General features: G+C 35.8%; 3 protein-coding genes across 6 annotated transcripts; 2 read left to right on the top strand and 1 right to left on the bottom strand.

Moving 5' to 3' along the window:
* The first annotated feature begins 41204 nt into the window (after positions 1-41204).
* On the top strand, positions 41205-98497 carry OtopLb (Otopetrin-like b). Of its 3 annotated transcripts, none has more exons than XM_073974748.1 (8): positions 41205-41725; positions 86067-86528; positions 86607-86717; positions 95932-96149; positions 96208-96824; positions 96886-97231; positions 97301-97399; positions 97919-98497. In XM_073974748.1, exons 1-8 carry the CDS (start codon positions 41667-41669, stop codon positions 98335-98337), a joined length of 2331 nt encoding a protein of 776 aa, XP_073830849.1. In that variant the 5' UTR covers positions 41205-41666; the 3' UTR covers positions 98338-98497. The 3 variants fall into 3 exon arrangements, with proteins under 3 accessions (XP_073830849.1, XP_073830848.1, XP_073830850.1); XM_073974747.1 differs by lacking the exon at positions 41205-41725 and adding an exon at positions 57386-57576; XM_073974749.1 differs by lacking the exon at positions 41205-41725 and adding an exon at positions 85599-85850.
* A 15536-nt stretch (positions 98498-114033) lies between these two features.
* On the top strand, positions 114034-114938 carry Roc1a (Regulator of cullins 1a). The gene is made up of 4 exons (XM_073971786.1): positions 114034-114165; positions 114233-114318; positions 114384-114411; positions 114534-114938. Exons 2-4 carry the CDS (start codon positions 114241-114243, stop codon positions 114752-114754), a joined length of 327 nt encoding a protein of 108 aa, XP_073827887.1. The 5' UTR covers positions 114034-114165; positions 114233-114240; the 3' UTR covers positions 114755-114938.
* A 16489-nt stretch (positions 114939-131427) lies between these two features.
* Positions 131428-139287, bottom strand: Hmt4-20 (Histone methyltransferase 4-20). Of its 2 annotated transcripts, none has more exons than XM_073974750.1 (3): positions 138399-139287; positions 136368-136941; positions 131428-136177 (listed from the first exon to the last, which is right to left on the bottom strand). In XM_073974750.1, exons 2-3 carry the CDS (start codon positions 136926-136928, stop codon positions 132233-132235), a joined length of 4506 nt encoding a protein of 1501 aa, XP_073830851.1. In that variant the 5' UTR covers positions 136929-136941; positions 138399-139287; the 3' UTR covers positions 131428-132232. The 2 variants fall into 2 exon arrangements, with proteins under 2 accessions (XP_073830851.1, XP_073830852.1); XM_073974751.1 differs by having other exon boundaries at positions 138012-139277.
* Positions 139288-144179: the final 4892 nt, after the last annotated feature.

Genomic DNA, 144179 nt, shown 5'->3' with positions numbered 1-144179 from the left:
AAATGTTTAACCAACGAGAACCTCTTATGCCAAAATTCAGTTTATTTGGTGTGAAAATGTAGACAAAATCCTAACAATACCGAATATTGAGAGGTACCGTTATATGGGTACAATATCGATTGGGGGAGAATTTTTGGGGGAGAATGTTTGTGTCCACTGGGAACCCCAAATACCAAATTACACCTAATTTGGCCGGAAAATGTAGCTTAAAAGGGGCCTATACCCAAACGAGGACCTACGTCCACAATTTTTGGTGGAAAGGTTTAGTGATCACTAGAAACCCTAAGTACCAAATTACAACTAATTTGAAAGGAAAAGGTGGCATAAATACTCAAAATACCGAATATCAGGAGGTACCGTTATATGGCGGCCATACCAAAATATTAGCCGATGTTGTTCATATTTAGTCCATTATTACCCACGGACACAGACTGAGTTTGTGCAAAATTTCAGAAAGATATCTCCATTCGTTTCCATGTTATTAATTTTGCGCCGCTAGATCAGTGATTTCGACCACTGTTCGGCGTTCTCACAGGTTTGAATATTTTCCATCACGTTGCATAATAATATTTTTTTAATATGTTCCACTTTAACAGCATCGGAAGCACTCGATTCTAACCGCCGAGGTTGGCTTTGTCATATTTTATCTTATTGTGAAGAAATATGACATAACTACGCGACTCCTACTGATATTCCGAGATGTTTCAACCATCTGTCATGTCCTTTAAAGCTGTTTGTTCGGTGTCCACGGAATTATTTGGAGGTTTTTTAGAACTAAAGCATTCAGGGCCTTCGCTACCCGCGACAAAAACAAAATCGGTATGTACGATTCACTATTGCTGGCGTCCCACACCGTCGCGAGTTCATATTAACTGTGGCCAAAAATAGAAGGAGTTATTGTAGGTGCATCAATTTTGGTACACGTACCTATTATTGACTTACAATTTACAGGACAAAAAATGGGGATTATCGGTCCACGTTTTGATATGGCCCCCATAGAACCGTACCTCCCGATTTTCGGTATTTTGAAAGTTTTAGGCACAATGACCAACCGAAATTACTCAAATTTGGTGGTTAGTCTTCGGCTGAGGTATAAAACATTCCAACAGAGAATTGTGGGTGTAGGTCCACGTTTTGATATAGGCCCCATAGAATAGTACCTCCCGATAATCGATATTTTGAAGATTTTAGCGTCATTTTTACACAGAAATTGCTGAAATTTGGTATTTAGTCTTCATTGGGGGTATAATACTTTCACCTTGAAATTTGTCTGCATAGGTCCACGCCTTCATATAGCCCCCATAGGACGGTGCCTCCCGATTATCGGTATTTTGGAGGTTTTAGTCTGATTATCACACTGAAATGGATGAAAATTGGTATTAAGTCTTCGTTTGGGGCTTATAACGTTCCACCAGAAATCTGTCGGGATAGGTCCTCGTCTTCCTAAAGCCCCCATAGAAACATGCCTCCTAATTTTCGGTATTTTGAATGTTGTGGCTTCAATATCCACCCGAAATGACTCCACGGTCCATTTTTTGTAAAAAATCGAATTTTGAATTTCGCTGTTCACCATTTTTTTAATTGATATTTGTAAAATTCTCTCTTTTTAAAGCAAGATTATTAGGTACTTAATAGGCCCACAAACATATATGATTATCGCTTTATTCGTTTTCGCGCTATAGCCAACACCGCAAAACGTTTTGTTAAAATAGGGGGTATCCTCTGAGTGAGGTGGTCCCTGAAAAAGAGAAATAACATGTTCGTCTGCAAACCCCTGCAGCTGGAACCTTTATGCGTTTGAAGTACTCACTTTTCACAACTTTTCGATATACACTTTTATACAATTTTTCCCCACTCCACTAATTTTAAAATTTGGTTAACAAAATCGATTTGCTAAGTACCACAGACTTGGGTAGCTGCAAACACCATCACTATTTCATCACTATTTACTACCAAACAAAATTAAATCTATGTTTATTACATCCAAAGCAATCTTAAGAGTTTGTTTTAGAACGATAAATTACTTTAAATATTAAAATTTTAGAGTAGAATACAAGTTATTAATTTAAGTAAAATAAGGACAAAAATACACTTTTCCAACAATTATCGGATTTGAACCTTCACATCGACAAAACTACTTGACAAATCAATACCATAATTAAAATTCCTTCAAATTGAAATGTTTACTTTATATTCTCATTAATAAATTTGTATTCCGAAGTACTTGATTTTGATCATTTTTGGCCACGGTCGTGACACTGTGCGTCCTTGTTTGGCTTCAGTAGCGGGACCACCCTGTCCATTTTCTAGACTTCGGGAACGATGTGGGTGGCTAGCGACAGGTTGAGAACTTTAGTGAGATACTCAACTCCCGGCACATCCAGCTGTTTCAGCATTACCATGAAGATTCCATCAGGGCCCAACGCTTTGGATGATTTAGCGTTCCTGATGACATTCGCAACATCATCCATTGTAAATTGTGGTGATTTATGGTCGGCGGGAAGTGATCTAATGTGGAACGTCGTTTCAGCTACACGAACGGAAGGGTTTGGCATTGGGCATTAAAGTCTCCCATGAGCAGACGATTATGATCTTCCAAAAGCGGGCTAATGTTGAGACTATAACCTGAAGAGGCATACGTCTAGTACCTCTACCTCAGTAGTTGCACACCTGACTGCTACCCCCATACATAGTCCAGTCAAAATAGACTTTGAAATAGCAAAATCCCACAAGCTGGGAAAGCTGGGCTTAGCCATTAGAAACAACATCTTAAAAGTTCTCATCGATCCCAGGAGTACGAAAAAATTGTTCGGGTTTAAAGCTCAAATTTTGTGGCTTTTTTGGTTTTTTTTATCATATCACGAAAACAATAAGATTTCTCAGACATGTGCTAAAGAGAATGTTGTAGATTATAAAATTTTGTACGAAATTGGTCTTTATCGGACCCAATATTCAATATCAATAATAGGGTATTTGTGCGGTTTCTTGGATATTGTTCCTTTAAATTATTCGAATCTAAAAAAAAACAAGTAAAAAAGTATCAGTCGGCTTTGCCGACAGAGATATACCCTCAGCCTGTGTATATTGAAATACGTATGTATTCAGGGGGTTTTAACAATTTTGGGCGTTTGAACCGACAAAAATGTTGATTAGGATTAAAGATCAAAAGTTTTGCGGAGGAGATACTAAAAGGAATGGATCGACATTGCCCGTTATGGAAGTGGATCTCCAGCCACAACATATGGTGCCATAGGGGTTTTTACACTCTTCGGGCTGTTTGCTCAAAAAGTATGCACTTTCCCATTAAAAGGAAGGTACCCGAAGGAGTGGACCAATATAATCCATATTCGAACCTGATGTATGCCTAGAGGTAGTATTACCATACGCAAAGTTTGGTTCAATTCGGTAACTCCCTTCGAGAATTATCGTGGGCACAAGTTTTGCGACAATTTTTGAACATTTGTGGGGGAGGTACCTGAAGGAGTGGACCTATATGGCCCATCTTCGAACTTAAATCAAATCTGGACAAAATATTTCGATACCCAAAATTTGAACCGAATCGATTGATCCGTTCGAGAGTTACGTGCGCACCAGCCAGCCAGCTAGACTGACGGACGGACATTGCTAGATCTACTCAAAATTGTCTGAAACAGATATCGTACAAACATACTTAGGGTCTAAAACCATTATTTCGATGAGACACATTTTTGGTCGTATCAAAGTGTAAATACCCTCTTTAGCCTAAAGCCTGAGGGTATAATTAGTGGAGAAGGGATACTGGAAGGCCACTGTATGTGCATATTATCTATTGTTGTACTCGTATCTCAAGAATAGTAGGTCTTAGTCAGAAATCGTAAGGAACACTTTTATATAAAATTTAACAATCTAAAAGGTTTACTTTAATCGCTTTTTGATAAAAACTACTGTTTTCGAAATAAGTGTAAAATAATCGAGCAATGTAAACTTCCTCATAGGTGGCGTGGAAATATTTTGTGGTGTTTGACTCAGATCTCAAGACCGGTAAGTCTTAGTGAGAGACCGTAAAGACCATGCTTGTAGAAATTGTTTTTAGTCTATAACCTTTTTTAATCACTTTTTACCAGAACCTACATTTTTCGAAACAAGTGTAAAATAATCGCGTCATAATTTCCTCTTATGAGGGCATGGTAATAAGTGCATACCGTGTATTGTTTGCCTCAATTCGTAAGAACGGTACCTCATTGGCGTTTATTGTAAAGGATAGCCTTATTGAAAATGTTGTAAACTACATTTTTCTCTATGGGTATTTCTTGATAGAAACTATGGTTTTTTCAAATAAGTGTAAAAGAATCGCGACAAGCAAACTACCGCACAGGTACAATCTACAACATTATCTTTAGCGTAGCTCCGATTTGAACTAAAAAGACATTTCCTTTAAAGAAATATTCACCACGAGTTGTAAAAATGTACAGAGGTGTCGCGATCAACATTTTTGTTAATTATATCTGTAATACGTTCTAACTAGGGATCATAATTGCGCGGTTTATTTGGTAATTTTAAAAAAATAATATTTATAAAGATTAAAGTTTATAAAAATCTTTTCAAATTTTAGTTCATTATAACCTTTTCTGTTTTACTCGCTTTCATTTGATGCCTGTGCTTAAAAGTGCGTCTGTAAATCCTAACAATTGTAAGAAATTCTACTCGCGGGTGACAATTTTTGTTAGTTATAATCGTGGCCATTTTAAGATATTGAATGTGTGTACAAATATTTGGTGTGTCTTTTTACTTACTAAATGTTGCTGAAACAATTTTTTCAGCAACTTTTAGTTTATACAACTGTCAAAATTTGAAACATTTGTAATAATTATTACAAATTAGGTTTGTCCTTTTACGTACTGAACTTTACTGAACATTGTTTCTTCAGTAATGTTTAGCAACATTTCAATTGTCAAACAATTGTCAAAACTTTACTGAAGAAAAAATGTTCAGTAAAGTTCAGTACGTAAAAAGACAAACCAATTATCGAGTACGCAGACAGGCATATTGTGAAAAATTCTTTAGGAACACAAAACTTTGTTCGTTATAAACTTAGTTTCTTATAACCGATTTTCGCTATATCCGAATTCTAATGTGTAATTCATTGTTTTAGCATACTTTTGCATAATTTTGAATTCTATCAAATGTTGACGAATGTATCCCATAACGTCTATTACGTTGGATATTCAGGACAATTGGTAAGCCCTTAGCAATTTATTCATATCGTATATTTTTCCGCAGTAGTTTAAAGCAATTCTTATGGCATTGCATTCAATGCCTCAAAAGCATATCAATCCAAAATTTGAATTTCAAAACTCATGTTCTTCTTCCTAACGACTGCATATTGAAACTTGTCAAAATCGAATTTAAAATTTTGCTACTAAAATCATAAATGAATTTGTCTAAACTGCAACATTTATGTATGTAAAACAACACTCAATAGATTCCAAAAACAATGTGGCCAATCCAGCTCCATGGCTAGGATATTTATGCAACACATTGCAATGCATTGATAGCCATTGATTTGCAACCTAAAGCAGGTTTATTTTTTGTTTTTCGAAATGGAGAAAGGTATTAAAAATTCAATTTTGAAGAAACAATGACACTCAGTAATCGAATCGAATCGATTCGTTGCCAAACAACAAAAGGTCGTGTGCAAAAGTGCAACAACATTGATGATGACAATGCAATTGAAACGAATGAACAACAGGTTGTTTTCCAAAAAAAAAAAAAAAAAAAACAAGAGACAAGCAAAGGTCGATACATTGCTGCTGCTGCTCACTCAGAGTGTGGCTAGGCCACAAGAGGTGGGCAATTGCAACAATTGTCGGCAAATGCCGCCGTATGGTCGGTTATGATAACAAGCTTTTTTTGTAACATGTTTTTGTTGATGATGCTGGGCAATGTTGTTTTTCGCTTGATTGGTTTTAAGTAAACACACCTCCTTTGTCCTGTGAAAGTGAACCAGAGACCACCACCGCAAACAACAACACCAACTACAACAACAAGTGTGTTGTTATACATGTATGAGTATTTAATTAAAAAATTGCACTGATTATTTTTTATATGCAGCTCTGGTTCCATGATTGGTGTAATGAAGTGATACTTTGCTACGACCCTACACACCCAACCACACACCGATCCATGTTTCTATCGGTTATGATGACAATTTCTCCATAATTATTACAAAAAAAAAAAAAAGTAGTTGTATTATTTGGATGAATAACTCACAAACGAATCACCTTCCGTAAACCACATTAATATGAACAGAGTGTATGCCCGTCCTTCCTACTCCCGCTTCTCTATCCATCTGTCATCACCGCCGCCATCATCATTAACCACTAGAGCATCACAAACGTGTTTAAGCGTTATTAATATTTTGTAACAAGTGAACCATTCAAGCATAGCCCCTAATACACACAACGATTCTCAAGCAAATATTTGACGCTTAAATTGTTCTGACGCGAAAGAGGACGAACCATCTGAAATACCATGATGCGCTTTACTGACCACTTGTTGTGCTATTGATGATATGGTCACCATCGAACGAGCGAACGGCCATGACCAATCAGGGTAAATATGTTAAAAGCGCTTGTGTTTGTGTATGTGTGTGTTGCTGTGTTTGCTTTAACATGACACACAACGCTTCATTACTTTGAACACTTTATTAATTTACTCGTCCGTCAGCTTCATTTCGTTCTTCATCCACTAGAGGAAGCATACATAGTTGGTCAATTTTATTTTCACTTGAAGGATCTAAAGCCCACTATGCCGCCAACTCGTTTGTGGTACACACACCGACATGAACACATCATGGCAAGATATAACACCCATCTCCCCCATACGATAATGTTCATAATATGCAAATGAGTTCATGTTTAAAAAGGATTCAATGGACCAATCATTTGGCTATGGCGTTTCTTTGCCATTTTTAAACAGGTATGGATTGTACATAGCTTACTTATATATACATATACATATGTATATATGAATATGTAGATAGTTGTATAAGGTATAAACGAACGCGCATATCTTCACACAGGTATAATAAATTACATGGCAGAGCCTTTATCGTCTATCTATTATTCGAAAATTCACGATTTCTTAATTGTCCTATAAGGTGAAAAGGGAGAAATATGATAAAAATGAATTGTCGCCAGAAACTTGTATGTGATATCCTAAAACATATTGTGGTATTAAAAAAACGATATGTTTCGCACAACCATATATTTTTGTTGTACCCTCCAACTAAATTTGTCATTCCGCTTGTAACACATCGAAATATTCATCGGAGACCTTATAAAGTATATATTTATTTATTATTTATTATTGATCAGGGTAAAATTCGATGTCGATATAACCATGTCTATCTGTCCGTCCGCTCGTCTGTCCGTCTGTTGAATCAAGATACAGCTCGCATTTTTTTAATTCGGTATAGAAATTTCTATTGGGTGACGTAGGGGATGGAAGATACCAAGGAACGGTCCTGACCGGCTTTAACATGGCAAAGCCCAGGATTTATCTTGGTCCCTCTTTCATCTCAAGTGGACACTGACCTCCCCGAGGTGTCACCTGGGGAACTGCCTTTAACACCCGTTAAAAGTGACATATGCCGTTAAAAACTTGGGTTTGGGCGTCGGGTTAGTAACCCTCCCCTAGAAAAAACTGGCTACTATGAAAAAAGAAAAGAAAAACAAAACGTTTTAAGGACCATGATCTGCGAATCTGCACCTGGAATGTTCGCACTCTTTATAGAGAAGGTGCAGTTTACGCATTGGCAGATCTACTTGAAAAGTACAAGGCCGACATTACTACCATACAGGAAATACGATGGAATGGGAAAGGCGTCACAACAACACCTAAAGGTGACGCACTGTATTATAGCTGCCATGACATAAAGCATGAGTTTGGTTGCGGATTTGTAGTTGGTCGGAGGTTAAAACACCTGGTCTCCAGCTTCACACCCGTGAATGAAAGACTTGCTACAATTCGAATAAAAGCAGAATTCTTCAACATCAGCTTTATTTGCGCTCATACTCCCACTGAAGACAAGGACGAACGGACCAAAGATATACTTTAAGAGCGCTTAGAAGAAACATATGACCGTTGTCCTGCCCATGACATTAAAATTATTCCTGGCGATTTTAATACCAAAATTGGAAAGGAAAATATCTTTGGCCCAACAGTCGCAAAATTCAGTCTCCACAATGAAACATCTGACAATGGCATGAGGCTGATAGACTTCGCAGCGGCAAAAAACATGGTAGTTAGCAGCACCAGATTTAAACAGCTCGACATCAATAAGGGCACCTGGCTGTCTCCAGATCAGAAAACAAGAAATTGATCACGTTGTGATAGATGGAAAACACTCATCGAGCGTGTTGGATGTGCGCTCTTTCCGAGGAGCAAACATAGACTCGGGCCACTACCTAGTTGCAGCAAAGGTACGCACTCGGTTAAACGTAGCAAACAAAGTACGAACAGACACAACACGAAAGTTGCCCACTCCATTCAAACAGCCGCAAAATCCATACTTGGATACCAAAGACCTCAACCAAGGAATCCATGGTATGATCAGGAGTGTCGTGCTGCTACCGAAGAGAAAAATAGGTCTACTTCACAATCCGTAGCAACGCGTAGCGCACGAGAAAGGTATCGGGAGAAAAGGAGAGAGGAGAATCGTCTATTCCGCAGTAAAAAGAGAGAGAGAGAGATGGAAAAGCGGGAGTGTGAAAAAATCGAGATGTACAGGAGACAAAATGAAGTGCAAAAATTCTACCAAAGAGTGAAACATCAAACTGATGGCTTTGGAACTGGCACATCCTCCTGTAGAGACCAGCAAGGTAATCTGGTAACTGATACAGATAGTGTGCTAAGGGTATGGAAAGAGCATTTTTCCAAACTGTTGGTATCCAATAGTAGCGAAGTCGACGAAGATACCACATATCCAATCCCAGTAGATGGTATTGAATGTATACCGCCCGGCCAAGATGAGGTAAAGGCAGCAATAAACCGGCTGAAGAATAATAAGGCAGCAGGAGCTAATGGCCTATCAGCCGAGCTGTTTAAAAGCGGAGGACACACGCTGATAAGGTGTATGCATCAGCTAGTTAGCTCCATCTGGCAGGAAGAAAGCGTACCCGACGATTGGAACTTGAGCATCCTGTGTCCCGTCCATAAGGCGATAAGACTTTATGCTCCAACTATAGGGACATAAGTCTTCTCCCTATCGCCTATAAGATAGTGTCAGGGATATTGTGCGAACAACTAAAGCCCATGGTCAACGAAATAATTGGACCATACCAATGCGGCTTTAGACCTGGCAAGTCCATCATTGACCAGATATTTACCCTGCGGCAAATACTGGAGAAGACCCAAGAGATGCAGATCGACATATACCACCTTTTTGTCGATTATAAATCAGCCTTCGACAGTCCGCTACGTTCAAAGGTATTCGAAGCAATGTCTGAATTTGGTATCCCCGCAAAGCTCATTCGGCTTTGTAATATGACTCTAACTGACACAAGATCTTCAGTTAAAATAGGAAAGAAACTCTCCGAAGAGTTTTGTACCAAAAGAGGTTTCAGGCAAGGAGACAGCCTTTCGTGTGATATTTTCAACATCCTGCTAGAAAAGGTTATACGAGAGGCAAACGTCAAAAGAAGTGGCACAATCTACACATCATGGAACGATCAGTAAAAGAAGTAACCGATACCTTTATGAAGATTGAAGGATTGAGAAGAATCTGCTAAAGTGGGTATGGCGGTAAACGGCGAGAAGACCAAGCTAATGGTGTCGACGCGCAATGCGTCCATTGAGATCGGACCAACTGTTAAAGTTGGTTCCTATAATTTTGAGGTAGTAAAAGATTTCGTATACCTCGGCACCGCCGTAAACACAACAAACGACATCAGTTGTGAAATAAATAGAAGAATTGTATTGGCCAACAGATGCTACTTTGGCTTTAGTAAGCACTTTAAAAACAAAGCCACAACCCGTCAAACAAAAATAACGCTTTACAAAACACTGATACTACCCGTGCTGATGTATGGTTCCGAAGCATAGGTACTTGCGCAAGCAGATAAGGCGTGTTTGAGAGAAAAATTCTTCGAAAGATCTACGGACCTGCGTTGACGGTGAATATCGACGTCGTATGAACCACGAGCTGTATCTGCTATACAACGACATCAATATAGTTAAACGCATCGAGATGCAGCGATTGCGTTGGCTAGGCCATATAATAAAAATGAGCGATGATTAACCCGCTAAAAAGGCGTATAAATTCGAGCCACATGGCGGTGCACGCAGAATTGGCAGGCCAAAGAATAGGCGCAAACCAGTGGATGAAGAGATGACAAGGCGCGGTATTCCAAAAAGCGAGGCACGAAACTGAGAGAATTGGAGATCTTTTCTTAGTTCGGTCTATGGAACAAATGTTCTGTAATGGACCAGCTAACTAAGTAATTATAGAAATTTCTATTACACCTAGGATGATTGGTATTGCGAATGGATTGTATCGGTCCACGTTTTGATATAGCCCCCATAGAATGGTACCACTCGATTTTCGGTATTTTGAAGGTTTTAGCCTCATTATCACACCGAAAAACAAATGGGATGGCTGAAATTTGATATTTAGTCTTCTTTGGAGGTATAACACTTTCCAACGGGGTATTAAACGTTGCATATGAAATTTGTAGGTATAGGTCCACGCCTTAGTATAGCCCCCATAGAACGATACCTCTCTATTTCCGGTATTTTGAAGGTTTTAGCCTCACTATAATAACAAGTTTCTCCCAGAAATTTGTCGGTATAGGCCCACGCCTTCATATTGCCCCCATAGAACGGTACCTCCCGATTTTCGGTATTTTAAAGGTTGTGCGGTACTACCCGATTTTCGGTATTTGGAAGATTTTAGCCCCATTATCACACCGAAATGGCGGAAATTTGGTACTTAGTCTTCGTTGGGGGTACAAAAACTTCCACCAGAAATTTGTCGATATAGGTCCACGCCTTCATATTGACCCCATAGAACAGTACCTCCCGATTTTCGGTATTTTGAAGGTTATGGCCACAATATTCCACCGAAATAGCTGAAATTTGGTCTACATTTGGGGTATTAAACGTTCCATATTGAATTTGTGCGTATTGGTCCACGCCTTCATATAGCCCCATAGAAAGTACCTCCCGATTTTCGGTGTTTTGAAGGTTGTGGCCTCAATATTCCACCGAAATGGCAAAATTTGGTATTTAGTCTTCGTTGGGGGTATAAAACATTCCCCAGAAATTTGTCGGTACAGGTCGACTGAAATTTGTTATTTAGTCTTCTATGTCATTATAAAATATTCCAGAAGAGTATAGGTATAGGTCCGTGGTTTCCTATATCCCCCCATAGAAGCGTAACTCTTGATTTTCGGTATTTTGATGGGTTTTACCAAAATATCGGAAATTTGGTATTTAGTCTTCTTTGTGTCTACAAACTTTCCGCCAGAAATTTGTAGATATAGATCGACGTTTTGACATAGCCCCCATGTACCGTTCCATGGCGGCTATGTCTAAACCGAACTTCGAAATTTTGAAGGTAAGCCACATTGTTTTACCAAACTTGCGGAAATTCGGTATTGGTATTGTTGGTAACTAATTGTTCTATTTTACTTCAATACAACTCGTGGTGGAGGGTATAACAAGTTCGGCCTGTCCGAACTTAACGCCGTTCTTACTTGATATGCATTCCTCCATCCAAATTTTGTTAACTAATTGGAATCTCAGTCTGCTAAATGCATTTCATCTCCTAGCCAAATCTGGGATATTCGTAATTATTCCCTCAGACTTTTGTCTAACCAAATGGTTAGACCTCAAGTATGTTTAGACGAAATTAGTTCCAGAAAATTTGGAGTCGATGTAGTCATGTCCGTCCGTCTGTCTTACTGTCTGGCTGGAGCGCACGGCAACCCTCGAACGTATTAACTGATTGGGTCTAAAATTTGATTTTTCTGGGGCAACCCATACATCCTAAGAAAATGAAAAGTTGTAAAAAACCCTAAAGGCACCAAGTGTAATGGCTAGAACCCACAATAACACTCGAAGGGATCAAATGATTGGGGCAATTTTGGATCTCGTAATTTGTTGACCAAACTTAGTTTAAGTTCGAAGATGGCCCATTTCTTCGGATACCTCAACACATTACAGTTCAAAAATTTTGGAGTAATCAATATTTCTTATATACAGATCATGTCCGAATATGAACTATATCGGCCAACTGCTTCGCGTACCTCCTTCACAAAATTTAAACATGTTTTGCAGAAGTCCCATTTTAAGATATGACTCCTGAGATGATGGACCAAATGCTCTAAAAAACTGTGGACAAAAACTAAAACGGCAGATGAGCCCTATAAATTACGAATTGAGTATTCGATTTGGTCGAACCTTCTACACATCGTACAATTTCTTCCAAACGTACATTAAGTTCCAAAGAGGGTCTATATCGGACAAAATTGTCAGCTACCTCTGTCAAAAAATTTCAAGAATTTTACTTAAATAAACGGTGTGCCTGAACTAACTGTAAATTAAAGGTGCTTACACCAGGGAAGTTTTTACGGATTCTAAGGGCCTGTTTCACTATGTCGAAAGAAAATGATTGCGAACGAAAAAACCTAAACTTTGGTTTTCATGACAATATTGATTTTGTGTTTGGTTTAAAATAACTACAAAATTTAAAAATCATACACGAGTTTAATTGATTTTCTTTCGTTTTCATTTTCATTAGACATAGTGAAACAGGCCATAAAACTACAATGTTTATAGATGAGAAAAAAAAACAACAAAAATCGCCGGGGGGGCTTTTTAAATAAATCGCGGATTTATGAGGTTTTCACAATCTTGCTTGGAAACGGCAAGTCTTATCGAAATGAGATTAGAGAAAATGTTGTAGCTGTGAAAATTCTTTACTTTATGAGCTCCTAGGTTTTAACATTTTTGAGATATAGATGTTCGAATTGGGATATTACAAGAACTCCATCACCTGCTTATAAAACAATGTCATGACTCCAATATCCCAATTTAAAAGTATATATCTCAACGAGTGAGCCAAGGCTATAGTCGGGCCGGGGCCGACTATGCGATACCCTACACCACTACCCCTGTGCATAAGCTTTTGACTGGTAAATTTCAAAATATTAAAATTGGGATAGCTTAGCTTCATTGCTCTGAATGTCTTTATTAAAACAGCTCAATTTTGTTGAAACGCATTTAGGTGCATCGTCAGTACTACTTAAATAAAGAAATGGAAACATGGGGTGTACGCCAACCATCAATAGGCTTCTTTCTCTGTGAGATCCCCATCAACCCCCAAAATTTCGTGAGGATCCGATCAAAATTCCGACCTGTAGTGTGATTGCACAAAAAATGGAAAAAGGGATGCATTACCGACTATTGCGATATCTCTGTTGTTTGATCACCTATGACAACCTACTTTAAATCGTTGTAAAGGTGATATTTTCTTCTTTCCTTGCCGGGTTATGCTTTCAATATACCTCTTACAGAAGAGAGATTTTCGCTTTGAAATAAAACGTTTGCCTTTTCTCCAAATAAGTTTTTTTACATTCCGACTCCTGAATAATATCTGACCTTTACCAAAATCAATAGGTTTTTTCCGCTCTGTGAATCCCATTAAAAAATGGGATGTATTAACTACTATTTCGATATCTCCGTTATTTGGCCACATATGCCAACCTACCTTGCATCATTGTACAGATGGGATTTTCTACTTTCAAAGTCAGACTTTTTTTAAGGTTCTCAACCAAAGCTGTGATATTCGTCATTATTATTAAAATCGCAAAAATAAAAAGTTGGGTTCTATTAGCGGCTATTGCGATATCTTCGTTGTTTGACCACCTACGTTACATCGTTGCAAATGTGATATCTTCTACTTTCATTAGCAGGTTTTGCTTTTGATATACCCCATATAGAAGCGAAGATATTCGATTTGAAATAAAATGTAGACTTTTTCTCCAAATAAATTTGTTGCCCACTCCAACCCTAAATATTATCCGACCGTAACCAAAATCAATAGGCTTCTTCCTCTCCGGGACCTTCATCAACACCCAAAATTTGGTGACAATCGGATTAAAATTGCGAACTGTAGCGTGATTACAAGGTTTAGATGGATAGACGGACGGACACACATAGCCAGTTCGATTCAGCTCGTCGAGACATTCATTTTGGTATGTATATGTATGGGTCTACGACCATTATTTCGATGTGTTACAAACTTTTTGGCCAAAACCAACTTATAATACCCTCCCCACATGGTGGTGTAGGGTATAATTATAAAATGTATCGGGCATTTAATTTACTTAAAAAACACTAGTTCTTTTAGAAAACACAATTCACACACTTTACCGTCTTTACTCAACGATTGTATTTAGGAAACTGAAGAAAAAAAGAATAAACATAATTCATACCATTTTTCTTTTCTTTTCATCTTCACTTGCTACGTTCGTTAACTGTGAGTTGCAGAAAAAAAGGACTGCTTGTGGAAATGTATCGCAACAACAAAGCACGAAACACACGCGTTTGACCGCTTACCGCATACACACCCTGCCGTCTTCGCTTCTGCGTCTTCCATTACACCATAGTCACACCTCTTTATTTTAAAGAGCATTCCGCAGCCGCTCCCTGTTGTTGCTCTCTTTGACACAAATCCCCTTTCCATCCATGACAAATAGGTTCTAACATAAAAAATAACAAGTAGGAAAAGTGTTAAGTTCGGTCGGGCCGAACTTTTTATACCCTCCACCACAAATTTCAGCCAAAATCGGAAGGTACCGTTCTATGGGGGCTATATGATGGCGTGGAGCTATACCTACGAAGACTAAATACCAAATTTCAGCCATCTCAGTGTGATAAGGAGGCCAAAACCTTCACAATACCGAAAATCGGGAGATATCCTATGGGGGCTATATCAAAACGTGGACCAATATAAACATTTTATGGAAGAAATATTTCTTAGCCTCTAGAAACACAAAATACAAAGTTACAACCGATTCTTTGGTCAAATGGGTCTAATACATTCAAAATATATTAAAATGACGCGTACTTTATATGGGGCGTTATATGGGGTGTTATATGGGGGCTATACAAAAACGTGGACCTATATAAACCAACTTTTGTAGAAATGTTTTTTGGCCTCTGGAGACACAAAATACCAAATTACAACCAATTTGGTGGTAAAATGGGACAAATATCTTAAAAATTCCTTAAAACGACGACGCGTCACGCGTCATTTTGTATGGGAGGCTATACGAAAGCGTGGACCTACATCGCCCGCTTTCAATACGAAAAGTCCTACGTACAAATAATAGATTTACCCAAAATTTCATCCACATACGTCAATCCGTTCGGACGCTAGAGTGATTTCCACAGACGGACAGACGGACGGACATGGCTATATCGATGTAGAATTGCACACTGATCAAGATTATATATAGTTTGTGGGGTCTACAATGATTATTGCGCGTAGTTAAAACGGAATGACAAACTTAATATACCCCCATACTATGGTGGAGGGTATAAAAGTTGAGATATGTTACAAAATTTTGCAAACATATATTTGTTTGGCCCAAACATATTATGTTTAGATCCAATTAATATTTGTTTGCAACCAGCCCCAAACATAAATTTGTTTGGATCCAAACATATTTCTAACATATACTTTTCTGCGTTTATGGACTCTGGGGCAGGATAATTAGGATTTATGTACTTCAAGATTTTTTTATTATTTGTAGATTTTCCGCGAAATTAAAAATAAATTTAGTAAATATTTAAACATCTACGAATAGATATGGAATGCTGTTAACAACTTATGCATAAATTTTCTCATAAAAACAAAAAAGACATACATATTTAAATATTTTTGTGAACGCGAACGAATTTGAAACCAACATGTTTTCCTTAACCTCTACACCAAACATCCTTGATATGCTTGCAACATTTTTTATACCCTCCACCATAGGAGGGGGTATATTAAGTTTGTCACTACGTTTGTAACTACTCGAAATAATCATTGTAGACCCCACAAAGTATATATATTCTTGATCAGCGTGCAATTCTACATCGATATAACCATGTCCGTCCGTCTGTGGAAATCACTCTAGCGTCCGCACGGATTGACGTAGGTTGATGAAATTTTGGGAAAATATGTTATATTTACGTAGGACTTTTGGTATTGACTTTTGGTAGGTCCACGCTTTCGTATAGCCCCCATACAAAATGACGCGTGACGCGTCGTCGTTTTAAGGAATTTTTAAGATATTTGGCCCATTTTACCACCGAATTGGTTGTAATTTGGTACTTTGTGTCTACAGAGTCCAAGAAATATTCCTACCAAAGTTGGGTTATAGCGTTTTGGTATAGCCCCCATATAAGGCCCCATATATAGTACGCGTCATTTTAATATATTTTGAATGTATTAGACCCATTTGACCAAAGAATCGGTCGTAACTTTGTATTTTGTGTTTCCAGTAGCTAAGAAACATTTCTACCATAAAATGTTTATATAGGTCCACGTGTTGATATAGCCCCCATAATACAATATCTCCCGATTTTCGACATTTTGAACGTTTTAGCCTCATTATCACACCGAGATAGCTGAAAATTGTTATTTAGTCTTCTTTAGGCGTATAAAACTTTCCCCCAGAAATTTGTAGGTATAGGTCCACGCCATCATATAGCCCCCATAGAACGGTACCTTCCGAATTTCGATATTTTGAAGGTTGTGGCCACATTAATCCACCGAAATGGCTGAAATTTGTGGTGGAGGGTATAAAAAGTTCGGCCCGACCGAACTTAACGCTTTTCTTACTTGTTTTTTTTTTAATTTTTTCTAATGGAATTGCAAAAGAAATTTAGTTGTTTACCATATACACTCGTTAGTCTAAAGACTGAGGGTATAAAAACGTGTTTTTTCTCGAAATGACATTTTGAAATCGGTGCCAACTTAGCTCGAAAACTAATGAACCAACTGTCATCTATATAATAACTGGGGGTCACCCTTAATAAACATAGATCCATTATTACCCAGCAAAATTTTATGGAAGTGGTTCCATGAGATGCCATGATTTCACTGGATCTTTTGCATTGGTTGAAATGAAGTCGTGAAAGATCCGATCGTTTCATCAGCATTTGAACCAATTCAAAGGAAGTAGTGATAGATCCGATATTTTCCTTAGCATTTGAACTCATTCCATCGATCCAATGGAGATGAATTTTGTGTTTTTATTTTTACACATGTGTATATATTCTTTTATTTATCTAAATATGTACGTTTAAAGCAGTAGAGTCGGACTGCACTCTTTGGTATTAGTCGTGTTCCTTTACGTGCCTGAGGTTACCAGTTTTTAGCCGCAAAGTGTTTCCTTACTTTTAAAAGCATACAATTTATATGAGAGCAGTTCACCACTTTTACCATTTTTGCAACAATTACCATTTTTAAAAGTAAAGGAACGGACCAATTCATGGTACAATTACAAAGGTAGATGCATCGGCGAATTGCTACAACAAAGCAACTTTTTTTGTAATGTAAACTGTCAAATTTTTCGCCAAATGGTCTCTTGTTGTCTCTTTTTATCGCTTGTGTTTGTCTATAAAGTGTAGACATGCTATCTCTTATTTACCGAATCATATGGTTTTTTTTATTTTTCATGGCGAATTCCTAGTTTTTTGACGTTTTAGTTTCGATCATCTGGGATGAGGCATCTACCTTTGTAATTGTACCATGGACTAATTATAAAAGTTTGCTTGCCCTGCTCAACAAGTCGATTTGTACATCCCTACAAAACAACAAACATTTCCAAAACGTTGTAAAATAAAATTCACGAAATAGTAATCTGCAGTTGGAGTCAATGTCGAAATCTGCACTGCACTGATGGGAAGTAAAATCCTTTTGTAAGATGAATCAAAACCTGAACTCTGTTGCGTGCAGCGGCGGTGGGTAGACTGCAACAGCTGGGACGGCCGGAAATCAAGTTTCTCACTTAAATTTACAACCTGTCGCTTGCCAAACACATCGTTCCCGCAGTCTGGAAAATACGCCAGCTACTGTAGCCCGAAAAGGATGCCAGCAACGGTGAATCTTACAAACCGATTTCGCTTTTGTCGCCCGTAGAGGGTCCTTGCTACGGGCTACAGTTCTTGCAGCATCAGAAATAACTTTCCAGTTGCCGATCAACAACCGTAAGCAGCACAACAACTGCGCTGAAGGCCATCTCCATATTAGCAGAGGACTCACTCAGAGCAAGCCGTGCTCATAATCTAGAAAGAGAAGTCTAACGTTACAAGAGAGAACCTCTAGATCAACAAGCCTTTCAACCAAGTTTAAGTAGCATTCACACGAATGCAGTCGCAGATGCAGTAAACAGTTATCGTGTGAATGCGGTCCTTGGAGAACATACACCATCTATCGAAGCTGAGAAGCGCGAGCTGTTAGGACAAGCCAGAGTAGTTTTGGGTCAATACGCTCGGGATGGTGCAGCCGTCACAATTCCTATAGGGCAAGTACTGATGACACCGTGCAAAATATCTGTCCAGCATACAGCACAGGCAGCCACGACACACTGCTCCTTTTCAATTGCCCTACCAATCCTGCTAAGAAACCTATGTTTGCAGTTTTGTGGTTACAAACCATATAAATAGCGAAATATCCACATTCTTACGACTGATAGACCCAGAGTCATATTAAGCAGAAAAATGAGAATACAAACATATTAACTACTGTTACAACAACGAGAACAAACTGCAATTATAGATGTAAACTTTATGATGATAAATAAATTATAGTTATTTCATTAATTCCTTTGAATTAATAAAATAAAAAAAATGAAAATCATTTTCCGAACAAGACGTGAAAATTACATGCCAAAGGGTTGGTGAAAATGACATGCCAAAGATTAGTGAAAATGCTATTCTTGGGAATTGGTTAAGATGACATGCCAAGGAATTGGTATAGATGCCATGCCAAAGAATTGTTGAAGATGCCATTCCATCGAGTTAGTAAAGATGACATGCTTCTGAAAATGAATTGCATCTTTTGGGGGTCACGCTCTTGTAAAAAGAATGAGTGAAGATGCTGAAAAAATGACATTCCATTTCACTTGCACCCATTACCATCTTACCCATCTTATTAATATTATGAATTGCCTTTCCGCAAATTCCGATTGGTACACTGAAATTAAAGAAAAAATAAAAGTTTTATTAACTTACTTTCATTCAAAACATTGTTTAGTTGAAATCATACATACATACATACAAAAAAGCCTCAATTATTTAATGTCATTATTTTCATTATTACAAATAATAATAAGTATCACACTTTTAGGCTATTAATCTGTGATTTCCGACATGTGTGAATCAATAACATGATTCACACGAACATATTTTATTATGCGGCAATTTATTTATTTAATATTTTATAGATTTCAATACGACGACGATTCATTCGAAGTTATTGACATTGATATCATACGGCCATAAGTCATGGTCAACCCACTACTGATTTATTTGTTGTAATTATTTAACGTTCTAAATTTTTATAATCTCTGATATTGTCTGTCATGTTATGACTACAAAGAATTTGTTTTGTATTTTATTATGGTGACAAATTGTTAAAATACATTTTATAATTTGTATTTACTGAAATGACTTTTGAATAAATTTATAAAATAGTTGTGCGGAAGGAAGCGTGGATTAGTTTATATTAAATATAAGTTTGCATGTGACACCCAACATGTCCAACAATAACAAATGTATCTTTATAAAATGAAATCAGTGGGGATTTGATAGGATTATAAACTATAAACAATATTTTAATTATTGAAATATTTGAATAGCTATGAAAGTAAATAATTCCATGAGATAACCCATACCACAACCCCTGCAGCTAGCAATCTACACTTTGCACTCCCGAAGTAATATTTTTTAGATTTTGTTTTGATATTTTAGTTGAAAGACTAAACATGATGTCAAAAATTAATCTTCGACTGATGTAGGTGTTGATGCTTTGGCACCCTCAGTCACAAGTTCATCAACCTCATTCTCCCTGACTATTACACATATGAACATTGACAGAGAATCTCCCACTACTCTAGCCCGCAGCTTAAGTTCTTGTGTAAGAATGAATCGGACTGTAGCTATGAGCGGAGATGACATCCCGGAAGAAAACCGATCCATGGGGGTTAGACTAAAACCTACATACACTCCACGTCAGTAGAATAGAACACCTAATTTTTTGTTAATGTTAGCTTATTTATCCCAAAACGAATAAATCTGCGTTTTTAATCTTGTGGGGATTTAAAGTCTATAATGTTCTGTATCAAACACAGAAAAAATTATGTTTCTAGCTCTTCGCGAAATGATTTTCTGATCAATTTTCCGATAGTACTATGAAAAATAGGAATTTATTTTTGGTCATCAGGATAGAACAGTCACTATATTTTCGCGAATTTTTGAGATATTAACGCCGAATTCTTTCAGTCGATAAAGCAAGGCTTTCTAATCATTTTTACCAAAGAAAACCTATAATTTATTCCGCTGGCACCGAAATAGCAGCGTTAAAGGATTTAAATTGACAGATATTTGAAACATCTCGGAATATCAATAGGAGTCGCGCAGTTATGTCATATTTCTTCACAATAAGATAGAATATGACACTGACAACCTCGACGGATACAATCGAGTGTTTCGGATGCTGATAAGATGGAACATTTTCAAAATAATTATGAAAAACGTCAAAATTTCTTATAAATACCTTGATGTTTTGTTCAATAAAATGGGTTTTCCGCGAAAAAGTCTGCCGTTTAAAGGTTTGGAAATATGCTCCAGATTTAGAGGAAAATAATCTGATATGAAAACAACCGCTATTTTAATACACTGAGGGAAATTTAGCACATTTTCAAATTGAACACACCCTTTGGACTTCGAGTTTTATATGTGTTCTTTTTTCGGTGTCCGCGACTGTTCTCAACAGTGTTATGCTCCAATATAAATGGACCAGGTTATGCTCTCTATACCGGATTTTACGAATTAGAAGTTTTTTTAGCTGAACTCGCAAATGTAAGAACCCCGTTTTCGCGGAAAAACACAGTCATGGAAATTGAGGTTTTAGGTATCGTATGTTGTTTTAAAAAGTACTAAAATTTCCCTCAATGTATTAAAATAACGGTTGTTTTCTTATCAGATTATCATCCTCCAAATCTGGAGCATATTTACAAATCTTTAAACGGCAGACTTGTTCGCGGAAAAACCATTTTATTGAAGAAAACATCAAGGTATTTATAAGAAATTTTGACGTTTTTCATAATTATTTTGAAAATGTTCCATCTTATCAGCATCCGAAACACTTGATTGTATCCGTCGAGGTTGTCAGTGTCATATTCTATCTTATTGTGAAGAAATATGACATAACTGCGCGACTCCTATTGATATTCCGAAATGTTTCAAATATCTGTCAATTTAAACCCTTTAACGTTTTTTCGGTGCCCGCGGAATAAATTATAGGTTTCCTTTGGTAAAAATTATTAGAAAGCCTTGCTTTATCGACTGAAAGAAAATTCGACGTTAATATCTCAAAAATTCGCGAAAATATAGTGACTGTTCTATCCTGATGACCAAAAATAAATGCCTATTTTTCATAGTACTATTGGAAAATTGATCAGAAAATCATTTCGCGAAGAGCTAGAACATTAATTTTTTCTGTGTTTGATACGGAACACCATAGACTTTAAATCCCCACAAGATTAAAAACGCAGATTCACTCGTTTTGGGATAAATAAGCTAACAATATCAAAAATTTAGGTGTTCTATTCTACTGACGTGGAGTGTATGTGTATATGTATAGTTTTTTAGCTAGTAAATGTTCTACCTTTTGGGAACAAATTCCAATTAGCAACCTTCAAAAAATTCTTACATTAAGTGCTACCTTTGGACGTATGCTGCCTGTTTTTTGCAAGGAATGTTTGTACCTGGTATAATGTTTTGAACTCCTGACTAAAACTTTCAAAATATCGAAAATGAGTGCCATTCTATGGGGGCTTTATAAAGACCTATCACGGTGCTTTTGAACCAATTTTAAATGGAAGGTGCTTACACCTGGGAAGTTTTTGCGGATTCTGAAACTACAATATTCATAGATGAGAAATATCGAAAAACCAAAAAAATCGCCGGTGCGCTTTTTAAATAAATCGCGATTAAAGTTGACATTTTTAGTAGTTTTTTTAGGTTTTCACGATTTTGCTCGGTCCACTTTTTCGGGTACCTCCCACACAATATTTCGGAAAAGTTCAGTTTAGGACCAGCTCTCGAACCGCTTTGGTTTTTCTTGTAAAAACATGTATTCACTGTCCCCCATACCGCGGTACAAGTTTCATCAGGGGAAAAAACCTACTTCCTGAGAAAATGGCCTGAAAGTTTCAAAAAACCCCCTATGACACCGTGTGTAGTGGTTGGAGCGCAAGATAACTCTCCAACGGATCTACCGATTCGATCCAAAATTTGCCCTTCATTTAGTCCAAACTTAGTTTAAGTTCGAATATAGGCCATATCGGTCCACTCCTTCAGGTACCTCCCCCACAAAAGTTCGAAAATGTTCGGAAAATTTGTGCGCACGATAACTCTTGAAGGGAGTAACCGATTTGGTCCATACCTTGCACATCCTGCAATGTGTACCAGACTTAGATAAGGTTTCAATATGGACTCAATCGGTCCACTCTTTCGGGTACCTCCCACACAAAATTTCGGAAAAAGTTCAGTTTAGGGCCATCTCTCGAATCGCTTTGATTTTAGTTTTAGCAACATGTATTCACTGTCCCCATACGACGGTACAAGTTTTATTAGGGGCAAGTCCATACTTCCTGAGAAAATAGCATGAAAGTTAAAAAAAACCCTATGACACCGTGTGAGGTGGTTGGAGCGCATGATAACTCTCGGACGGTTCTTCTGTTTCGGTCCAAAATGTGGCCTTCGTAATATTTTGTTCAAACTTAGTTTAAGTTCGAAGATAAGCCATATCGGTCCACTCCTTCAGGTACCTCCCCCACAAAATTCAAAAATGTTCGGAAAAATTGTGCGTGCGATAACTCTTGATGGGAGTGACCGATTTGGTCCATACTTAACACATCCTAATATATATACCACATATAGATCAAGTTTGAATGTGGTCTATATTTGTCCACTCCTTCGGGTACCTCCCACACAAAATTTTGGATAAATTCACTTTAAGACCTGCTATCGAATCACTGTGTTGAAGCTACTTGCATTCGCTGCATCAATTACGGCAGTAAAACTTTTTCAGGTGCAAATCTATACTTCTTGAGAAAACAGCCCGAAAGTTGTAAAAAAAACCCCTACGGTACCATATGTAGTGGCTGGAGAGCTCGAACCGAATACTGCGTTCATCCACACTTTAGATATTATAATATTTCTTCGAATATTAGATGAAATTCGAAGGTGTTGATTACAGGTCCACTCCTTCTCGTACCTTCCCCACAAAAGTTCGAAAATATTCGCTAAAATCGTAGGCGCGATTTCTCATAGACGTAGTAACCGATTTGCTCCAAACTTTGGATTTCTAAATATTGTCGATCCAATCCTTGTGGTAATACCCATACAAATGTTCAACATTTTGTGTGGTTATGGGTCTGTTCGAGGATCCTTTGGACATTTTTACCGAAGGTTTTCCTAGTGGCCCTGTTTACAGCGATATTATCTTTTTCGTAGGCTAGTGTGATAAAAAGCCCTATCTATCGTTATCCCCGCAAATTTTTGAGCTTTAAACCTATCCATAATTTTGTCGGTTCATACGCCAACAATTTTGAAAACCCCCCTAAATACAAAAGTTTTTTTTTGGAAAAAAGTATTTCAATCCACACAGGCTGAGGGTATATCTCTGTCGGCAAAGCCGACTGATACTTTTTTACTTGTTTTTATTTCTTTTTAAATAGATTTTACTATTCCAAACAGCCTCCTCCGAACCTCTGAACAACCTCCACCGAACTTTTGAACAGCCTCCTCCGAACCTCTCAACAAACTCCACCGAACTTCCGAACAGAACAATCTCCACCGAAATTCCGAACAGTCCACAATTTTTGTTGGAGAAGTTTCTGTACCATTTATAACTCCAAATGCCAAGTTACAGCCATTTCGGGCTATGAAGGAAGATAAAATCCTCAAAATTCCTCAAATCGGGTGGTACCGCTATATGGGAGCTATACCAAAACCTTGACCTATGTCCACAATTTTTGATGGTGAAATTTCTGTACCATTGGGAACACCAAATGCCAAGTTACAGCCAATTTGGGCTAAACATGAAGAGAAAATACTCAAAATACCTGAAATCGGGTGGTACCTCTATATGGGGGCTATAGGAAGAAATGGACCCATATTGGTTTTGGTTTCATATTCATGTATTGCCATCCAAATCTGAAAAGTATGCAAAGTTTAGTTCGATTGATCAACTGCAACTATGTGGAAAATGAGTTACTAGATTTAAACTAAACAGACACCAAAGTATGTACGTTAAATAAAACACTGTTTAAAGGGGAAGACTGTAACCAAATTTTCAGAGTCTGTTTCGCTGGCCTCAACTCCAAAACCCCTCACAAGGGTGATGGACGTGAGACAGATGCTGTAAATGCGCTAACGCGAGGAAGAATGGATAAGCCCATGGCTGCATTAGTTGAAACATTGTAAAACGACTGCCAAACACATCTAAACAACAGCATTTAATCAAGAATTTTTGAACTTTTGTGAGAGGAGTGCCAGATGTTATGGACAGATATTGACCATCTCGCAATTTTATCTATATTTGAAAGAAATATTACAATATATTTGGACCAAATCAATTTAGGTAACCAGAGAAAGAGAAGGGAGGGCATGTCCATATCGACTCAAAATTGTCTGAAACGGAAATGGTCTTAATATTGTATGTGGGATCTACAATTATTACGTACTTCAATGAGACACATTTCTGATAATGAAGATTTCTACCATAATATGGAGGGTATAATTAAGTTTGCCATTCAGTTTGTAACATATCGAAATATTCGTCGGATACACTGTAAAATTTATATTGGGATTTCTGAGTAAAATTTGGTTTTTGATTTCCTTTATTTTTTGCTGTGGTGATGCTGCTCATCAGCAAAACGTATTAGCATATTTTCAGTTATTTTTTACTAATGGTTCCAGAGATATCGCGCCTAGAAAATTCGAATTCTGTATAAACTATATGCAAAGAAATACTTATAAATTCTTAAATATGCGACCAATTTAAAAAAATCTTTTTTTTGTATTTCTTTATCAGCTATCTAATAAAAAAATAGCAGCAACAATTTTGCGCAGTGGGTTTGGATGCCTTTTTCGCGATTTAATATTTAAAATGAATTTTTACCAAAGATTGTACTCTTTGATTTTCTTGATTTTTTTGTATTAAACTAGGATTAATTACAAAAATTTTAAGTCCTATTTGGTAGTGGAATTCGAATAATTACAATTTTTTCTACATTTTTTAACATTTGTCAATAACGTTTTACCTGTGCAAAACATGTTATCTTAACAAAAAAAAAAAAAAATATATATATATATATATACAGTGTTGCGCATATCAAAAGCAAAAAATCCAGGATTTTGCATTAATTCAATTTTGGGATTTTTTAAAATGTTAAAATTTGTGCCCAGTTGTTCTCTGTTATGTACAGAGAGCTTTCAACAAGTTGTTCCTGTACTTTGTAGTTGGATGGGATAACAACAACAACAATATTGACTGATCCTCGAGAATGGGGAATGCAAAACAAAAGCAACAGTAGAATATTATTAAAAATTGTAGTGTCATCGGTGTTAATTAACTGTACTTTTGATTTAAATTTGTCTTTTGGGGCATGGTAGTGTCATTTTAGAAAGAATTTGCATTTGTTATCCTAACAGGGTTGCCACTTTCTAGCACTTCAAATCAAAAAATTTTCCCTCATATAAAAATTTAAATTTTTAAATATTCATTCGGGAAGTGGATTAATATCAACCGTTCTTATGTTTGCCGTGTAATAAAAAAGTTCAGCAACCGAATATTGGTAAACACAATACATCCTGGTGTAAACCCTTTGAAGCCATCGGCACTTGTGGCTAAGAACGTTGGGGAAACTTTAAGAATAATGCGAATAGGAACTTTCAAGAATTAGTTGGAGCTCTTATTTCCAATGTATGGCCTAGGGTACTTCGCAGAAGAAGTTTTGAAAACAATTTGCAAAGTTATACAGCTCCCAACTCAAACAACGCAACGGTCAAGAACTCATTGTTTCAACCAACTCTGGGTAAAATATCGTCATATGGCTAAATAATTCAGGTTTTTTATATTTTTTGTTATTAAATCTTATATTAAAATATAATACATTAAAAATTAAATAAAAAATCATATAGGGTCGTTTTAACCATATAAAACATTGAATTTTCTACCAGTGTTTCATAAATTGTCTTCCTTTGGGTATGACAATGGTTTCTTGGCCAGTGTATAACTTTTCAAAATGTATCCAAAACTTCTTCTGCGAAGTACTCTGGGCCATATATCGGAAATAAGACCCCTAACTAATTCTTGGAAGACCCTATTTGCATTATTTTTAAAGTTTCCCCAACATTTATAGCCACAATGTGCCGATGGTCTCAAGGGGTTTACATCAGGATGTATTGTGTTTACCAATATTCGGTTGTTAAACTTTTTATTACACGGCAAACATAAGAACGGTAGATATTAATCCACTTTCCGAATTAATATTTAAACATTTAAATTTTTATATGAGGGAAAAAAATGTTGACTTGAGGGTATTATGATATTTTCCCCAGACCATGGGAAAAGCGGTAGAAAGTGGCAACCCTGTTAGGATAACAAATGCAAATTCTTTCTAAAATGACACTACCATGCCCCAAAAGACAAATTTAGGTCAAAAGTACAGTTAATTAACACCGATGACAGTACAATTTTTAATAATATTCTACTGTTGCTTTTGTTTTGCATTCCCCATTCTCGATGATCAGTCAATATTGTTGTTGTTGTTATTCCGTCCATCTACAAAGTACAGAAACAACTTGTTGAAAGCTCTCTGTACATAACAAAGAACAACTGGGCACAAAATATTACATTTTAAGAAATTTTATCGGATCCAAAAATTGAATTAATGCAAAATCCTGCTTTTGATATGCGCAACACTCTATATATATACACTCCACGTCAGGAGAATAGAACACCTAAATTTCTGTTAATGTTGGCTTATTTATCCCGAAGCGAATGAATCTACGTTTTTAATTTTGTAGGGATTTAAAGCATAGCCGACCAAGAAGAGCGAGCGCTTAAATTGTTTATGTGTGGGTAAAATTACACTGACAGAACAGGGTGATGATTTTCATATTGAGTGTGAAATGAAAAATATATTGTTGGCGCGTTCGCTTTGTATGACTTAAATTAAAAATAATATAAATAACTTCATAATTTGAAAAGTATTTTTCTTCATATGTTAATTTTTTTGAGAGATAAAACAAATTGTATATAAAAATGATTTTTTAAGACTTTCTAAGCATACATACATTTTTTATTGTAGCATTGCAGACGAGGCATTCTGCGTCATTAAAAATATTAATACAAAACAAAAATCATTTTCAAATTCTTCCCTCCACATATTTGCTGTACAACTGCAAAATCTTTTCTGTGTACCCAAAAATAAACAAATAAAGCGGCATCAACCTGCTTGCATGAAATTCAGTACAAAACTGAAGTAAAAAAATCAAAACATTTGCTCTCTTACTTTGCGTTCGGGTCGCGTGTGTGTGATTTGCCGAAAAACTTCGTAACCAAATCAAGTCCCACGAACGGCCATGATTTAAAGTCGATAATGTTCCATATCAAGCACCAAAAAAATTATGTTTCTAGTTCTTCGCGAAATAATTTTCTGATCATTTTTCCGATAGTACTATGAAAAATAGGCATTTATTTTTGGTCATCAGGATAGAACAGTCACTTTATTTTCGCGAATTTTTGAGATATTAACGCCGATAAAGTCGATAAAGCAAGGCTTTCTAATCATTTTTCACCAAAGAAAACCTATAAATTATTTCGCGGACACCGAAATAACAGCGTTAAAGGGTTTAAATTGACAGATATTGGAAACATCCCGGAATATCAAAAGGAGTCGCGCAATTGTATCATATTTCTTCACAATAAGATAGAATATGACACAGACAACCTCGACTGATACAATCGAGTGCTTCGGATGCTGATAAGATGGAATATTTTCAAAATAATTATGAAAAACGTCAAAATTTCTTCTAAAAACCTTGATGTTTTGTTCAATAAAATGGTTTTTCCGCGAACATGTCTTCCATTTAATGGTTTGGAAATATGCTCCAGATTTAGAGGAAAATAATCTAATATGAAAATAACCGCTATTTTAATACAATGAGGGAAATTTTAGCACATTTTTCAAATTGAACGCACCCTTTGGATTTTGAATTGTATATGTGTTCTTATTTCGGTGTCCGCGACTGTTCTCAACAGTGTTATGCTCCAATATAAATGGACCAGGTTATGCTCTCCACACCGGATTTTACGAATTTGTAGTTTTTTAACTGAAATCGCAAATGTAAAAGCCCCGTTTTCGCGGGAAAACACAGTCATGGAAATTGAGGTTTTAGGTTTCGTATGTTGTTTTAAAAAGTACTAAAATTTCCCTCAGTGTATTAAAATAACGGTTGTTTTCGTGTCAGATTATCTTCCTCCAAATCTGGTACATCTTTCCAAACCTTTGAACGGCAGACTTGTTCGCGGAAAAACCATTTTATTGAACAAAATATCCAGGTTTTTAGAAGAAATTTTGACGTTTTTCATAATTATTTTGAAAATATTCCATCTTATCAGCATCCGAAGCACTCGATTGTATCCGTCGAGATTGTCTGTGTTATATTCTATCTTATTGTGAAGAAATATGACAATACTGCGCGACTCCTATTGACATTCCGAGATGTTTCCAATATCTGTCAATTTAAACCCTTTAACGCTGTTATTTCGGTGTCCGCGGAATAATTTATAGGTTTTCTTTGGTGAAAAATGATGTGAAAGCCTTGCTTTATCGACTGAAAGAAAATTCGGCGTTAATATCTCAAAAATGCGCGAAAATAAAGTGACTGTTCTATCCTGATGACCAAAAATAAATGCCTATTTTTCATAGTACTATCGGAAAATAGATCAGAAAATCATTTCGCGAAGAGCTAAAAACATAATTTTTTATGTGGTTGATACGGAACATCATAGACTTTACATCCCCACAAGATTGAAAACCCAGATTCATTCGTTTTGGGATAAATAAGCTAACATTAACAAAAATTTAGGTGTTCTATTCTACAAATGTTAAAAAATGTAGAAAAAATAGTAATTATTCGAATTCCACTACCAAATATATATGGGGAATTCCAAGTGAAATCGGACAGTTCGGAGAAAAGTAATTTTTGATTTCAATTGTTTTTGGTTCAATTAATGCTCCTAGCCAACAGAACATTTTAGTATATTTTAAAATTTTTTTTTTTGACCAACGGTACAGAGATATCGCCTATTGAAATTATCACATTTTTAAAGAACTATGTCCAAATAAATACTCATAACTTCTTTAATATTGGTCCAAATGGGACCATCTTTTTTTTGAATTGTTTGTTTTTTCATCAGCTATCGAAAGAAATACTTAAAAGAGAAATGCACAGTGGGCTTCAATGCAATTTTCGGGATTTAATATTTAAAATCAGTTTTTAAATATGATTGTACCCTTCGATTTTTTCAAAAAAATTATATGTTAAACTACGTTCAATTACAAAAATTTTAAGCTCTAAATCGTAATGGGATGCGAATAAATACTATTTTTTCTGAATTTTTTAAAATTTGTCAATTTAATTTTTCCTTTATACCTTTGTCTAAATACCGTTGGTCAAAAAAAAATTTTAAAATATACTAAAATGTTCTGTTGGCTAGGAGCATTAATTGAACCAAAAACAATTGAAATCAAAAATGACTTTTCTCCGAACTGTCCGATTTCACTTGGAATTCCCCATATATATATGTATATATATTTGTAGTTTTATTTAGAAATTTATCTTAAACATCTCAAAAACTTCTTCATTTTGTTAGTGTCAAATTCCATACGACATTTTGTATATTTATTTCTATTTTCGATGTATATTAGGGATTTACATATTTTAAGGAAAAAATATATCATTCAGAAAAAAACTATTTCCCATAAAGAATTCTTCATATCGATGACGTGTAACATCCTCCAAGTCCGAACGACGTGCCGCACACAACAACATTTATTGATATGTGTGGTATTTTCTTAAATTTAAAAGAAATAAAGCACTAATAAACATGTACTTTTTTGATAACAAAACAAAAATATTGAAACATCTTCTCCTTTTTCATTGAATTTTTAGCGACCCCGCACATTTTTGCAAGCATTCTACTTTCTACAAGAAATTATGCATTTAGTGGAATGATACGGAAACATTCAAATTGAAAATGTTACGAATTTCCATTCATGTTTTTTCAAAAAATTCAATCAACTGTGAAAAATATTAGTTCTTTGTTTTGTTTACAAATACCGGTGACACTAACCTTACAAACAACAACAAATTTCTATGTGGTTGTTGTTGAGTAGTATTTGTGGTAGTATTTACTTTACCTTACTTGTTCTACCATGGGGAAATTTTTTGGTATAGGTCCAGATTTTCACCTGAAATTTGCAGGTATAGGTCCATCTCTTTAAAAATCCCCCATAGAACGGTACCTCCCGATTTTCCGTATTTTGAATGTTGTGGCCTCAATATCCTACCGAAATAGCTGAAATTTAGTATTCGTTTTGGGGTTTATAACTTTCCACCTGAAATTTTTCGGTATAGGTCCACATCTTCATATAGCCTTCATAAAACGATACATCCCGATTTTTGATATTTCCATGGTTTTAGCCCCAATATCCCGAGGAAATCGATGAAATTTGGTATTTAGTCTTCGTTGGGTGAATAAACCTTTCCACCTGAAATTTGTCTGTATAGGTCCACGTCTTTATATAGCCCCCATAGAGCGGTACGTCCATATTATCCATGTTTTGAAGGTTGTCGCCTCAATATCCCAAACGAAATGGCTGAAATTGTATGTTTAGTCTTTGTTGGTGTTATAAAACTTTCCACCAGAAGTTTGACCTATACCCAGGTCTTCATATAGCCTCCATAGAACCGCACTCACGGTGGGTTAAAAACCTCCACACAGAAAATTTTCAGTATAAAGTAATTATCATCATGTAAAATATTATTCTCCTCTAAGGAATTACAGTTAACGTAGGTAGAGAGCTCAGTAGTTATTAATTGTTCATATCTACTTCAATATAGTTCGTGGAGGAAGGTAAAAAAGTCCGACCCGGCCAAACTTAACGTCGTTCTTACTTGTTTTAACTAAAGGTAAGTTTCTAGTGTTGGGTAATCTAGTTCCTAGTTCACTGTACTAGTTCCAAAACGTATGAGTAATGTCATAAAATCTAATATGCGATATTATGTATGCGTTGTGTGTTCATACAAATGATGTGAGCCATTGGAACTTCGTAGTGAACTAAATAGTTCCATATAATTCATTTGGCACAACTCTAAAGTTTCTCCATAATTATATTTTATTTTCAAATACATCTTTGTGTTTATTTCAGCTCGAGTCCATTTATTTTCAAATAAATTCAGTAGAACCTAATAAACCCATATGCATTTTTACCAAAACAAACAAAAAAATCTGAAAATGCACAACCGATGTTTAAGAGTACGCCAGGTAAAGAAAAAAATGGCACAGCGCTTAAAGTAAGTAGCAAAATGTTAACGACTAAAACAAACATAATTCAATACAGGTGAGTAATAACAATTTATAACTGATAAGAATACGTCAAATCAACAATTATTAATAAATGGCAATCATAAATTTGTAATGCCAACAACACGCATATTCGCTACAATTTTACAATTCTGCATCGCAAATCTGAGAATCTTAACGTGTAAATGACAATTGTTGAACTTGAATACGCAATGACATATTGAAAATTTTAAGAACTTTTTACAGCCTTAGTCGACAAATAACAAGTTTGTAGGAATTCCAATTGATTGAATGGCCAAATCGTTTTTAACATGAATGCAATTATTTAGCGGCACATAATACATACCTACAATTGCGAACATTAGTGACACCGTTCAGTTTTTTAGTAAAAACCGAACTATAAAAGACATTAATTAACTCGAATACTTTTGTCGTTGTTGTTGTTTTTCAATATTTGTTTGTAATATTTTTGCTATTGTTAATAGGTTTTGTGTGCCGTTAAGCCCACCAACATCATATCAACTGTGTATAATTGTTGAATTTTATTCAGCACTGATTTTGTGGTCTAGCGATTTGAGACTTAAATCGTAAAAACTAAAACCTGAATTTGTAAAGAATTCATTGATAATAACAATCAATTTTTATTACTTCACTAACTAAAAGGGCAAACGACAACCAAATACAACAGGTGTAACAGCAGAGTAGGTGAGTATAAAAAAGTAATGAGAAAAAGTAATAAGTATTTGATAGCTATTACATACACTACACCAACAATTATGAAATACGATATAATCTCGATAATTCGGACACCATGCATAATAATAAATTATTAATTATAATTGCTTAAACCGAACACTTAAATGAAATATAGAAGTAAACTAGTAAAAACAGCGTTAAGTTCGACCGGGTCGAACGTTTTATACCCTCCACCACGAACAGTATTGAAGTAAATATGAACAATTAGAGACTACTAAGCTCTTCATCTGCGTTAAGTCTAATTCCTTGGAGGAAAATAATAGTTTAACTGAGGGTAATAACTTTATATTGAAAATTATATGTGTGAATGTTTTCTACCCACTGTGAGTGCGGTTCTATGGGGGCTATATGACGAACTATACTCACAAATTTCTGGTGGAAAGTTTTATAACACCAACAAAGACAAACACAAAATTGCGGCCATTTCGTTGTGATATTGAAGACACAACCCTCACAATACCGGAAATCGGGAGGTACCGGTCTATGGGGACTATATGAAGACGTGGATGTAAACCAATAAATTTCAGGTGGAAAGTTGTATACCCCTAACGAACATAAATTCCAAATTATAGCCATTTCGGTGGGATATTGAAACTAAAACCTTGGAAATACCGAAAATCGGGGGGTACGGTTTTATGGGAGCTATATGAAAACGAAAACCGGGAGGTACTGTTCTATGGGGACTACATTTAAAAACGTGGACCGTGCTTTATAATTTTGTATAGAAGTTTCTATTACTCCTAGGATGTTTGATATTGAAAATGGGCTATTCCATTACCAAACATCCCAGGAGTAATAGAAACTTCTATACAAAATTCTAAAGCACTGTCTCAAAAATTGCGACCTGTTTCTTGATTTCAACAGACAGACGGACATGGCTATTTCGATTTAGAATTTTACCCGGATGAAGAATATACATATATACTTTATAGGGTCTCCAACGAATATTTCGATGTGTTACAAACGGAATGACAAATTTATTATGGCAGAGGGTATAAAAAACATGTAAAAAAGTATCAGTCGACTTGGCCGACAGAGATATACCCTCAGCCTGTGTATACTGAAACAATTTTTTCCCACAATCGTATGTATTTAGAGGGTTTTATGAATCGACAATAATATGGATAGGATTAAAGCTCAAAAATTTGCGGGGATATCGATAGATAGGGGTTTTTACCATACTAGCCTACGAAAAACATAATATCGCTGTAACAGGGCCACTAGGAAAACCGTCGGTAAAAATGTCCAAAGGGTCCTCGAACAGACCCTTAACCACACAAAAATGTTGAACATTTGTGTGGGTGGTACCCTTAGGATTGGACAGATAGGGCCATAATTTGAGTAGAAACTAAGTTTCGACAATATTTAGAGATCCAAAGTTTGGACGAAATCGGATGCACGTCTATGAGATATTGCGCGTACCATTTTAGCGAATATTTTCGAACTTTTGTGGGGGAAGTACCGGGAGGAGTGGACCTATAAGCACCAACTTCGAATTACATCTAATATTCGAAGAAATATTACTATATCCAAAGTGTGGACGAACGCAGCATTCGGTTCGAGCTCTCCAGCCACTACATATGGCGCCATAGGGGTTTTCCACCCTACGGGCTGTTTGCTCAAGAAGTATGGACTTGCCCCTGAAAAAACTTTTACCATCGTAATTGAGGCAGCGAATGCAAGTTGCTTCAACAAAAATCAAAGTGATTCGATAGCAGGTCTTGAAGTGAAGTTATCCGAAATTATGTGTGGGAGGTACCGGATGAAGTGGACAAATATAGTCCATATTTGAACCTGATCTATATCTAGTAAATATATTAGGATGTGTAAAGTATGGACCAATTCGGCCACTCCCTTCAAGAGTTACCGTACAAACAAAATTTCCGAACATTTTTGAACTTTTGTGGGGGAGGTACCTGAAGGAGTAGACCGATATGGCTTATCTTCGAACTTAAAAAATGTTTGGACAAAATATTACTAAGGCCAAATTTTGGACCGAATCGGCAGATCCGTTCGAGAGTTATTTTGCGCTTCAACCACCTCACACGGTGTCATAGGGGTTTTTTTGCAACTATGGACTTGCCCCTGATGAAACTTGTACCGTCGTATGGGGGGCAGTAAATAAAAGTTGCTAAAACAAAAATCAAAGCGATTCGAGAGATGGTCCTAAACTGAACTTTTCCGAAATTTTGTGTGGGGGGTACCCGATGGAGTGGACCGATTAAGTCCATATTGAAACTTTATTTAAGTGTGGTACACATTTTATGACGGGCAAAGTATGGACCAAATCGGTTACTCCCTTTAAGAGTTATCGTGCGCACAAATTTTCCGAACATTTTCGAACTTTTGTGGGGGACGTACCGGAAGGAGTGGACCGATATAGCCCATCTTCGAACTTAAACTAAGCTTGGGCAAAATATTACGAAAGCCAAAATTTGAACCGAATCGGTTTATTCGAGAGAGTTATCGTGCGCTCCAGCCAGCCAGCCAGACAGACGGGCGGACATTGCTCAATCGACTCCAAATTGTCTGAAACACATTTCGTCCAAACATATTGGGGTCTAATACCATTATTTCGATGAGGCACATTTTGCCCGTATGAAAGTGTATATACCCTCGTTAGCATAAATGCGGAGGATATGAAAACACCTGGGAAAATTTTGTGGATTCTGAAACTACAATGCTCAGTGATTAAACAAATCAGAAAACAAAAAAATCCTCGGAGGGATTTTTGATTAAGTTTAAGGTCACTTTTTTAGGGGTTTTTACGTTTTCAGGATTTTGCTTGAAAACGGCAAGTCCTATCCAAATTGGACTAGAGGAAATGTTATTGCTGTGAAAAGTCTGTGAAATCCTAAAAACCCTTAAAAATCTTGAGGTCTTCTATAAACAGAAGACCTCTTGTCTTGAGGTCTTATATAGACAAAATACTTCTTGAGGTCTTCTGTAGACAACAGACTTCTTGAGTAATTCTGTAGACAAAAGACCTCTTGAGTTCTTCCAAAGGCAGAAGAGCTCTTGATATCTTCTATAGACAGAAGACTTCTTTGGGTCTTCTATAGACAGGGAGCTCTTTCTATGTAGAGAAGACCACTTGATGTCTTCTATAGACAGAATCACCTCTTGTGGTCTTCTATAGGCACAAGACATCTTGAAGGATTCTATAAACGAAAGACCTTTCCTTGAAGTCTTATGTAGGCAAAATAGAATTATTTCTAAAGTGTGGAAAAGCAATTCTCATTCACTTCGTTTTGCTCCCCGCATAAGTATTTCAATTTTTGGCACCAGAAGCCATTAAGTGTTGGAGTTAGGCCGAGGCTACACGAAGTCAACGAGGTTACCCGAAGTGTGACAGTGTACGCAGTCCTACCCAACATATCCGAAGATTCCGATTCGTTCGCTTCCGCAACGCATTCTCTTGTTATGTATACAGTGCGATTCGTTTGCTTCCGCGACTTATTCGCTTCCCTTCATACGATCGTCTTCTCGTTTCAGACTTAATAAACCAAAGGGCCCCAACGAGAATCACTAACCCTACAGCCGAATACAACAGCCGAAGGTCTTCAACATCTAGCCGACGATACCTAGCCAAGGGTCACAAGCCGACGACGCCTAGCAGAGCATCATCAACCCAAGCTGAGGGTCAACCACGCGATCATTTCAACCCGACTACAGCAGACGAGTCGCTTCAACACGACTACACCAAGTCGAGTATCATCTACCCACTACAACAAACCGAGGATCATCAACCTTTATACAACAAACCGAGTCGCTTCAACGCGACTACACTAAGCCAACTATCATCAATCTGAGTACTACAAGTGGCTACACTAAGCTGAGTATCATCGGCACTTCTATAGTAGCCAACTACTACAACCAATTATTAACATACCTACACATACCAACCACTACCACTGCGTACTATCGAGGCGACACCTGCCAGCCGAGCACCGCCGAACCGACTACCACAACTTTGCCCGTAGACGATTGACTGCGAGCCCACAGTAAGATTCCACCCAGCTGAGACAAATAATCAATATATCTAAATATGTCACCATATCACCTAAATATCCACATGTTAATCATAATTTAAGTACCAAGAGGTGATAGTAAATAAGAATTGTCATCACTCGTGTTTTCACTTAAGGTTTCGTGGGTCCTTAAGCTGACCCTGGCTGCGTCTTAACTTATCTCAGCCTAAGATAAAACCCTCGTCATACCTTTTGTAAAGTTTAAGGAGATCGCAAACATCTGCGATGTACGCTGGAAGTCAAGTACCATTATATTTCTTCTCTGCTGGTCATCAATGTTCTAAAGGTTGTGTGAAAACCCACAGCACTGTGTGCTGCTATGAAGGATAACCTCTCATCCTTTAATGTAGCTTTATCTCTGCTGGCCATCAATGTTCTAAAGCTTGTGTTTAGTTATATATCTCTTAAAATAAATTCAAGAAATTGCCCACAATACTGATAAATAAAAATTTTGAAATCATCATCTTATATATAAGATTTTATCTAATCTAAAAAAGTCATCTCCCTAGTATATACATACATTCTGATTCGATAAAAATGTGCCTTTTTTCAACCCAAGTTAGTATGAACGAAATCCGTTTCAAACAATTTTGTCTCGATTTATCCCTGTCTGTCTGGCTGGAGCGCTGTCTGGCTCGAACGGATTAACCGGTTTAGCTCAAAATTTGATATTACTAATGTTTTGTCCAAACTTAGTTCGCAAATATGCTATATCGGCCCATATCAAAATCTTTCATTATAATGGTGTGCACGACAACTCTCGCATGAATCAACCGATATGGTCGAACATTTGTTCCTTGTAATATTTCGTATAGACATCACGTTCGAATATGAACTGTAATTTTAGAAATATTTCAAACTTTTGGGGAGTTTTTTTTTTTTTTGAAATATTGAGTTTGGCCGCACCGTACAGTGTTATCAAAAGTTCACTCAATTATAATACACATAAACCTCAGCAGTCTAGATTGTTTCAGCGTGTCACAATCAAAGGCAGACATTGTAAAGGTTATATCGTACGATGACATTCATATTTTTCGATAAATAAATATTGTTATTAGACGTCACTTAAATCTTTGCAAATTTTTGTACAAAAAGTGGGTTCAGTAATAATAATACAATAAAGTTTAAGGTTAAAGAACTGTAACACAAATTTTATCTATAATAATGTTTTGCTATATTGAGAACAACGGAAAAATACAATACGTCTACAAGAGAATAACTAGCGTATCACTGACCTATAAGAACAAATGTTCGTTCAACTGCGGAAGTAAACATTTTATTATAACCCAGGCATAGATATCTTAAGTATATGTATATTGGTACTCGCAGGAAACAATTATATGCAGGAGTAAGACATGGGCAAATACTCTCCCCATTAGAGTGGATGACTTTTAAAAACCTTACATCGCTGTATCATATTTTGATGACTTTTTATTTAAGATTAGTTTTTAAAATTTGTATTTATCTTTTTGTACAACTTTTTCAAGTCAGTTTATGCCTCTGAACCACATATATTTAACATTACATAAGATCATCAAACACACAAGAAAGCGAGAGGCTGCTTGTCTTCTTTGCCGCAGGAGTTGTATAAATCTAGCATGACTTTAATTATCTGCTCACAGCACTGATGATTCCGGTGGGTCTTCAAGCAATTGAACGCTTTTTGGTAGCCATTCAGAGTTACAGATTGTTAAAATTGTTGACAATTGACTACTGAACCAATGACCACCCCATGAGTAAGAAATGAATGAACAAATTTCACCCAACCGACTACTGAACCAATGACCACCCCATGAGTAAGAAATGAATGAACAAATTTCACCCAACCGTGTTTCAGGTATCAGAATAAACGAAAAATACTGCACAAAGATATACTCGATATTTAGTGATTAAGTCGACCACTGAGCTCATCTTGCATGAGAACGCGATCCAGCTCTGGAATGACTGGGAATGATCTACTGAAGAAAACAAATTCGGATCAAATAGATACCCTGCAATCAGTAGAACGTAGCAGACAGGAAAAGAGTTATCCACCATGGTTCAACCAGGAATCTCGTGTTTCTACAGAAGCGAATAAAGCGATTACTAGGCATCATGTAGCACAAGCCACTACTTTTTCCCAAGAAAAAGAGATAGTGACAAAACGGAATTCAACAAGTAAAAAAGTATCAGTCAGGCTTTGCCGACCGAGATATACCCTCAACCTATGTAAATTGAAACTTTCATATACGGTCAGATCGAATGTATTTAGGGTATTTTCAGTATTTTGTGGCCTTTTTTGGACATTTTAACTTGCCGACGAAAATATGGATTAGGATTAAAGTTCATAGATTAGATTAGCGTCATTTCAGTGGGTCATCGTATAACTTTTGGACCAGTATGCCAGTAAGCATGGACTTCCACGGAAAACATAATATCGCTGTAAACAGGACCACAACGAACAGCATCGGTATACATTTCCAAACGATTTTAGAACAGACCTTAAACTGTATTAAGACACATATGTTGTACTTTTGAGAGGTACCCTTAAGTACCTCCATTTTAGAAGTTAAACTAAATTTGGACAAAATATTAGGAGATCCAAAGTTTGACCATATTCGAACCTGATCTATATCTGCTAGATATATAAGGATGTCCCTCCCTTCGAACAATTTGTACGCACATTTTTGAACTTTTGTGGGGAAGGTACCTGAAGGAGTGGACCGATATGGCTTATCTTCTAACTTAAACTATGTTTGGACAAAATATTACAAAGGCCAAATTTTGGACCAAATCGGTTGATCCGTTCGAGAGTTATCTTGCTCTCCAACCACTACACACGGTGCCATAGGGTTTTTTTACACCTTACAGGCTATTTTCTTAATAAGTATGAACTTGCCCCTGATGAAACTTGTACCATCTTATGGGGGGGCAGTGAATACAAGTTGTTACAACAATAATTAAAGAGATTCGAGAGCAGCTCCCCTAAACTGAACTTTTCCGAAATTTTGTGTGAGAGGTACCCGAAGGAGTGGACTGATTGAGTCCATACTAGAACCTCATTTAAGCCTGGTAGAAATAACGGTTTTAGACCCCAAGTATGTTTGGACGAAATCTGTTTTAGAAAATTTGGAGTCGATTTAGCCATGTCCGTCCGTCTGTCTAGCTGGCTGGTGCGCACGATAACTCTCGAACGGATTAACCGATTAGAACCAACTTTTGCACTTCGTAATATTTTGCCCAAACATAGTTTAAGTTCGAAGATGGGCCATATTTGTCCATTCCTTCGGCTACCTCCCCCACAAAAGTTCGAAAATGTTTGGAAAAATTGTGCGCACGATAACTCTTGAAGGGAGTAACCGATTTGGTCCATACTTTGCACATCGTGAAATTTCTTCTAGACATAGAAGAGGTTTCAATATGGACTCTATCGGTCCACTCCTTCGGGTACCTCCCACACAAAATTTCGGAAAAATTCAGTTTAAGATCTGCTCTCAAATCTCTTTAATTTTTGTTGTAGCAACTTGTATTCACTGTCCGCATTACGACGGTGCAGGTTTTATCAGGGGAAAGACCATACTTCCTGAGAAAATAGCCCGAAAGGTGTAAAATACCCCACCATGTGTAGTGGTTGGAGAGCCCGATAACTCTCCAATGGATCTGCTGTTCGGTCGAAAAATTGGCCATCGTAATATTTTGTCCAAACTTGGTATAAGTTCGAAGATAAGCCATATAGGTACTCACCCTCAGGTGCCTACCCCACAAATGTTCAAAAATGTTCGGAAAAATTGTGCGCACGATAACTCTTGAAGGGAGTGACCGATTTGGTCCATAGTTTACACATCCTAGTACATCTGCCATATGTATATCAGGTTTGAATATGGACTATATTTTTCACTCATTCGGGTACCTCCTACACAAAATTTTTGGATAAACTCACTTTAAGACCTGCTCTCGAATCACTTTGATTTCTGTTAAAGCAACTTGCATTCGCTGCCTCAATTACCACGGTAAATGCTTTTTCAGGGGCAAGTCCATACTTCTTGAGAAAACAGCCCAAAAGGTGTCCAAACTTAGTTTCAGTTCGAAGATTGGCAACAACTTCCTGTACTTCCCTCCAATATTTACAACGGATTCGACCCGGAGTCGGAGTCGTGAACAAAACTGTTCTGGAGTCGGAGTCGAACTAAAAATATCTCGACCGGTTTAAAACCCATGAAACATTTTAAGAGGTGAGACCGTGAGCACTTCTATTTCAATTCGACAAACCCCAATCCAAATTCCCAAAAAAACCTCGCACAATCACAGTAGGGTATATCAACGTATCGTCTACTATGCCTATCATGTTAGTACTTACATACGTATATACCAGTATTTATATTTGTTTAATATCTGTATTTAAACATTTAAAACAAACAGCGATAAGATCATTGCTATCGATAGTAGTACATTTTAACGAATGTATGTACCTGCGATCCCCAACCCAAAACAACAATGGGCCGAACAACAACACACAGTACACCGTGAAACGTAAAGAACGCAAAGTGGAAAAATGTTCACAAAAACAAGACAAAACGCGAGACATGTGTATTAAACGGTTTTACGTTATAGGCTTTAAATCAACATCTTTGAAAATATTGAGTCAGTTCTAAAAAAGCACCGACGGCAGCCCCATTGGCGGGCGGATTTCGGAAAACGTTCATTAGATTTAGATTGTGCGTACGGGTGTGTGTGTGTGTGTGTGTACGACATTATTTACAAACATATAAATGTGCATAGTTCTCAAATAAAATATGGCAAATTAATACATAACTTCGTAACGAAAATAGTCAGAACAACCGGGGGCCACTTGTTGCAAAAAAAAAAACGTCTAACAGTTACAACGCCAATCTTAAAAAAAGTACATCAATAACAATCAAAACAAACAAACGAACGAACAAAATTCATTTCAATTTAGTTCACTTCAAAAATAAATGTTCAATTCTCAATGCGTTAAAGTGAAATATGAAAAAATGCCTAACGTAACCTTCAGGTAATGTGAAACACAAACCAATCAAAAAACCGCCCAACTTGACGATAACTTAACATACATATGACAAGTGAATTATTAGCACCAATTTGTTTTGTTTAAGTGGAAATTAAATGAAAAGATATCTACGAGTATCTCTGCAGTGCAAAGCAAATGGAAATGCAAATGAATTGATTGCAACGCTTGTTGTCGTTTTCAGGCGTATCCATGATGTAGTAAATTGAATATCAAAGTGTTTCTAATAATAGCAATTAGTACTTGACAAAATTTTTAATATATTGTTATAATTTTTATTTTACATTTTGTAAAGTAACCAAAACTGTACTACGTCATGTGTGGTTAAAATTAGAGTGAAGAAATATCACCTCAACAAGAACAAGTAAGAAAGGCATTAAGTTCGGACGAGCCGAACTTTCTATACCCACCACCACGAACTGTATTGAAGAAAAAAACGAACAATTAGTTTCCTTACGTTTATGAAATTATGTACTAAACTCTTCCTCCGTTTCCTTACAGGAGCAGAATATCTTAACTAACTGGTCCAAAACATGGACCAATATTTACAGTTTTCCGAATTTAGCTTTTGTATCCTCGGTAACACAAAATATTTAATTACAGCAATTTCGGTTCAAAAATTTGTCAAAAAGGCCTCGAAATAAATGAAATTGGGCAATACGGGTTAGACCAAATCATGGATATATGTATATGGATAGCTTTTTTGCGATTAAGTTTTCTATCTTCCGGGAACACAAAATTCCAATTAACAACCAATTCGTCAGAACATTTTGACTAAAATCTTCAAAAAAATTTAAATGGGAGCTGAACCAAAAAAATCGGCAGTACCGTTCTATGAAGGCTGTATAAAACATTGACCTGTACCGAAAAATTTCGGGAGAAACGTTTTGTAACTCCGACGAACCCAATTTCATTTCGCACCCAAACCATTTCGGTGGTTATGGAGCCAAAACTCTCAAAATGCCGAAAATCGGAAGGTACCGTTCAACGGGGTCTATATGAAGACGTAGACCTATACCGACAAATTGCAGGTGGGAAGTAGAATACCCCCAATAAAAACAAAATATCAAATTTTTAGCCATTTCGGTGGGATATTGAGGCCATAACCTTCAAAATACCGAAAATCAGGAGATATTGTTCAAAGGTAATAATATTTCGAAAACCTATTCTGTAACTTTTAACAACTATCTATATTGTTAAAATGTCTTTTGTTTTTGTAACAACTACAAAACAAACAAATGAAATTGTTGTAAAATAAACAATGAGTAAAGTTGTTAAAAAGTTACTGAATAGGGGGGCTGAAGTTTGGGTGTGTTTCATTCGCACACAGTTTCGTTTCGACATACATAAACAGGCTGTAAATAGCAAATTTCAGCTGTTTCGGTGGGATTTGAGACCACAACCTTCAAAATACCGAAAATCGGGTGGTACCATTCTATGGGGGCTATATGCGGGCATGGACCTATACCGACAAATTTCAAGTAGACAGTTTCGTACCCTCAAGTATGGCTAAATACCAAATTTCAGCTCTTCAATGGGGGCTATATCACAGGTGGACATGTTTATAGCCCCAACGAAGAATAAATACCAAATTTCAGCCAGTTCGTTGTAATAGTGAGGCCAAATCATTCAAAATACAGAAAATCTGGAGGTACCGTTCTATGGGGGCTATGTGAAGTCGTGGACCTATTCCCAAACATCCTAGGAGTAATAGAAACTTCTATAACTAATTATAAAGCCCTAACTTGATTTCAACAACCGGACGGAGCTGTATCTTGATTTTAACAGAAGGAAGGACAGACAGCACGCAATTATTAATTATTTATAGTTTGGTACAGAAGTTTGTTTTACTCCAAGAATATTTGGCATTGAAAATTTGCTATACCGGTCACGTTTTGATGCTGGAAAATTAAATGTAAAAAAAGTTTTTGTTAACATTTGGAAATACTTTCTGAAAAAAGCGCCGAAGGCGAAAATATTTTTGAAACAAATGTCCCGATTTTTACCAAAATATTTTCACTATTTCAGGAAATAAAACGTTTTAGTTAAAATTTGCCAACATATTCTGCCAAAAAAGTGCCACAGGCAAAAATATTTTTGAAAAATATGTAGCGATATTTTACAAAAATATTTTCACAATTTAAGAAGAAAGAACGGTGTTAAGTTTGGCCGCGCCAAACTTTTCATACCCTCCACCATGAACTGTATTGAAGTGCGTAGAAACACTTACTCCATGTTTATGTATGTCGATAAGAAAATGAATGCGTAAGAAAAACGACCAAATTTGAGTGTGTTTTTCAAATTTCTTTTTTTATTTTGAAGCAAAAGCAAAGGAAATAATATTTCCAAAACTAAAGTTTGGGTGTGTGTCATGCGCACACATTTTCGTTTCGAAATACATAAACAGGAGTATGGTCACATTAAGCAAATATTTGCTTCAGCGACAGGCAGTGTGCGCTTACTCACATGCTATTAGTAAGCGCACACTGCCTGTCGCTGGAGCAAATATTTGCCTAATGTAACCTCACCTTTAGTCTTCTTTCGTTTATAAATGTACTAAAGGCCTGCGTACATAAGCTGCCTTGCCTGATTGCCTTGCTTTTCTGCTTCATTTCTGACATAATAAAAATAAAAGAATAAAGAAGGCCGAGCAAATTTCGAACTGGGTTGCCCTTTTCTTTTTTATTCTTTTATCAGAAGCAAGCAAGGTAAGCAGGCAAGGCAGCTTATGTACTCACCCCTTAAGTTCTTCCTCTTTCTACTCTCCTTCCAAAACAGCTCATATGGGACGTCATCGTAGTTATTTCCAAAAAATGGACCAATATTTACAAAATTGGGAGGGACCATTCGAAAAGGGTTATATGAAGACATGGAGCAATAACAAAAAATGTTAGGTGGAAAATTGTATACCAACAACGGAGACTAAGCCGTTTCGATGGGATATTGAGGGCACAGCCTTCAAAATACCAAAAATCGCTAGGTACCGACTATGGAAGGCGTGGACCTATACCAACGAATTTCAGATGGAATGCTGTATACCTCCAACGAATAATAAATACCAAATTCCAGCCATTTCAGTGCGATATTGAGGTCAAAACCTTCAAAATATCGAAAATCGGGAGGTACCATAATATGAGGGCTACATAAAGGATTCGACCTATACCGACAAATTTCAGGTGGAAAGTTTCATACCCAGAATAAATACCAAATTTCAGCCATGTCTGGGGGAAATTGAAGCTACAACCTTCAAAACACCGAAAATCGGGAGGTTGAAAGTTGTATACCCCCAACGATGACAAAACACCAATTTTCACCCATTTCGGTGGGATATTTAGCTCACAGTCTTCAAAATACCAAAAATTGGGAGGTACTGATGAAGACACATATTTCAGGTGAAAAATTTTTTACCCCTAACGAAGACTAACTACCAAATTTCAGACATTTTGGTTTGGTAATGAAGCTAAAATCATCAAAATACCGAAAGTCAGGAGGTACCGTTCTATGGGGGCTATATCAAAACGTGGACCGACATAGCCTATTTACCAAACATCGTAGGAGTAATAGAAACTTCTATACTAAATTACAAAGCTCTATCTTAAAAATTTCGAGCTGCATCTTGATTTCAACAGATGGACAGACAGACGGACATGGTTATATCGACTTAGAAAGTTATACTGATCAAGAATATATACCTTATAGGGTCTCAAACGATGTGTTACAAACGGACTGACAAATTTAATTATAACCTCCGCAGGCGAAAATATCATTTAAAAATCGCGCGATTTAAAAAAAAAATATTTTTGAAAAAAAATTGCACGATATTTTACAAAATTATTTTTACAATTTTTTTTTTTTAATGAGCAAATACATTCTGAAAAGCGAATGACGCCGCAGGCGAATTATTTTTGAAAAAATCGCGCGATTTTCTTAACAAATATTTTTTAATAGCTCGATTAACAAATATTTTTTCCTACTACTCCAAATTATGAAAAGCTTATATTTATATGTCTATATTGAAAAATTTAAATAATTATCACGTATATGGGTACATTAATGAACAAACTAAAAATCCAAATGGCTCACAGTTTGAATTCAGATGTGTGTCTGTCGACGAAGTACTGACAAGTTTCTCACGTGTGAAATCAAACGCCATAGGTCTTGATAGCATAGATCCGAAGTTTGTGCGTATTTTACTTCCCCACCTTCTACCTTTTTTTACCCACCTTTTTAATAGTATTCTTACTTCCAGCGTGTACCCAACCATTTGGAAGCATGCAAAAGTTATTCCAATTCCAAAATCAAATGTTGAGTTCCGTCCTATCTCAATTCTTTGCTATTTATCAAAAGTTTTTGAAAAATTTTGCATTCTCAAATGTCCGAATACCTCCATAATAAATCAATGTTGTTTGATATGCAAAGTGGGTTTCGTCCCAATCACAGTTGCATTAGCGCCTTACTTGAAGTGTCAGAATCCATTCGAAGTGATATCGATGATAATAAAGTCAGCTTTCTCGTGCTTTTCGATCACTCTATGGCCTTCGATTCTGTCGACCACTTATTTTTATGCATGAAGCTTAAAAGTTTTTTTAAGTTCTCATCTACTGCGTCAAACCTTATAATGTCTTACCTCAGTGACCGACTACAGTCAGTCTATGTTGAAGATTCAAAATCTAACCCACTGTTAGTTTCAAAGGGAGTTCCACAAGGCTCAATAATAGGACCATTATTGTTTTCCATGTATGCTAATGATTTACCCCTTCAACTGATTCATAGTAAAATTGTTATGTACGCAGATGATGTTCAAATTTTTTTAAGTGATTATGTTAAAAATGCCAGCGATTGTATAACAAAACTAAATGAAGACCTTTCAAACGTTTTCAAATGGGCCTCTGCAAACGGTTTACTGTTAAACCCACAAAAATCGAAATGTCTTGCCATCCACAAGAATAAACATTTTTCTCTTCAAAATACTGACATTTTCATAAACCAACAAAGAATTTCTGTTGTTTCGAACGCAAAAAACTTGGGTGTAATTTTTAACAGCACGCTAAGTTGGTCAAACCATGTTAACGTTGTTGCAGGACTAACATATGCAAAGCTGCGTACTTTATGGACGACACAATCATTCACGCCTTTTAAAATTCGATTACTATTGGCCAAAACTTGTCTAGTACCTAACCTAATTTATGGTTGCGAACTTTTCGCCAACTCCGATTCAGTAAGTCAACGAAAACTAAATGTTGCTTTCAACAACATTACTCGATATGTACAGTTGCGTTCAAAATAATAGGAGCGCCTATACAAAAAAATAAATATGTCAAAAAATAAGGTTAAACTTACCCATTTTGGTTTATTTTAAATTTGTTTAACATTGTTGACATCGCAACAGTTTATTCATCAGCAGAAATCTGACAATCTGCTTTAAATCATTTACTGTTGACACCAACATTATAAATCGTGTTTAAAGTTTTTGTTCAAAAAAATAGGAGTGTGGAAGAAAAAGGACGATAAAAATAGTTTTAGTTGAGTTTAGGATCAAAATTGTCAATATTTTAGTCAACAGTAGTAAATCCAATAGATTTTATGAGATTTGATTGTTGTTTGAAAACAAAAGTCCTTTGGAGGTAGCCAAAAAACGGGCGATTGTCCTTGCAGAATTTTTTTTCATAAATTGAGCACTTATTGGGCAACTCAATGGATTTTGTAGACTAAAGCTTTAACGATTTATTTGATGCTATGGATGTTATCTCTATCAATATATAATGATTGGTATCCCATAAATTTGGGTATTTTGATCCTTGATCCAATTTTAAGACAGTATACATTAGCCCTTAAGGTAAGGATCGGCCAAAAAAAGCGTATCTATAAAAAAATTATTCCCCAACCAAATAATATTTGGAAGTCCTTAGGCTGCTAACCTTCTGTATGCAATCAATTTCGCTTCCATTCAAAAAATGTTTAAAACGTGAACGGTTGAAATTTACTTTGAAACATTTAGTGATAGGCAGGCTGGGATTGCACTATGGTTGGTATACGCCGTAATATATTTTTCAACATAAACTTACGCTTTTCACTCAAAAATACTTCATTTAGGTTAGTTTCATTAGAAAACTGTTTATTATACGATGCAAAACCTAATAAAAATAATCTTAGGCCAACTTCAAAAGTTTGTCTTTAAAGTTTCCTTCTCAACAAAGCGTTTTGAAAACTGTCTCATATGTGCCAATCATCCAATTATTCAAAAATGAACCATATAATCAATTCTGCGTGCAGTTAAGATGCTAAAGACCTCAAAACATCACTTAATCGAGAAATTAATGCCTTATAGATACGCTTTTTTAATCGATCCTTACGTAAAGAGTTAATGGAAACCGGCTTCAACTTGGCTCAAGGATCAAAATACACGAATTTCCGGGATACCGATCATTATATATTGTTCGAGATAACAGCCAGAGCATCAAAAAACTCTATTCACTAAAGTTCTGTCTACAAAATCGATTGAGTTACCTAATAAGTGCTCAATTTATGGAAAAAATCGCTGCAAGGACAATCACCTGTTTTTAGGCCACCTCCAAAAGAACTTTTGTTTTTAAACAGCCATCAACTCTCATAAAATCTATTGGATTTACTACTGTCAACTATAATATAGGCAATTTTGATCTTTAACTCAACTAAAAATATTTTTATTGTCCTTTTTCTTCCGTACTCCTATTTTTTTGAACAACAAATTTGAAGGCGATTTATAATGTTGGTGTAAACAGTAAATAATTTAAATCAGATTATCACATTTCTGCTTATGAACTAACTGTTGGGATGTCAGCAATGTTAAATAAATTCAAAATAAACCAAAATGGGTAGGTTTAACCATGTTTATTCGACCATTCCCTTGGTGTGAATGAGCACTCCTATTATTTTGAACACAGCTGTATATGGCTTGAAAAGATCGCAATCTGTTTCGCTTCTTGCCAATACACTTTATGGCTGTAAATTTAAAACATATCTTGCAATTAGATCGCTGATATTTCTGCACAAAATCATAACCAGTCAAAAACCGAAAAATCTCTACGAAAAATTAATTTTCGATCGGCCCAGCAGAGGTAGACGGCTAGTACCCCTTAGATGACGGAGTTTTTTTCCGAACAGCAATTCTATATTTTTTCTATACGTCTTTGGAATACTGTCCCCCATGATATCCAAAGCATCAACAATGCGTTTCTGTTTAAAAAAATGATCTTTATTTTGTTACCCTTGATAAATGTTTAGAAACTTGTTAATACCTTTTCTTTTTTCTTTTAATTTCCATTAAAAATATGTTTGTATTAAAAATGTGTTTCTTTTAATTTCTATCAAAAATATGTTTGTACCAATTTTTAATTTTGATATTTGTTATTTCATTAATTAATTTCTCAATTTAAATTATATATAAATTATTATTAAAATTAAATTAAATTGGATATTGTATATTTTTATATAATCCTGCACTATAATTATAAAAATTAATTTCTTGTTGTGTAGGTTTTCAATAAATAAATAAAAATACAAAATATTTTCGTCGAATACCGTAGTATCGTAAAATTTCTCCGAATTTTGGGCATAATTTCGTTTCTAAATAATTTTATGAAATAAGGAGGATTTGTGGATAATTCGGTTTACATTCTAACTTCTACTCTAACATGTATAACAATTTTTATAATTAAGATTAATTACAATTAGATTAAAAAAAGAAATGATTTTCAAATTAACAAGAAATCGTTGGGAGTTATGCCCGCAAAGCAAAGCGGACATAAAGCCATGAATCATTTTGGGAGTTATGTCCGGTCTGTTCGTCCTTTTCTGCGTTGGGAGGCTTGGGCGCAGAAGAGACTGATGTAAACAGTCGTTCATCCGTCCGGGTGAAACTGGAGACTATATCTTTTAATTTCTGACTAAATGCAAATCCGCAATCAAACTTTATATTATGACAGCTATAATACAGCGTGTCACCTTAGGTGTTGTTCTGACGCCTTCCCCAATCCAAAGTATTTCATGTATGGCAGTAATATCAGCTTTGTACTTTGCAATCACTTGAGACAGGGAGTAAACTGCAACTTCTCTAGTTGTGTTCCTTTACTTAACTGAGGTTACCATTTTTACCTTTCGTTACCATTTTTAACCTGCAAAGCGTTCCTTAACCCCAAAAAGTGGTAAAAATGGAAGCAATTTTTAAGAGAGAGGGAGAGAAGAGAAAAATCTTGAATGCCTTTCTCTTCTACCACGGGCTACGAACAGACAAATTTTTTCTGGTAGAAAATGGTAGAACTGATTTTTCGACATTTGTTTGACGATTGTTTGACAATGAAGAAAAAAATTAACAAAAACTGAAGAAAAAAGCGAACGCTGACAATACAAAATTAAATACTGTACAAAGAAGAAAAGTGAATTTTTATGTTTCTTTTTGACTGGTCATGAGAGAGCAATTTTGACAGATTTCTGTTTTACAACTTTTACCATTAAAAAGTAAAGGAACAAAGCTTCTATAAATAGTGCAAACATTCCTGATGCGAATTCGCAGATCATGATCTTTAAAACATTTGCGTGGCTTGCCATCTATACAGGAGTTTGTTTTCGTTTTTCTTTGTTTTTTTAGTGGTTTCTTTTTATGGGGGTGAATTACCCAACCCAAGTTTATAATGGTTTATAATAGCGCGGCATATGTTAGCTCACTGCATTTAATTAGTGTAAAATACAGTTCTCCAAGTGACAATTCGGGGAGGTCTGTGTCAATTTGAGATGAAAGAGGGCCCAAGATAAGTCCTGCCCTTTGACATGTTAAAGTCAGTTAGGACCGTTCTATGGTATTTGGTATTGGTAAGCGTACTGTTCAGCTTTAAATTCTGAAGTTAACCATTGCCATAACTGTTGTTTATTCTTATGATTAGGTTAATAGTACTCCTATTCGTCGACTCAAACCATAGAAGTGATTATTTCTGCGAGCATATATGCAAATATGCGCACTACGAAAATTTTTCCTATAAATAGTGCGATAACCACAAAATCGGAAACCCAATTCCTCTTGCTATTTTTAAATGTCCGTGATATTGAGTGCTATGCCCGCCTTTAAAGAAACTCTCAAAGATAAATTTATCTCTTTTTTCAAAAACACAAATATTGACTTAATAAAAAAAGGTGTTAATTATTGACCAGCTAAAAATAGGCATCGAGACACAGTATAAATAGCATCGACCGACACGTGATTAGTTGAGCAAATATAAATGTTTTCCGATAAATGGCGTTAATAACAGACGCAGCAATTTGTAAATATTTATTGGATCAACATACATACAGCTGCTTTTATTGTTGCATTTATTATATCTACAACTTTTTTTCATTTATGTATGCAATAAGACTTAAATGTTTCATAATTGTCTGTCGGACATATTATTTTGCCTACAAATTTACTACAGCTGCTTATTTGCGTATATTCAAATGGCAGTTTAATGTTAGGTAAGAATAAGAAATCACTGATTTAGCGGTGGAAATGTCAGAAAATCAAACTATAAAATTGTGATTTTTTCATTATATCGATTACAGACAATATGATAGGGGATAGAAGATATCAAGCAACGGCCATGCTCGGCTTTAACACGACAAAGCCAAAGACTTATTTGGTCTCTCTTTCATCTAAAGTGGACACTGGCCTCCTCGTGGTGTCAAACAGCTCAATGCCTTTAACAACCGTTAAAACTAGTGGGCTAACATGTGCCGCACCAGAATGACAATAACAAGTAAGAAAGTATCAGTCAGCTGTGCTGACGGAGATATACCCTCAGCAACTGCACTATGGGCCCGATGGCAGGTTTCTGATGCTAAAAAGTATATTTTTCAAGTCATATATTTGTATTAAATAGTAGCCGGATAAGATTCTTAAGACTTTGAACCACTTACAAGAAACACATTTCAATGTCAAATATAAGATGTACTATTATTGTAAAATTTTATAAAATCCAAGCACAATAAGAACAAAATTGTTTCGCTCGACAATTAAACGCCGTTAACATAATTAAGATTTTTTAAAATGGAAAATACATTGAAGGGTATACTAATTAAGATTGTGATAAAAAAAAATTGATGTGACAAGAAATTGTAGGTGCAGACATGTTATGTATTTTTTGTGTAGTTTGTATTGTAGTTTATATGTATGTTTTTTTTTTTTTGGAATAGAACTCTCGGTATGGAGACGTATCCGCGAAAATATATATATGTGGTAGAAGATAATAGTGAGTAATACATGTGTAGACAAATTTATCCCCGGATGACCACGGAAACATATAGAAACCTATTAATAGATTACACTTAAATATTTGTATATTTTTAAGTATTGGACTGAACTGGGAGTCGGACTTGTTAATATGACACAGGTCGCCAAATTTGCTAGTAATCTTTATCGAGTTATACCAAGCGCTGAAAACTTTATGTTCAAGATCTCTAAATTTAGTAACTGGGACTACAAACTAGAGCTGGCAAACCGTCGATATTCCCAAGTAGTTCGCAGAAATGCAAAGGAGAATAAACAACTGCTTTTATTTTATAAAAAATGTAAAAAATTCATATTATTTTACCGAAAAATGTGTACGTGTGACCACGGACTTACTTTCTTACATACACATAACCGAAAAGCAGCGAAATTTCTACTTATTTCAATGGATTTCAGGTTAGGGGTTTTTATTCCGATAATATCGATAGGCAAAACTATCTATCGATATTGAATTTTTAAATAATAATCGATATTATCGATAGCGCTATCGATTTTTTGCCAGCTCTACTACAAACACCTACTAAATTTAGAGATCTTAACATGTAATTATAAAGATTCAAAAAATCGGACGTGATCGCTGTATTCTACTTCCAAAACATCAATTAATGATAGAAATCACAATGACTATTGTATTGTATACAAATGTAAAATAGAAAATAACATTAATTGAATCCACGTCCTTGAAAAACACAGGAAAAAAGTGTTGTCACGGCGTGTTAGCGTTCAGAGCCAAACTCATAACTTTCCAAGGCAGCGCTAGGCGTTTGACATGAAAGCACAACTAAATGGGAAAATCCTCATTGTTGTTGTAAAAAACAAAACAAAAATTCATTTGAAAGAAGAAAAGTTCGAGGACAGCGAAGCCGCTCCACATCCGATATGTCTGACGAGCCTTTACCGAAGGGGAAACATGCATGTCACATAGTGGTGGGTGTGTGGGTTCGAATCGTCGGCTTTCCTTTCCATCCACCATAAAATGTGTAAGGGTATAATTAACTTTATGATTCTGTTTGCAACACATCGGAATATTCGTGGGAGAACCAATAAAGTATGTATATATTCGTAATCACCATATAAAATAAGTTGATATAACGATGTACGTCTATCTGTTGAAATCAAGATACAGATTGCGTTTTTTAACATAGAGCTTTTCAATTTGGTACAGAAGTTTCTATATATTACTCGTAGCCTGTTTGGTATTGAAAATTGCTTATATCAATCCACATTTTCAAGGTTTTAGCCGCATATGCTACCGAAATGACAATCATTTGGTATATAGTCTCCCTTGGTGGCATAAAACATTTCTGCAAAAATTACACTGTGCAACATTTTTAAGGTGATCTTGTGCAAAGAATTCGAACTGAGGATTTTTTGAAAGTACAGACCCAAACGACAAGAAACCCTAGTTGGGTTTTGTTGTGTCAGATCCAACTCGGATTTTATGGCCCCATCTAAACATGGTTAAATATTGAGTTTTTAAAGAAATTCGGGGCTATATCTCTGAAACCAATGCGAATCTTCTTCTGATCCTTGAAGCAAATTTGTAGATAAGGACAAGAATAAAATATTTGGAGACATAATGATCTCGAAAAACTACATTTATTGCCTCAAATTTCAAAATATATCTCCAAAACCTTTAATTTTTTCTGAATATTTTCTTTTGGAAAAATATTCCCTGGAATGTAATACACAACTCTTCAGAACATGTCATTGTTGTAAAATGCCTCTATCACGTTGTTTTCAGTATATTTTTCAACGACCATTTAATAAACAAGTCAATAATGTGGTGAAATCCGAAATGCGAGAATAAACTGTTGGTGTGAACTGTGTTTGAAATACGTGCTGTAAAAGATATGATGCAAAATACCGCTGAAACAACATGAAGTAAGCATTTTAGACTTTCAGAATGTTCTAAAGAATTGTTGAGAACTTTATTGGGAAGATTTTTGCAAAAGGTTACTTGATTCTACTCCCAATAGTTTAGCCGATATTAACCAGAATTTCAGCAATTATGTAAAATTTTCTATATTTTATAGATTTTGATGTCTTAGATGGAGTTTTTCTTAAGTGGGTTTTTCAAAAGATAAGTTTTACTAGTTTAGGGCTATAATATTGGTAAGGACAGTAAGGCCAAATTCCTATTCGTTTCTGATAAATGCAAAAAAGTGTAGATTTAGCCCGGTTTAGATGAGGCCATAAAATCCGAACTGGATCTGACAGGACAAACCCCTACTAGGGTTTTTGTAGTCTAAATATGTACTTTCAAAAAATGCATACTAGAAGTTGTTTGCCACCGTGGTGCAATGGTATGCACGCCCGCCTTGCACGCAGAAGGTCGGGGGTTCGATTCCCCGGCCAAGCAACATCAAACATTTTTCAACGGTGGCAAAATACCCCTCAGTAATGTTGGCGACATTTCCAGAGTATTTCAGCCTTGAAAAACTTCTCCACAAGTGGTGTCTTAAGACACGCCGTTCGGACTCGGCGATAAACAGTAGGTCCCATATCATTGAGCTAAATATGAGTCGGGGTGCACTCATTGATATGAGAGAAGTCTCCCTTGTCCCGTATAGGATGTTGTGGAACAATGTGTTTAGAAGTTGTTTGCATTTTCAGTGTTGCACAGTGTTATCGGCATAGGTCCACGTTTTGATAGAGCTACCCTAGAACGGTACCTCCCGAGTTCCGATATTTTGGAGGTTTTAGTTTCATTATCCCACCGAAATGGCTACTATTTGGTCATTAGTCTTCAGTGTGGGTATGAAACATAGAATATCCGGTAGCCCTCGATCTTCGGTATTTTCGTGTTTATAGCCACATAATTCATACGAAATGGCTAAAAGTGGTACTTAGTCTCCCATTTCTGCAGAGGATTATCGGCATAGGAACACGTTCTAATACAGCTACCAAAGAACGGTACCTACCGAGTTTCGATATTTTAGAAGTTTTAATGTCACTATCCCACCGAAATGGCTAAAATTTGGTGTTTTGTCTTCATTGCGGGTATAAAACACTCCCGTATAGAATATTCGGTACAAGTTTTTATGTAGCCTCCAGTGAACGATACCTTCCGATTTACGGTATTTTCAAGGTTTTAGCGACACAGCGGCATCAACAGAAATTGCTATGTTTGGTATTTAGTCTCCCTTGGAGGTATTAAATATTTCAGCAGAGAATTGTCGGTAAAAATGTTCGCTTTCATAAGTTTAATTTCGAACATCATGGCAGTCTCGAAGAATTTTATATATGTATATAGATATGTGATCCGACCAGAACCACATTTTTTGGACGTGATTCATAATTTAACAGGACTTACCGTATCAAATTTTAAAGCGATCGGATGAAAATTGTGACCTTTTTGCGGCTTAAATATTAAATCGGATAAAATCAGATGAAACATATATATGAAAGCTATATCTAAATCAGAACCGAATCCTACAAAATTTTGCAAATGTATTTTTATGATCATTATAAACATCGGAACGAAATTTGAAAGTTCCAACTGCTACCAGTGACTTGTTGCCTCAAAAACCTGTGATTGGGCCCAAAGTGCACGGGACAAAAAAGAAGCAAACAAAACCAAACACAATAATTATGCCGTATATAAAAAAAATTTATTTTGTTTAACGAATCTGTACATACCGTAATATGCGGCTATACCAAATCATGAACACATTTTGTCACATTTCAACAGAACCACTTTTTATCAATTGTGTTCCACCTCCCTTATGTGAAGTGCTACTGTGAGTTTGAAAATTCACGGCTTCAAATGAAACATTTATATGAGCATATAAATACATTAAGGATGATTATTATAGGTCTCCATAACATTTATTTATTTATACAAGTAGCATAGAATGTGGTAAAACTTTCGAACAGAACTGATTTTTGCATTTTGCATTTTTTGCAAAAGAAAAAATATTCAAAAATATTTAGATTTAAAAACAATTATTCTTCAGTTTTTTTAAGCCCAGTTCCAATTGTTCCATACGCCACATTGGTTGTAACTTAACAAAATTGGGCAATTATTTGTTCCAAACGCCATGATTTTTGGGGCGGAACAATTAGTTTTTGTCTCTTTTTGTTCCATAAGCCGCACGTCTTTATGGAACATAAAATTTCAATGTTGTTTTGTTCCATACGCCAGGCTTTATGGATATGGAACAAAAAGACAGGATTTTTTACGTCACAAAGCGGATATGGAACATATTGGCATCTGAATATCTCAAAAACTACAGGAGATAGAAGAAAACCGATTAAAAAATCTGAAAGAGCATGGTTTAAAATCTAGTAAGGTACCTTTATCTCAAAATGTCAAAAATGGCGTATGGAACACTTAAGCATGACACCGTCGATATGACATAATGAATCTAGGTGCAATGTGTGAAGATCCATCTGGCCAACTCTGTCAGCCAAAAGAACGAACTCACAGTTGAACCTGAGTAGAGCTGAAGTTAGAGTAATGACGGGAGTTATTACTGGACACTGCTATATCAGGTCCTTTACCATCAAATGGGACGATGACGTTACTGACTACAGCAGACTCTGTGAATTAGAATTTCTTTATATACATTTTCCTTATTTCCTTTTATCTTCTCTCTATCTCTATCTCTTCTCTTTTTCTCCCATATTTTATCTTTACAGTACTTTTCATTTATTTTCCTTGGATGATCACAATGGACCGGAAGGTCTCCGAGTGACGCAGTCACAAATTAGTGACTGCACATCCCAAACCTAACCTAAACCTAATCTAGCCATAAGGCTGAGAATATAAATGCTCTAAAAATGTTTAAAATATATTCCTAAACGTCGAATTGTTATGAGAAAGCCTTGCATAATCTTCATAAAAATATTAATAAAATAATATTCCCAATAACTTTTTAGCTACCGTTATGGCCTACTTGCCGTAATTTAACCGCATTTAATAGGCACACAAACGTACGTCCGAGCATCAACGGGTCTACTTGATACACTTGTGAAAATGTTAATAAATTAAACAAATCTAATAATAAGTGACAGCAACAACAGTAACCACAAAATAACACACCGTTGTCACCCAAATAGAAAAGTGACGATCTTTACAGACGCAAAACATGTCACCAGACATTTCCCAAGCAAGGAAAATAAACAAAAGTCAATATCTCTACAGAAAACAACAACAACGACAGCGATCGCGATAATGAAAGGAAAGTGCTAAAATTTATAGTAAACTGAGATATTTGCAATATTCTCACCGGGAGATAAAATGAGATGTTATTTATTGTGGGAGCAAACTATTTTCTTTTCATCCTCATTTTTTTTTTCTAAAATACTCTACAAATGTGTATAACTTTGGCAAGAAGTTCGGACCTCACAATAAATGTGTGAATTTCTTAACTGATGTGGCGATGGGAAATTCTCAGTTCATAAGCGAAGATCAATGACTAAAGATGTCTTTGACCAGTTTAAATAAAATGTCGGTGGATTTAAGTGATGATCCGTTCACTTTGTGGAAATTAAAACAAAAAGTTCAATACAGCGTTCGGGGAGATGGAAAAAGTAGAAAGTGTGTGTCACAATAAATTAAAAATATATTTTCCATAACTAAAATTAAAAAATATATAAAACAAATAATTTATATTCCACTTTGAATTATGAAGTACCAAATAATAATAAAATGTGTGTATGTGTTTTTTTTTAATTATGAAAATTGTTGAAATAAAGCTTTAATTCAACAACCCCCAATAAAAAAGTGATCCGAACCTGCCACACAATTATGACGTTAATGTACTCGAAAAAGGAATATAAAACAATAAATCACTTCAAAAATGTCGTATCGTATCAACGGCAATAGATTAAAATTGCTTTCGACAAAAATTCACTCTAATATACGATGTGATTTTAAATGATTCACATAACAGCTATTTATCATTAATACGTGATAATGAATAAGTTAACACAAAATTTGTTGAAACAAAAATCAAAACATGTCCGTTTATTTGATTTAATGAGATAAGAAAACTGTAATAAATGAGTAAGATTACATCTGAAAAATATGTAAATATTTAAAAAAGAAATTGTAAGAAAATCTGAGTTAAAACTCAACACAAATGTTGAAAGCTATTATATAAAAAATTTAAATCATGGAAATTTGTAAAAAAAATTCAAATTATTTTGCGATTTAAAAAAAAGACTAAAGAAAAACTCTAAATAATAATAGTTCCAAAAGCATCACATACGGGACAAGGGAGACGTCTCTAAATAGAAAAATAAAATGTAGAGACTTCTTTAACAGTAGCTATTGGCCGTTCCGATTCCTTTATGTTATCTTACCCACACCAAAATCAATCTTCTCTTAGACCCCTATATCGGAGAAAAAATTCGACCAATAGCGTGATTACAGGGTTTCGATGGACAGATGCAGGGACGGACACACATAGCCATATCACTCAGCTCGGCGATACTTTCAATATACACTCAGCTTTATGGCTAACGAAACAAATGTGTCTCATGGCAGTAATGATTCTAGACCCCACGTATATATGTGTTTACGAAATCACTTTCAGATTTAGCCCTGTCCGTCTCAAACGGATCAACCGATTTCGACCAAATTTGGCCCCCCCTAATATTTCTTTCAGACGTGGATCATGCCTCGGTCCACTCCTCCGGATAACACGCACAATTTCAAAAATGTTCGCAAATGCAGCATAAGGACATGACATGGGTCGTTTCTAATCTTTACGACGAAGACCAGTCAGCCTTCTAACAGAAGACCAGTTGACCTTCTCACAGAATACTGGTCGGACTTCTCATAGAACACCAGTTGGTCTTCTCATAGAAGGCCAGTTGGTCTTCTCATAGAAGACCATTTGGTCTTCTCATAGAATATCAGTAAGTCATCTCACAGGAGGCCAATTCGTCTTCTAACAGAATTCCAACAGGTCTTCTCACAGAAGACCAGTTGGACTTCTCATAGAAGGCCAGTTGGTCTTCTCACACAATACCAGTAGGTCTTCTCCAGACCAGTTGGTCTTCTCACAGAATACCAGTTGGTCTTCACATAGAAGGCCAGGTGGTCTGTCACAGATGACCAGTTGGTCTTCTCATAGAAGACCAGTTCGTCTTCTCACAGAAGACCAGTTGGTTTCTCTCAGAAGATCCGTTGGTCCTCTCACAGAACACCAGTTGGTCTTCTCATAAAAGACCCGTTGGTCTTCTCACAGAACAACAGTAGGTCTTCTCACAGAGGACCGGTTGGTCTTCTCACAGAAGACCCGATGGTCTTCTCACAGAAGACCCGTCGGTCTTCTCACAGAAGACCCGTTGGTCTTCTCACAGAAGACCCGTTGGTCTTCTTACAAAAGGCCAGTTCGTCTTCTCACAGAAGACCAGTTGGTCTTCTCATAGATGGTCTTCTCACAGATGAACGGTTGGTCTTCTCTCAGAAGATCCGTTAGTCCTCTCCCAGAATACCAGTTGGTCTTCTCATAGAAGACCAGTTTGTCTTCTCACAGAATAACAGTAGGTCTTCTCACAGAGGACCCGTTGATCTTCTCACAGAAGACCAGTTGGTCTTCTTACATAAGATCAGTTGATCTTCTCACAGAGCACCAGTTGGTCTTCTCACAGGAGACCAGTTCGTCTTTTCACAGAAGACCCGTTGGTCTTCTCACAGAAGGCCAGTTGTACTTCTCACAGAAGACCCGTTGGTCTTCTAATAGAAGACTAGATAGTCTTGTCACAGAGCACCAGTTGGTCTTCTTACAAAAGGCCTGTTGGTCTTCTTACAAAAGGCCTGTTGGTCTTCTCATAGAAGACCAGATGGTCTTCTTACAGATGACCAGTTGGTATTCTCATAGAAGGCCAGGTGGTCTTATCACACAATACCAGTAAGTCTTCTCCAGACCAGTTGGTCTTCTCTCAGAAGATCCGTTGGTCCTCTCACAGAATACCAGTTGGTCTTCTCATAGAAGACCAGTTTTTCTTCTCACAGAAGACCTGTTGGCAGGGATGGAAAATTCAGTACAATAGTACTTTTTTCAGTACCATTTCACCATAAAAAGTACCGAAGTACCCCCGCGGCCAATTCAGTACTATTTCACATACTCTAGTCCTAGAGGTTGAACAATTTTATGTGAAACTAAAAATGCAACATTCACACTTTACTTCCAAGATAAAAATTGTTATATATATTATATTTTCTTCGTAGAGCTCTTCCACCCATTGACAAACCGAAATACCAAGTTACAGTCACTAAAGTAGACTAGTCATTTAAAGTAGTGCATATCGAGAGGTATCGTAGTACATTCCAATCTGATTGATTACTGACGTACAACAAAGTGAACATCGGTCACCAAGACATGTTTCTGGGCTATCTGTTACGAATTATTTAAAAAAATAATTTGATTAGAGTTCATATATTCGATTTACGACAGCGATCAATACGAAAGTCGCACTATCGATAGTTTGCCAACACTAGGCTATATTAAAACCACAATTGTCTATAGGAATGTTTTATATCCATATCGAATACAAAATACCTAATTTCAGTTACTTCGATGGGATAATGAGCCTATAACTTTAAAGGCCTAAAATAGGATAGTACCGTTTTGTGGGGGCTATATCTGAACGTGAACCTGCACTGTCAAATTTCTGGGAGTGAGTTTTGTAACCCCAACGAAGACTAAATACCAAATTTCAACAATGTTGGTATGATAATTTTTGTTAAACGTTCAAAATATCGAAAACCGTTATGAACCGGTAGAGTCTCCGACGAATATTTTGATGTGTTACAAACGAAGTTAATTATACCCTATAGGAAGGTATGAAAATATATACGATTTTGCAAAATTCTTCAGATTTCATCATATAAGCCTGTGTTGTTGTTTTTTTTTTACTGAGTAAAAATTTTTAATTTAAAAAAGTACCTTTTCCTTGAAAACAGTACCATTTTAGTACTTTTTGGAATTTTTAATTTTCCATCCCTGCCTGTTGGTCTTCTCACAGAATAACAGTAGGTCTTCTCACAGATGACCCGTTGGTCTTCTCATAGAATACCAGTTGGTCTTCTCACAGAATACCAGTTGGTCTTCTCATGGAAAACCAGTTGGTCTTCTCACAGAATAGAAGTAGGTCTTCTCACAGAAGAACAATTGATCCTCTCATACAATACCAGTTGGTCTTCTCTTGGAAGACCAATTAGTCTTCTCCTAAAAGACCAGTTAATCTTCTCAGAAAAGACCTGTTAGACTTCTCATAGAAGACCAGTTGGACTTCTCATAGAAGGCTAGTTGGTCCTCTCATAGAAAACCAGCTGACCTTCTTATACAAAATCAGTTTATTTTCTCAAGGAAACCAGGTGTTTGTCTATATGCAAAAATCATGCATCTAGTGGACCCCACAACCAGACATATCAACCAAATTGATGTTCTAAGAAAGGAGGTTCAAAGATACTAAAGAGAACCTCTAGTTTAACAGGTATATAAAGTAGATGCAGTCGCGGTGGCTATAAGAGCCTACCCAACAGCTGCCTAGTCAAACGAGTTCAGTCAACAAATGTAGGTAAATTCCTCAAAACCTTAAAAAGCCGGAGGTATCGTTATATGTGGGCTATACCAAAACATGGACCAAAGCTGACAATTTATTGTGCAGAAGTCTTGTGACCACCAAAACATGGACCTATATTAACAATAATTAGTAGAGAAGTTTTGTGAACACTGGAAACCTCAAATATCAAATAACAGGTAGTTTGGTCAAAAAATTTACCTAAAATCCTCAAAATACCGAAAATCGGGAGGTAGCCTTATATGGGGGCAATACCAGAACATGGACCCATGTTGAGAATTTATGGTGGAGAAGTTTCGTGTCTGCTGGGAATGTCAAATTAAAGATAGTTCGGTCAAAAAATTTTGCTGAAACCCTCAAAATACCGAAAATCTGGAAGCACCTTTATATGGGGCATATACCAAAACATGAACCTATTTTTAGATAAAACGTTTTGTGACCACTAAAAACTTTAAATGTCAAATTACAACAAGTTTGTTAAACAATTTTAGATAAAATCCACAAAACGCCGAAAATAGGGAGATACCGTTATATGGGACTATACCAAAACGTCGACCAAAATAGCCCATCTTCGAACGTGCCTTTGCCTATGGACACCCGGTGCACAAAATTGCGTTCTAGCTTAATAATTTTGGACGCTAGAATGATTACAACAGACGGACATGGATCGACTCAGAATTGTATGTTGATATATATCCCTCACAAAAGTGATCCTTTTTACAGCGATATTATATTTTTCGTGGCCAAGTCCATGCTAAATCCTATGGTGACGAACTAAACTATCAGGTGGACGTGATAACTATCGAAATAAATATCTCCCAAATAACATCTATTTGTAAAACGGACTATGTCAGAACTTTCCTTCAGGTACTCTTTTGCGCTTAAATTTCAATCGTAAGTATTTATTCGGAATATCCACAATCGTTAAGATAAATACCACAAAAGTTTCGATATTCTTGTCGGCTGCTTCATACGTCCAAAAAAGGCCACAAATTTCCGAAAACCGCCTAAATACATAATTTCTGTAGTAGAAAATTGTAGATTCTTGCAGGATCTGAAACAGGCATTATGTATATGACGAAAAGTCAAAAAAAATTAACATTAATGAAGTCAAGGTTTGCACTGTTATAACACGAAATATGACCATAGTTGGATGATTAAAAACACAAAGCTCAAAAATGTGGTTAAAAAAGTTAATTTTCGAGGAATCTATGACCGCGTAAATGAATAAAAATAGGTAAAACACGTTAAAGCTAACGAGTTTTTTTACGTTGTTATTCGATTGGCGGTTACTTACTTACTTAGCTGGCCCATTACAGAACATTTGTTCCATAGGCCGAACTAAGAAAAGATCTCCATTCCTCTCTATTTGTTGCTTCGCGCATAAAAAGTGTATGCACTTTGTGTAAATTATAAGCGTTATACAGTTTGTTGCACACTAAACTGCAGACGATGCTGCATCTTAGCGACCAAAGTAAATCCTGGCAAATGTGTAAAAATTAAAAGAGAAGAATTCGACGTATTCGTAAGCAGCGTTTTTGAGGATTTCGCGATTTACACGCATTTCAAAATGAACATTACCTGATACAGTTTTATTTTAAGATTATACCCCATTTAAAGAAACTCAACATATCTTCCGCTAAATGTCAGCGTGTATTCGAGAAGTGAATATAATAAAAAATGTGATTTTTTGCGTAAAATTTAACTAAAATAGAAGAATAACTCCGACATATTTTTCCTTAATTGTTTTCAACTAACTCACAAAATAAATTTTAATAAATATTTTCTCTAACAAAAATTTTATAAATTTCCTCAATATATTTTTTGTTTTTGCTATAATATGCAAACCACTAAACGGATTTGTAAAGTTTTGGTTTCATTTGAATCTTCGCGATGTTTGGATTACGTACATATTCTTTATATATTTTTCAGATGCATAAACAGCTTGAATTTTATTAAACCAATTGTTTGAATTATTTTCTAATTTCCGCGAAAATTTACAACTTTTTCACTAAAGTTATGGGACCTCAGTAAACGTATAGTATTTAGAAAGTCATAAATTAACAATGTTTCTCGATATAATAAATAGCGTTTTTATAAGATTTTTTCTAATAATCAGAATTGAAACCGCCATAATTTTTGCGGGCAATAGCCAAAATTAGTATCTCGAACAGATTTGAGAATGGGAATCTTTTCGCAATCCATGTACCAAAAATCTTTCATGTAGCGTCAAAAATTTTTTAAATTTTTTCAAATGGGATATTAAAAAATTCTGACTTTTCCTCATATACACTTTGATACGACCAAAAATGTGCCTCATCGAAATAACGGTTTTAGACCCCAAGTATGTTTGGACGAAATTAGTTTCAGACGATTTGGAGTCGATTTAGCCATGTCCGTCCGTCCGTCTGTTCGTCCGTCTGGCTGGTGCGCACGATAACTCTCGAACGGATCAACCGATTCGAGCCAAAAGTCTAATATCGAAGATGGGTCATATCGGTCCACTCCTTCCGGTACCTCCCCAACAAAAGTTCAAAAATTTTCTGTAAAATGGTGTGAACGATAACTCTCGAAGGTAGCAATCGATTTGGTCCAAACTTTGCACATCGTATTATTTCTTCCAGATACAGATCGGGTTCGAATATGGACTATATCGGTCCAATCCTTCGCGTACCTCCCACACAAAATTCGGATAAAGTGAAGTTAAGAAGCTTCTCTCGGACAGTTTTGAAAAATGTTCAGTAAGTTTTCCTTACGGCTCCCTTTACGACGGTGCAATTTTTTTCTTGCGCAAGTCCATACTTCCTGAGATATTGGCCTAAAAGCTCCAAGAACCTTGACGGCACCAACCAAAATGGCAAATCCGCAAAATAATTCTCGCAGGGAGTTTCTGATTGGTGCAGACTTTGCACATCGTATTATTTCATCCAGTCATGTGTCAGGTTGGAATATGGACTATATCGGTCCACCCCTTCGGGTATCTCCTACACAAAATTCGGATAAAGTGAAGTTTAAGAGCTCCTCTCGCATAGTTTTGACTCTTTTTTCAGTAGGTTGTTCTAGCGGCCTCAATACCCAATCGAAATGGCTGCAGTTTGGTACATAGTCTTCGTTGGGGGTATAAAACTTTCTACCTAAAATTTGTCGGTATAGGTCCATGTCTTCATATAGATCCCATAGAATGGTTCCTTCCGATTTTCGGTATTTTGAAGGTTGTCGCCTCAATATCTCACCGAAATGTGGTACTTAGTCTTCGTTTGGGGGTAAACAACTTTCCACTTGAAATTTGTCGGTATAGGTCCATGTCTCCATATAGACTCCATAGAATGGTTCCTCCCGATTTTCGGTATTTTGAAGGTTGTCGCCTCAATATCCCAACGAAATGGCTGAAATTTGGTATTTAGTCCTCGTTGGGGGTATAAAACATTCTACCTGAAATTTGTCGGTATAAGTCTACGTCTACATATAGGCCCCATAGAACGGTTCCTCCCGATGTTCGGCATTTTGAAGGTTGTGGCCTCAATATCGCACGGAAATGGCTGAACATGGTATTTCGTCTTCTCTGGTGCCACAAAACTATTTCCTAGAAATTTGTCCGTACAGGTCCATGTTTTGATATAGACGCGGGGCGTACCGGATTTTCTGCATTTTTATGGCCTTAACGGCATTGTCTTACAAAAGTGCAAAATGCCTTATAAAGTCTTCGTTGAGAATACAAAATATTACTGTCAAGAATTATAGGTATAGGTCCACGTTTTTATATAGCCCCATTGGGCCTGATCTCGATTTTCGGTACTTTGATGGTTTTAGCCACATTAGCCTAATCGAAATGTCAGATGTAGCCTTTTTGATGTAGCCTTTTTAAAGTTTTAGCCCAAATTATTCTACCAAAATGTCTGAAATTGTGTGCTTAGGCTTTGAAAGCAGCTTCTCAGGTTTGCAGTTTTTAAAGAATTTTTCTACTAAAAACTTAACTAAACATTTTCTAACGAAAATCCATAGACCCTGAGGGGTCTAAAAATTTTCTAACGAAAATCCATAAACCCCTGAAGGGTCTAAAAATCTTCTAACGAAAATCCATAGACCCCTAAGGGGTCTAAAAATTTTCTAACGACAATCAATAGACCCCTGAGGGGTATAAAAACTGTGTAACGAAAATCCATAGACCCCTGAGGGGTTTAAAAATTTTCTAACGAAAGTCCATAGACCCCTGAGGGGTCTAAAAATTTTGTAATGAAAATCCATAGACCCCTGAGGGCTCTAAAAATGTTCTAACGAAAATCCATAGACCCCTGAGGGGTCTAAAAATTTTCTAACGAAAATCCATAAACCCCTGACAGGTCAAAACATTTTCTAACGAAAATCCATAGACCCCTGAGGGGTCTAAAAATTTTCTAACGAAAATCCATAAACCCCTGAGGGGTCTAAAAATTTTCTAACGAAAATCCATAGACCCCTGAGAGGTCTAAAAATTTTCTAACGAAAATCCATAGACCCCTGTGGGTCTAAAAATTTTCTAACGAAAATCCATAGACCCCTAAGGGGTCTAAAGATTTTCTAACGAAAATCCATAGACCCCTAAGGGGTCTAAAAATTTTCTAACGACAATCAATAGACCCCTGAGGGGTATAAAAACTGTGTAACGAAAATCCATAGACCCCTGAGGGGTTTAAAAATTTTCTAACGAAAATCCATAGACCCCTGAGGGGTCTAAAAATTTTCTAACGAAAATCCATAGACCCCTGAGGGTCTAAAAATTTTCTAACGAACTCCGTTCTTACTTGTTTCTAAATGATTTTAGAGAAAATATCCTTGAAATAAATTTGGCACACTTCCCATTGACCATCACTAAGTAATTGTGAGTGTGAAATGGAAATGGAGTTGTCGAAGGTTAAATACATAAAGCTCTTCTCCAGATATTCCCCACTACTTCAATCGCAAGCCACTACAATTAGGCTATGTTGACATTATAACTTTCTTCATATATCACACAAATGTTTCTCGTCAAGGTCACGTTTAAATTCTAAATAATCGGTTAAGAGTGCAGACTTGCTTTCATGATAAGACGATATGCGGCCACAAAAATTAGAACAAATTGTTACGCTTTCGACTGACAAATAAATACAAACACCACTGATAATAACAATGTTTCTTTTTGTTTATTCCATAAAACAAACACAAACCTTAACAGTTGATAAGAGGAGAACAGGTGGATGTGATTGTGGTAGTACGCACTGCTACTACCAGTGATTGAAAACAATTTAACAATATCTAACGTTAGGTAAACATAAGGCGCGAAGCCAATATAAACAACGACAGTGTTAATCTGTAAATCGTATTATTTTATTGATGAAACGTGATTTGAAATTGCAACAACAAAACAAACTAAAATGGTATCACTTGCTAGCAACTGCCACTACCACATTTGGTAGTACCACATACTATACTATTGTGGTGGTCCGTCCCAAAACACCAAAAACTAAAAAGCGAAAATTGGAAATCTGTTAGTCGGTCAAATCCACTTTCATTGTAATTTGATAGTTAACATCATATTCCCGTTTAACTAATCCGCAGTTTTTTTTAAACCAAGATTTATCATAAACTTGGTTTAAAAAAAATGCGGATTAGTTAAACGGGAATATGTTGTTAACTATCAAATAGCTTTTCAATTAAAATTCAAATTGTATTTCTTTTGCTATTGAAATGTCATAATTGTGGTTATAAACCCTGACCAGCAATAAAGATGTTCAACGGAGAATGTTTCCTTATTATATAAACCTTTGGCACACGTTATTTCCTAAAAGAAAATGACAATATGTGATATTTTATTTAGCACATTTCCTAATCGAATCCGGATATATTCGGTAATTTGAATCACATTCCGTGATTTATACGAGGGCTAGTAGAAAAGTTTCTGGCCAAATAATGAAAATGCGAATAATTATTATCACAAATTGTTTTATTGTTTTGTAAAGTATCCTCCAGCGTGTTTCATATACTTATGCATGCGATCAAACCAATTGTTGAAGCACTTTTTACACTCCGAATAAGACAGCTCCAAAACATGGTTTTTGACCGTTCCAACAACATCTTCTGGCGAAGAAAATCGTTGACCACGCCTCTTTTCTTGATGTGTGGAAAAAGAAGAAGTCACTGGTTGCTATACGGAATATGGCCAGTGTTGCCGAATTTGCTGATTTATCGTTATTTTGACGATTTTATGGCCCAAAATTGAAAAATGAAGATTTGACGATTTTATGGTTCAAAATGACGATTTTTCACCTAAGCCAGAAATGCATGAAATAAAAGACGATAACTACATTTTGACGAAAGTTTCACGAAAGATTTTAAGGAAAGCAATGTTCCAAACTCGATTTTTGAGCTTTTTGATGTTTTATAGCAATTTCCAGACGGATTGGATATATTTAGGCACATATCTGGCATATCTAGGCACAGGTATTTCATAGTTTTTGCCCCACATTCAAATTACATGAGCTGAAAATTTTCGTTTAGTTTTGGTAATAGATGAAAATCTTCCTTAAAAAGTTTTCGAGATAAAATATTACTTAAATATATTTTGTTATAAAAAAATGAGTCCAGCTTTATTAACTTCCTACAAATGTCCTCTTTAAGCTGTCAGCCAGTTTTGAATGAAAATTTTTATCGATTTTCGACTGCCCAACAACCAAAATGTACGTGTACGGACAAATATGGACAGTCACACTGTCAAGCAAGCGATATTTGAGCTAAGATACCATTTAAAATGACAATGTGTAACCAGCTTTACCATACTGCATTGCTTCAAACTCGATAACCATAGGAAAACTATCATTTTCTGAAAGCTGTTTTTATAGCAGTATTTAAGTGATATTGGGTTAGATTTATTGCTGTGGATTGTATATCTTATGTTGTCAGTCTCATTCACAAAAATAGCAGCGAAATATCGCATTCAACGGTAACCAAACCGAGTTTTGAACCATGTTGACGATTTTTTGACGATTTTTCAAACATTGTTGACGATTTGACGATTTTTTTGACGATTTCTGATCAAAAACTGTCGGCAACGCTGCATATGGCCCATCAATTCAGGCAAACAAATTATGGTATAACACTCAGAATTAACCTTCCCAAGTTCCTAAGTAAGTTCCACATAGTCAGTTTAGTCGAAGAAACAGGCAATCATTTGCTACGAAGGGCTTCTTCCATGAACAACCTTCGTTAGATTCGGCTTGTCTTCGCCTGAGGTCTTCGGAGAAATTTGAAAAACGAACATTGTGCACCACAATGCGACCGGCCAAAATGTGGAATTGAGAGGTCATCCGCCGTACCGCCTTGACTGGCATCCAATGATTTATTTTTATTCCCGCACATGAAGAGCAGCGTGATCTTCGCCAGAAAATGTTGTTAAAGCGTCCGAAAAACCATGCTTCAGAGAGCCTTAATCGGAGTGGAAAAAGTGTCTTGTCAATTCGTTTGAGCGCATGCAACAGAGTATATAAATCATGCTTGAAAATACTTTAGAAAACAACAAAACCATTTGAATGATAAATAAGCGCATTTTCATTCTTAGGGCAGAAATATAAATGGTAGCCCTCGTTTATATTCCTCTATGTCATCAATCATTGATTATAACGACTTCATTTAACACTTGCCGCACACGCTACAAATATTTGTTATTATTGTGATTTGCTTTCTTTGTATACAAATATCTATGTATGGCCAAAGAAGTTTTTGATAAGTTTCAATGAGAAGGAAAGTGAAGGCAAAGAAAAAACTTGACAACCGGGACTGAAGAGTGTGTTACAGATGAAGAATAAGAATATTTTATGAAGGGTTGCGAGGTCATTAAGCTTGGATTTGTTTAAATATTTTATGAATAATATATGATGGACTACGACGCCAATAAGCGTAGATTTTTTAAAAATATTTTATAAAGGACTACGAAACCATGAAGCGTGGATTTTTTAAGAATATTTTATGAAGGACTACGAAGCCATTAAGCATGGATTTTTTACGAATATTTTATGATGGACTACGACGCCGATAAGCGTGGATTTTTTAAGAAAACTTTATAAGGACTGTGGGGCCAATAGGCGTGGATTTTTAAGAAAACTTTATAAAGGACTGTGGGGTCAATAGGCGTGGATTTTTAAGAAAACTTTATAAAGGACTGTGGGGTCAATAGGCGTGGATTTTTAAGAATATTTTATGAAGGACTACGAGGCCAATAAGCATGGATTTTCTTTCCCAATAAGCGTGGATTTTTTAAGAAAACTTTATAAAGGACTGTGGGGCCAATAGGCGTGGATTTTTAAGAAAACTTTATAAAGGACTGTGGGGCCAATAGGCGTGGATTTTTAAGAAAACTTTATAAAGGAATGTGGGGCCAATAGGCGTGGATTTTTAAGAAAACTTTATAAAGGACTGTGGGGCCAATAGGCGTGGATTTTTAAGAAAACTTTATAAAGGACTGTGGGGCCAATAGGCTTGGATTTTTAAGAAGACTTTATAAAGGACTGTGGGGCCAATAGGCGTGGATTTTTAAGAAAACTTTATAAAGGACTGTGGGGCCAATAAGCATGGATTTTCTTTCCCAATAAGCGTGGATTTTTCAAGAAAACTTTATAAAGGACTGTGGGGCCAATAGGCGTGGATTTTTAAGAATATTTTATGAAGGACTACGAGGCCAATAAGCATGGATTTTCTTTCCCAATAAGCGTGGATTTTTTAAGAAAACTTTATAAAGGACTGTGGGGCCAATAGGCGTGGATTTTTAAGAATATTTTATGAAGGACTACGAGGCCAATAAGCATGGATTTTCTTTCCCAATAATCGTGGATTTTTTAAGAAAACTTTATGAAGGACTGTGGGGCCAATAAGCGTTGATTTTTAAGAATATTTTATGAAGGACTACGAGGCCAATAAGCATAGATTTTCTTTCCCAATAAGCGTGGGTTTTTAAAAATATTTTATGAGTAACTACAAGTCCAATAAGCGTAAAACTTTAAAAAATATTTTATGAAGGACCAGAGGCCAATATACATGGATTTTTTAAGAATATATTATGAAGAACTACGAGGACAATAAGAGTGGAGTTGTTAAGGATATTCTATGAAGAACCATGAGGCTAATAAGCGTGGATTTTTAAGAATATTTTATAAAGGACCACGAGGCCAATAAGCTTTAAGTTTTTAAAAATTTTTTTGAAGAACTACGAGGCCTTTAGGCGTGGATTTTTTAATTGTTGAATTTTTAAAAAAGATTTCATGAAGGACCACGAGGCCAAAAATCGTGGATTTTTGAAGAATATTTTATGAAGGACCACGAGTCCAAAAATTGTGAATCTATTACGATTATTTTATAAAGAGCCGCGAGGCCTATAAGTGTTGAATTTTTAAACAAATATTTTATGAAGGATCCCGTGAGGCTAGGGTTTTGTGTAGGCAAATCCCAGGATTTTCCCGGGAAACAAAATCACATTTCCCGGGAAATCGGGAAATATCTTTTTACATTTATCACAACTAATATTGAATTAATGAATACACTATGCCCGTTACTTTTATACCATGGAATCAGAATTCGATTAGATTTTACAGATTCAATAAATTAGAAAAGATTTGGAAATAACTTTAATCTACAGAAGCGTTTTCAGGGAAAAAGGTTATAAAATCCGCACCAAAAACATGGACTATAGCGACGAATCTTATTCTGTTCCATTTAAGTGCGAAAGAGTATTTCTATTTTAAAGTCCCATTTTTATACCCCCAGCCATTGGGATAAGGACGGTGCGGCTGGCAGGTTGGTGCGCACGATAACTCTCGAACGAAGATACCGATCAGGTCAAAAATTTGGCATTCGAGATTTTTTTTTCAAACTTAGTTTAAGTTCGAAGATGGATCGCTAAAATGGTGCGCACGACAAATCTCGAAGGGAATAACCAAATCGGCATAGAACGGATTCCACACAAAATTCAGAAAAAGTGAAGTTTCAGAGCTTTTCTCGGATCGATTTGAAATTTCTTCAGCAGTTTGTCTTTACGGCCCCTTTACGACGGTACAAATTTTGTCGGGGGCAAGTCCATACTTCCTGAGATAATGCCTTAAAAGCTCCAAGAAACCTTGACGGCAACAACTAGAATGGAAAATTGGCAAGATAACCAAACTTTGCACATCGTATTATTTCATCTAGTCATGTATCAGGTTGGAATATGTACTATATCGGTCCAGCTCTTCGGGTACCTCCAACACAAAATTTAGGAAAAGTGCAGCCTAACAGCTCATTTCGATTTTTTTTAAATTCGTTCCAAAAAGTTCTTCTTGAAGGCCCTGTTACGACGGCGCAACTTGTTTTGGGAGGGCAAGCCCACTCTGCCTGAGGTAAAGGCCCAAAATCTCAAAAAAGCCTGCCGGTACCAACTACATTGGGTAGTACATAAGATAACCGTCGAAGGGATAAATCTACCACAGTCTCTCTTTTAAATGTTTGGCAACATGTTTTGTGTGCGGCCCTAGTTAAAACGGTAAAAATTTGTTCGAGGCAAATCCATACTTCATAAGAAAGCCCCTGGAAACATCAGAAATATTTTGTTTGCTTCTTTTCTTTAGGTCCGAGGCTGAGGGTATATCTCTGCCGGCACTGCTGACTGATATTTTCTACTTGTTTGAAGCAATCTTAAGCATAAGAATAAAACATACGATTTTCGAGGTCCATAAAATTTAAATTTCTGGTAAATAACTTCATTGAGCCAAATCACTTTCTATCGAGCGATTTCCTTAGCTTTGAATAATGGAAATGGTCAGTTTGGGCAAAATCCAGGCAACATGGTGCATTATTCCACATTTTTTCGCTTTTAATCGATAGAGCGAAACCGTGTCATCCATTTTTGAGCCCGCACCTCTTTAAAAATATTGTATTTCATGTAAGTAAATATGGGCAGATAAGAAATCACGGAAATATTAATTAGCTCTTATATTTTAAAAATTCCGGTGAAATCCCGGATTCCCGGGAATGGCAATTTTATGATTCGCTTTTCCCGGGAATGATAAAAACCGGGAAAACCCAAAATCCTACGAGAGGCCAATAAGTGTGGAATTTTCAAAAATATATTAAACGAGACCAATAAACACGGATTTAAAAAAAATATTTTATGAAGGACCACCAAGCCAATAAGCCTGAATCTTTTAAAAATATTTTACAAAGGGCCATTTGAATTTTAAAAAATATTTTATGAAGGGCCACGAGGCCAATATTTTTTTAATGTTCACAAGTCAACCTCAAAAAAATAATTTATTTCAATAAGTTCTGTATAATAGAACATTGGTGGCGTTGTTTTATTGGGATAGCTGTTGCAATTTTGTTTTTTTTTCGTTCTTTTTTTTTTTTGAATAGTCTGGCTTAATCCCGTTGGAAAATTTGTGCGCACGATAACTCTTGAAGGAAGTAACCGATTTGGTCCATACTTTCAATATGGACTCCATCGATCCACTCCTTCGGGTACCTCCCACACAAAATTTTGGAAAATTTCAGATTAGGGCCATCTCTCGAATCGCTTTGATTTTTGTGTTATCAACTTGTACTCACTGCCCTCCATACGACGGTAAAAGTTTCATCAGGGGCAAGTCCATACTTTCTGAGAAAATAGCCTGAAAGTTGCAAAAAACCCCTATGACACCGTGTGAGGTGGTTGGAGCGCAAGATAACTTACGAACGGATCTGCCGATTCGGTCCAAAATTTGGCCTTAGTAATATTTTGTCCAAACATAGTTCAAGTTTGAAGATAAGCCATATCGGTCCACTCCTTCAGGTATCTCCCCCACGAAAGTCCCAAAATGTTCGGAAAAATTGTTCGTACGGTAACTCTTGAAGGGAGTGGCCGAATTGGTCTATATTTTACACATCGTAATATATCTACCAGATAGAGATCAGGGTCAAATATGGACTATATTTGTCCACTCCATACGGTACCTCCCACACAAAATTTCGGATAAGTTCACTTTAAGACCTGATATCGAATCACTTTGATTCCATTCCTTTTAGTATTTCCTCCGCAAATCTTTTGATCTTTAATCCTAATCAACATTTTCGTCGGTTCAAACGCCCAAAAATTTTAAAACCCCCTAAATACATAGTATTTTGGGAAAAAAATTGTTTCAATATACACAGGCTGAGGGTATATCTCTGTCGGCAAAGCCGACTGATACTTTTTTACTTGTTAATGTTTTAAAACAACTCATTTATTAGTGGAGAAAGTTTTGCATTCTTCGCCAGAGGTAAGGCAGGAAAGACAAGTTTTCGATCTTCATCAACACCCTTGTTTCTGTGTTATATTTATTTAATAAATTATGTAATGCTTTTATTATTATAAAATTTCCTTTAGATCAACATTCATTGTCAGTGTCAATGCCAATGTAACTACCATGCGTTTATCAATAGGTGCTAAAGAGCTATAATTCCCCTAATTATATGTTAATTCTCACAGACATTTTGTAGACAGAAAGACACACCGGCAAACACACGACAAATGGTCAATAGACACCAATACTCATACACTGGAATTTTCTGATTGTGTTTATCGTTTCTTAATGATGATATCATTTGTAAGTTTTATGTAATGTTTATCTTATCTTCTAATTATATTTAAACTATGTAATCCGCTTTAAAACTACCGCGATGTATTTGTGTGCGTTTAATGAATTTAATACACGGCATGTAATTCTATTAAAGGATATGAATGTTTTCTGAAAAAATTGGCTTTTTAACTATGTGTTCCATAGATTATTTATACAAAAGAGTTTCGTCTTTGCTTAAAAAAAAAAACTAACCGCCTGTTCATGTACATATGTCGCACGAAAACCTGTACGAAAGGAAAGCAGTCGCTCGCTTCCGTTTAAAAATGCGTTCATGTATTTCGCAAACTATCGTGCGACTGCCGTTACGTATCCTATGCGAAATACTACTAATTTGAATGTACATTTGTACAACTATGTTCCATAAATGAGAGCCAAATGAGAAATAAAAACAAAATCCACATATACATACAAGCCTTGGAATATGTGTGATTTGTTTTGTTTGAAAAATAAAATGTGTCGGTATTTTGAATTACTTTATTTGATTGATTTCCTCAAAATAATGAATGAAATCTCCATTAAAACGTGTCTATAAATTTTTTATTTTGTTTCAAGAATATGTTGCATAAATTTGTTTTAAGATTTTCGGTGTTATTCGCGAGTTTACGTTGTACTCGGCAGCTACAAAGCAAGTGAGTGATTTTGACATTCTCTTTCTATAAGAGGCAGTCCTTTCGAAATACATAAACCCAAATTTAATGGAAAAGTGTACGTTTACGTGTTATTTCGTATGTCTTGTCGGTCACATAGATTTTCGTTTCGAAGGTGTTTACATGGACAGAAAATGATTTTTTTCCACTTCCGAAGCGCAAGAAACCTTTCGGTCGACATACATGAACAGGCTGTAAGACAAATATATATTTGGAACTTCTAGCCAAAACAGCGGTTACGAGTCTTAGATAACAACATTTTATATTAAAATATTTTGATTTTATAACAAAATTATTTGATCGAATTCGATGAGAAAAAACGTGACACATCATTCACAACAAATCACTGATAAGTTTTTTTTTCATTCCTCAAAATTTATAATTAAATGTAATTGAACCTTAAACATGTCCATTTGGAAATTGAGTTTCTCATACACTGTGAAAACACAAAACTAAACCATCATTGAAACGATAATTTATAAAAATCAAGGAATATTTTCAGAAAATCTATTTTTCAATTACTAAAAGGGAGTCACCGCGGTGAAATGGTATTCACACTAGGGTTAAGACTTGTTGACATTTTGTCTCAAAAATGGTTTCCTGTAGCAAGAATGAATGGATTTGTGCCAATTATTGACTAATAACGTTTATTCTAATTAAGTATTAACAAGTAAGAAAAGCGTTAAGTTCGGTCGGGCCGAACTTTTTATACCCTCCACCACAAATTTCAGCCATTTCGGTGGATTAATGTGGCCACAACCTTCAAAATACCGAAATTCGGAAGGTACCGTTCTATGGGGGCTATATGATGGCGTGGACCTATACCTACAAATTTCTGGGGGAAAGTTTTATACGCATAAAGAAGACTAAATACCAAATTTCAGACATCTCAGTGTGATAATGAGGCTAAAACGTTCAAAATATCGAAAATCGGGAGATATTGTATTATGGGGGCTATATCAACACGTGGACCTACGTCCTGCTCAAAACATTTGCAACTGGAATGACTACTTCACTTTTTATATAGTTCTGAAGTAATTTATGGATTTGAAATGCAAATATTTTTGTAGGTTGATTGCTTATTGACCCCTTTTTAAAGTTTTAAAAAAGAATTGGCAGTAATTGCACTTATTTTACAAAAATACACGAAACATAGCTCGAACTCACTTTTGGCCCTGCTCAAAACATTTGCAACTTAGAAAATTTTATTCAAAATCTGAAGATATGATTTGTGTTTTGATAATATATTGTGAGTTTAACCTTTTATTTATTATCTGGACATATCATAAAGGTATCCAGGTAACTATATAAATTAATATATCCTTTTTAATCCTGTCTCTAAGGATAATTATTAAATACTCAAGTTTTATTAGATATTTAATAGTGTAGAATCCATTTTAGGGTCCCGGAAACTTTTATATGAATTCAGATCACTTAAGCTGATCGGGTCCGATAAGAACACAAAACATATTTGCAAAAAATTACTAGTTTTACGTGGTTATACATACGTTTAGTGGCGGTATTATGCCAAAAACCGCACTTATACGACATCTGAGGTGTGTACGTGGTGCGATTTCGACAAACTATATGTCTGGTTAGTTTTTAAATCCAATAAATATCTCGACCTCATGCCTCTAGTACCATCTCTGTCCATGAAAATACCTCCAGGTCAATATAAAACACCATCTTCCTTTTGGGTCAACTTTTTTGTATAAGGGGACAAATTCGATTATCATTCGACTTGGTGATCAAGTACATTTTTTCAAGTCATATATCTCAAATATTGATTTATGTCGGCGAAAAATACTCGATTTTATAACTCCAAATTCAATTCCAAAATTTTTGCAAAATTTATATGACAAATGGAACTTTTCTTGGAAATTACTGTTTTCCTAAAATTTGCCCATATTGGTACAGCGGTATCTATGGTATGTATCAGATGGTTTTGTATAGATTTATCGATTTAAAGCCTTTATTTAACGTCTGTTGAAGGCCTCTGAGGGATCTGCTTAATAATTCGCATCATTATTTGATTATCCCCTGCAGTAGATCTAGTTGTACATACACCTCCTTCCCATCTTACCACAATTTTAGTACTTTTTACGCGGTATACATCTCAATTTTAAATATTGTCATTTTCTTATATTTATTTCTGGACTGCGTTGGATCCACAATTTTCAGAAATAAACATTTTTCATATCTTTGATACAAATTTCGGACCATAACTTTTGTTTTTATTAAAAAATTAGAAATGTCTTGTTTTCGGCATACTTGTCTGTCAAAATTAAACCTACGCGGCATAACATGTATTTCTCATGAAAGCTTTTTGCCCCCCTTCTTCTGATTAAAAACTATCTTATGCCAAACCATACAAAAAACTGAACAAAAATTAGGTAATAAATATTCGAACCACGGAGTTGCATATGTTTTGAGCAGGCTAAAACACGTGATCCTCCGACATTTCACACATTTCTGTAACATAAGTGTTAAGAACTGAATAATCATTATAAAATCTTGAAAGTAGGGTCAATAAAGAATCAAATTGTAAAAATAAATATATTTCAAAACATAAAATGTTCTTAAAAATAGTCTAAATGTGATATAGGCATCTGAGTTGCAAATGTTTTGAGCAGCACTGTATATAAACATTCAAATGGGTCTAATATATGATATAAATGTATTATTTATCATTATATCCTACTAGAGGTCCGCGTTGCTGGCCCTTGAAACAGTTTTATGTTATCTTTTCTTGCATCGCTAAATAGTCGGGAAGTACAAGTGACTATAAATAAAACATTTTTAGAAATATTGGAGTCGATATGCAAGTTTAACATGCCAGCAAAGAACTGATGACTTGAAGCATGCATTTATTTCATCTGCTGGAATACAATAACTGGAAGTGTATGCCTGAAATCCTTCAAGAATCGACCTAAAGCTTCTAGGGAATTTTTATATGTCATCGTACATTTGTTCCAGATGATAATCTATCTATATATATAAAATTCTTCGAGTCTGCCATGATGTTCGAAATTAAACACCTCCGAAACGGCTGGGCCGAATTCCACGAAATTTTGTATGTGGAGTTTTTAGGTCTGAGAATAGGTTTTTAGCTATTTTTTATACTGGTCAGTTGAGTGACCAGGGTACCTTCCCCACAATTTTTTTTAAGAAAACGTGAAATCAAAGATATTTTTGAACATATTGTTCAAAAATTGCTTGCAATACTATGGTAATAATTGTCTTGATCCTGAATGGTCATCTCGTAAGTGGAATATCGCGGTCAGCTCAATTTTTCAAAATTGTATAATTATAGATAATATACTTAATTTTAGTAAGCGTGACTACAAAAGCACTATAAACACTGGCTTCAATAAGTGGGAATGCGCGATCAACCCCACATTTTGGTATACAGTACAACCCCGATAATGTTAAATGTCGCTTGACCGAAGTTCCAAAAAAATCGATTGAGAAATCAGACAAAACCTAATTTTAAAGATCGTTAAATAACTAGAACGTCTAAAAAATTAGCATTGGTCACTAAAACGACAGTCTAACAATGCGGTGTATCTATAATCTATCTAAATGTATGTCAAGTTCTTTAAGACTGACATGATGTTCTAAATTAAACTTCCGAATCGGCTGGAGAATACCGAAAATGGAGTCGGTAGGGGATCTCCCCCACATCGCGTTTAAACAAATCGCGAAATCTCAGAGATTATTAGACATATTAGTATTCAATACATCACCAATGGTGGCCTCTGCCTCTGGCAGAATGCCGCGATTATGTCCCATTTTTGAAAACTTTATTCATGCTGCAAACACGCCATGAACGTTGACTTCAGTGCTTGGAATAACTCGATCAAGATCACGTTTTTTATACAGCAAAGTCTAGATAAATTCAACTAGCATTTTGAATTCATTTTTCATGAATCACTGATGGTTACATGTTTAGGAGCTTAACTAATAACATATTCAGTGAATCAGCACTTTGTTAACAAGAAGTAAAAACGGCGTTAAGTTCGATTGCGCGGAACTTTTTTACCATTCACCACAATTTATATTGAAACCAGATTTTAGCCATTTCGGTTGGATAATGTGGCTGAAACCTCCAAGGGCGACCAAATACCAAGTATAGCCATATCGAAAATCGGGAGGTACCGTTCTATGTAGTCTATATAAAACCGTAAACATGTACCGAATTGTCTATGTGGGAATGTCTTCTACCCACAATGAAGACTAAATACCAAATTGTAGCCATGACGGTGGGAAACCTCCAAACTGTTCTATGGTACCTATATCCGAACGTGAACTTATACCAACAAGTCTCTGCCTCTTTACTATAGAAAATCATGAGGTACCGTTCTATCGGAGCTTTATCCAAAAGTGGACCTGTAGCGACAATACTCTGCAGGAGTATTTACGACCCCCAACGGACACCAACAAACCAAATTATAGCCATTTCAGTTTAATAATTTGGCTAAAATCTTGAAAATACCCAACATCGGGTTCTTTATCAAAAACTGGACACAGAATGAGAATGCTTATACCCCAAGGAAGACTAAATCCTATTTAATGGCGAATACCGAAAATCGGGTGGTACAGTTCCATGGGGTTTATATCAAAACATGGACCGGTAAATTCCGGCAATTCATAAAAAAGTTCAATATTAAATATTGCGGCTGTATCTTGATTTCAGCTGAAGAACAGCGCTACCTTAACTCATTTTTATTCTGATCAAAAAAATCGAAGTGTTACAAACGGAAACAAAAAGTTAGTTGTACCCTTCATCTTATGGTGGAGGGTATAATTAAAAGAATTTTCTATTTTAAATCTGGAGATACTATTACTGGAGATACTATTACATGACGTCAATTCGGTTCGAAAATCGCAACATTTCATTCGTAATTCGATTATTCTATTTGTAATTCAAATTATTCCATTTGTTATTCGACTATTCTATTTGTAATTCAAATGATTCCATATGTAATTCGAATTATTCCATTTATAAAAAGGAAAGGAACAAAAACGAACAAATGGAATAATTCGGATTACAAACAAAATAGTTCGAATTGCAAGTAAAATAAGTCGAATTACAAATGGAATAATTCGAATTACAAATATAAAAATTCAATATTCAATAATTAATTCAATAATTCTCGAATTACAACTAAAATGATTCGAATTGAATCTGTAAAGGTGTAGATATATAAATATGTAGATGGGTTATAAATGTTTACACGGAAAACTAAAAACGGGCCAGCAACGCGGACCGGGTCAGCAAGTATATATATAAAATTCTCCTGTCACGGTGTTTGACATTGAACACCTCGGAAACGGCTGGACCGAGTTTGGTCAAATTTTGTATGTGGAGTTTTTAGGTCTGAGAATAGGTCGTAAGCTATTTTTTATTCGGCTAAGTGTAGTGACCGGTGGTCCTCCCCTAGAAAATTTTTTAAGAAAACGTGAAATCCAAGATATTTTTGACCGTACTGTTTAAAAATTCTTTGCAAATTACTTTGGTAATTACTGTCTTGACCCTGAATGGTCATCGCGGAAGTGAAATATCGCGGTCATCCAAAATTTTCAAAAATGTATTATTTCAGATAGTACACCTAATTTTGGTAAGCGTGACTATAAAAACGCTATAAACACTGACTTCAATAAGTGGGATAGCGCGACTAACTGCACATTTTGGAATAAAGTAAAATCCCGATAATTTGAGATGTCACTAGGTCGAAATTCCAGAAAAATCGATTGGGAAATCAAACAAAGTTATGCAAAATGTTCAAAAATAGCGGCTTAGATATGTTGATACATGTATGTATGTACAATGCAATGGTAATTGTGGGTTATACCATCATTGGAATCAGAATACCGCGGTCGTGTCCGATTTTCGAAAACTTTATAATTACGGATAACGTCTTCAAATGTGGGAAGTGAGACTTCATAAACGCCATGAACATTGATTGTAATCCTTAGAATAGCTAGATAAAGATAAACTTTTTGAATACAGCAATCTCGATAATTCCAACTATAATTTATAGAAGTCCCCGAAAGGACACGAGAGACTTCTCTCATACCATTGAGTGCACGGAGATTCATCAAATGTCGCCTACATTACGCTGAGCGGTATTTTGCAAACGTTGCATACAAGTAAAAATGGCGTTACGTTCGATCGAGCCGAATATTTATACTCTCCGCTTTAAATCATTTTCAAACCATATTTCAGCCATTTTGTTTGGATAATAAGGTTAAATCCTCCAAAAATACCGAAAATAGGCCGGTACCGGTTTATGGGAGCTATATCCAAATAATGACAGTTCTCTGCAGGAATGTTTACGACCCCTAACGGAGATCTTCAAAATACCGAAAATCGGTAGGCACCGTTCTATGGAGGCTATATCAAAAGCTGCATGTATGCAGTTCATTCTATTTGGGTCACATTTCCTATCTTCAATTTGGGGATACAATTTCATGAGGGTTATGACAAAACATCTAAAGGAATGCCTAATTATGGAGGTATCAATGATAGGTAGATAAATAAATAGATTACTAAGAATCCAACCCCGGAGAACCCAAACAACGGGCCAGCAAAGCGGACCGGGTCAGCTAGTAATATACATATATAATTGTTCCACAAACATCCCATAAGGGACAAGGGAGACTTCTCTCATATCAATGAGTGCATCCCGATTCATATTAGCTCAATGATATGGGACCTACAGTTTATCGCCGAGTCCGAACGGCGTGTCCAAGACACCACTTTTGTAGAGAAGTTTTACATGGCTGAAATACTCAGGAAATGTCGCCAACATTACTGAGGGGTATTTTGCCACCGTTGAAAAGTGTTTTGATGTTGCCAGGCCATATATACCTGAAGAAGCTATATCTATCGATTTGTTGCGTTCTAAACACTTGCTTTCCAATCAAACCAAAGCTGCGTTATGCATAACATCTGGCATTTCCATAGATCTAGCGATCTATTCTGATGTGAAACCGACCTCCATACCAAATTTCGTGACGATCAGTTCATAATTGCGGGCTGGAGTTTGATTACAATTTACAATGGACAGACGGACACACTGACGGACGGACGGACACACATCTCAAAATCGCTTTATCTCGCCTCGTAAATTATTTTCTAACGGATACGCTCGTAAGTTTTTTAAATATAGCGTTTTAAAAAATAGAGCCTAAGGGAGGCATCCCGTCCCCTCCTAAATTTAACAAAATATGCAGCATCGGCACAGTAGTTACAGGGATACATATTTATAAAAGTTGGCGTGGTCGTGTCTTTAGGCCCCAAATTAGTATTTAGGGTCAGAGATCCAAGCACCATTTCTCACCGATACGTTCGCCAGTTTTGTTAAAATAGCTTTTCTAAAAAATATAAAACCTATTTTCACTAGGGTGTCCAAAAAACCGGTTTTTTCAAACAAAACGGTTTTCGGTTAACCGAAATTTTCAGTATTTTCAAAAACCGGTTTTCGGTTTTCAAAAATATTCAAAACCGGTTAACCGGTTTAAACCGGTTTTGTAAAATACGTACAAAATTGCTCATAATTGATAAATATTTGATAAAAAAAATGTGCGGCAAGGGGTAAATTAAGTATAACTAATTCGTTATTATATAATTATCTGACAATATCCTTGTTATTTAACATTCAACCTTAAAGTGGAGAGAGCAAACATAAGTCACAAATTGTGCTCTAAGAATAGTAAAAGCCCTTACAAATATACGATTGTGTACCAAAGGAATTAAATTTACATTTTATCTCCTTCTTGCGTTGAGAACCTCAAATTATCGTGCCGGAATCAAAATGTACTTTGTTATCGGTACCCTTTACAACCTTAAATTCGAAAAGTTCTTAGTTTAATGTAATAATTCAAAAACGTATGAATAAGGTCATTCAAACAACCGTGTGATATTACGTATACGCAGTTTTTTCATAGATCATTCAATTGAACTATATTGAAGTTGTGCCATTTTACACAAAATATTTTCAAGTTTAAAGGTATCTGGACATTTAAAATTTAGCCATACCTTTTGTTAGTTAAGTTTAGTTTACTTTCAAGAATACAAATGTAATGAAATTTTAAAAATTTTACTACTTTTTTAAAACCGGTTAACCGACACAAATAACCGGTTTTTTCGGTTAACCGAAAATTACGTTTTTGGCGAAAACCGGTTTCGGTTTTGTAACTCAAAACCGGTTAACCGGTTTCGGTTTTGGACACCCTAATTTTCACCATCTTGTGGGATTGGATCTGTGGTATCATCGTCTTCGCTACTATTGGATACCAGCAGATTGGAGAAATGTTCCTTCCATATCCTGAGCACGCTATCTGTATCTGTTACCAGATTACCTTACTGGTCTCTACAAGAGGAGGCCTGTACCGAAGCCATCAGTTAGATGTTTCACTCTATGGTAGAATGTTCGGACTTCATTCTGGGTCCTGTACAACTCGATTTTTCATACTCCCGCTTTTCTCATTTTCTCCCGATATCTCTCTCGTGCTACTGATTGTAAAGTAGCTCTATATGCCGCATTTTTCTCTTCAGTAGCAGCACGACACTCCTGGTAATACCATGAATTCCTTTGTGGAGGTCTCTGGTATGCAAGTATGGATTTTGCGGCTGTTTACATGGAGTGAGCAATCAATGTGGTCCGAATCAAAGTTTGCGCCAAGCAAACAACAAGCTCGAAGCTTCCATCTATCACAACATGATCAATTTGATTACTTGTTCTTTGATCTGGAGACAGCCAGGTGCCCTTATGAATATCGAGATGCTTAAATCTGGTACTGCTAACTACCATGTTTTTTGCAGCTGCAAAGTCTATCAGCCTCATATCATTGTTAGATGTTTCACAGTGGAGACTGAATTTCCCGACTGTTGGGCCAAAGATATTCCCCTTTCCAATTTTGGCATTAACATCGCCTAGAATAATTTTAATGTCATGGACAGGGCAACGGTCATATGTTTCTTCTAAGCGCTCGTAAAATATATCTTTGTCTGTTCGTCCTTTTCTTCAGTGGGAGCATGAGCGCAAATAATGCTGATGTTGAAGAATTTAACTTTTATTCGAATTGCAGCAAGTCTTTCATTCACTGGGGTGAAGCTGGATACCAGATGTTTTAGTCTCCGACTAACTACAAATCCGCAACCAAATTCATGCTTTACGTCATGTCAGCTATAATACAGTGCGTCACCTTTAGGTGTTGTTGTGACGCCTATCAATCCATCGTATTTCCTGTATGGCAGTAATATCGGCCTTGTACTTTTCAAGTACGTCTGCCAATGCGAAGACCTTCTCTATAAAGAGTGCGAACATTCCAAGTGCAGATTCGCAGATCATGGTCCTTAAAACGTTTGTGGGGTTCGACAACTTTAGAGGGGTTTGTTTTTTCATAGTAGGCTGTTTTTTCTAGGGGAGGGTTACTAGCCCGACGCCCAAACCCAAGTTTTTATGGGTGAACGCGCGGCACATGTTAGCTCACTACCTTTAACGGGTGTTAAAGTCAGTTTCCCAGGTGACACCACGGGGTGAGATGAAAGAGGGACCAAGATACATCCTGGGCTTTGCCATGTTAAACCCGGTCAGGATCGTTCCTTGGTAACTTCCATCCCTTACATCACCCAAAACAATGCGTTAGTTAATTGATTTGTAATTAGCTACGACTACCAACAATTACTATAAAAACCCGTTATTTGGTAATGGGATTTTTGCTGGGTTCAGACATAGTTTACAGCGGACATTATTTATTAAATATAATTGTTGTCTTATAAGGACGAAGGTCATTTATTTGTGAGAGTTTTATTTAATTGAATTAATTGAGCTATAATTACCTAAGGAGTTTTGTATTGAAAAAGTGATATCTAGAGAAGTCCACACACATCCATTTGAAAACTTGTATGCATACTAAACTTATTGCAAATTTGCAGTTGTGAAGTATTTTTGAAGCCTTTTTACTATCAAGTCAACCTAGTGTCTCTGGTCTTCCTAGAATACTTCTTCAATACACACATACATACAAATCGAAGAGGATTTTTCTTCATGAATCGTAATGCCTTTGAGTTCAGAAGTTTGATAGATTGGCAGTGGCTTAGAACGCTAAGACGTCGACAACATTTTCTGTTTGTTGGCTGAGGTTTGAACCTGCGACCTCTCCAACAAACAGACAATGTTGCCGACTCAGCTTTTGTCTAGCACCACATCTAAATATGCCTAATGAGCTGAATTAAACCACCAGCGAAACGATCGTACCATATTGGTTGGATGTGTGTGGACTTTGCTAGATATCACTTTTCTAATACAAATCAATTAATTCAATTAAATTAATTTTTTAAATTATTACAGATTGAGTCCATAATGTTACTCATCTATAGGACATAGCGTTGAAGTAATAGATGTTAGCCTAAAATCATCAAAGTTAGAACTTCGTCGCGAACACATCATGCACAGGGGTACTGGTGTAAAGTATCACATCCCCGTCCCGACTATAATCTGTTGTTATAGAAACTATTGTTTCTGAGAAGATTTTGCTTTGAAATATCATGCTATAATTCTGTAATGTTCAAGAAATTTTTAAAACATTTACAAGGATACTACTCTTGAAATTTAATGTTATAGAAGTTCAGCTTTGCATTTCTAAAGAAATATAAACGTGGAAAATTTACTTAAATCTACCACAATATTTCTTTGAGTGTCTCAACTAATTAAATGATAATCCCACCGTTAAAAAAGACCGAACGCATGCAGAAGTGTACTCTATTTATATAAAAAAACAATTACATATCAATCAAATCACGTCACAAAATGTTGGACAATTCGATACAATCAATCAAATCCCAAATACAAATAACAAAAAAAAAAACAATACAACAATAACAAGCAAATCACAAGAAGCGACAAGACAAGAAATGTAATTCGAACAAAAATTCACCAGAAAATTGCGAAAAACTCAAATTAGTTTTTGGCTGGACATTAAAGTTAACGGTATGAAATTGTTAAAAAATTACAAATAAGAAAAAAAAAATTTAAAAATAATTATTACAAGAAAAAGGGATAATTCCACAACAAAACGAAACGATATATGTACCTCGAAAAAAAACTAATAAAAAATTCTAGACATAACCTAAAAACTATATAACGAAAAATTGTGGAACAATACTAACTTCTTTCTATCCTTTCTTCTTCTTGTCTCTCTTGCAGCAGTCAAATATCTCAAAGCGATAGCAGTGAGTTTATCTCTATCAAACCGCCTAAGAAATCAGCATCCTTCTCCAAGCTACCACCATCCACATCACCAAATTCCTCATCTCCGCCCTTATCACCCACCGGCGCCGGCCCTTTGGTACGTTATTCACCCGTCCGCAGCCCATGTGATTCATGTGGTCATCATAATATACCCGTCATGACACATCCCATATCACCATTGGCTAAATCTCAAACAAATTTAGAATTAATGGAATCGAATAATGCACGGCAGGCTCTTTTGCCCGCCAACAACAACAGCCATGATGTGCACAGAGATGAAGCTGCATATTCATCATTACCCCATACCCTGCAAGTTTCACGAAGACCTTCGGTGCTGTTACAAGAAATATTAGGTGGTAAAAAGGAACATGGAGGTGGTGGTATATTTTCAAGGAAAAAATCCACAGCCCATGCTGGGTAAGTGAAGGACTGACTGAGTGGAGAAGGATTTTGAATGATTATATTGAATTATTTTCGATTAACTTTTAATTACAGTAACCTCAATGGAACCGTAACGGGAAGTACAATCACAATACAGGGTGATAGTGGAGGAGCAAAAAGTTTCCAAGCCAAACAACAAATCGAGAAAAATCGACGTCAAGGAAAGTAAGTAAATTAATCCTTTAGGAAATGGATAAATGTATTTTAGGTGGAGAGTTAGGATACATTTTGGATCGCATGATAACAAAAATATGTCATAGGAATGAAATTTTATGAATCAGTTTATCCAAAATGTTATCTAAAATATTAACTAAAGTGAAATATAACCAAATCATTATCAGGGCAATAAGAAGATATTCTAGAAACTAAGGGGTTGTAAATCAATGCATCATGTCCCGAGAAAAAAGTACTCTAATAAAGACAAATGACCCAATTGTCCTCATAGAAGCAATTCCAGTACTTAAAATAAAAATAGGTAAAAAAACTTTTTAAGTTAAACGGTTTTATGTTAAACATACATTGCAATGTTTAAGATAAATGTACTAAAAACCAAAAAATAATAAAATAGATACAGTCGTGGGAATTATAAACATATGCATAGACTAGACTAAAATAAAACCGTGGGGCACGTTGATTAAAATGTTTGTTTTGTAATGTTACACTATAATTAGGCAGTTGTTCAACCGACAACGATGGACGTGTGATAAGTAGGGCTAGAATGTGAAAACAAGCTCGATTATAAACGAGTTTTAGGGTTTCATAGTGGTGAGCGAGTAGTACTTTGTCGATTAAAGACAAACTACGAGCAGTGAAACGCTTCCTCGCCAGGCAGCAGTGTGAATGTCCAACGATAAACTAGTTGAAACATCTCTTTTATTTACATGGAGTGTATAACTATTGGAATTTCCATGAGCAAGAAATAGTAAGTAATTTCCTCACCGTCTGCGGGCCAACTGCCTAACGACGAATTAAACGATTCTTCTATCGCACATTAAGTCGATAATTTGTAGACAATTGACGTGCCCCACGGTTTTATTTTAGTCTAGTCTATGCATATGTTTATAATTCCCACGACTGTATCTATTTTATTATTTTTTGGTTTTTAGTACATTTATCTTAAACATTGCAATGTATGTTTAACATAAAACCGTTTAACTTAAAAAGTTTTTTTACCTATTTTTATTTTCTAGTTTTTAGTTTTTATTTCGCATTCTGTTTAATTCGTTTAGTGCTTCATTATTGCAAGGTTTCTTGCCCGTTAGTTTATTGCAGTCCAACTCCTCTATACGTAGTCCCTGCAAAGATCTTACTCTACTAAGAGCCACGTAGGCTTGACCATCTTCAAACAGTTTCGCACCTAAGTATACGACTGCGTGATCCACAGTGCTGCCCTGCATTTTATGTATAGTAGAAGCCCAAGATAGTATTGAAGGCAACATTCTTCTTTCAGCCGTCCCGTAATTGTACTTAGCTGGAAACTGTATGGCTTTCGAGTGTATAAGATGTACTATATAGTGCACTGTATTCTTCTTGTCAAGCCCTTTTATTTGATACCCATATTGGTGGGATTGATAAAAAATTGTTATCAGCCATTTGGTAGCGGCGGCCATCTTAGATTTCAATTTTGCATAGTAAATTGTATTCTACTTGTTGAGACCTTTCATTTGATACCCATTTTGAGGGGATTGATAAAACCTAAGTTATACGCCATTTTGTAGAGGCTGCCATCTTAGATTTTAACTTTATATAGTACATTGTATTCTACTGGTTGAGCACTTTCATTTGACACCCATATTGATGGGATTGATAAAACCTACGTTATCCGCCATTTTCAATTTTTTCAATCTTTTATAGTATATTGTATTCTGCTTGTTGAGCCCTTTCATTTGATACCCATATTGATGGGATTGATAAAACCTACGTTATCCGCCATTTTGTAGCGGCCGCCATCTTGGATTTAAATTTTTTATAGTATATTGTATTCTGCTTGTTGAGCCCTTTCATTTGATACCCATATTGATGGGATTGATAAAACCTACGTTATCCGCCATTTTGTAGCGGCCGCCATCTTGGATTTCAATTTTTTATAGTATTTTGTATTCTGCTTGTTGAGCCCTTTCATTTGATACCCATATTGATGGAATTGATAAAACCTACGTTATCCGCCATCTTGGATTTCAATTTTTTATAGTATATTGTATTCTGCTTGTTGAGCCCTTTCATTTGATACCCATATTGATGGGATTGATAAAACCTACGTTATCCGCCATTTTGTAGCGGCCGCCATCTTGGATTTACATTTTTTATAGTATATTGTATTCTGCTTGTTGAGCCCTTTCATTTGATACCCATATTGATGGGATTGATAAAACCTACGTTATCCGCCATTTTGGATTTCAATTTTTTATAGTATATTGTATTCTGCTTGTTGAGCCCTTTCATTTGATACCCATATTGATGGGATTGATAAAACCTACGTTATCCGCCATTTTGTAGCGGCCGCCATCTTGGATTTCAATTTTTTATAGTATATTGTATTCTGCTTGTTGAGCCCTTTCATTTGATACCCATATTGATGGGATTGATAAAACCTACGTTATCCGCCATTTTGTAGCGGCCGCCATCTTGGATTTCAATTTTTTATAGTATATTGTATTCTGCTTGTTGAGCCCTTTCATTTGATACCCATATTGATGGGATTGATAAAACCTACGTTATCCGCCATTTTGTAGCGGCCGCCATCTTGGATTTCAATTTTTTATAGTATATTGTTGTTGAGCTTGTTGAGCCCTTTCATTTGATACCCATATTGATGGGATTGATAAAACCTACGTTATCCGCCATTTTGTAGCGGCCGCCATCTTGAATTTATAATGATAATGAATAAATATCACCAAAATCCAAAGTGTATACAAAATTTCAGATTAATCGGTTGACAGGAAGAGGGTGAAATTTGAATTACTAAATTTGACCCAAGAATAAATAATAAATAAAACAAACGGGGTGAGCTAAATAAAACCATTTAAAAATATGAAACTTTAGTAGGAATAACAAGTAAAAAAGCATTAAGTTCCGGGCCGAACTTTTATACATTCCACCATGAAATATATATTAGTTAATTTTCCTTCATTTCCTCAATTTTAAATAGAGATATTTTGAGATCTCGGGAACCCAAATGCCTATATAAGGTCTGCAAATGTATAAAAAAATTATTCAAACGGGCGCCACCTTTATGTGGGGTCTATATCAAAGTGTGGACCTATGTTGACAATTTTGGTGGAGAAACATCAAATGTCAAATTACAGATAGCTCAGTCAACACATGTAGCTAAACTCCCGACAATTGGACATTTTTGGCGGAGAAGTGTGGGACCACTTTGAACGTCAAATGTCAAATAAGAGGTTGTTCCGTCAAAATACCTAAAATCAGGAGGTACCGTTACAGTAAGGCTATACATAAATTGAACCTATGTTGACAATTTTTGGTGAAGATAATTTGTGACTTCTGGGAACCTCCAAAGTCAAATTACAGGTTGTTCCGTCAAAAATGTTGCTAAAACCCTCAAAATACCGAAATCGGGAGCTATCGTTATATGGGGACTATACCGAGATATGGCCCTATGTTGACAATTTTTGTTGGAGATGTTTTTTGAGCACTGCGAAGCTCAAATGTTATAGGTAGTTCGGCCAAATAATGTAGCGAAAACATCAAAATACCGAAAATCGGGAGGTATATTGAAAATTTTTGGTGGAGATATTTTGTGACCTTTGAGAACCTGAAACGTCAAAGTACATGTTTTGGTTCCGCCCTCGACTGATATGTGTGAATATGGCATGTTATTCTGTTGTTGTACTGTAAATTTTCACCATGGGGAGTCTCTAGGGTTTTTGCTACTGGAAAAAAGGAAAATCGGCCTGAACGACACGCCTGACTTCATTAAAAGGGGCTAAATTTTTAGTCCTCTGGTACAATATGTGTGGTTAATGATAGATTGAAGACAATTGTCAAATGCTCAGGGTTCATATAGTTGCTTAAGTATTGCCGCAGAGATTGTGAATTGTGCCAAAGTTTTGGATAATTAATTAGCGTTTCGGATGACTTCTGCATCTTAAATTGTGGTTGAACCTCTTCGTCTAGAGGAAAGTCTTCTCTTTATCCTCGAGAAGCTTGGCATGGTTGACGAAATCGAAAGCTTTCGATAGGTAAAGAGCTGATGTAGTCCTAGACTAGTATGCGTGGATATGGCGTGTAATGCTGTTGTGGTACTGTGCATATTCCGAAATCCATGCTAATATTGGTCAACTGGGAAACAGCTTCTCATCGTAGGGAGGAGTAGTACTTTAAAATCTTTGCTACTGACGTCAGGAGGGAAATCCACCCTGCCAAGTTTGCAGGCTTCTGGTATAATATATGTGGCTAACGATAGGTTGAGGACACTTGTTAAATACTCAACTCCGGGTTGATCCAGTTGCTTGATATTCCGTGTGGCCCGAATCGCCCATCGTAAATTGTGGTGGTACCTCGTCAGCTGGGAGGACTCATCTTATAGGAAAGAATTGTAACTAAGGATTGAATTTCGACTGCATAATTTTTACAATTCATTAACCTCTCCTCGTATTTGTTTACTGCATGTTACTCCGATAGGTTCGTAACACGTATATTGCATTTGAGTAAATGGGTGAAAGCGGAATGTAGACCACAAACAGTGTCAGTAAACCTTTGTAGTGTTCCTCTTCCCAACAACCGTCGGGGTGTCCGTAACCTTTTAGTATCCCCCGTACTTTTCTTCGGAGAACTTTAGAGGTGCCCTTAACCCTTTGGTGCCTCCAGCATTTATTTTGCGTAAAATCTAAGGTTCTACGCTAAATAAATGCTGGTGTCCGTAACCCGTACTAATTTTTCGCAGAACCATAGACGTGTCCGTAAGCCTTTGGTGTCTCACGCATTTATTTTGCGCACAACCTTAGAAGTTTCCTTAACCCTTTGGTGCCTCTCGTGCTTTATTCTTCGCAACCCTTTGGTCTTATAGGTCGTAACACACTCCTCTTCGCCCTATTACTCTCGGGGTGCTCCATAAACTGCTGGTTAAAATAACATGCACAGCTATTCGGGCAGCTGTCACTATCACGCCCTTGAAAGTAACAGCCGTCTATTGTGCACTTAGCCGCGTATGCTGCCTCGGCTGCTAATCTATTGACATCAAGAGTAAGTTCCCTAACTCTTGGGTCTTCACGGTTTGCAAGACAAAGCTCATCACGCTGATTTTCTAGTCCAGTCGACTCTGCTGGGAAATTTGGTCTAATTACGAGTATTCGACCAGTAGGTATGTAGTTAACGACTGCAGCTGTGATGATGTCCCGGAAAATTCTCTCAGCTACCCAAGGATCTGAGATAATTGGCAGCTCTCTGAAGCGGTAAATTTGCCAAATTTTCTATAGCTTTGTCCCAGGATTAGAAAAGTACGGTGTTCAAAGCTTATGAAGTCAAAAGGTCCGTTAACGGAGAATGATAGGAAGGTGGTCTGTGCTAAACGAAATGACGGTTTGCCAGGACACGTCATTTATAAGACCGGGTACCGAAATGCTGATGTCTGCCGAGTTGTGTCAATTCCCTCTTATCTTTGTAGGAGCGTCTTCGTTCACCGTGCAAAATGTGAAGCTATCAATTTGCTCGGCCAGCGCTGCACCTAACACGAAATGCTAAAGCTCATGAAGCTCGTTGATGTCCCCTAGCACCAGACGGTTATTGATATCCAAAAGCGAACTAATAGCAGCCATATAACGCAGGACAAAACTAGTCATTACACATTAAACACTGTTACCTCGGCTGTTCCAAACTCTATACCGCTATATCAGTATATTCCGTTTATGGGTCACTAGAGTCAAACTCATGCGAAATAGGTATGTAGTGGACAGACTGGTGTATAAGGAGACAAGTCCTCATCTTCCGCTAATTAAAAAAATCCTTCCACAAAACGTTGTTTTCATCGCAACGTTGCAAGCTACAGCTGATGAAGCGCTGATGGATGGTGGATACCATGATGTTTCCCCGACTAATAAAATCTACAATATCCCTAATCAATAACATGTGATGTAAGAAGCTGCGTCTGTTGTTGAGAAGACTGCTGGGGTTTCTCGTATTCCGACGTAGAAGTTGAAAACACGCAGCAAACAACAAACTAATTCCTATCACAGTAAGCCTGGAAGTGACTAAAGTCAGAGCAGCCATTACATCTCACCGATGTTGACATGTGTTGGATGCGGATCAGGCAAACGGAACTGACCCATGGCCCGGAGTTCTTATCTATTCCGACATAGACCGAACGAGTTTGGAGAAGACATTCCGGGATATATTGCCGCTCCCATAGTGAACTAATATACGAGTTCAAACACATACTTGTCGAAGATTTTTCTGAGTCAATCTGGTGCATAGAACCGGTCACCGTGGGATTGTCACGTTCTTATAAAATTAATGGTGCTTCATGCCAGATCACTTTCACCCATGATTAAATAGAAGAGTAGGCATCGAACATTGGGAGGTATATTCTCCTCATGGGACGCCAACTAGAGCTTTTAGGATTTCACGTTCTGATTAATTTGGGTGACGTGCGAATAGAAGTGTAGTAAAGGCGTTTATCGAAGACTACCCCATGTATTTTTTTTTTTATACCCTCAGCCTTTAGGCTATGAAGGGTATATACACTTTCATACGGGCAAAATGTGCCTCATCGAAATAATGGTTTTAGACCCCAAGTATGTTTGGAAGAAATGCGTTTCAGACAATTTGGAGTCGATTGAGCAATGTCCGTCCGTCTGTCTGTCTGTCTGGCTGGCTGGAGCGCACGATAACTCTCGAAGGGATGAACCGATTCGGTTCAAATTTTGGCTTTCGTAATATTTTGTCCAAACTTAGTTTAAGTTCGAAGATGAGCTATATCGGTCCACTCCTTCCGGTACCTCCCCCACAAAAATTCGAAAATGTTCGGAAAATTTGTACGCACGATAACTCTTGAGGGTGTAACCGATTTGGTCCATACTTTGCCCATCGTGGAGCGTGTACCAGATTAGATCAGGTTTTAATATGGACTCAATCGGTCCACTCCGTCGGGTACCTCCCACACAAAATTTTGGAAAAGTTCAGTTTAGTAACATCTCTCGAATCGCTTTGATTTTTGCTTTAGCAACTTGTATTCACTGCCCTCCATACGACGGTATAAGTTTCATCAGGGGCAAGTCCATACTTCCTGAGAAAATAGCCTGAAAGTTGCAAAAAAACCCCTATGACACCGTGTGAGGAGGTTGGAGGGCAAAATAACTCTCGAACAGGTCTGCCGATTCGGTGAAAAGTTTGGCCTTAGTAGTATTTTGTCCAAACATAGTTCAAGTTCGAAGATAAGCCATATCGGTCCACTCCTTCAGGTACCTCCCCCACAAAAGTTCAAAAATGTTCGGAAAAATTGTGCGTACGATAACTCTTGAAGAGAGTGGCCGAATTGGTCCATACTTTACACATCCTAATATATCTACCAGATATAGATCAGGTTCAAATATGGACTATATTTGTCCACTCCATCCGGTACCTCCCACACAAAATTTCGGATACATGTTCACTTTAAGACCTGCTTTCGAATCACTTTGATTTTTGTTGAAGCAACTTGCATTGCTGCCTCAATTGCGATGGTAAAAGTTGTTTCAGGGGCAAGTTCATACTTCTTGAGCAAACATCCCTGAAGTTCTAAAAAACCCCTATGGTACCATATGTAGTGGCTGGAGATCCATTCTTTTTAGTATCTCCTCCGCAAAACTTTTGATATTAAATCCTAATCAACATTTTTCTCAGTTCAAACGCCCAAAATTTTTAAAACTCCCTAAATACATGCGTTTTTGGAAAAAAATTGTTTTAATATACACAGGCTGAGGGTATATATCTGTCGGCAAAGCCGACTGATACTTTTTTACTTGTTTTGATTATGAACAGTGGAGATAAGCCCGCCATGGACGAAAATTTCAAGCTGCGCAGAGGAAAAAAGGTCTCTCTAACATATATCCCAAACATATTTTGCAGCAAACATACATATACTTGTTTGCAACCAGTCCCAAACATAACATATGTTTATGTCCTGCAAACAAATGTATGTTTGGGTGCAAACAAATATTTGTTTGGATGCAAACAAATTTACGTTTGGGTGCAAACAAATATTTGTTTAGATATAATATAAATACAAACCCAAAAGCCACAAAAAAACAAACACATGCACCAATGGGCGCATACTGAGAGCAAGGGAGCGTAAATTTCAATGTAAAACACATTGAAATGTATGCTCACTAACATATACACACATTTATAAATGGTGGTGGTTTATTGAAATGCATCGGAATACAAAACACAAAAGCAACAACAGACACATAGATACATAAAAAAATTCAAAAAAAAATACATAACAGACTTTAATATAGAAAAACGGAATGAAATAATTTATAAAAAGTCACACTTTTCAAAAGCAAAATATATATAGAAACCTCGTTGAACGCTTCTCCTTAGTTGTGAAATAAAACACATTTTCCTCTATGTTAAAATCATCAGCGGGAAATCGGCATCTGGAATCAAATGATTATAAAATGTAATAAATAGGTACATCCATATTTCAAATATATGTACATATGTATGTATATGAAAAATGTATTGATGTAATTGCCAATATTAAATGCGATTTCTTCCTTGTCCAATAAAATATTTCCATTTACCTTTTTGATTCAATTATAAAATGTCCAATTATAAAATGTATTGGGCTTTTAATTTACTAAAAAACACCCTTTCTTTAAGAAAACACAATACACTAATTTATTCACTCACTTTACCGTCTTTACTCAACGATTGTATTTAGAAAATTGAAGAAAAAAAGAACAACATAATTCATACCAATTTATTCTTTTCCACTTCGCTTGCAACGTTGGTTAACAACAATAAAGCTCGAAACAGACATGTTTGACCGCATAAACACCACCACACAACACCAGCCGCGAGAGCCCTGTTGTTACTCTCTTTGACAAAAATCCTCTCTCCACCCATAAAAAATATGTTCTAACATACAAAATATGTGGGTACCCAGACAAATAAAATAGAGATATGTTACAAAATGTTGCAAAAATATATTTGTTTGGATACAAACAAATTATGTTTGGATCCAAACATATATTTGTTTGCAACCAGTCCCAAACAAATCCAAACATATTTCTAACATATATTTTCCTGCGTGTGTGTATTGACTTAATATTGACATAGTAGATTTTGCCGGAAATTATCATATTGGTCTCTGAATAATACTTTAAAGTAACTAATCCTGCTACCACTATAAATTTTCAATTTCTTTCTTTTCCAGTGATGCCATAAGTGCCGCTCTTTCAGCGACATATTGCAAGGTATTGGTACTGCTGGGTGTTTGTCTGCCAATAACAGAAGTTATAACCGAGAAAATACCCACCTATGTCTATCAGGGATTCTATGTTTATCTCTATGTGTGTAGCATAGTGTTTGTAACATTTTTATATGTCTCAGCGTTTCGAAATCGTACACTTATAAATGCGCTAAAAAGTTATCGTATGTATTTACAAAACGGCACTTTGAAACTTCTTTTTTAATGACCATCAATTTACAGATGAGCGGAATAACGTCCTGCTAAAGCACAAAGTAACACATTTTGGTAGTTTCTATTTAAGAGTGGGTGCCATAGCTTTTGCCATTGGAACAATGGTTTATTCGGGTCTGGAATTTGGTCAATTCTTTGAGTTAAATGGCCATCCCGGTTGCCGTGATGTATTTATTGCCATAACACCTATATGTCGTATGGTCTTGTGTATAGCTCAGGTACAATTTATTTTTCTGAATACAACTTATTTGGATATGGCTCGTCATAAGGTGTTCTCGCGATTTGGTCTGATGCATATGGTGGCCACTAATCTATGTGAATGGTTATATGTTTTGGTGGAAGAAACAAAACATGAAATATTCCATATTGGTCATCATGAAGGGGGTTCGGAGCATCATGACACAGGTGCTGGTTCACATGGTGCTGATGTAAATTGGACAGCGGTAAATGCAACATTGCATCATACTCAGCATCTTGGAGAAAATGCCAAAAATAGTACCATTGCAGCGGTGGTGGGACATGTCCTGCACAATGTTACAGCGGCAGCAGCCACAACAACAGAGGCGGCAGCTTCCGTGGCGGGTCATGGCTGTTCTCGTACCACAATTATGGGAGCTTTGGTGCAGGTATCAAAGATAATTTTATATTTTTTTAACTAAATCGTTAATTTGCGTTTTTTTCTCCTAGAAATTATCCCCCTTCCTCTTCCCCTGTACAATTGAATATTCTCTCATTTGTGCTGTTATTCTCTATGAAATGTGGAAAACTGTAAAATCTATACCGGATATTGATAAATCACGTAAAAATTCCGTAAAACCGGTACACCAAAAACCAGCTCATCACTTTTCGGTGGATTGTTCCCAATCCCATAGAGGTCTATTCTTTGGTATTTTAATTATTGTCATGACCATTATTTCCATGATTATGTACTTTGTACTGTACATGCAACCGGGTTATGAACTAATTGCCACTCAAGAGGTTACGCTATGGGAAACTGCCATCTACTTATTATGTTCTGCAGCAATTGTAACGGGTAAGACATATACATACATATTTTGAAAGTAAGTTTGGATTAGTTATGATTTAATTTCTACTTCTTTAGGCATGATATTAATGCGGGACTTGAGATATATCAAGGATACGGGTGATGAACATCATTCCATGGAATTGGATAATCTCTTACTTATAGTGGCCCAAACAGGTAAGAAATGATCAAAAATCGTGTTCATTTGTAATGAATAGCAGTTCACGAACGAACTAGTTCAGTTGAAAGATTCTCTGAACAGAGCAACGGAACTAGTCCTTTCATTGAAGTTCAACAAAAAAAAACGAGCTAAGTCATATCTACATTAGGCAATTTTCTTTGCAGAAATTGACTGTTTGATGGAGAGAGAGAGGTGAGGCATATGGTAAACCTTTGCCTCTCACCACCCTCTCTCACCAACAAACTGACAATTGCCGCAAGGAAAGTTGCCTAATGTAGATATGGACTTACTACAAATTTCAACCGAATGAATTATTGAACCCAATGATTTCTAAAATCATATACATTTGTAATGAATTGCTGTTCACGAACGAACTAGTTCAGTTGAAAGATTCACTGAAATGAGCAACGGGACTAATCTCTTCACTAAAGTTCAACAAAAAACGAGCTTACTTCAAATTCCAAACTATTGACTTTAAGCCTCAAACTAATTTCCCGTTTTTTTTTTCTCCCCAGGTGCCTATCTCTATGGCATGTTCAGCATATTGGGTAGCTACTTTTCAGAATGGGATACGGTGCCGGATCGTGTCGAAGGTATTATTGCCGAGGTATTCAACATTTGTCAAACCGCGCTACAAACAATGTTCATTCTACATGCCAGTCATCGTCGTTGCAAAGGTTCAAAACAAATTCGTCGTAAACCTGGTCGAGAAATTATCACATTCCTACTGGTTGCCAATATGGCCATATGGTTTGTGAATACCCTCATAAAGGGGCGTGCAGTATTTCGTGAAACACATTTGGAATTTTATGGTGCCTGGGCTTGGACCATTATAACACATATTTCAATGCCATTGGCAATCTTCTATAGATTCCATTCGACAATATGTCTGTTTGAAGTATGGAAAATCACTTATAAGGCCAAAGCACATTAATAAGTTATTAGACATATTTGTTTTGTTAATAATAATGTCTATTGTAAAAAAGTATTGTAGAATAATATTATACTGTAATTAGTTTAATTGTTATTTTATTAGTTATAAGTTGTTAGATTATTAAAAATATAATAATATGTTGTTTTATTTGTATAACAAATTAATTGTTCTCATTTCGACTTAAATTTTCACTACCATAAATAATGACTACTTTTCCATAGTTGTGTTCCTTTACTTACCGGAGGTTACAATTTTTACCATTTGTTACCATTTTTAACCAGTAAAGCGTTCCTTAACCCCAAAAAGTGGTAGAACTGGAAGCAGTTTTTAAGAGAGTGAGGGAGGAGAGAGAGCAACAATGACTTTCTCTTCTACCACAGGCTACCAGTCAAATTTCTTCAGATAAAAAATGGTAGAACTGATTTTTCGACATTTGTTTGACGATTATTTGACAATGAAGAAAAAAATGAACAAAAACAGAAGAAAAAGGCGAACGTTGACAAAACAAAATTAAAAACTGTAAAATAAAAGAAGAAAATTGAATTTTTATGTTTCTTTTTGACATTGCTCCAGATCTACCATTTTTCGTTCCTTTACTTTTCTGGTAAAACTTTTCACTTACTTACTTAGAACATTTGTTCCATAGACCGAACTAAGAAAAGATATCCACTTCTCTCTGTTTCGTGCTTCGCTTTTTGGAATATCGCGCCTTATCATGTCTTCATCCACTTGTTTGCGCCATCTATTCTTTGGCCTGCCAATTCTGCGTGCAGCGCTCGAATTTATACGCCTATTTAGCGGGCTTATCATCGCTCGTTCTTATTATATGGCCTAGCCAACGCAATCGCTGCACCTCGAAACGTTTAACTATATTGATGTCGTTGTATAGCAGATACAGCTCGTGGTTCATACGACGTCGATATTCACCGTCAACGCAGATCGGTCCGTAGATCTTTCGAAGAATTTTTCTCTCAAACACGCCAAGCACTGCCTTATCTGTTTGCGCAAGTACCCAGGCTTCGGAACCATACACCAGTAGGCCTATTCTGTAACTTTTATCGATTGAAAAGTTGTTAAAATTTCTTTTGTTTTTGTAACAACTACAAAACAAACAAATGAAATTGTTGTAAAATAAACAATGAGTAAAGTTGTTAAAAAGTTACAGAATAGGCCCACAGCACGGGTAGTATCAGTGTTTTGTAAAGCGTTATTTTTGTTTGACAAGTTGGGGCTTTGTTTTTGAAGTGCTTACTTAAGCCAAAGTAGCATCTGTTGGCCAATACAATTCTTCTTTTTATTTCACAACTGATGTCGCACAGTGTCACGACCGTGGCCAAAAATTGGAAAAACTAAATACTTCGTTGAACAAATTTATTGATGGGAAGTGATAGAAAACATTATTTAAGAAGAATCTGAATTTTGGTACTGATACGTGAAGTAGATTTTGCTATATGAGGATTTAAATCCGACATTTTTAGTTAATACGTATTTTTGTGTTTTTTTTTTCTAAAATTAATAAATTATATTATGCGTTAATATTTAAAATTTAAAAGTAACGGTCGCTGCAAAAATGGTTCCTAAGTTCTCTTGGGATGTAATAAACTTGGCTACACTTTTGTTTGCGTGTAAATATTAATCATATGGTGTTTATATTTACCCAAACATGTATTACTAAGTTTATTAATTTTTTAAAGCAAATTTTATATTGAGTGGAGTGGGGAAAAAATGTTATAAAAGTGTATATCGATATTTTTGCTGGATGAGTAGAAAAAGTGAGTACTTCAAATATATAAAAGTCCCAGCTGCAGAGGTTTGCAGACGAATGTGTCATTTCTCTTTTTCAGCGATCACCTCACTGAGAGGATACCCCCTTTTTTAACAAATCGTTTTGCGGTGTTGGCTATAGCGCGAAAACGAATGAACCGATCATCATATATTTTTGTCGGCTTATTAAGTACCTAATAATCTTGCTTTAAAACGAGAGAATTTTAAAAATATCAATTTTTGAAAACAATTGTGGACAGCGAAAATCAAAATTCGATTTTTTACAAAAAAAATTTTTTTTTAATTTCTCTTTATTTACTTTTTAATTTCTCTTTATTTATTTATTTATTTATTTATTTATTTATTTTTTTTTTTAATTTCTCTTTATTTGCAATCTATTAAATAATATGTTAGCTGATGGCCGTTGTAGCCAATGCTATGTCTTATTAACATTGTATTTACTACAAGTTAATATAATAATAAATAAATAATTTAATAATATTAAGCAAATGAAATAACATTTTACAATAAAAATGACAGAAATAACTGATGATCCTATTCTTTCTTTAGAATAGGATAACTATACATATATATTCCAATATAGAGATGATAAGTGGTGGTTTAATGCCGGAATGGTAAATCTAGGACATGACATCTTTTGAGCCGTCTTACAGTATCACTTTCGTCCAGTAATGTAATTGCTAATACATTCGTGTGGTTGCTTAATCTTTCCAAATATTTGGTACTGAAGTTTTTGATTTCTGATTCTACGAAAGGAATGCCAAGATCAGTGTGTATAGTTTTATTGGTAACATACCATTCAGCGCCCGTAATGCTTCGTAGGATTTTTGATTGTACTGTTTGAATCATTTTTATATTCGATTTGCTACAGGTACCCCAAAGGTGTATCCCGTAGGTCCAAATAGGCTTAATTATTGATTTATATAGCATAACTTAATTCTCCAAACTTAACTCGGATTTCGCCCCAAGAAGCCAGTACATCTTTTTAAATTTCATATTTATCTGATTTTTCTTGGCTTTCAAATGCTCTTTCCATAACAATTTTCTATCCAAATGTATGCCTAAGTATTTGACGGATAAACAATGTGGTATTATCGAACCATTTAAATTAACGTCAGGACAATCTCCATGTCTGAGTGCAAAAGTAATATGAGATGATTTTTGAGTGTTAATTGTTATGTTCCAAGCAATTAACCATTCCCATAACATGTCTAACACAAAAAAAAAATTGACCACTAATCGGTCTAAAAAAATTTTTAAAGGAAATTTATCATATATAAAGATAAGAGTTTGATATATTCAATATGCTCACAAACAATATGAAGACTGAACACCAAATTTCAGTCATATCGGGTGGATATTGAGGCCACAACACTCAAAATACCGAAAATGAAGAGGCACGGTTCTATGGGGGCTATAGGAAGGTTATAAGTCCCCTAACGGAGACTTAATACCAATTTTCAGCCATTTCGGTGTGATAATCAGGATAAAACCTCCAAAATACCGAAAATCGGGAGGTACCGTCCTATGGGGGCTATATGAAGGCGTGGACCTATGCAGACAAATTTCAAGGTGAAGGTATAATGCCCCCTAGCAATTTCGGTGTAATAAAGAGGCTAAAATCTTCAAAATACCGATAATCGGGAGGTACCGTTGTATGGGGGCTATATCAAAACGTGGACCGACCAACCCAATTTTTTGTCCTGAAGATTGTAAGTCAATAATAGGTACGTGTACCAAAATTGATGCACCTACGACAACTCCTTCTATTTTTGGCCACAGTTAATATGAACTCGCGACATTGTGTGTCGTTTGTTGTGTTTACGACGGTCCCGAGGTATACGAAGTCTTTTACTACCTCAAAATTATAGAAACCAACTTCAACAGTTGGTCCGATCTCAATGGACGCATTGCGCGTCGACACCATCAACTTGGTCTTCTCGGCGTTTACCGCCAGACCCACTTTTGCAGATTCTCCTTCGACCTTCATAAAGGTATCGGTTACTTCATTTACTGATCGTCCCATGATGTCTATATCATCAGCATAAGCAAGTAACATGTGGCTATTGGTGTAGATTGTGCCACTTCTTTTGACGTTTGCCTCTCGTATAACCTTTTCTACCAGGATGTTAAAAAGATCACACGAAAGGCTGTCTCCTTGCCAGAAACCTTTTTTGGTATAAAACTCTTCGGAGAGGTTCTTTCCTATTTTAACTGAAGATCTTGTGTCAGTTGGAGTCATTTTACAAAGCCGTATGCGCTTTGCGGGGATACCAAATTCAGACATGGCTTGGAATACCTTTGAACGTAGCGGGCTGTTGAAGGATGCTTTATAATCGACAAAAAGGTGGTAGGTGTCCCTCTGCATCTCTTGGGTCTTCTCCAAGATTTGCCGCAGGGTAAATATCTGGTCAATGGTGGACTTGCCAGGTCTAAAGCCGCATTGATATGGTCAAATTATTTCGTTGACCATGGGCTTTAGTCGTTCGCACAATATCCCTGACACTATCTTGTAGGCGATAGGGAGAAGACTTATGCGGCTATAGTTGGAGCATAAAGTCTTATCTCCTTTCTTATGGACCGGACACAGGATGCTCAGGTTTATTCTTTCCTTATTATTCTTCATCCGGTTTATTGCTGTCTTTACCTCATCTTGGCCGGGTGGTATACATTCAATACCATCTTCTGGGATTGGATCTGTGGTAGCTTCGTCGACTTCGTTACTATTGGATACCAACAGTTTGGAAAAATGGTCTTTCCATATCCTTAGCACACTATCTGTTTCAGTTACCAGATTACCTTGCTGGTCTCTACAGGAGGATGTGCCAGTAGCCCTATATGCCGCATTTTTCTCTTCGGTAGCAGCACGACACTCCTGGTCATACAATGGATTCCTTGGTGGAGGTCTCTGGTATCCAATTACTGATTTTGCGGCTGTTTGCATGGAGTGGACAATGTTTTGCCATTGTCCTGATATGTTATCGGGATGAGGAGTGATTTGATTAAGTAGTTGGGCCAGTTGAGTGGAATATGCTGTGGCTATCTGTTGTGATTGCAGCTTACCGATGTCCAACTTCCGTGTTGTGTCTGTTCGCACTTTGTTTGCTACGTTTAATCTGGTACGTACCTTTGCTGCAACAAGGTAGTGGTCCGAGTCTATGTTTGCACTTCGGAACGATCGTACATCCAACACGCTTGATGCATGTCTTCCTTCTATCACAACGTGATCAAATTTGGCTTTCGCAATATTTTGTCCAAACTTAGTTTAAGTTCGATGATGGGTTATATCGGTCCACTCCTTCCGGTACCTCCCCCACAAAAGTTCGAAAATAATCGGAAAATTTGTGCGCACGATAACTCTTGAAGGGAATAACCGATTTGGTTCATACTTTGCACATCCCGAAATTTCTACCAAACTTAGATGAGGTTCCAATATGGACTCAATCAGTCCACGCCTTCGGGTATCTTTCACACAAAATTTTGGAAAAGTTCAGTTTAGGACCTGCTCTCGAATCGTTTTGATTTTTATTGTAACAACTTGTATTCACGGCCCCCATACGGCGGTACAAGTTTCATCAGAGGCAAAACCATACTTCCTGAGAATATAGCCTGAAAAGTTCAAAAAACCCCTATGACACCGTGTGTAGTGGTTGGAGCGCAAGATAACTCTCGAAATCCAAAATTTGGCCTTCAAAATATTTTGTCGAAACTTAGTTTAAGTTCGAAGATAATCAATATCGCCTCACTCCTTCAGGTACCTCTCCCACAAAAGTTCAAAAATGTTAGGAGAAATTGTGCGCACGATAACTCTTGAAGGGAGGGACCGATTTGGTCCATACTCAAGTGCAGTTTAGGGTCTGTTCGAAGATCCTTTGGAAATTTATACCGATGATGTTCTTTGTGGTCCTGTTTACAGCAATATTATGTTTTCCGTGGACAAGTCCATGCTTCCTGGCATACTGGTCCAACAGTTGTATGATGACTCACTGAAATGACTAATGGGCGCGATATCTATCGAAAATATATGACTTTCAAAATAAGATCCACTTCCGTAATGTACTACGTCGGTCTATTCCCTCCTCCGCAACACTTTTGAACTTTAATCCTAATCCACATTTTTGTCGGCAAGTTTAAATGTCCAAAAAGGGCCAACAAATTCTGAAAAGTCCCTAAATACATTCGATCTGTTCGTAGATGAAAGTACCAATTCACATAGGCTGAGGATATATCTCTGTCGAGCCGACTGATACTTTTATACTTGTTTGGTATAGAAGCTTATATTACTCCTAGGATGTTTGGTATTGCAAATGGGCTATATCGGTTCACGTTTTGATATAGCCCCCATAGAACGGTACCACCCGATTTGTCGGTATAGGTCCACGCCTTCATATAGCCCCCATAGAACGTACCTCCCGATTTTCGGTGTTTTAGAGGTTGTGGACTCAATATGCCTCAGAAATAGCTGAAAATTGGTACTTAGTCTTCACTTGGGGTATTAAATGTTCCATATGAAATTTGTCGGTAAAGGTTCGTTCACGCTTTCATATAGCCCCCGTAGAACGTACCTCCCGATTTTCGGTGTTTTGGAGGTTGTGGCCTCAATATTCCTCAGAAATGTCTGAAATTTGGTATTTAGCCTTCGTTGGCTAAAGTTGTCGTTATAGGTCCACGCCTTCATATAGCCCCCATAGAACGGTACCTTCCTATTTTCGGTATTTTGGAGGTTGTGGCCACAATAATCCACCGAAATGGCTGAAATTTGGTATTTGGTCTTCGTTTGGGGGTATTAAACTTCCATATGGAATTTCTCGGTAATGACCCACGACTTATTTTCGGTATTTTGAAGGTTGTGGCCACAATAGTCCACCGAAATTGCTGAAATTAGATCTTCATTTGGGGTATTAAACGTTTCATATGAAAATTGTCGTTATAGGACCACGCCTTAGTATAGCCCCCATAGAACTGTACTCCCTATTTCCGGTATTTTGAAGGCTGTGGCCACAATAATCCACCGAAATGACTGAAATTTGGTATTTGATCTTCATTTGGGGTATTAAACGTTGCATATGAAATTTGTGGCCATATTAACCCACCAAAATGGCTGAATTTTGATATATAGGCTTTGTTGGAGGTAAAAGCCTTTCTGACTGAAATTCGTCGGTACAGGTCCATGTTTCGATAAAGCCCCCATAGAACGGTACCTCCCGATTTTCGTAATTCTGAAGGTTGTGACGTATCCCACTGAAAGACTGAAATTTGTTTTTTAGTCTTCCATGGGGTTATAAAATATTCCAGAAGAGAAATATCAGTATTGGTTCGCAAGTTCCTATATCCCCCATAGAAGCGTGCCTCTTGATTTTCGGTATTTTTAATGTTTTACCGAAATATCGGAAATTTGGTATTTAGTCGTCTTTGAGTCTAAAAACTTTCCGCCAGAAATTTGTAGGTATAGATCGACGTTTTGATATAGCCCCAATAGAACGGTACCTCCCAAATTTTGTTTTGGTATTTTGAAAGTTAGCTTCATTGTTTTACCGAACTTGCTGAAATTTAGTATTTAGTCCTCTTCATAAACGAACGGAAACTAATTGTTCCATTTTATTTCAATACAACTCGTGGTAGAGGGTATAACAAAATCGGCCTTGCTAAACTTACTTGTTTATATGCCCAATGGGGAGAAGATGAGAACATACTGTTACGATTGTAACTGATAGATTTAAGTTAATGTAGATGGTTTTCCGTTAATTAAACAATTTTGGAATGTAACGTAGATTTTTATTGGACAGTTATTTTATTTAAATTAGTTTTACAATAACAACTACTGTACAGAATTTTTTCAGTCATTCTAGTTTTTATTTGGCATGTTTTTGTTTGCTTAGTGTAAATTTTCCCTATTGTTGGAAATAAATACGAGGGAATTGGAGTAGGTTGCGATCTGGCGGTTTAGTTGGTGACCATTCAGGAAATGTTGGTGGTCAGTTTGATGTTGATGAGATAGACGACTCATTTGTTCAGTCTGTATCTGTCCCAGTTGCTGATAGGGTAGATTTATATGATTACTTAGGTGAGCATCCTTCTTTTTCCTTTGATTGTGTCTTTGAGGAAGACATTTTTAATGCTTTGAATTCCATTAAATCCCAGGCGTTGGGTACTGATGGTATTCCAATTGCTTTTATTAAAATTATATATCCCTATATATCGAATTATTTACTTCATTTCTATAATACAATATTTACGTTTTTCCAGCAGCATGGAAGGTAGCCAGAGTAGTTCCTATACCCAAAGCAAAAGGTTTATCCTCGGTGGACAATTTGCGTCCAATATGTATTCTACCTTCACTTTCAAAAATTTGTGAACATCTTTTGAAGAAGCAGATGTTAAACTTCATTGATAATTTAAAACTGCTAAATCCGTTTCAATACGGATTTAGACGTGGTCACAGTACCGTGTCTCACCTTTTGCATCTTACTGAGACAATTAGAGAGGCTGTAGATATGGGTAATAATGGCGTATTGTGCCAAGTTTACACTTGCGCTCCAAAATCCACTGGATTTCACGAAATCCTGAAATACACCCCGGTGTTTTTTGTTGATTTCAAACATATCACAATGATCAAGGTAGATGCATATGCGCAGCTGATGGAAATTAATTTTCAAAACAAGTTGTTGTAAATTGAATTAGTCATCAAAATATACGACAATATAGAACTTTACAACTTTATTTGGAAAATTATCGTAAAATTATCTATATATCGTATTAATTGTGTATAGTACTAACAAATGAAAAAATAAAAAAAAATATTTTATCGTTGAGACATCATAATAATAAATAAAAGTTGTGCTGAGAACCTGCACAATATTAGTACTTGCAGTAGTTTTTCCGTTTAGTGCTAAATATGAGTTCCGTACTCCGAAATCTAGCAAGACTTGCAGTTCTCCTTAAACAAAAATAGCGCCGAATAACACCCTCTTCCCCCGTTTTCTGCCATACAATTTTGGCCTAGTTGAAACTAGCAGCAATACGTCGATACGTTGATTTTGACATTTATGCTGGAGTTTTTGCAATTTCCGTCATTTTTCCGTTTTTTTAGGAAATTTGTATGGGGAAGAAATTTTTGACAATTCTATTTTCTAAAATTACCATTAAACAAGTAAAAAAAGATATTGAAACAATTTTTTTTTTCCAAAATACGTATGTATTTAGGGGGTTTTAAAAATTTTGGGCGTTTGAACCGACAAAAATGTTGATTAGGATTAAAGATCAAAAGTTTTGTGGAGGAGATACTAAACGGAATGGATAGACTTAGACCGTTATGGAAGTGGATCTCCAGCCACAACATATGGTGCCATAGGGGGTTTTTACACTCTTCGGGTTGTTTGCTCAAGAAGTATCGACTTGCCCCTAAAAAAACTTTTACCATCGTAATTGATGCAGCGAATGCAAGTTGCTTCAACAAAAATCAAAGTGATTCGACATTAGGCCTTAAAGTGAACTTATCCGAAATTTTGTGTGGGAGGTACCAGATGGAGTGGATAAATATAGTCCATATTTGAACCTGATCTATATCTAGTAGATATATTAGGATGTGTAAAGTATTGACCAATTCGGCCACTCTCTTCAACAGTTACCGTACGAACAATATTTCCGAACATTTTTGAACTTTTGTGGGGGAGGTACCTGAAGGAGTAGACCGATATGGCTTATCTTCGAACTTAAACTATGTTTGGACAAAATATTACTAAGGCCAAATTTTGGACAGAATCGGTAGATCCGTTCTAGAGTTATATTTCGGTCCAACCACCTCACACGGTGTCATAGGGGTTTTTTGCAACTTTCAGGCTATTTTCTCAGGAAGTATGTATATGCCCCTAACGAAACTTTTACCGTCGTATGGAGGTCAGTGAATACATGTTTCTAAAACAAAAATCAAAGCGATTCGAGAGATGGCCCTAAACTGAACTTTTCCGAAATTTTGTGTGGGAGGTGCCCAAAGGTGTGGACCTATTGAGACCATATTGGAACCTCATATTACTCTGGTAGAAAGTTTACGCTATACAACGAATGTACCAAATTGGTCACTCCCTTCAAGAGTTATCGTGCGCACAAACTTTCCGAACATTTTCGAACTTTTGTGGGGGAGGTTCCGGAAGGAGTGGACCGATAAGCCTTATCATCGAACTTAAACTAAGTTTGGACAAAATATTACGAAAGCCAAATTTTGGATCGAATCGGTTTATCCGTTAGAGTTATCGTGCGCTCCAGCCAGACAGACAGACGGACATTGCTCAACCGACTCCAAATTGTCTGAAACACATTTCGTCCAAACATACTTGGAGTCTAAAACCATTATTTCGATGAGGCACATTTTCATCGTATCAAAGTGTATATACCCTCCTTAGCCTAAAGGCTGAGGGTATAAAAAGTACGGGAACACAATGAAAAATAGCATTATAACAAAGTCATTTAATATTTTTTCACGTTGTTTACAAATTTTGATACTAAAATTTTTTGTTGCAGCAATTGACCATCTACCTTGTTTATTGTGATACGTGAAAAGTGTTGCAACTTTTGGTACTTTTTTAGGCAAAAACAGGGTTGTATGTCATGTGCACTGTGATTTCGATGTTGATTTCGCTGAAATCACGAAAGAGTAGACTATTGGTCTGTTCCTTTACTTTTGAAAGTGGTAAAACCGGCAAAAGTAGCAAAAGTTGTAATCTGATTCCATATGCATTGTATGGTGTCTGAAGTAAAGGAACGCTTTTCGAGTAAAAAGTTGTAAAACTTGAAGATTCTTGCACGTAAAGGAACAGAGCTTATGCTACTCTCATTCAAAAACTATGTAATGAATTCTTCTTTGATGCCACGGCATGCAGGCTTATTTTCTCCTTTTTGAATGGTCGCTCTCAGTTCGTGGACTATAATGGATCAATTTCTAGTGTACGTCCTCTTAGCAGTGGAGTTCCGCAAGCAACCGTTCTTGGTCCTTTGCTTTTTATCTTGTACATCAATGATGTCAATGTCTCTATTGATATGAATGTATGTTCTCCATTTATATACGCTGATGATATCCACCTGTTTTTCCACTCTTCTAACGCCGCGTATTTACTACCTGTTATAAATTCAACTTTAAATGCAGTAGGTGATTGGATGGAGCAGAATAATTTCATTGTTAATGTTAGTCTTGTGCCAGACTATGCAAATTTTCATGAAAATGTTTTGAGCTTATGGGTAAGAAGGGAGAAAGGGAGCCCCTTCACCTCCGCTCTCTCCTAAAAGCTAAAACATTTTCATGTGTTATTTTCAGTGTCTGGCACAAGAGTTAGCAAGACAAAATCACTGTTATTTGGTTCTATTCGGCAGAGTAGCCATCTATTTACAATGTATATGAATGGCAATATTGTTGAAGTAGTGGATAAGATTAAATGCTTGGGTGTATACCATGGTAGAACAAATACAAGGTAAAGTTAATACTACAACAAATACAACTCGAACAACAACCACAAAGGAATTTGTTTTTGTTTGTAAACCTTAGTGTCAACGTAAATGTAAACAAAACAAGGAAATGTCTATAAATTATTGGAATTTAAAAAACTAATAATTTTTCACATTTGATTGAATATTTTGGAAAACATGAATGAAAACTCGTTAGATTTTCAATTTGAATGTTTCCATATCATTCCACTAAATGCATAATTTCTCGCAGAAAGTAGAATACTTGCAAAAATGTTTCGGGTCGCTGGTAATTCATTGAAAAAAGAGAAGCTGTTTCAATCATTTGCTTTTGAAAACAAAAAAGCACATGTTTATTAGGGCTTTATTCTTTTCAAGTTGAACAAAATACCACACATATTAACAAATATTGTACCGCCTCTATAAGCGGTGTTTTAGTGTGCGGCATGTCGTTCGGACCTGGAGGAGGTTACATGTCAATGATATGAAGCCGTCTTTATGGGAAATAGTTTTTTTCTGATGAATAAATTTGATCTTCAAAAATATATATCCCTAATATACCTCGAACATAGAAATAAATACATAAAATGTCGAATGGAATTTGACACTAACACTACAACCCAGTTCAGTCAGCTGGGTATTGCTGCTACCTTTTCTTATTCTACCATGGGTGTATACATTGATCATAAGCTTGAGTTTAGTGCTCATATTGATGCTTTGTTCCCGAAAGTCATTTCTATATTGCGTAAACTGCATTGTACGACATTTTATTTACCATTTTTTGTGAGGAGGCAGCTCGCGCATACGGTATTGATGTCTACTATTGCATATGGCATCGAAGTTATATCTGGCACTAGTCAACAGTGTTTAGATAAGATTTTACGAATTGTTAACATGGTAGTTCGTTTTGTTTATCGATTGAATTATCGTGATCAGGTTTCGAGCTATGTTGAGGAGTTTTTGGGTGCCCCCTTCCAATCATTTGTGAATGCTCGAGTTATTACATGTTTTTACAAAATTATAAGGAATGGAATTCCGGAAATGCTTTGTGAAAAATTCTCTTTCTTTCGATCAATGCGTAACCCCTAAATCACGTTTCCACGTTTTGGGTCGCAGATTTATGATCGTTCATTTGTTGTTCGAGTAGCTAGGTTGTGGAATAGTCTTCCGATTAGCCTGCGTAATTTTGCTTATTCGCCTCATACTTTCAAGCAACGTTATCTATTGTATCTTCGTCATCCACATTCATTTGATTAGTAACATTTTGATTGTCACAGTAGAGGGTATAGTTGTCAATATTGCTATGGGTTTAATTTATTTGATTTTTATTGGCTGGGGAGCCAGAACATTCATAGGTTTTTTGATTTTTCTTTATACTTTGAATTTGCTATATAGATTTTTGTTAAATTATTTGAATTATACGGCATAGTGAATGATTTTAATTATCTGGTCATGTGTATAAGCTTAATTATTGTATTAATGGTGATGCTATCTTGGGTCTATTTGACTTATTGGCATTACAATGTATGAATAATAAATAAATAAATAAATTGCGAAGCAGTCAGTCACTAGTAAATCAGACAGCGAATTAAATCCTCAGTTATGCTTTGTTTACATTTACGAAATCCACTCGATTTCAACTGTCAATTCCATAGATTAAACGTCAAACGAAATCCAATCGATTTCAGATGAGTTTTCATTTGACGTATACTAAAAGGAATTGACAGTTGAAATCGAGTGGATTTCGTAAATGTAAACCAAGCATTAGGGAAGAAGTAAAGGAAAGCTGTGTGCTGATTAGAGTTAAGCTGTGTGCTTAGTAATTAAGGTCGGTTACGAATAGTTGTTAAATAAATTCTTCAAAGTCTAATTAATAAAAATAACTTCAATAAAAAATTAGTTATGCGATTTTAGGCTATATTAGGCCTGGTTTGAAGTGCGTGCGTTTGTGACATGCCGACAATTGAATATAGTTACCGTCTATTGATAATAACTAATTTATTTAAACAACATATTTAAACGTAAGAAAACGTTTTGATGCAAAATTAGTTGGAATGTGAATAAAAAATGAAAAAAACTGTGAACATTTTTATGTTGATGTTATAAGCGCATAAAAAAAATTTAACTGAATTACAAATGTTAACAAAATCTTAAAATTATTTAATTTTAATAGCAATATGGATTAAAATAAGAATTATTTGTGTAAACGTGTGTTTCTTTTTTTATAATACCTTGAACTGATTAGTACATTAGTGTTACTGGTATCTAGGACAATTATTGTCAGTAATTATTGATTTATTATTGTATGGTGGGGGCCATACTTGAGGTATACTCATTTAATTTTCTGAATTTCATGAAATTGTTTATTTTTTAACGTAATGTTACTTTGCACTCAGATGTTTTTGTATAATAATGCAATATTTTTGTTACATAAATGAAATAAATAAATAAAGGAAACGATGAACTTGTAGCATTTCTTTACTAAAATACGATATGCCGACTACTGGAACATGTCACGCCCACAATTGGAAAATGGTGCCGACTACTAGCAAAAAAAACACTATTACACTAAATTTGCATTTTTCTCAAGTTTTTTAAGAAATGATTCAATTTTTTTTTTTATCGAAAAGTAAACAAAATTTCAACCAAGAAAGCTTTAGTTCATAGCAATTGGAAAAATTTACTCGGAATGGAGAATGATTAAATTAATCCTTAAAGTGCCGACTATTGGTGCACTTACCCTATGAAGCGGAATCACAAGACAATAATAGGCATGTTCGATAACTTCGCAAGTAAAAAGTATTTGCAAGTTCTTGCAACTACTTCTTATTTCTCTTTTATTGAACAAGTTTGTTATCGAACAGCATTTTGTAAAAGTTTATACAAATGTTTGGGTTGTCGAACAGACCTAATATTTCACTTGGAATAAATATGTCTGTTCGATAACTTCGCAAGTAAAAAGTACTTGAAAAAAATTTTCTCTCAACTCGCTCTCTTGTATTGAACGATTGTTTTATTGTTAAACTTATGCTAAGTTTACATTTACGAAATCCACTCGATTTCAACTGTCAATTCCATAGCTCAAACGTCAAATGAAATCTCATCTGGATTTCATTTGACGTTTAACCTATGGATTTGACAGTTGAAATCGAGTGGATTTCGTAAATGTAAACCAAGCATTAAGTCCATATTTACATTAGGCAATTTTCCTTGCGGCAATTGTCAGTTTTTGGGTGAGAGAGGGTGTTGAGAGGCAAAGGGTTACCATATGCCTCACCTCTCTCTCCAACAAACTGACACTTGCCGCAAGTAAACTCGCCTAATGTAAATTGGGACTAACTTACCTATCAATAATATGCAACAAAATACTTTCCTTGTGGATTGATGATATCAAAATATACATTTATGACGCTGAATTACATATTCGCAACACTGTATTTGTCTCTATTCACGAATGTCACCTGTATAAAATCAAAATATAACCGATTTCAAATCAATTGTTCTTTTCCAGAACCTGCAAGAAGCTACTACTTTTTACTACGATAACATTTTTTCCTTTATGTTATCGGAAAAAATAGTAAAAATTAGTAGATTCTTGCAGTACTGGAACAGACCAAATTTGTTTACTTTAAACGTAAATTTTTCACAACACACAATAGGTCTGTCTGGTTACCCTAAAACTTGTAACAATTTGTACCAATTGTTGCTGGAAATCGTCTGTTAACACAAAAAGCCAGCAAAAGAGGGCGAATCGAGAGAGACATTTTGACAATTCTTTTACTGAGAGTTTGCAAATTCTTGCTGGACAAATTTCTTCCAGCAATCAATTGCAACTCTTCTTCTTCCTGCAAACAATAAATCAGCTGTTATTAATTATTCGGTGCTTTATGTTTGTGAAAATTAAAAACAGTTTTATTGTGGAAATAGCAAGCCTATTGCATTTTTTTTGTTTTTTTTTTTTTTTTTTTTGAGAATAAGGTTGCAATGGGGTAAAATTCCTTTTTTAGTCATTTTCTCTTTTATTTTTAATAATATACAAAATTTTTGCTTGCTTTGGTTCCTTTAATGGCAGAAAAACTGTTTTGTTTTGGTAAGTCAACTGATTGTTTACTTTTTACAGTTTTCTTGCAAAAGAGAATAAGTCCATAGTCTCTAAGAAAGTTCTTGCTGGGAAAGTAACCAGACAGACCTAATTTTTGTTTACATTTGATCACTGTTACCAACAGCGAACAATACATAATGGTATTGCCAGTCGTAAGTTTTTGTTCAAGAAAGTTTTTTCTTGGGTAATTCTTTAACTCGGGCGGAAAAATTGACAAAAAAAAAACAAAATATTTCGTTTCTCTGAAGCAAATTGTGCGCCTTTATTTTTGCAATATGTTTTTTATCCAATTCTATGTTTTTTAATACTTTATTTAATATTCCAGTGAAACAATTCAAGATTTATCGTAATTGTTAAATGACATACCGACTAGCAAAAATAATCAGTTTTTAAGTAACCATTGGTCGAGTAATTGCTTTAAACTACTCGGTTCACTGACTGACAAGACTTGCAAATCTAGTTGACGGCAACAAAAAGAAACTAAAAAGGTAAAATCATGCAAAAAAAATAATTATAGAATTTATAAGAATAATTTAATATTTTTTAATACAACAGCCAACAAAATGGAAGTAGATGAAGAAGAGTTCGAGATGCCCTCATCCAGCAGCAAGGGCGAAAAGAAACGTTTTGAAGTTAAAAAGGTAGGCAAGACATTTGTTTTTAGCAAGTCACAAATTAATCATTCTTTACAAACATTCATTTCCAGTGGAATGCTGTAGCCTTGTGGGCTTGGGGTAAGTCTCGTTTCTGTTTATGCTGAAATATATTTTCACTTCCGACATAACCTTCAAATTATAGTCCTTGGTTTTTGGCAATTGTTTACATGTTGGTCACTTTGTTGTTTTCTTTTTTCCAGACATTGTTGTTGACAATTGCGCCATTTGCCGCAATCACATCATGGATTTATGCATTGAATGTCAGGCCAATCAAGCATCTGCAACCAGTGAAGAATGTACTGTGGCCTGGGGTGTTTGTAATCATGCTTTCCATTTCCATTGTATTTCACGTTGGTTAAAAACCCGCCAAGTCTGTCCATTGGATAACAGAGAATGGGATTTCCAAAAGTATGGACACTAGTGTTAACTCTTAACGCCGTCGTCTGATGATGAGTATACTTTAGTACCATGCTAGAGTTTGAATATTTAGGTTATTTTTATTTCTTTTTCTATTCCAAAATATGTAATAATTTATGTATGAGAATGTAAATCTTTTTATGCATTAAAAATAATTAAAACAAGATGGAGTAATCTGTACTATAAAACAGATTTGTATTCATGGGAAAAAGGATGGAGAAAATAACATTGGAACTTTGACAATGGCATAAACTACTGAGTACAGCATTTAATTTATTATTACTCAAATGAAGTGGTCAAAGTGTTAATATTATGATGAAGGTAAAGGTTTTACAGTGTACTAAGCTATAGTACGGCTATCATCTAATCAATCGTTTTCAAGAAATCGAGCTTACTGTGTGAATGACAACGCCTACAGTCAAAACGTAACAATTGGACCATAAGATTGCGGTTTAAGACTTAGAAAATCCCCATCGATCAGATTTTTCCTTACGTCATATTCAAGTTCACACGGCTTTGCAAGATGACAGTATCCTACAAATGAGACGCAGTCAAACGAAAAAATTATAGGTACTGTGAATAGAAATAAACCATGAAAAGAAATGTACCCCTTTTAAGAGAGATAGACTTTTATGAAGGTCTAAAAAGACCAAAAGGCCGTCTTCCATTTATATGAGGTCAACGAAATCTTTCTACTCATTTTCATACACTTCACCATAGTATTGAGAGTATATAAATTTGGCATTTAAAGGTTCACAAAACTTGTATACAAAGATCCATGTTTTAGTGTAGCCCCCCATATAACGGTACCTCCAGATTTTATGTGTTTTACTAATTTGGCAACATTTTCTAACCGAATTAACAGCAATTTGACATTTTAACCTAGTGGCCACAAAACTTTTACATCACAAACCTTTGGCATAGGTCCATAAGTTGGAATATCCACCCGATTTCAGGTGCTTTTAAGTTTTTATCTAAATTGTCGGCTCAACTTGGCATTTAGGGTTCCCAGTGATCAAATGCCCGATTATAACACCAAAAATGGTGGACACGTTTTGGTGTTGCCCACCTGTAACAGTAACCACCGATTATTAGACGACGGCGTCAGTGCCTTCCACCATTTTAGATCCATCTGTGTGTATTGCAGCCCAAAAGTCCCTGCTTCAAAAAATTACGGAAAATGAGTCAACCATGAAGGAAATGGGCAAGCGACTCCAGTCGTTTGTTTCAAGCTAACAACAATTAAGGGGTCGATTATGCATTGCCACTAAACTTGAGTAACGTTGTCAATTATCAGCACAACTGAGATGAAATGTTGTATTATTGGTGTCAACCCAACTGGGTTGTCGATAAACGTGTTATCGATCAGTGTTTTTTCAAACTTGTGAACTCTATTAAATCCAAAAGATACAATTCGCCAAAAAAACTAATAAGGGGTCGATTATGGATAGCAACTCAACTGTAGTTGCGTTGCCAGAAGAGAAAATCACACAATTAAAATAAGTGAAAAGAAGAAAATTTTTGTCAAATTCAATCAATCGGGTATGTGATGAAAACCGAATCGACTCGATTTGCAGAATCGAAATGGTATATTATCGGAGTGCCGTTGATGATATAGGGTAAGTGCACCAGTAGTCGGCACTTTAAGGATTCTCGTATCTTTAGCCGTATGTAATTCCAAGCCTAAATGTCCAATCAAATTGAATTTAAGTTGTTATGATTCGTTATTTTGTGTAGTTTTAGATTATATAAATATTTTTTTTGATTATTTCTGTTGAATATGCAAAAATTACAATTTTAGTGAAATGCTGTTTTTTCACCAGTAGTCGGCACCATTACCCAATAGTCGGCATGATATGATCCAGTAGTCGGCATGTTATATTTAAATATAGAAAAAATGCATACTAAATATTTTTTCTTAAATATTTGAAAGAACAATAGCTTAAGCATTAGTTATTTATACATTTCTAGTTCATTATACACATTTCTATTGATTTTACTTCAAAAAATAAGGAAATTTAAACATATTGTTTAAATAAATTAGTTCGTACCAATAGTCGGCATCTATTACCCAGTTGTCGGCACCCCACAACGTACGTACTTCAAATCATGGCTAATATTGCTTAAAATCGCTAAAGTTCCTTTCAAATTGAAACAATTTTTTATTAATTAGAACTTTAAAGTATTTTAGTATTTTTATAATTTTAAGCTAAAAGTAACCGATAAAAACCAATGTTTATAACACTATGCCGACTTCAGGCAAATTTTATATTTTTTTGTCCCTAAAGTCGGCATCAGCAAAAAATGCACAATTATAAATATTTTTTAAAAATTTCTTTTTCTAAAGTGTTCTTTTAACTGTTCTCTACCTACATATATAACAAAAATGTTGTGGAAAATTTCTTCATTTTAATATAATTACAGAGCTTATAAGGTTAACATCTCCACTATTTTTTTCTTAAGAAACATGCTTTTTCGGCTGTGGTGAAAACCCTTCACTGACAAAAACTTAAATTTCGATATAAAAATTGGTCCTAGCTCAATGAAATCTATATATATAAAAATGGTGTAAAAAAATGTATAGTAATTCATAAAATGAGAACGGCTAGGCCGATTTCTGTAAAATTTTTTGTCAGTTATTCGTATTTTCGAGGAGAAGGTCTTTACGGAAGAAAATTTTGGAAAATCTCTCTGGAAAAGTCGGAAAATTGGAAAAATCGAAAATTGAGTTTTTGTATGAAATTTTATTCCTTAATAGCGAGACGAAGTTCGCCGGGTCCGCTAGTGTTATATAAAGATAGCTGACAATATTGTTAAAGCATTTTTAAGATTATTTTCCTATTTTGTTTTCTTAATTTTCAGTTATTTGAGTTCAAATTCAAAAGGTGCCGACTACTGGTACATGCCGACATTAGGTGCACTTACCCTATATAGTTTTGCTTCGTAAACGCCCCTTATTTGAATAATATTTTAAAATCCATTTTCAATTTCATTAAAATATTCACCAAAATAGGAGATATACGATTTCGATTTATGGCAAAACGCGTCGAATCGTTTTCCATCACATACCTGAATATCAGTGTTTTGAACCTTCACCTATTAATTTGATTGTAAACGAGTATAAATTTTAACGCGGAAACAGAAATTTCTATTACTAAATTTGCTGTGGGCAACGCAACTGGAGTTGGGTTGCTATCCATAATCGACCCTTTGATATTGCATGAACACTTGGCGGCAAAAAATGGGGTCTTTCTCGTTGTCGGTGCATGAAATTTCGAAAAAAATACGACGGCGCTTCAGAAGACGTTTATAAGATGGATCCAGGTGACGAATCATGGAAGTATGCGTATTAACCCGAAAAATAACAGCTATTGCCAGAAGATGCTGTAAAAAATCATGTTTTGGAGGTGTCTCAATCAAGCCACTGTAAACAAGCCAAAACATGGTCGTATGTCAAACTGTCCTGAGTACTCTTAGGCTAAAAACTGTCAAACTTTCCAAAAAAAAAATGTCAACAGCGCGTTTTGCCTAGGCCAGAAGGTTTTTAGTGACCTTCGTAGTATACTGCAGAGATTAGAGTAGTACTAACGAACGACGACCCGAACAACCGAGCCGAATGCTGAATCACCGGTGGCCGAACATCTGTAATACGAACACTGAGCCGAACAACCAATACAAACACCGAGTGGCCGAACATCAACAACACGAATCACCGAGTGGTCGAACAATCAATACGAACACCGAGTGGCCGAACATCAACAACACGAATCAACTAGTTCCCTATCAACTTCCAATCTTCTACTACCGAACAACAAATCACCTAGTTCCCGATCAACTACAATTCGTCAGCAACACGAACAACGAATAATCTAGCTTCTTATCACCTTCAAATCGTCTACTACCGAACAACAAATCGCCGAGTTCCCGATCAACTTAAAATTGTCAGCAACACGAACAACGAATCATCTACATACCTCCCGATCACATTAAAATCGTCTACTACCGAACATCGTCTACTACATAGCAACGAATCACCTTCAAATCGTCTACTACCGAACAACAAATCGCCGAGTTCCCGATCCACTTAAAAACGTCAGCAACACAAACGAATCATCTAGCTCCCGATCAAATTAAAATCGTCTACTACCGGACAACGAATCACCGAGTCCCCGAACATCACCAAATATCCTACTACCTAGCAACGAATCACCGAGCCGATCATCCATAAATCGTCTACCACTAAACAGCGAACCATCCAGTTCCAGAGCATCTCCGCATCAAAAAACCAAGTCATCTGCAAACCGCCTCCATCCGAACTAAACAACGAATCGTTGAGCATCGATCACCCCACCATCAGCCACTTCTCTCGTACGAAGCTTCCAAGTTACGGACCACCAGCTTCAATTACACTATGCAACACTGAAAATGCAAACAACTTCTAGTATGCATTTTTTGAAAGTACATATTTAGGCTACAAAAACCCTAGTAGGGTTTTGTTCTGTCAGATCCAGTTCGGATTTTATGGCCTCATCTAAACCGGGCTAAATCTACACTTTTTTGCATTTATCAGGCCTTTATCTCAGAAACGAATAGGAATTTGGACTTGCTGTCTTTAGCAATATTGTAGCCCTAAACTAGTAGAACTTATCTTAAAATTATTTTGAAAAAAAAAAAACACATCAGAAAAACTCCATCTAGGGCATCAAAATCTGTAAAATATAGAAAATACATAATTGCTGAAATTCTGGTCAGTATCGGTTAAACTATTGGGAGTTGAACCAAGTAACCTATTGCAAAAATCTTCCAAATAAAGTTCTCAACAACATTAGAAACTCTAAAATGCTTACTTCATGTTTCAGCGGTATTTTGCATCATATCTTTTACAACACGTATTTCAAACATAGTTCACACCAACAGTTTATTCTCGCATTTCGGATTTCACTACATTATTGACATTTTTAAAAAATTAATGTTCTGAAGAGTTGTATATTACATTCCAGGGAATACATTTCCAAAAGAAAATATTCAGAAAAAATTAACGGTTTTGGAGATACGGTGCGAATTGTATAAAAAATGTGGAATTTTTGCATATATTTTGAAATTTGAGGCAATAAATGTAGTTTTTCGAGTTCATTATTTCTCCAAATATTTTATTCATGTCCTTATCTACAAATTTGCTTCAGTAGTCAGAAGAAGATTCGCATTGGTTTCAGAGATATAGCCCGAATTTCTTTAAAAACTCAATATTAAAAATTTTGCACAGTGTTATCCGATCTACCTTTGGCTATTTAACCACATCTTATCGTATTTAAACATCAGTACATCATAAATTAGTTTTACATCAATAAATATCCGATTTATCTCCCCAGGAAAGGGAGATTTCTAGTCTTTTCATTCCGTAAGGTTTAGTGGGTCCTTATGACGAGTGTGGACACGACTGAACTTACCCCAGCCAACGACAAAACCACGTTACACAATTTCTCTGAAATATTCTTTGCAAATCAAACTTGAAACTCTGAGGGTCATTCAAAAAACATTCTTATATTATTTCCAAAAAAAAAAAAAAAAAACACAAAACAACAATTCATTAATAAAATTCTATAAAGTATAATTTTATTTAACATTTTTCTCTCAAAACTAAAATAAAGTTTTCTTATAACTTTTTATATAAACATTCGCTAAATAAGTGTGAAAGCTTAAATAATATACAAACTAAACAATTTGCTAAAGAATTTCGTACAAAATAATAAACTAAAACAAAAATGCAAAAGAGGCATTTATATATGTATGTATATTTAAACATTCAGTTAAAATAAAAATCCAAGTTTCGTTAGAAAAACACAAGTTTGACATTTTAAGAAGTTATTTATTTCGTTAAAGATATATTTTTTGTATTTTATTTATTTTTTAACATTTCCCATTTTTTATTTCTTAGAAGTTCGAATTAATAATTTATTTAGTTTTTTTTTCCTGAATAATATTTATTTTTTATTATTAATTTACTTTATGAACTATTATACATCATTTGAATTCGATTTATTTCTATTCTTAGCTTTTTAATTGTTATATTATTATAATTACAGTTAGTACAAGTGTTGTTGTTGTTATCGTGGCATTCTTTATTACATGCAATTACATTATTTTTTGCATTACTTTTGTTTGTCTTGTTATTACCATAAAAATTATTTTGTTTAAATTTTCCATCTGAAAAAAAGAGCATAGAAACAATAAATTTTAATTTTCGGGATTTTTAAAGGGGGAATTTAAAACTTCTTGTACATACACATACATATCTATGTACAACCAAATGGAATATTAAATTTCAGTACTGAATGTAACATAATTCAAAACTGTAATATAAATCAAAAACTAGTGGAAGTAAATAATTTATTACTAAGAGACTGAAGAATGTACATTTTATGTGACTCCAGTAAAAACATCGATTTTCATGAAGATTCGAATCAATGCACGATGGGGCCAATGACAGGTTTTCGAGGCAACAAATCACTGGGGCAAGCTAGACCTTCCAAATTTTGTACAGATGTTTATAATTGGCTTAGAAACTAATATGCCAAATTTGGTTCATATCGGTTCATATATACATATAGCTGCCGTACATATGTTCGCCCGATTTCAAGCAATTGATGGACCAAACACGCAAATTCTGCCCAATTTTTATGCGATTTAGAAAATACCACGGAATTAGGACTACAAATAAGTTTGCCAAGTTATATTGAAATCGGTTCAGATTTTGATATTGCTCCCATATATATTTTCGCCCGATTTTAGGTATTTGGTGCACCAATCCCGCTATGTATGTCCAATCTTGATGAAATTTGAAATGTTTGATGGATTTTGGTCTAGAAACATTTTTGGCAAATCATATTGAAATCGGTTCAGAATTGGATATAGCTCCCATATATATGTTCGCCCGATTTCAGGAAAATGATTGACCAAGCATGCAATTTCCATCAAATTACAATAAAATTTGGAAAATGTTACGGAATTCGGCCTACAAATAAGTTTGCCAAGTTATATTGAAATCGGTTCAGATATAGAAATAGCTCCCCTATATACATATGTTCAAATTTCATGGTTTTGTCTGTGCTTTGTTATAAGTTAATAAAAAAAGGTTCCAAATTTAGTAAAAATCGGCTAAGATTCCGCCACAAAAGCCAAAGTTTGCGATATCTTTGAAATTATATACTATTATTATTATATACGTCTATTAAATTTATCCGAAATCCAATTCGTAACATTAATGGGTTTCCGATTATTCGCCAACCAAAACATAAAAATGTCCATATTTTTAAGTATTACGACATCTGAAATCAGATTTTTATGAAAAGGCGCAGATAGGCGCAGCTAATTTTTTCACAAAATGATAGTACACATTAATACCTTTCACCACATATATATAATATCCTAGATCTACCTAGATCTCAAAAGTTATACTCCAGAGAACACATGGATAACAAAGCAAAATACTCCAAAAAATACATAACATCTTAACTCAAAAATATATTTACCACACATAACATTTTTATTATTTGTTAACACTATCTTATTTTACATACCCATTGAAGAGCTTTCCATGTTTAAAAAATATAAAAATGTTGAAATGTTCTTTTTGGCGCCTAAAATGCTTTCACCACTTATTTATAATGAATGTCGGAAAATTATGCATAAGAAAATATGTCACCATTGCCAGATCAGTATGTCGCTATGTGATGTTACCAGATTGATTTATTTTTTATTTTTAGTGATTCAGAGTGTTGGCAATCGAAATCCGTTATTATTTTTTTCAAATTGTTCACTTCAAAAATTGACTTTTTGCCTCGAAAGCCTGCTATTGGCCCCATCGTGCAATGTTAGAAAAGCTCTATGAAATAATTTCCAGCAAATCTCTGTTTTCTATTTCCTGAAACAAACATACATGCTTTCCAACAAATCTTGTTTAAATAGTATTCTTTAATCGATACAATGAACCAAATAATTTATTTCTTCACATTAAATGTTTGACTATTATTAAAACTGACACGCATACATTTAGAATTCATCACACTAATGACATTTACTTATTTCAGGAGGACGACTAAATTAAAACCAATGACTAATTATTAAATTCACTTAGCAGCTCTCATCTCATATTGTTGAAAGTATTATAAAGCACAAATGAAAAATAGAACTTTTTTCTCAGATAGAATATTGGGTGAAATCTTTATAAATTTTATTATGAGCACAACAACTTTAAACAAATGCCTTATAACTTATATACTATCGTGTTTATTTCACTTTTTTCTATTATTTATTAAGAGACTTTTCAAATGCATGAAAAAAACAATCGTCAATGCGTTTCCAACTGTGTGCGACTGTATCATCCATCTGTTCTTACTCCCATTTTTATGTGCTGTCTCTTTAATAGTAACCCTTAAGAATATTAAGATTGGATTTATGATAAATATTTAAAGAGGATTTTATATTAAAATATACAAAACATGTAAAAACAAAAAAATCAGCTGTACAAAAAAGCAATAGTAGAAGTGGTGGGCCTAAATGTACTTTAAACAGATCCATAGTCCTAAAAATAGCGATTTCATTTCAAGCGCACATGTGCAGCTCTTTTTGGGGGAAGAGGGCAGTAAACAACATAAACCATAATACTTCCTTATATTGCAAGAATACCACTTGGAGGGGGTTTTGGAATATTCGGATCGTTATCGAGAAATTGTATCGTTGTAACAAAGACTACTAACAATTTTAGTGCAAGAGGATCTAAATCATTATTATTATTTATTGCTATAGTGTCGTTTAAGAGGCAGTGCCGTACAAATTCCTTATATTCGATTCTCTAACTCATTTGTTAAGCTCCGACAAATGTCGGTAAAATTAAAACTCAAAATTATGAATGAAAAGTTCAAATAAAAGTTGATAACACTCTTGCTATCGGTAGAATTCGAGGACTACTAATTAACCATTTTAATTTTGCCGATTTATTGTCGGTAACTTACAAAATGTGTTAGATAATCGCACTACTGATAAGGTTATCGTTAAGAGACTTTATTTCATTATTCAAACTTCTAGTCTAAGTCTTGTCTAGTAGCTATGTTATCGGGGTATTTCCGCAGCATGTATGTTCAACAAATCTCCATTTTTTGCTAGCCATTTCTTTTTCGAGCCATTTATACTAACGAGGATATCTACACTTTCATACGGGCAAAATGTGTCTCATCGAAATAATGGTTTTAGACACCAAGTATGTTTGGACGAAATGTGTTTCAGACAATTTGGAGTCGATTGAGCAATGTCCGTCCGTCTGTCTGTCTATCTGGCTGGCTGGAGCGCACGATAACTCTCGAACGGATCAACCGATTGGGTCCAAAATTTGGCTTTCGTAATATTTTGTCCAAACTTAGTTTAAGTCGAAGATGGGTTATATCGGTCCACTCCTTCCGGTACCTCCACCACAAAAGTTCGAAAATTTTCGGAAAAATTGTACGTACGATAACTCTTGAAGGGAGAAATCGATTTGGTCCATACTTTGCAAATCGTGAAATGTCTACTTAGATGAGGTTTCAATTTGGACTTAATCGGTCCACTCCTTCGGGTATTTCCCACACAAATTGTCGCATAAGTTCAGTTTATGACCTGCTCTCGAATCGCTTTGAGTTTTGTTTTAGCAACTTGTATTCACTGCCCCCATACGACGGTACAAATTTCATCAGGGGCAAGTCCATACTTCCTGAGAAAATATCCTGAAAGTTGCAAAAAACCCCTATGACACCGTGTGAGGTGGTTGAAGCGCAAGATAACTCTCGGTCGAAAATTTAGCCATAGTAATATTTTGTCCAAACATAGTTTAAGTTCGAAGATAAACCATATCGGTCCACTCCTTCAGGTACCTCCCCCACAAAAGTTCAAAAATATTCGGAAAAATTGTTCGTACAGTAACTCTTGAAGGGAGTGGCCGAATTGGTCCATACTTTACACATCCTAATATATCTACCAGATATAGATCAGGTTCAAATATGGACTATATATTTGTCCGCTCCATCCGGTAACTCCCACACAAAATTTCGGATAAGTTCACTTAAAGACCTGCTATCGTCTCACTTTGACTTTTGTTGAAGCAACTTGCATTCGCTGCCTCAATTAAAATGGTAAAGTTTTTTCAGGGGCAAGTCCATACATCTTGAGCAAACAGCGCGAAGGGTCAAAGTCGATCCTTTAAGTATCTCCTCCGCAAAAGTTTTGATCTTTAATCCTAATGAATATTTTTGTCGGTTTATACGCCCAAAATTTTTAAAACCCCCTAAATACATACGATTTTTGGGAAAAAATTTGTTTCAATATACACAGGCTGAGGGTATATCTCTGTCGCCAAAGCCGACTGATACTTTTTTACTTGTTTTATTGTATTGTATATTCTATGTAATACGGATAGATACAATTGTCAGGCCACCATATTTATTAGATATACCAACGGTTAATAAAGCAGTCTAATTTATTTGACCCACTGGTGGATAACGCTATGCGACACGAAAATTATTAACTATATTCTGACACTGCAGCGTGATAGAAGACCAATAATAAGAAGACACGTGTCCCGGCGTTTTTCCCTATCACTTCCACTTTCGCGGTTATGATCCCCTAAGACCTGAGGCCTTAATGCATTGGTGCTCACGCCTTTACGCTACCGTAAATACAAGATTCGCTTAAATTTGGGTTTACTCGTGGATTCAAAGTTGTAGCTCTCGTCTTAAAGAATAATTATTGCAAATACATAAAATCCATTCAACCTCATGTTCAAGGTCAAATTTCCCTTATAATTGTTTTCTCGAATTTGAAAATTGAAGCAAACAACAAACTAGAAAAATGTACCCTAGATCTCAATCAACAACTTTCTAGAACATACGAACTCTGTAGAAACGGTTCTTAATGGCCAAAATAGCAAAACAAATACTATTGTTATCCTCTTTTCTCGGTTTCCGCTCCATAGATACTAAACCGTTCAAAACTCAAGAAAACAATCAACCACAATATTCTAGCAAAGATATCAGCAAACAACTTTCTGGAACATACGACATAGACATGTCGGTTCTTAAATGTGAAAATAGCCAAAAACTTTCGAAAATATTATTTTTGGTCTTCTACCACGCTGCGGTATCAGAATATGGTTAATAAAACCATAACTCAAAACAAGTAGGAAAAGCGTTAACTTCGGTCGGGCTGTACTTTTTATACCCTCCACCACAAATTTCAGCCTTTTCGGTGGATTAATGTGGCCACAACTTTCAAAATACCGAAAATCGGAAGGTACTGTTCTATGGGGGCTATATGATGGCGTGGACCTATACCTACGAATTTCTGGGGGAAAGTTTTATACCCCAAACGAAGACTAAATACCAAATTTCACCCATCTCGGTGTGATAATGAGCCCAAAACCTTCAAAATACCGAAAATCGGGAGATATCGTCCTAAGGGGGTTATATCAAAACGTGGACCTATATAAACATTTTATGGTAGAAATGTTTCTTAGCCTCTGGAAATGCAAAATACAAAGTTACAACCGATTCTGTTGTCAAATGGGACTAATACATTCAAAATATATTAAAATGACGCGTACTTTATATGGGGCGTTATATGGGGGTAATACCAAAACGTGTGCCTATATAAACCAACTTTGGTAGGAATGTTTTTTAGCCTCTGGAGATACAAAATACCAAATTACAACCAATTCGGTGGTAAAATGGGACAAATATCTTAAAAATGTCTTAAAACGACGACGCGTCACGCGTCATTTTGTATGGGGGCTATACGAAAGCGTGGACCTACATAGCCCGCTTTCAATACCAAAAGTCCTACGTACATACAATAGATTTTCCCAAAATTTCATCCACCTACGTCAATCCGTTCGGACGCTAGAGTGATTTCCACAGACGGACATGGCTATATCGATGTAGAATTGCACGCTGATCAAGAATATATATAGTTAATATACCCCCATCCTATGGTGGAGGGTATAAAAATGACACGCAGTGTAATGATAGCCATGTTTCACATCCCTATATGGATTTTACGTTAGAGTGAAACATACGAATTTTTGGCGAATTTAATAACTGCCGGGAACGCCATATCTGCCGCAGTTTAGTAAAGGCACCTTCGATGTCGGTCTGGTGTCAACATCGGGTGTTATTTGGCTTCCATGGTATGTAAAGCTGGTTACATCGTCCATTGCCCTGCCGTCAAGATGGAAGTTGTCAGGATTCACATCATTAACATTGATCCGTAGTTGGTATTTCTCTACCTTGGGGTAGTTTTTGGGGCAAAAAGTCGATTTTGCAACATTTAATAATAATAATTTTTTAGTTGGCATTAAAAAAATAACATGTCAAAATTTATTAATATGAATGATATTTTTCAAAATAGTGTCATTATCGCGGTTTAAATTGCAGTCAAAGTGAGAATTTCGAAGAAAAACTAAAAAAATATATATTGTGAGGCATATTTCAATGTATTTAAAACCGCGGAAAAATAAACCAAACATAAATATATGTAAAATGCAATAGATTGGCAATTGCGAGAGGAATTTATTTAATATATAATATAGCTTAAACATTTTGGGTAGCGACCAAGAAACACAAATAGTCAGAAATAAATGTTTTATTTTTCTTAAACTCACTTCATGTAGACTTATACTAAATTGGCCGTGTTTGGCCGTGATTTTGCAAGCTAGAACACATTTCTGAAAGTCTTCTGCATTGGTATTACTAGGTTTCAAAACCCGATTTTACCCGTTTTTTGATATTTATGAGATTTTTTTAGGTTACTTCTCAATGAAAAGTCTTAAAATTGTGGAAGTTTGGTTTGAGGAAATAAATAATAAATAGAAGAAATATTGTTGTTTACAATTTCGTTGCAAGTAAAATAAGTAATGGCGACAAATTGTTCGGTATATCCGTGGTTTTCTATAAACGGTGCGGCAGTAGTAAGCTTTACTTTATCTCTCTATTACATATTACTCATTGATACGGTTTAAATGAGTACTAAACTCGTCTTTATTAACGTATATTCAAAAAATATACAAAACTGTAGTAACAATTCGTTGGAAAATCTACTCGCGGGGACAAAATTGGTGTTACTTACTACCGTGATCGTTTTCATCAGTTTGTTGTGTATAAGAAAACTAATGAAAATGGCATTGGAAGAAATAGCTTTGTTCGTTATATACGTAGTTGCTTATAACCGTTGTTTCTTATATCCGAATTTATCTGTAAAAATCTTTGTTTTATCTCACTTTTACACATAAATAATTTAAAAAGTCAAAAAATCCTTTAATTCCGCTGTTATTAATTTTTGTCTCAAAAACAGGGCAAATTACCTATAGTGCCTTGGATTGCATGTGTTAAATCAATCGTTTAAGTACTTCATGTTTACGGGGTACCAAGAGGACCTCTGATTGCTTGGGCATATACACTCGACCGGAGTAGCTCATTCCAGACCAAGCCCAGATATAGGAGCTGTTTTAATTCGTTTATTTATTCAATATTTACTCGGAACGACGCAATAAGAATCCCTCCAAAGCACCAATAGGTTGGAAGCAGCAAAGCTGCTGCTTCTGAACTATTAAAAACCCACTCGATTCGACATCGCCCTAGTCCTGGAACCTTATTTGTACAAAACTAAGGTGAGCGGACTAAGCGGCAAAACCTATACTGTGACTGTGTTCGCTGCCTAACGTCAGGGTGGATATGTAAAATTGTTAAAACACCCCTAATTTTTTTCAAGACTGACTAAGGACCAAAGTTCATTTAGTAAGGTTATCCAGAAAGCAAATTCAGACCATAGTCTTAATTTGCTTTCAAAAGTTTTTGTAGCGAGGAATGCACAAAAGAGAATAAAAGCATGAAATTTTATTGGCAAAATTCAAATAAAGAATTTGTAGAAGTATACCTTTGGTTGAACTGAAATACATACTTTTGAATAGTTTTTTAAAACAAAAATATATTTTGACAGCAAATTGCATTATGCTAAGGAATAAATGCACTTTTGCGAACGTTTTTGAAATTTTGTGTGGGAGGTACCAGAAGGAGCTGACCAATATAATTTATAGCCTAATGAGTGCCTAGTAGAAATATTACTATGTGACCGACGGACAGGGCTAAATTTACTCTCAATTGCCTGAAACGGATTTGGTACAAAATACTTTGGGTCAAAGACCATAATTTCGATGTGGCAAATTTTTGACAGTATCGTCATCGTTAAAACACTGTGGGATGTGCAAATAAAACCTCCGTAAAGTGTACTCGTTACAACATTCGTTATCTAATTGTTCATCCCTGTACAGAGGACTGCTTCTTTTATTATACCATAAGTCCTTGTGTTTCCAGACATAACCATCGCGTAATCTGCACATTCAAATTCATTCAGTGTGTATCACTGTATCGTCTTGCATCAATCATGTCAAGAAGTGCCAAACAATCTTAATGGATAGATATAGTTGTTGCTAAGTCAACGAGTCCTTTACGGGTTTTCCGGTCGTTCCGCAAAATAGATTGTCGTTTTTGCATGGCCGAAATACTCAGAAAATGTCGCAACATTATGTTTTGGTATAAGTCCCATATTTGACTTAACAGAACAGACGTGACGCGGAGCATGCAGGTAGAGCTCAAACCACGATAATGTCGATAAACTACTCCTTGGCGTAGGTTGAAACCTCAGATAACATTCTTTTTGGGGATGAAAGCCTTTGTTGAACATACTACATACCCAAATGAAAATTTTCGCCATAGGATGTAAGAAAGTATCAGTCAGCTGTGGAGATATAACCTTAACCTGTGACCAAAAAAAAAAAAAATAAATAAAACGAAGCGAACACAATAATTATGCCGCATATAAAAAATATTTATTTTGTTTCACGAGTTTGCTTCAATATCTCAAAAACGGTAAAACCGACGAGAAATCCATAAAGGTCAATCTTGTAGAGAATTTTCATAGCTACAACATTTTTTTAGTCCCATTTTGATAGGACTTGCGGTTTCTAAGCAAAATCGTGAAAACCTAAAGAACCCCTAAAAATTTCAACTTAAATCGCGATTTATTTAAAAAGCGCTCCGGCGTTTTTTTTTTTTTTTTTTGATTTTTCTCATCTATGAACATTGTAGTTTCAGAATCCGCAAAAACTTCCGAGGTGTAAGCACCTTCCATTTAAAATTGTTTCAAGAGCATCGTGAAACATGAACATGAATTAAATTACGTTAAACTAAATTTGGAAGAAATTTTTAAAAATGTTAATATGTGCAGGCATGGTTTTTTGGAGCTTTTGGGCCATTATCTCAGGAAGTATGGACGTACTCAAAAAAAAAAAAAAAAAATTGTACCTTTGTAATAGGGACCTTGAAAACAACCTGCTTAGACTGCACTTTTCCAAAATTTTGGACGAGATCGATATAGTCCATATTCCAATCTGATACATGAATGGATGAAGTAATAAGATGTGACAAGATTGAACCAATCAGAAACTCCCTGCGAGGGTTATCTTGCGGATTTTTCATTTTAGATGGTGCCGTCCTGGTTTCTTGGAGCTTTTAGGCCATTATCTCAGGATGTATAGACATACGCCCGAAAACAATGGTACCTTTGTAAAGGGGGTTGCAAGGACAACCTGCCGAAAAAAATGTTCAAAACGATTCGTGAGGAGCTCTTAAACTTCACTTTTTCCGAATATTATGTCGGAGGTACCCGAAGGAGTACCCGAACCCGATCTATATCTGGACGGAATAATATGATGTGCCAAGTTTGGACCAATTCCATTGTTCCCTTCGAGAGTTATCGTCCACACAATTTTACAGAAAATGTTGAACTTTTGTGGGGGAGGTACCCGAGGAGGGAGTGGACCGATATGGCCCATCTTCGAACTTAAACTAAGTTTGAGCAAAATATTACGAAGTGCAAATTTTGTTCGAATCGGTTGATCCGTCCGAGAGTTATCGTGCGCACCAGCCATCCGGACATGTCTAAATCGACTCCAAATTGTCTGAAACGAATTTCGTCCAAACATACTTGGGTTCTAAAACCGTTATTTCGATGAGACACATTGTTGGTCGTATCAAAGTGTGTATGCCTTCGTCAGCCTAAAGGCTGTTGCTCCGAAGATTTTAGTTACGGTTCTCAAAGAGCTGCTGAAGTAAAATCCAAGCCTTTCATATTTCATTGGAAAACCCCCAAGTCTTCAATAAAATTCTTCAGGTAGTACATTTATTCCATTCATGTTACTCCCGAATAGCTCAATTATAATAGCTAAGTATTTTTAAAAATCCATGCGTTTTCAGATATTTTCAACTGATATTTGTAATAAATTTCCAATAATTAGTTATGTAAGACCCCCATAATATATTCCAAATGTATGCCACTCATAACATATTGATGTTTTGAACCGAAAATGCTCATTTCCCGCAAAAATTCTCATATAATTTATATTTCCACAAAAAAACTGACAGACCTCGCAATCGATTAATTTGGATCTGAAAGTGACCCAAATAACCTAAAATAACCATCACACCCTCATAAGAACAAAAATTCAGAAATTTTGTTGACTATTGTCAACTGCATGAATTTTTCGTATTTCTCCTAATTTATGTAATTTTAACCCCTATTTAAAAAAATGTAAAACCACTATTTTTATAAATATGAAATATGATCATGTGTGTGTATTTTTCTAAAATTTTACTTAAATAATATAAGTAAAAAAATAACCATTTTTGATGGACAAAAAATATGAAATAACTTACAACATATTTGTATTATACCTAAAATTATTATGATAAAACTAAGCAATATGGATCACAATTAAGTAAATAATAAGGATGCTAAAAATAAATTTATATAAAACCAAAAAAAAAATGTTTAAAAACAAAAATAATTAAAACCAATAAATTATTTTCGAAAAAAAAGTTGAACGATGGCAACAAAACAAAATGTTTGCTATCGAACACTTTGGCACTAAAATATTCTTCTAAAAAAAAAATAACCCTAAGGGAGCGGGGTGTGGAGAGAAAAAGAGAAGATAATTTTTGCTAAAATGCCTTAACCTTAAACTTTAAATCTTGTTTGCTAAGTGCTTTTTTACAACAAATAACTTTGAACTTATTGAGAATATATGGTGAGGAGTGGCTTTTCTTTTTGATTTTACAGGAGATTATCTCTTAAAATATGTCTATTTTCACAAATTACTCTTAAAATTCCAAAGGGTTTACTATTGTTGTTGCTGTATGTTAAATTATGATTTTGTTCCCAAAAGCTTTAACTTTTTGGAAAGGGGCGGAGTTATATATTTTAATCTTTTTTCTTCTTATTCTTTCGCATATTTATGTGTAGTTATACTTGTTTTTTTTTTTAGATTTATATCTTTTGTTATTGTTATTATATTTACATTGTTTAATACATACTATGCAAATAATTTTTCGCTTGATTTTATTAAAGGTCAATGAGGAGTTAAGAGATCAGTACTTTTTTTAGTTGTTGACGCATTTGCATTTGTATTTGTGGTGGTAACCGTAGCGGTAAGGCTTAAAGGTAATGATGAGGCAGTATGGATGTTATGGTTACTACAATTACTACTATTACTATTTGTTGTTGTTGATGTTGTTTGGTTATTACTTAACAAACGTAAAGGAGACAAATTGGCAGCTGTAATGGTTACATTATTGTTAACCAGATTACGGGCAAATGAGGGCGCAATCAGGGCACACGAGCCAAAGGTATGTTTTGGTATGGCTTGTGAGAGAAATATCGATGATGACGTCGATGATGTTGATCCGGTGGCTGATAGTGAAACTAAGGAGGGCGACAGGATGCTGGCAGAATTTGAAATGTTATCCAAACTGCTGGGAAATGTTAAGGCATGCGTTTGATTGGCATGCAAATTTTGAGGTTGTGACAACTTATGTCTAGGTGAAGCTCCTAAAGAAAGATTTAAAGGTTCTTTAAGCGAATCTTCCAGGGAGAAAGTACCTCCGCCACTAGTATATGTACCAGGGCAAGTATTACCAGCTGCACTGTAGGCCGAGGCAAAGGAGGAATTCGAAATGGACACATTGGCAGGTGGTGAGGCAACAGAAGAAGCAGCTGCCTCGGTGGAAGACGTCAATGACAAATTCACAATTGAAGACTCCCCCGAGGAAGTGTGCAGTGTGGTTGTATTGGTAGATGTATTGAATGATGACGATTCATTGAACGAATCATCCATATAGCTACTATTTTCATGATTGGCAGATGTTGTGGGTGGAATGTCTATAGTATGGGTTTCATTGCCAAATATTAAACGTAAACGTTTCTTTTGAGGTGTCATTTGGTTCTTATTCGATGTATGGACCCCACCTGAGGCTGCTGGTGGCGGGGGAGTGCTTTCTTTGGTTTCAACTATACTCTCCATATGATGATCCAGCTCTTCAATGGCCGTTAGATTACGCCTATGATGATGTCGACGATGTTCTTTCGATTTATGGCGTTTCTTACGTTTGTTGTGTGTAACACCAACACCGCCGTTACTTCCTCCAATATCCTTTTCATCAAAATCTAAACCATTTTCTGTTATACCTTCCATGCGTAGAATTTCGTATTCTACCGGTTCGGAGGAGGATCGACTACATGTTGAAGAGCCACCAGTAACACTGCTACTTTCATCACTTAGACTGGTACCTGATTCTATGACTTCGTCTAAAATCGGTGATCTTTTCATGCGTAAAGTTAATTTTAAACGTCTCTCAGGGGTTTTAAGCAAAGGCTCCACCATTGAACCAGAATTGCTTTCGCCACTTACAACATTTGCCAATGGTTGTGGTGTTGAACTTGTGGCAGCAGTAACACTAGAATTTGTTAACTCACTGTTACTGTTAGAATGTTGACGTTTGCGGCCAGTGGTCACATGTTTCTGGTTGTTGTCTGATATCACAGTCTCTTGTATAGAAGTACGACGTGTTGCAACATGGCGCCTTAAACGATGTTGTAATGGCAACTCTCGCTGTGTTTCAGTTGTATCACCTGCAATAGTCACCGTGTGGTCGGCGGCTCTCTGACAATGTCTTATATTATCATCAGTACTACTACCACTACTGTTGTTATTACTACCAAAACTATTTCTATTATCAACTAAAACATTATCATTGCCTTTGGCAATTTCTTCAAAAGAATCTATCAAGTTCTTTTTAAAACTAGGACTTTTACATTGTGAAGATTCGGGGGTGTTGTCAGCCATTGTATTATTTATTTTTATGTTGGACTTATTGTCCACACTGCAATGTTCCGCAATACTATCCTGTTTTCTTTCTTTACTATCATCAATCATAATTACGTCAGCCTGTTCCCCTACCTCCTCCTCCTTGTGATTCTCCACAATAACACTATGACCAACATCATCATGAACATCATGTTCATCACCGATCTTGTGTGTTCTACAATTACTATCATTACTACTACTGCTACTGTTACTGTTCATAGTCTCACCCTTTGGAATATTTTGTTCGAAATTTGTTGCAGTTTCACTGCTTTTTACATTATTATTATCCAGATGATGGTTATGGTGATGATGATGGTGCTTTTGTTTATGATGATGGTTATGATTATACATTTTATGGTTGTTATTGACCACCGAGGAGTTCACATGTATTTTCGAAAGATTTTCTTCTGTTTCTAAAGATGGTGATGTGGCGGCACCGGTGGAGACGACACTGTCTGTGATTGTTGAATCTGTTTCCTGATGGTGTTGATGATGATGATGCCTTAGAACTCGGGTGGTTGTTGTGTTATGATGTAGCACGGCCCCGTTACGCGTCAAGCGTCTTTGTGGTAAGATCCGTTGTGCCTGATGCTTTTTCGCCAATGTATTTTCATCGGAATGCGAAATATCCCCCAGATAATGGTTATTCTCATGTTTTGTAGACAGTTTTTTAGACTTTTCCGGCAACCCTTTTTGAAGTGTTGTATTTCTTGCAGGTGTCATTTCCATATCATCTGTTTGTTCGGGTTCTGATTCTGAGATTAGTATTACATTATCTTCTGCAGCTGAAATTTCCGATGAATTGCTATTTGCTGCAGCAGCAGTAGATCTTGTTTGACGTACTGCGGTTGGGGGATTTGTGGCAGATGCCGTTGCTGTAGCCGATCGGGACTGGTGATGTTGTATTTGTTTACCTCCTGAATTTACAATATTTGCTACCGCCACATTTACCGCGTTCCTTCTAAGATTTCTTCTGGTAGTTGTTGCTGCTCCACTTTTTGGTTCATCAGCAGTACATTGTTTCGATAATGACCCTCCTCTTGTGGTAGTTGTGGTATTTGCCAAACTGGCAAAATCTTCAGTTGAACCAGATGATATTGTGCTACTTGTACTATTAACCCTAGCAGATTTTCTTAGAGTTTCTCTGTAACCTCCACCACGTTGATGATTTCCATCCGCAGGCTTACTGTGAGGAGTCGTTGTTGTTACATTTTCTGTGTTTTCCAATTGATTGTTTTGCTGACTTTGGTGTTGTTGTACATTATTTACAGAGTGATGATGGGTAGATGTTATATGATGATGATGTTTCATGCCATTGGCCGCCATTATCATTTCTGCATCATATTTTGTCATGCCTTTTTGTCGCAATTCCACCATAGTTAGAGGTGTTACAACCACATTATTATTTTTATTCACTTCCGTATTGGCGTTATCCACATTTTTACATAAATTATTATTGTTATTGTTTCCTAGGGCATTCCCCGAGGCATTGCTATCACTTAATGCCCCATTTGTCAGCTCAGTGTTAGTCGAGTTTGTTGAATTAGCTCGACTTTTTATTCGATTTATACGATTATCTGTCTCACGCAACCGATAACCTCCACTGGCGTTGGCATCACCCACAACGCAAGCTCCATTTAAGCCCAGCGCCAGCGCAGAATCTACACCCAGTTGACCATTACCATTTTTACCGGCAAAGGCTCCAGTTCCTCGGCGTTCGCAGGTTTCACATTCACAATAACAATTTGCATCACCGAAAAAATCTTCACCATAAAAACATGTGATCTCTTCGCCCACTTCAATATCACGCAACACTTTTACACAAGCTGTATCACGGCCAGTGGCTACAAATTTGCAATTAGCACGACAGTCGTGATTTATATAGGCTGCAGGTCCCAACCATAATTGGGCACAATTTTTTCGACAACTATACATGACGGAAAAATCATTTTTGCCCGTATGCAAAAGAGCAGCCTCTTCGGCTTCTGTTAGCTCAGCTATACAGCCGACAAGGCATTCAATTTTATCATTTTTTTGCCAACGTTTTGTGGCACAAATTTTAGCTCCTTTCTGTCCCTCGAGGGAGTAACGATAACAGGCTTCTATAACAAAACCACTGTCTTTATCAAAGACACGTAAATAGCGAATAATCTGAAAATATACAAAAATAAAATGTTATTGTTTTTTTATGAAATTAAATGTATTTAAAATATAGCAAATAAACATCGATAAGTAGTTGAATAAGACGGATAATGTTAACGTTAACGTAAATTAAAACAAAACTTTATTTGTTAAGGAATTTTTAATTACAAACCTTTTTAAGGACAATATTTTTACTTACATGATCATGCAATTTTTTAATCGCCATTTTATTTTTGTTACGAAAACTACGAGGCAACCATGGGCCACTGAAAATCTTTTTAACGGCCACTTCATAATTTTGCGTTAATATGAATTCATCTACAATCGATTTTAGTTGCGCAGTATCAACTTTCAACGGACGATAGCGAATATTCATTTTGTGCGTCTGAAACCCCAAATGTGGATCCAATATCAACGATGTAGCTAAATCATCATTTTCGGATAACTCTTTCGGAGTCATACCGGTGGATTGTGAGAGTCGAGATACAATACTATGTGTGGATCCATTGATACCACTAAGTGGCAAATGATAGCCATTGTTGCCATTGCTATGATGATTTGTATGGCTATGGTTGTTAGTGGTGGTGGTGGTACCGTAATGACCATTCGCAGGCATTGATTGTGTTTTGTTGTTGGTTGCAACAATGGCACTGCTCAATGTGGTTAATTTAATGCCGGCAGTGGCAGTAGCAGCCGCAGATGAATTGGCGTATTTTGTTGCAGTTTCACTACGACGGCTGTGATGTGAACCAACAACCATTCTGTATTACAATCTGAAAAAGAAAATAAAATTCGCGTTAATATTGAAACATAAAAATATATTATAATAAATAAACTTTGAATGAACCGTGCCACAAACTATTTTATTTTTTAAAAGGTTTGTCTTCAATTTAGGTTTCTTCCCTTGTATATGTTCAGTCAGGTGTTACTATCACGATGAACATACCCAACAACACATGTGTCTGACTGAACATACCCATCAAACAAAAACAGCTGATGAAAATCTGATATCGAAAAACAGAGCCCAGCTGTTAAGGACCGAATATGAATGTATCAAAGGAATTGAAATAAATTAGCCCAGGTTATGAAGTTAATGAAAACTCATACGTATAATGTATCTAATAATACAAACTGTGGTGTTTTTTTTTTTTTCAACCATCCCAACTTTTTTTTTAGCCCAATCATATGTTTGTTTTTTACTGAAATTTGGACTACCACTTTTTTATAGTTTTGTCACTTTTTCTGTTCACTTCTATTCACTTTTCCTTTTTAAAGTAGATACCAACAAAATGTTGACTGACTTTACACTCAACTTCTCTTTTGTGTGTACACGAGAAAAAAATTTGAAAAATAATGTAGAAGGTGTAAAAGAAACACCACATACGCAATGACAAAAAAAATATATATGATTATGGAAATGTAACTGCTACGTTGTCGTAATTCACTTGAAATGAGCTGCTTTTATAGATTTGCAACAACTTGCGTCTTTTTGTTTTGTCAATTTTTGGATTATTGCATTTTAATAAACTGGAGAATTTTCATTGGTATTTCTATTTCTTTTTATTTACAAAAACACTATTTTTCGCAAGATCTTTTGTAGTGGTATTATAAAATATTTTTACTTCAATGGACAAAACTAATAAGTATTCATAACACAGAATTTTTCATTTACTTTTGAACAAGTCAATCAGCTGATATTTTATACGGCACTTTGACGACACAGTAACGATTGTCTAACTCAATATTGTATGTTTACATTGTTCAAACTCAGAACAAGTAATTTTATTTTTAGTATGCAATTAATTTTTGTTATTATTTTAACTTTATTTTATTTTGTATTTACCAATTTTCTTTAACGTTGCCTTCCAAAAGTCACGAAAAAACACAAAGAAATAAAAAGATGTACCAAATTGAAGAGAAACATGTGAACAAAGAAAAACCCTAAAAGTCAACAAAATATAAAAGAACTCGTCGTACGCGTGTATCACTAGTTGTCTCTTTCTAACACATATGAAACGCCATCAATGGCTATTCGCGTTTTGTATGGATTCTTTATGCTGAGACGATTTCGAAAAAATTGAAAAAACACGATTACACGAAAAAGAACGTACGCTCATTAAATACATATGAAAATGGCGGCGTCGGTTCATCACCTTTTTCTAGGATTTGTTTTCAAAGCTCGGGTTTGACCAGTAGTTATGTTATATTCTGGCCACCAGTAATTTTTTACCTTTATCAAATGTATATCCCAACAGCTTCAAACGTTACGTTCTGCTTGTTGTTTAACAATGAAAACTGGCTCTCTTGGCCGATGTTTTGTTGTTGTTGCCGTTTTTGCTGTTGCTCTTGTTCGCTTGATAGGTTTTCTCAGACCTTTTCTGCTTTTATGTATACATTTCTTTTAATTTTCCATGGCTCCTTCGATTGTTTTTGTAGTCTCCATTAAAATGAACAAAAAATCCGAGCGACGTTAAATTATTTTGGCTTCATGTTGAAAAGTTAAAGTTATTGCATTTATTATTGTATAGTATCTTTAGATGCGTTGTTTTTTCTTTACTGTCGCCCGTTTCAAACACAAAGGAAAAAACATAAGTCGAACCGAAGAAGTCTTTAGCTTAAAAAGCCTCCTGCCAGACAGAATCCGATCCGAAACAAAAATTATTCTGCCGTTCTGCTATTCCGAGCGAATTCTCTTCCAAAACTAACAACGGCGTCGCAGTTTTGCGACTGTCGATGGGGTTATGACCAATTGATGCCCGTTTTAACGCCTGCCTTATCCAATAACGTTGACGTCGCTGCGCTATGTCGGTCGTTTTGTCTGTCTGTGTATACTTATGTCTGGCTGCCCTCTTCTTCTTTTTCTTCGACTTGTGTCGTCAGACAGTGGCGTGCAAGAAGTTGCGTTAATTATTTTTTCCCGTCGATTGTTTCTTTGCTCAGGCGCTTTCTAGCTTATTCATAATTCCAACAATTTACTAGATATCCATTTTATTGATTTATTCTTAAAATGCGGTATGAATTAAATATTTCCACCGTGTAAATTCACTATTCAATGATTAGATTTTTTCTTCGACTTCTACACACACATTACAGCTTTTTTGGTAGGGATATGTAAAGATGATTTCGGTTAATCGATTATTAGTCGCAAAATGTCTAAAAGTCGTAGTCGACTATTGATAGTGCGAAAAACGAAAAAAATGGTTTAAGCGGGGTACACACTATCAGTTTTGATTTCATTGAAAAAATTGGATGACATTGTGCGTCTCTAGATCGACTTCCATAGTAGAGTAAAATCATAAAATTGCTGTAGTGGGGAATTCGATTTAAGAACGCCTAATTTCATGAAATTTTTTAATGAAATTCACGCTAGTGTGACCGGGTCTATACAGTACAAATACCGCGGAAGTACACCTTTTTCTATGAATTCCTCGGAACACAAATGATAAAAATGTTTCTATTAATTTTAATTGAAACTGAATCTACTTCCTGCTTCTCCTCTGCATTTTATACAACTGCCACTGATTTTGCTTCATCATAGAAAAGTTTTTTATGTTGCCTTCCCATCACTAGTTCAGCTTCCGAAATAGACTTCAACTCCACTTCATTAAGAATTTCCGTCTCGTGAATTACCGCAAAAATGTTCGCAACTTTCGTTTGCATTTTTATACCCTCAGCATTTATGTTAACAAGGGTACAGTTAGTCAACTTAATTATTGCAAAACCAAAATTATTACAAAATTTTAAATAAAACATCATTTTATTGGTATAAATAAATATCATTATTAATATTTTTGTTAACAATGCAATTCTTACACATGTTTATTAATATAATAAAATAAAAAGTAGCTAAATTTCACTAAACATTTTCTTAAAATTAACAAAAATGAGTGCAAATCATTATTTGCACTGTCAACTAAAGAATTGCAAAATTCACAACTTTTCAGTCTTTCACGGTATTTTTCGAAAAGTTGGTTCTAATATTTCGTATGCCCATATTTGGCATCAAAAACAGCTTGTAAACGTATCAGAATTTAATAAATAGGTTTTGGAATGTCATATTCCAATGGTAACTCTGTTCCTTTACGTGCAAGAATCTTCAAGTTTTACCACTTTTTACTCGAAAAGCGTTCCTTTACTTCAGACACCATACAATTCATATGGGAGCAGTTTACAACTTTTCCTACTTTTGCCGGTTTTACCACTTTCAAAAGTAAAGGAACAGACCAGGTATTTTTTATTCATTCTTCTTTATTGTATTTTATTTAGTCCCCCAGGTTAGTGGGCGACCTATTTCCGACTTTTTCCTTCAGGTGTGCCTATGAATTTCGATGGGGTTAATATCTAGACACTTGAACGGGGTGTAAACGACTTTGGTACAGTTGTATAACAACCAAGTCTTACATAAATTAGATTTATGCTTAGGGTCGTTGTCTTGGTAGTTCTTATATTGCAATTTGTTTGAACTTTCAGGGTCAACAGGTACAAATTTCTTGAGGCTTTTGGTTAAATCTTTTCTTAAAACATCTAAATAAACCTCCTATCTCATTGTTTCTTCCAAAATCAGGATTTTACCAACGTCACTGCTTGGTATACAACCCCATACCATAAGTGACAGTTTTCCGATCTTTAAGGCCCCCGCTCATTTATCAGTCTGTGCCGTCAGTCCGATGAACCCTTTGTGTATGTGTGACTGACAAGTGTGTAGCACCAACCATCAGTCAAGTCTAAAAATCTTGAATTTCTCCACCAAAAATGAATGAATTCTACGTTTTTTGTGTTCCTACACCAACATTATTTTCTGTTTTTTCAAAATTGTTTATTGACAATTTGAAAATAAACACAATTCACCCAGACTGATGGGGGTTCATTTTGAAATCAGAACTATTTTGATTTTCATCAATCTTGAAAAAGTCACACATACATTCTCAAAATTTCAAAAATGTACACATACTACCATAAATGCTGGCAGTCAGACTGACTAATGAGTGGGGGCCTTTACGGTATGTTTTAAATTTTTGTTTTCCATGGCTTTCAAGGGTTTTCCCAATACTTTTTGAGGTCCATTGTGATAGTACAACATAATTTTAGTCTCATCAGAAAATAAATTGCCATCCCAATACTAAAGATGGCGTGAAAAGTTGTCTATAATAAGTCGGAATAGTTTCTATATATTGTGATGGGGGGGCAATGGTTTTTACCTAGTCACTCGTGATGAGCACTTTTCTGACTTTTCGATGTGACACACTTACTCCAAAATAATTTTTAATTAGAAAAAGCTATTTTCTAGTGCTGCTTTGGGCTATTTCGTTAATTTCTTTAATCATTCTACAGTAAATTCGTGAGGTTACTATTTTGGACCTGCCATGTAACGCCCTCAGTTTGAGCCTGTCTTCTTTCTCGGTGCGGTATATGACGTTGTATACACTTTTCAGCTTACGAGAGGTGATTTTAGGGATTTCTCTTTGGGATTTACCGTTATTATAATTGGAATAGACATAGACATACCATAAAAGTCTTAAAAATCATGGTATAAGTAAAGAGGTAGATTTAAATGAAAACAATCTATAGAACCCTTGTTTTTCCTGAATTCCTAAAACGTCGAAATTAGTAAACACAAAAGCAACAAGTGGGTTGTTTACAATACCATTTTTGAGCACTTTATAAAAAAACGCAAAAAATGAATGAAGTGTCAAGATTTCTCCACATAATCGAGTTATGGATATGATAAAATATTTGTTTCAATGCAAAGCTGACGAATTTCTTCCTTACACATGTTCTAAAAACAAATTTAAAAATCATTGAATTCGATTGTTTTTAAAATTGTTTGGCATATTATTCAAACAGCACACACACATACACAGATTGTGTATATTGTTTTGAAGTTTTAGGAACAGTCGAAAGAAAAAATTTAAATTGACAGAAAGCTTTAGCTAACCTTTCTTATTAAACCATGTTAAAAATCCTTAAATGCAAAAAATCGGGTGGAAACCCCACGATTTTATTGCACATTAATTCATTTTGCAATTATTTAGTTGACACCACAAAAACCAGGTACATATCCTTTTTGCCCGTTGTTTTTGTTATTTCCAACCGATTTCTTTATTTATTGGCTTGATGTTGTCATTAACAGGTAAATCAACAGATATTTACAAAAAGCCCAACATTATTGAAAGAATTTCTTGTAGTAATTCCTAATTAAACATCAAAATTTTAAAAATTTATCGTTTGCAATAATGTAGTTGACTAACTGTACATACACTTTCATACGGGCAAAATGTGCCTCATCGAAACAATGGTTTTAGACCCCAAGTATGTTTGGACGAAATGTGTTTCAGACTTTGCACATCGTGAAATTTCTACCAGACTTAGATGAGGTTTGCACTTTGCACATCGTGAAATTTCTACCAGACTTAGATGAGGTTTCAATATGGACTCAATCGGTCGACTACTTCAGGTACCTCCCACACGAAATTTCGGATAAGTTCAGATTAGGACCTGCTCTCGAATCGCTTTGATTTTTGTTGCAAGAACTTGTATTCACTGCCTCGCATACGACGGTTCAAGTTTCACCAGGGGCAAGTCCATACTTCCTGAGAAAATAGCCTGAAAGTTGCAAAAAGCCCCTATGACACCGTGTGTAGTGGTTGGAGCGCAAGATAACTCTCGAACGGATCTTCCAATTCGGTCCAAAATTTGAACTTCATAATGTTTTGTCCAAACATAGTTTAAATTCGAAGATAAGCCATATCGGTCCACTCCTTCAGGTACCTCCCCCAAAAGTTCAAAAAAAATTGTGCGCACGATAACTCTTGAAGGGAGTGACCGATGTAATCCATACTTTGCACATCCTAATATATCTACCAGATATACATCAGGTCCGAATATGGACTATATTTGTCTACTCCTTCTGGTACCTCTTACACAAAATTTCGGATAAATTGACTTGAAGACCTGCTCTCGAATCACTTACATTTTTGTTGAAGCGATTTGCATTAGCTACCTCCATTACGACGGTAAAAGTTTTTTTCAGGGGCAAGTCCATATTTCTTGGGAAACAGGCCGATAGGTGTAAAAAAACCCCTATGTGGCTGTCGGAGAGCACGATAACTCTCGAATTGTTCAACCGATTTGGTCAAACATTTGGTCTTCGTCATATTATATCCAAACTTAGTTTCATGGGGCAATACCGGTCTACAACTTCCGGTACCACTCCCCAATATTTAAAAAAATGTCACTAAAATTTTTTCAAATTTTAGTTTAACTTCTAAAATGGCCCATATCAGTACTCCCTAAGGGTACCTCCCCCGCAAAAGTTCAGCATTTGTGTCTTAGTGCAGTTAATTCCTAATCCACATTTTTGTCGGTTCAAATCTCGAAAAAGGCCGCAAAATTCTGAAGAGACCTTAAATACAGTCGATCTGTCCATAGGTGAAAGTTTCACTTCACATTGGCTGAGGGTATACATCTGTCGGCAAAGCCGACTGACACTTTTTTACTTCTTTTATTTTATAACAAATTCTTCAAAATTTATACCCTTTTGTTTGTCTTTTGAAGAAATGTGTCTGCATATAGGCATCAACCAACTCCTTTTTTGTAGGGATCTCTAAGGTAACTGCGTATAAAATTTTTCGAACGGAGTGCATTTTTCATAACTTCGTATGGACTGCATCGAAGGATGCAGTGAAATCGTAACTCTACATTGCACCACTTCCATTTTTTTGCTGGGTTTTTTAAAATTTCGAAAAAAATATTAAAAACTTGTAGATTCTTGGAGTTCTGGAACGTATGTACCAGTAGTGGGATTCTCTAACGCATTTGGTTACCCTCAAAAATCGGTAAATATAAAACGCAAAATTATGAATGAAAAATACCAATAAAAGTCAAAGACATAAATACAACAAGTGGTCTGTTCCTTTACTTTTGAAAGTGGTAAAACCGGCAAAAGTAGCAAAAGTTGTAATCTGCTTCCATATGAATTGTATGGTGTCTGAAGTAAAGGAACGCTTTTCGA

Source organism: Musca autumnalis, unplaced genomic scaffold (genome assembly GCF_047663935.1).
Source record: "Musca autumnalis isolate F117 unplaced genomic scaffold, ASM4766393v1 scaffold_3, whole genome shotgun sequence".
In the NCBI taxonomy this organism is placed as follows: domain Eukaryota; kingdom Metazoa; phylum Arthropoda; class Insecta; order Diptera; family Muscidae; genus Musca; species Musca autumnalis.
Note: the sequence above shows the minus strand (reverse complement) of the source record. Positions and strands in the feature narration are given on the sequence as shown.

Coding starts and splice junctions, on each gene's coding strand:
- Hmt4-20 (XM_073974750.1), bottom strand. CDS start 136,928: ATGGTTGTTGGTTCACATCACAGCCGTCGTAGTGAAACTGCAACAAAA. Junction 136,178..136,367: donor TTAAAAAATTGCATGATCAT/GTAAGTAAAAAT, acceptor GTATATTTTCAG/ATTATTCGCTATTTACGTGT.
- OtopLb (XM_073974747.1), top strand. CDS start 57,461: ATGTCTTTGACCAGTTTAAATAAAATGTCGGTGGATTTAAGTGATGAT. Junction 57,577..86,066: donor GGAGATGGAAAAAGTAGAAA/GTGTGTGTCACA, acceptor TCTCTCTTGCAG/CAGTCAAATATCTCAAAGCG. Junction 97,232..97,300: donor TTCTGCAGCAATTGTAACGG/GTAAGACATATA, acceptor CTACTTCTTTAG/GCATGATATTAATGCGGGAC.
- Roc1a (XM_073971786.1), top strand. CDS start 114,241: ATGGAAGTAGATGAAGAAGAGTTCGAGATGCCCTCATCCAGCAGCAAG. Junction 114,319..114,383: donor AACGTTTTGAAGTTAAAAAG/GTAGGCAAGACA, acceptor ATTCATTTCCAG/TGGAATGCTGTAGCCTTGTG. Junction 114,412..114,533: donor TGTAGCCTTGTGGGCTTGGG/GTAAGTCTCGTT, acceptor TCTTTTTTCCAG/ACATTGTTGTTGACAATTGC.